The following is a 101,250-nucleotide window of genomic DNA, read 5'->3' as shown; positions in this document are numbered from 1 at the left end:
CTCTTCTGGGACCCATTAACCAGATTGCATGGGCCAGAGAGCTGTTCATCTAATATGTGACTCATTTGAGCCTAAACTTCTACCAGAAAACAAAAACTGTGTCAACTGTTGACTGTTTACTGTTCACTGTTGGTCTTAGATCACTGTTCTGCATTATTTCATTAATTTCATTAATTAACCACAATCTGGAGGTCCAAATTCTCTAAATAAGCCATTGTTTCAACCAAACATGGCAAATGTTGAGACCCACATCACATCAAGTGAGTACCCCCTTGGAAAGGATACCCCATTCCACATCCTAGATAGTATTGCCCCAGTCCAAGACCTCACTCTTGGGAGATGACTTCATATCGGGCACTAAAACCTTGGCCTCAGCAGTGCCAATGGGCTGCCTCTCTTAAGGCAAAAATTGGACACAGGATATTTTTGCTTTTCTTCCTTTAATAGTAGGGATCCCATGATGTTTATGAGCTTACTGTCTGCTTAGCCCATGATCTAGCCATGTTCTTTGTTCCCTGCTACTCCCACCCTCCCATGCCCAGAGAGAAATCTTGTCAATGTTACTACTGTCTGTGCCATTCTAAATATTAATGGAGATCATTGCTTTCCCCAGAGGCACCTGCCTCATATCAGTAAAAATCCTTCAACCCTCTGGGGAGAGGATCACATACTTACCAAGACTTTTTCCTTCTCTCACTTTGCATCTCCCACCATGACCAACACAGCCATTCTTTTCCCCTTGGTTACACACGATATCACAAATCTTTACATACACTTTACTAACATACCATTTAATCATACTAATCATACCCTGCACCATACTAATCATACCCTGCAACAAAATAACTGCTGGACCTGCCATATATATATATATATATATATATATATATATATATATATACACATACACACACACGCGCACGCACACACACACATGATAGAGATATAGGTATATGCTTTTATAGATAAAAGTATAGATCTCATACTTTTAACATACTTTACAACTCCACCAAGATACTGTTAGAGACCACAAGAATTTCAGATCAATTTTCTTAGCCAATGCCACATAAATAGGACATATATTTAAGGGCTGGCCAACAAGGACTCTGTAAAACTCAACTTGTGTTCCTCCTTTCTACTATCATAATAAAGTGTTTTCTACACTGTTGAGAGCAACTTACACTATAGCCTCCACTAGCATCACCTCTAAGTTCCTTGATAATGATGCCAAAGCATCACAAGGCAACTGTATTGATTATATTTTCTTACTTTCTTCATTCTTGATACTCTGGCACTTGTAGCATTCCTGACGACATTGCCACTTCCAAGACTAATTCCCGCAGACAGCAAATGACTGACTCCCCTGGGAATGAGTCTTTGACACACAAACCAATGATCCCGCAGTCCATGCCCTCAAGCATCTCCTTTATCAAACTCAAACACCAATGCAGTATTCCTACTGCCCTAAATCACCCCTGGGTCAGGAAGCAGATGACTAGGAACCACCCCAATAGCCCAGAGACCACCAAAATTATTCAAACTATCTAATCCTAAATTTATTCACTGTACCTACCTGCCTTATCCATTCCTTCCCACAAAACCCTAGGGAAGGCTTTGGGCCATGCTCTCCCCTCCCTCTCTGCCTCCTGACTTGCCATGGTCCTTCTCCATCTGGCGCTGCATGGCATGGTGTGCCTTGCCCCCTCGTTCTAGGGATCTGTGTGTATATACTTTCTCCTTCATGACAATCATTTCCATGTCTGTGTGTCTTAGAACAAATCCCAGGTGCAAAGTTTAACACACTAAGTGATTCTTGTGTGTTCCATCTTGTGAACGTACCACAGTTTTTTTCAGCCATTCCCCTACTTAGGGACACATGTATAGTACTAGAGATTGTGAACTGCACTATATTTTCCTTAGGTGGTGTATTGAATGATATCTGTAGTTACTAAATATCTTCTTTTCCTCTATCAGAGGAAATGATCATTTTGCAAGCTGTAGGATTCTTGGGTGGCAACCCTTTTCTTTCTTTAGTGTGCAATTATTATGTCCACTTTCTTCTAGATCCTATTATTGCAAGTGAGAACTCCAAAACCACTTTGTTTTCCCTTTGTAGGGAACTCTAGCTAGAAGCTTGTCATCTGTGAGATTTTCTTTCTCCTTATCCTTAGAGTACTTTAATTTTTATCAAGATATCTGATAGGTCTTCCCCTGCCTTCCCTACCACTTCTTTTTTTTTTTTTTTTAATAACGTTTATTTTATTTTGAGAGAGAAAGAATGCTAGCAGGGGAGGGGCAGAGAGAGAGAGAAAGGGAGACACAGCATCTGAAGCAGGCTCCAGTCTCTGAGATGTCAGCACAGAGTCTGATGCAAGGCTCGAACTCATGAGCTGTGAGATCATGACCTGAGCCGAAGTTGGACTTTCAGTCAACTGAGCCACCCAAATGCCCACTTCCTGGACCTCTTACAAGCTTTTCCATCGAAAGCCTCAATCCTTTTTTCAGCTCAGGGATATTTTCTTCTAATATTTGTTTAACTGTTGCTTCTCCTCCCTTTTTTTCCCCTTCTCTAAATTACCTAGTTGCATATAAAGTCTACTTTGATCTCTCCTTCATAATCTTTTCCTTCCTGCTTGCCTTAAAAAAAAAAAATAATAATAATCCTGGGGCGCCTGGGTGGCGCAGTCGGTTAAGCGTCCGACTTCAGCCAGGTCACGATCTCGCGGTGCGTGAGTTCGAGCCCCGCGTCAGGCTCTGGGCTGATGGCTCGGAGCCTGGAGCCTGTTTCCGATTCTGTGTCTCCCTCTCTCTCTGCCCCTCCCCCGTTCATGCTCTGCCTCTCTCTGTCCCAAAAATAAATAAACGTTGAAAAAAAAAATTAAAAAAAAAAATCCTAGAACAGTGCCTGACACATAGTAGGTGCTCAGCAAATATTTGCTTTGTTATTTCTGTTGTTTACTTGGAGATTTTGCACTTAATTTTTGAGGTCATTAATTCAGGCCTGACCGTAATCATTCAAAAGAGGCTTTTAAATTATTGCTTTGTATTCTTCTCCACCTTAAACCTTTGTTTTGTTCTGTTTTTTAACATTTGCAGAATATATTGGAAAAATAATGAAAGCTTCATGGAGGCTTCCACTTGAAACTTTTGTTTCATTCCATTGATATTTGTCCAGACTTTATTGACAGTAGATATCAATGACCCTACTACAAAAGTACTTAGACTTCTCTCTGAGGCCTTTTAACATTTCACAAAGTGTCTTTCCACCATGTCCTGGCTAACAGTATGTGTATTTTGGATATGGAGGGTGCTTGTATCATACCATGTTTCAAAAAACACTTAACCTGATTGTTCACTTCCCTCAAACTGATCCCACTTTTAACTGAAGTCATTCCTGTTACACACATGAAATGCCTAGTTTTAAAAAACAGAAATAATAAATGCACATGTTTTATTGACAGAGCCCTAAACCTATGTTTAATAGCAAGCCCGAAAATAGCATCATAGATAAGCTGTTACACTTTCTATTAAGCCTTTTCTTTATAATTAAGGAAACAATGTAATGGAAAACACACACACACACACACACACACACACACAAAAGAAACCTTTTTAACTGAAGCATTCTGTTCGGTTTATATGAAAAAGCTCCATTTAAAATAAAAATCTTTGTTTTTTTTAATGTTTGTTTATTTTTGAGAGAAAGTGAGAGTACAAGCGGGAGAGGAGCAGAGAGAGGGGGACAGAGGATCTGAAGTGGGCTCCGTTCTGACAGCAAAGGGCTCCAACTCGCAAAGATCCTGACCTGAAGTTGGACGCTTAACCTAACCGAGCCACCCAGGTGCTCCATAAATCAATACCTTTAAAGAAAGCTCTGAAGACAAACCCTTTGACTGTAACAATTGTGTTAACAGGTAAAAATAACTTTAAAATGAAGACTGCTGAGGAAGAGACACAAAGATACGTAAAGCCTACTATTGGTGAGGCATCAGAAAACAAAAACCTTTAGCTCTGTTACTTAAAAGCTGAATGATACAATGAGAAAAAGTCTCTCTCAATAAGCTAATATCAATTATCATTGAAAGAAAAGCCACTGTCTGATATTGGAAAGAAAAACCTCAAGGTAAATATTAGGCTAATGGCTACAGAGTTCTAACGCAGAAAGACTTCATTATTCTTCAGTTATAAACTAATACGTGGTTATTTATATAAAAATAACTAGTGAAAATTAGAAAAGCTAAAGACCTTTGTCTAAGTTACAGTTTTGGTAAACAAATATATTGATTACTTTCCTTTTTTAACTTAATTCTTTCTCTATATTCAGATGGTCTATACTCAGCCTGAATTTAAAAACTTTTGAGTATCATTAGAACAGTGAACTTAAAAGCCAGCCAAACCATTCCAGAAATGAAACTGGCAAAAAGCCTGGCCTGCTTGGGATTTTGCCTTTCAAAAAGTGTAGCAGAGGGGCACCTGAGTGGCTCAGTCCGTTGGTTAAGCAACTGACTCTTGGTTCTGGCTCAGGTCGTGATTTCATGATCTGTGAGTTCCAGCCCCACATCATGCTGACAGTGTGGAGCCTGCTTGGGATTCTCTCTCTCTGCCCCTCCCCTGCTCGTGTGCACGCACTCTCTCTCTCTCAAAATAAATAACCTTAAAAAAAAAAAGCTAATTACTGAAGGGAAAATAATCACTTTGCTTTGTACTGTGATGAAGTTTCTAGATATCTGAAGATTAATTCTAGTGCCAGGATGAGATAGAATTGGTTCTTCTGTTTTAACTCTGGAAAAATACTAAATTTAAGAGACATATCTAGGGGCGCCTGGGTGGCGCAGTCGGTTAAGCGTCCGACTTCAGCCAGGTCACGATCTCGCGGTCCATGAGTTCGAGCCCCGCGTCAGGCTCTGGGCTGATGGCTCGGAGCCTGGAGCCTGTTTCCGATTCTGTGTCTCCCTCTCTCTCTGCCCTTCCCCCGTTCATGCTCTGTCTCTCTCTGTCCCAAAAAAATAAATAAAAACGTTGAAAAAAAATTAAAAAAAAAAAAAAACATATCTAACAAAGCTCAATCATGAATATGGCTTTTCACCTTTGCAAAGAAATTTGTAACAGTCCTGTGCTGCCTAGAATCATGCTATTAAACCTTGGTGCCTAAAATTTATTATAAGGCATTTATTGTAATGCAAGCTTGTCTGTCTTATTAGTTCTGTCAGCAACATCCTCAAATACAGGAGGCATAGTTCTTTTGCTGCCATTTAGTTATTTTCTGCTTTTTAAAAAATGAGACAAATTATAAAAAAGCTAAGGGAAATAAGTCTCCATTTGTAAGAATCTATAAGTGTCCTGTATCGACCTGACTATGTCTGTTTATCCTCACAAGGGTACTTGTAAACTAAGAGGTTAATAATGACTCTCCCAAGGCTTTTTAAGGAAAAAGAAAAAAGCTTTTTAAGAAAAACAGTCCTAACCTAGTTTGTTATTTTGTCACTGAAAACAAGAGAGCGATGTTTGAAACCAAGTTCCTCAAGCTTTTGCCCTGTCAACGACTATTGCAAAGGGTTTGTAGCCATAGACCTGGCCAGTAACTTTGTTTCCTTGGCCTTGGTAGTGGTTCATGTGACTGGGGCAAGCCACTTCTCTTTTCTCATTCTTGGTGGCAAGAGTTAGCAACACCACTAAATCAGGGCCTCTTAACACCTTCCTGTTCAAACAACACCAGGAGGTGGAGAGTTTCTTGCTACTTGCTAGGCGGCTCCCACTCCATTTCAACTTCTCTTCACCCTGTACAGTGGTGTCATCCATCCTTGTGTGAATCTGTGTATTTTCTGTATAAATATGCTCTTAATGATGTGCTGGAAGGAGGAAGTAATACTCCCAATAAGTCTTTGGGAATTGAGTTACTATTTTTAGTGTACTGTTTTAGTGTTTTCTTATATATTATGTATACAAATTTTGTTAGAGTTCAGTAAGAGCTCTGGGGGAAAAAAGGTATTCACAATAACTCCATGGTAATTATTATGAACATTAAAGAATGGTAAGCTTATCAAAAAGTCATTGTAACAGTTTCATAAAGAAATAAGTAATGATCAGTGGACTGGATGGGGCACCTGGGTGGCTCAGTCGGTTAGGTGTCTGACTTCAGCTCAGGCCATGATCTCACGGTCATTGAGTTCGAGCTCCGCATCAGGCTCTGTGCTGACAGGTCAGAGTCTGGAGCCTGCTTCAGGTTCTGTGTGTGTCTCTCTCTCTGCCCCTCCCCCAATCACTTACACACACACACACACACACACACACACACACACACACTCTCTCTCTCTCTCTCTCTCTCTCTCTCTCTTTCTCTCAAAAATAAGTATTTTTAAAAAATTAAAAAATAATAATAATCAATGGACTGGAAATCAGAAGACCTGAGTCTTTAATCTTAGTTTTATTTACCAAGTAAACATATGAATTTGAATAATATTTTTACTTCCTTTTCTCATTAGTTAAAAAAAAAAAGGAGACAGAAAACTGGAATAGAAAATGTTAAATTCATCCCTGTTCCAAAGTCACACATTGTAATATTTAGAAAGCATTTTAAAATGGTATTCACTGTGTGAAATGCATAATAGAGTGTTATATTCACGATTAATTGAAGTTCATTGGAGGCAAAGGTGGAGTGTCCTCATGTAAAAGTTCCATGAATTATCTCATGGCTTTTCTCATATGAACATTCAGATTCTAATGGAATGAACATGCCGTTTTGCCTTAACTAAAACTTTGAGTTTCCATCCAAATTATTACAGAACTGTCACTGATGAGTTGTTAGATCAAGCAAGTTCCTTAGCCCTCCTGAGCTAGTTTTGTTTGCTTGTGGGAAGGGAATATAATACACTTTACACAGTTGTAAGGGCAAATGAAATAAAGTCCGAACATGTAAGAGTTATTGAGCTAATAGAACTCTGAAGAATTTATTGGGGTCTGAGCTCTTGTCAAAATTTTCACAAATTTCACTTCCTCAGAACATGGTCTGCTTATTGATTTTGTCCTTCTCTCTTTTCTAGAACATATACTCCATCAGGGCAGGGATTTTATCTGTCTTGTTTGTTTTTGTAGCCTCAGTGCTTAGCACACTGCTTGACAAATAGAAGATGAAAAAATGTATATGTATATTTATTGAATTAATTAGCGAACAACACCATTACCAATCATCTAACTACCAAACAACAGTTCCACTCACAATCTATACATGATAAAGTGCTTAAGTGATTGTGTTGTTCTTATAATTTACTATATATGAATTTTTAAGTGTTATTCAATATTAGTTAATAGCTTGGGCATTACATGAATCTTGCAGTCTTCTTACAGAGTGGCAGAGTCCTATTCTCAAAGTTTCTATTGGCCTGTACACCTAACATAGATCCTCCCCAAATTTATTAGATAGCTGCTATATACTGAAGACTTGATTGTTGAATCTCAGTAGCCAAACAAAATTAGAGGAACTTTATGAAGGTTTGAGTTCAGAATTCTTTCTGTGGTCCCCTCCAACTCTAGCCCATTCCCACCTGGTGATATTGATGGTTAGACAGAATTTCCCCATTGCCTTTGGCTCTAAATTTCTGGACCTTCTTCTCTAGTGTCCCCCTCATTATGGAAAAAATGACACATATATCTGGAAATTTTGCATAATTTAGATTATTGATTATGTTTATGCCCAGAAGGAATGCAAGAAAGGCAAGATGAAGGCTCACAGTATCACATGATTACAAGGGACTTGAGAATATAGTACACAAGAGAAGCGGATGGGAGTAACAAGAATCAAATATGAGAGTTATAATTATATCCTTTATTTTTATTGCACTTTGGTATAACCATGTAACAAACATATTGAACATTCAATTTTCTAGGGGTGCCTGGGTGGCTCAGTCAGTTAAACATCCAACTTTGATTCAGTTCACAGTCTTCATGGTTTGTGAGTTTGAGCCCCATGTTGGGCTCTGTGCTGACCTGGAGCCTGCTTTAAATTCTGTGTCTCCCTAGGGGCACCTGGGTGGCTCAGTCGGTAAGCATCTGACTTCAGCTTAGGTCATGATCTCACAGTTCGTGAGTTCAAGCCCTGCATCGGGCTCTGGGCTGACAGCTCAGAGCCTGGAGCCTACTTTGGATTTTGTGTCTCCCTCTCTCTCTGCTCCTACCCCACTCACACTCTGTCTCTCTCTCAAAAATAAATAAACATTTAAAAAATTTTTAATTAAAAAAAATAAAAGAAATTCTTTGTCTCCCTCTCTCTCTGCCCCACCCCTGCTCACACTCTGTCTCTCTCTCAAAAAAAAAATAAGTAAACATTAAAAAAAATTAAATTTTCTAATGTAACTGTCTCTCTCTTTCCCTATCTCTCAAAAAAGGGTGGTGGGGGGAGACCTGGGTGGCTCAATTGGTTAAGTTGCCGACTCTTGATCATGGGATTGAGCTCCATGTTGGCCTCTGCCCTGGGCGTGGAGCTTGCTTGGTATTTTTTTCTCTCTCTCCCTCTTCCTCTGCCCCTTCCCTGCTGGTTTTTGCATGGTCTCGTGCTGTCTGAGGTAAAATTCAAATACCTAATTATATATTTTGGTTATTAAATGTTTTTTTCTATAATCCATATTTTTTTATCTTGAAGCAGAGAAATGTGACATTTTTCTACATCATCTGGGAACAATATTAATTTTCTTCAAATTAATAAACGTAAAAGTTTTTCACAGACTTTTTCTAAAACATAGATTCCTTGCTCATTTTTTTTTTTTTTTTTGCATATTTAAACTATCTGAGTTATTTGTAGAATTCAGCTTAGGGTTAGTTTTTAGAACCATACCTCAGAACACTAATTTTTTTTAATTTTTAGCTTTTTATGCACATCAGTATTTGCTGAGAAAAGGCAAACCGATACCAGTTCTTTTTTTTTTTATTTTTTTACATTTATTTATTTTTGAGAAACAGAGCGAGACAAAGCATGAGCGGGGGAGGGGCAGAGAAAGAAGGAGACACAGAATCGGAAGCAGGCTCCAGGCCCTGAGCAAGCGGTCAGCACAGAGCCTGACGCAGGGCTCGAACCCACGAACTGTGAGTTCATGACCTGAGCCAAAGTCGTACACTCAACCGACTGAGCCACCCAGGTACCCCCCAGTTTGTTCATTTTTATAAATTTGAAATCAGGGGTGCCTAGGTGGTCCAGTCGGTTAAGTGTATGACTTCTGCTCAGGTCATGATCTCACAGTTGGTGAGTTTGAGCCCCACATCAGGCTTTGTGCTGACAGCTCAGAGCCTAAAGCCTGCTTTGGATTCTGTCTCCCTCTCTCCCTGCCCCTCCCCCAATTGCACTCTCTCTCCTTCTCTCTTTCTCCCTCTCTCTCTCTCAAAAAATGAGTAAACATTTAAAAATTTTTTTAAAATTTTGAAATCAAATAGCTTTTTTAGAATCAATTCTTGGGTCCACAAAGGGTAATCATCACTTAAACTTATTAAAAATGATTTCTGCATATGAAAGTAGGCCAGATTTTTCCTGGTTAAGTGAGTTTCCCAAAGGAGTTAGAAATTAGATGAGTAAAATGAATGATTCGTTTGTGTAACTGGTTGTGAACACACCTGTGGAGAAACAGAGTATGTATAATGTCAACCAAAGGCCCAGTCTTCAACTAAATCTTCATTAATGAGTTTAGCCGACACTCTCTAGATAACACAAACCAATTTCTCACAAACACCCACCCCCTCAACCACCCAAAACACTTTCAGTCTCACACCACATCTATTGTGCCTACAGTCCATGAAGAGAACACTAAAATGTGTCCTGTGGTTCAAACCGTGGTAGCACATTCATTTCACAGTATTCATTGCTACATTCAAGACATGTTCTTTTTTGTTGTAATTTAAATGTGACCCCCCACTGAATTATGAAATACACACATATTGTATGACTTCTACAAACTGCCAGCATGGATTTAAGTTTTATAAAATAAGTCCGGTATTAGCACTGACTGCTGCACCCTGTACAGCCCTGTGCCCACTTCACTCAACACAAAACTAGTTCCCTGACATGTCCATTACTGGCATGGTGCTCAAAAGCTATCCAAACACTTAAAGCCTTCCAGACATCAAAAATGACTATAGCTAACAGGGTAGTATTTGTATCTTTTATAGCTGTATTCTCATTGGTGGTGGTGTGGACTATAAATGATTTAATCTCTTCGTGTCACTTCGTACTTTAAGTCCTTTCACCCCCAGCTTCAGCGTGCCAAGAAATGTTATACCTGGTTAAACTTATATCTGCAAGTGGTAGTTTCTATGCAGGATGCAATTTCTGCTGCAGTCAATCTTTATATAAACCCATCTTTGGCAAAAGTTTTGCATGCCATTTTTTTTTAACCTAATACATTTTACACCATTAACACTACTATAATTCCAGTCCTTGTTTGCAGTCCACTAAGTTTTTCATCAAGTTAAGTTTGCCATTAACACGTCTTGGCTATTTGCTATTCTGGTCATACTTCTTACTGTGGTTTGTTTCGTAACCGCTTCTTCAGTCATGTAAATTTAATACAGTGTGCATTAATAGTTGGTATGCAGTATTTATCACAGAAGAATAGTCCACTTCCACAGTGACAGACATATGCTCTCCTACTACTCTTACAACACATGGCTGTATCAGTCTTTCATCTTCTCCCTCTTAGTGCAGAGAAGAACAGTGTGATGTGATGATAAATGGTAACACCTGGGTATTGTTAGGAAGACATTCAGTGGTGGTGGCAATTGTGGAAACCTGAGAACACCTGCCCAATGGCAGCAGCTTTTATGAATTAGGATTAGATTTGCCTGAAAGCCCAAAATAGCATAGCTTAAATAAAATATAAATCCATTACTTTTGATAGAAGTCCAGGGAAGCAGTCTTCAGTTAGTATGCTGGTTCCAAGGTCATCAGGAAACTAGGCGCTTTCTATCTGCTTTCATAACCTTTATCTTCAGCTTCCCCCTTGCAATTCCACATGAATTACAAGGCGCCCCAAAATATATCTATATTTTGTCACGCTTCTGTTGAAGCTATCAAGTGATTCAGTGGTTGCTTTAGCAGCTTATAAACTAAAATTTAAACAACGTAGAGGGGCACCTGGGTGGCTCAGTCGGTTGAGCTTCCGACTTCAGCTCAGGTCATGATCTCACTATTCATGAGAGATTCGAGCCCCGCATTGGGCTCTGTGCTAACAGCTCAGAGCCTGGGGCCTGGTTCGGATTCTGTGTCTTCCTCCCTCTCTGCCCCTTCCTGATCACACTCAGTCTCTCTCTATCTCTCAAAAATAAACATTACAAACCAAACCAAACAAACAAACAAAAACACAACAAAATGTATGCACCATTTTATATTCTCAGTAATGTATGAGAATTCTAATTTCAATTTCTCCACATTCTTGCCACCATTTGTTATTGTCTGTCCTTTTTATTACAGCCATATTAGTGGGTGGGAAGTGGTATCTCAAAGCTCCTTTTAAACCATAAGTCTTGATGGCCAGGAAGATGGCCATGTAGGAGGACACAGGGCTTACCTCCTCCTGCTGATCGCTTAGATTCAACACACATCTGCCTAAATAACCCAGAAAATCGCCAGAAGACTAGCAGAACTGACTCTCCGGAGCCAAGCGTCGACAAGGGGCCCACGGAAGAGGGTAGGAAGGGCAAAGAGGTGGTGCGTGCCACGCGGACTGGCAGGAGTGAGCTGGAGGGGTGGAGGGGCAGCCCGCCTGGCAAGGCGGAATTCCCGAGTATGGTTTGCAAAAGTGGAGGGGCTGGACTCTGTGAGTTCTGACAGCCGGCAGGACTTAGCATCTGGAATGTTAAAAGTCAACAGCTCTGCTCTCAGAGAGCAGGGAGGGTGAGAGGACATGGGGAGGGAGAATTGTAGAGCCCCAGAAGACAGAGCTCAGCTCGGAGGGGGAAACAAAGGCGCTGGCAAGAGCCATCTCCCTCTCCCATCCCCCAGCCGAAACCCCAAAGGGAACCAGTTCCTGTCAGCAAACTTGCTTGCACCATGCAAATGCCCAACACTGTGCTTCTGGGGATCCATCCCTCCATCGAGTCTGCCTCCCTCCTGGTGCTGCTGGGCCCCTCCCACAGGGGACCGCCTGATGACAAAGCGAGCTAAGTCTGCCCCTCCCACCCCTGTGCACCTTGTGGATCCACCCCATCTAATACGCCGGATCCCATGGGAGCAGCACCACAAGGCTGGCAGTGTGCAAGTAGCCCAGACAGGGGCTCCACAGTGAGTCCTGCCCTGGGAGGGGAAGATAAGGTTCACACCAGTCTGGCTGTGACCCCAGTGGTGGGCTGGGGACAGACATTGGATCTGACTGCAACCCGCCCACCAACACAAGTTACTCCAGACAGCACAGGGGAAGTGCCCTGCAGTTTGGAGTCACCCTAGGGACTACCCAAAATGATGAAATGGAAGAATTCTCCTCAAAAGAAACTCCAGGAAGTATCGACACTAAATTGATCAAAAACGATTTAAGCAATATAACGGAACAAGAATTTAGAGTAATAGTCATAAAATTAATCGTTGGGCTTGAAAAAAGCATAAAGGACAGCAGAGATTCTATTGCTACAGGGATCAAGGGACTAAGAAATAGACATGAGGAGCAAAAAAATGCTATAAATGAGGTGCAAAATAAAATGGAGGCAACCACAGCTCAGATTGAAGAGGCAGAGGAGAGAATAGGTGAATTAGGAGATAAAATTATGGAAAAAGAGGAAGCTGAGAAAAAGAGAGATAAAAAATCCAGGAGTATGAGGGGAGAATTAGAGAACTAAGTGATGCAATCAAATGGAACAATATCCGTATGATAGGAACTCCAGAAGAGGAAGAGAGAGAGAAAGGGGCTGAAGGTGTACTTGAACAAATCATAGCTGAGAACTTCCCTGATCTGGGGGGAAAGAAACAGGCTTTGAAATCCAAGAGGTACAGAGAACTCCCTTCAGATGTAACTTGAATCAATCTTCTGCAAGACCTATCATAGTGAAACTGGCAAAATACAAGGATAAAGAGAAAATTCTGAAAGCAGCTAGGGATAAACACGCTCTAAAATATAAGGGGGAGACCCATAAGACTAGTGGCAGACCCATGTACTGAAACTTGACAGGCCAAAAAGGAATGGCAGGAAATCTTCAATGTGATGAACAGAAAAAACATGCAACCAAGAATCCTCTATCCAGAAAGTCTGTCATTCAGAATAAAAGGAGAGACAAATGTTTTCCTAAACAAACAAAAACTGAAGGAATTCATCACCACTAAACCAGCCCTACAAGAGATCCTAAGGGGGACTCTGTGAGTGAAATGTTGCAAGGACCACAAAGTACCAGAGACATCACTATAAGCATGAAACCTACAGACATCACAATGACTCTAAACCCGTATCTTTCTATAATAACATTGAATGTAAATGGACTAAACGCTCCAACCAAAAGACAGGGTATCATAATGGATAAAAAAACAAGACCCATCTATTTGCTGTCTACAAGACACTCATTTTAGACCTGAGGACACCTTCAGATTGAAAGTGAGGGGATGGAGAACTATCTATCATGGTACTGGAAGTCAACAGAAAGCTGGAGTAGCCATACTTATACCAGACAAACTAGACTTTAAATTAAAGGCTGTAACAAGAGATGAAGAAGGACATTATATAATAATTACAGGGTCTACCATCAGGAAGACCTAACAATTATAAATGTCTATGCACCCAATACGGAAGCCCCCAAATATATAAAACAATCACAAACATAAGCAACCTTATTGATAAGAATGTGGTAATTGCAGGGGACTTTAATACTCCACTTACAACAATGGATAGATCATCTAGACCCAGGATCAATAAAGAAACAAGGGCCTTGAATGATACACTGGATCAGATGGACTTGACAGATATATATAGAACTCTGCATCCCAAAGCAACAGAATATACTTTCTTCTCAAGTGCACATGGAACATTCTCCAAGATAGATCATATACTGGGTCACAAAATAGCCCTTAACAAGTATAAAAGAATTGAGATCATACCATGCACACTTTCAGACCAAAATGCTATGAAACTTGAAATCAACCACAGGAAAAAGTCTGGAAAACCTTCAAAAGCATGGAGGTTAAAGAACACACTGCTAAAGAATGAATGGGTCAACCAGACAATTACAGAGGAAATTAAAAATATATATGGAAACAAATGAAAATGAAAATACAACAATCCAAATGCTTTGGGATGCAGTGAAGGCAGTCCTGAGAGGAAAATACATTGCAATCCAGGCCTATCTCAAGAAACAAGAAAAATCCCAAATACAAAATCTAACAGCACACCTAAAGGAACTAGAAGCAGAACAGCAAAGACACCCCCAATCCAGCAGAAGAAGAGAAATAATAAAGATCAGAGCAGAAATAAACAATATAGAATCTAAAAAAACTGTAGAGCAGATCAGTGAAACCAAGAGTTGGTTTTTTGAAAAAATAAACAAAATTGATAAACCTCTAGCGAGGCTTCTCAAAAAGTAAAGGGAGAAGACCCAAAAAAGAAAATCATGAATGAAAATGGAATGATTAAAACCAATCCCTCAGAAATACAAGCAATTATCAGGGAATACTATGAAAAATTATATGCCAACAAATTGGACAACCTGGATGAAATGGACAAATTCCTAAACACCCACACATTTCCAAAACTCAAACAGGAAGAAATAGAAAATTTGAACAGACCCATAACCAGTGAAGAAATTGAATCAGTTATCAAAAAATCTCCCAACAAATAAGAGTCCAGGACCAGATGGCTTCCCTGGGGAATTCTACCAGACATTTAAAGCAGAGATAATACCTATCCTTCTCAAGCTGTTCCAAAAAATAGAAAGAGAAGGAAAACTTCCAGACTCATAATATGAAGCCAGCATTACTTTGATTCCCAAACCACACAGAGACCCAGCAAAAAAAGAGAACTACAAGCCAATATCCCTGATGAATATGGATGCAAAAATTCTCAACAAGATACTAGCAAATCGAATTCAACAGGATATAAAAAGAAATATTCACCATGATCAAGTGGGATTCATTCCTGGGTGTAGGGCTGGTTCAACATTCGCAAATCAATCAACGTGATACATTACATTAATAAAAGAACCATATGATGCTGTCCATCGATGCAGAAAAAGCATTTCACAAAATTCAGCATCCTTTCTTGATAAAAACCCTCGAGAAAGTCGGGATAGAAGGAACATACTTAAAAATCATAAAAGCCATTTATGAAAAGCCCACAGCTAATATCATCCTCAATGGGGAAAAACTGAGAGCTTTCCCCCTGAGATCAGGAACACGACAGGGATGTCCATTCTCACCGCTGTTGTTTAACATAGTGTTGGAAGTCCTAGCATCAGCAATCAGACAACAAAAGGAAATCAAAGGCATCAAAATTGGCAAAGATGAAGTCAAGCTTTCACTTTTTGCAGATGACATTATACATGGAAAACCCGACAGACTCCACCAAAAGTCTTCTAGAACTGACACATGAATTCAGCAAAGTCGCAGGATACAAAATTAATGTACAGAAATCAGTTGCATTCTTATACACTAACAATGAAGCAACAGAAAGACAAATAAAGAAACTGATCCCATTCACAATTGCACCAAGAAGCATAAAACACCTAGGAATAAACCTAACCAAAGATGTACAAGATCTGTATGCTGAAAACGATAGAAAGCTTATGAAGGAAATTGAACAAGATACAAAGAAATGGAGAAACATTCCATGCTTATGGATTGAAAGAATAAGTATTGTTAAAATGTCAATATTACCCAAAGCTATCTACACATTCAATGCAATCCCAATCAAAATTGCACCAGCATTCTTCTCGAAGCTAGAACAAGCAATTATAAAATTTGTTTGGAACCACAAAAGACCCTTAATAGCCAAAGTAATACTGAAGAAGAAGACCAAAGTGGGAGGCATCACAATCCCAGACTTTACCCTCTAGTACAAAGCTGTAATCATCAAGATAGCATGGTTTTGGCACAAAAACAGACACATAGACCAATGGAATAGAATAGAGACTCCAGAATTGGACCCACAAAAGTATGGCCAACTAATCCTTGACAAAGCAGGAAAGAATATCCAGTGGAAAAAAGACAGTCTCTTTAACAAATGGTGCTGGGAGAACTGGACAGCGAGATGCATAAGAATGAAACTAGACCATTTTCTTACACCATTCACAAAAATAAACTCAACATGGATGAAGGACCTGACTGTGAGACAGGAAACCATCAAAACCCTAGAGGTGAAAGCAGGGAAAACCTCTCTGACCTCAGTTGCAGCAATTTCTTGACACATCTCTAAAGGCAAGGGAATTAAAAGCAAAAATGAACTATTGGGACCTCATGAAAATAAAAAGCTTCTACACTGCAAACGCAACAATCAAGAAAACTAAAAGACAACCGACGGAATGGGAAAAGATATTTGCAAATGACATATCAGTCAAAGGGCTAGTATCCAAAATCTATAAAGAACTCACCAAACTCCACACCTGAAAAACAAATAAGCCAGTGAAGAAATGGGCAGAAAACATGAAGAGATACTTCTCTAAAGAAGATATCCAGATGGCCAACAGGCACATGAAAAGATGCTCAACGTCACTCCTCATCAGGGAAATACAAATCTAAACCACACTGAGATATCACCTCACGCCAGTCAGAGTGGCTAAAATGAACAAATCAGGAGACTATAGATGCTGGCAAGGATGTGGAGAAACAGGAACCCTCTTGCACTGTTGGTGGGGATGCAAACTGGTGCAGCTGCTCTGGAAAACCGTGTGGAGGTTCCTCAAAAAATTAAAAGTAGATCTACCCTATGACTCAACAATAGCACTGCTAGGAATTTACCCAAGGGACGCAGGAGTGCTGATGCATAGGGCACTTGTACCCCAATGTTGATAGCAGCACTTTCAACAATAGCCAAATTATGGAAAGAGCCTAAAAGTCCATCAAATGATGAATGGATAAAGAAATTATGGTTTACATACACAATGGAATACTACTTGGCAATGAGAAAGAATGAAATATGGCCTTTTGTAGCAACATGGGTGGAACTGGAGAGTGTGATGCTAAGTGAAATAAGTCATACAGAGAAAGACAGATACCATGTGTTTTCACTCTTAGGTGGATCCTGAGAAACTTAAAAGAAGACCATGGGGGAGGGGAAGGGGAAAAAAGAAGTTAGAGAGGGAGGGAGCCAAACCATAAGAGACTCTTAAAAACTGAGAATAAACTGAGGGTTGATGGGGGGTGGGAGAGAGGGGAAAGTGGGTGATGGGCATTGAGGAGGGCACCTGTTGGGATGAGCACTGGGTGTTGTATGGAAACCAATTTGACAATAAATTTCATATTAAAAAAAAGAAATAGGGAAATGTGTGTAGCTAGATCAGAACAGGCAAAAGGGAGAGTGTTAGGAGAGGACAGAGAGGTAATGAGCAGAGGTAGCATACTGCCAAAGAAATTACCAAGTGTTCTCCAGCAAATACCAAGAGAAGCCTAAGGAAGAGGTAACCATTTCCTGCAATTCTTACTAAATCAATATTTAAATTTCAAGGCTATTTGAATCAAAAGCCTACCATGGACTTTCCCTGGATGGGGGAAGGGGGGAAGCTGCTCTTAAAATTGACAAATGTTAATCTGTGTAAACAGTACTTACAACAGTACCTGGCACATACTGTGGTGTGTTAGCTATTGATATGAACACCACAAACTGCAAACAATCTCAGTGTTTATTGATAGGAAACTGGTTAAATAAATTACGGTTGACTCACAATATAGAAGTAAAAGATGAAGAAATAAGTTTTCTATGAAAGTATCTAAAGACATAGTGTTGAGTGGGAAAAAACAGGTACAGAGCAATGTGTACAGGATTTAATATTTGTATTAAAAATAAGAGAAACAAGAATAAGCTTTTTAAAAATCTTTCTTGTAAATCTATAGAAGTATATCAGAAAGGCATGGATGGGAGAAGTGGAGGAAGATTTTTCATTGTATGCCTTTTTGATATAAAGTCATGTGAATGTATTACCTGTTCAAAAATAAAAATTTTAAAGCAACTTCAGGTAGATTAAAAATGGAAATTTAATAAGAAAAATCCTAAATTTTAGAAAACAAAAATAAGTATATTTATGACATCAGAAAAAGGCAAAATGCACAAAGCATAGGGAAAGTATTGATCAATTTGACTACATTAAATAATTTTAAACTTAAAGGGGTGCCTGGGTGGCTCAGTTGGTTGAGCCTGCCAATTCGTCTCAGGTCATGTCTCATGGGTTCGAGCCCCATGTCGGGCTTCATGCTGAGGGTGCAGAGCCAGCCTCAGATTGTCTGTCTCCCTCCCTCTCCACTCTTCCCCTGCTCTCTCTCTCTCTGTCTCTCAAAATAAAATAAATAAACATTAAAAAATTTTTAACTTGGGGCACCTGGGTGGCTCAGTGGGTTAAGCATCCAACTTCGACTCAGGTCATGATCAGGCTGGTGAGTTGGAGCCCTGCGTCAGGCTCTGTGCTGACAGTTCAGAGCCTGGAGCCTGCTTGGGATTCTGTCTCCCTTTCTCTGCCCCTCCCCCACTCATGCTTGCTCTCTCACTCTCTCTCTCTCTTTCTCTCTCTCTCTCTCAAGAGTAAATAAACATTCCATTTTTTTTTAATTTTAACCTTATGAACAATAAAAATCCTCATATAATTAAAATATAACCCTTAGACTGAGAAAAGATATTGTAAAACATAACTGACAAAATTAGCACAGATTAACAAGAACAATATAAATAACTCCATGCAAAAATAAGCAAATGACATGAAAAAGCAATTCAGAGAAGACATCTCAATGATTAAAAAATATGAAAAGATGTTTAATATCACTAGTAAACCTGAAAATGTATATTAAAACAACATACCCACCAGACTGGCAAAAACGTAAGGTCTAACAAAATGGGATGGTGACAAGTATTTGGGAAAATGTGAATGATTCTATAATGTGGTGGGAGTGTGAATTAGCACCATTTAGGAAAGTAAGTCAGTCAGAGTTCTCAACTGCAAGCAAAAGAAACTAAATGGCTAATTTAGACAGAAAACGTGTTTGTTTATTGAAAAAATAATTGAGAAGTTTACAGATTTCCACAAAACTTGGATAAACAGGTTTGGAAAAATTAGGAACAAAGGAATGCTCTGCTGACAATCCAGAGCTAATTTCATGCCAGTGAACCAGCCTGGGGAGCCATGCATGCCTCTAGCATGCACAATTTCTTGTGTCACTAGCTTCAATGTCAGCAATCTGAGTGGGGGCAGGGAGCGGGGGCTATGTGCTTGGCCCAGCTTCAGTCACAGCCCTGTGCTCTAGCCGCCCAAGGGACTAGCAAACTATCACACACTTCAGCTTCTGTAATGGGAGGCGAGCTCTGCCTCCTATGAAGTCCTACAATAGGTACTTCCTCAAATATAGGGAAGAAGGTTCAGAGTCAAGGCAGCCAAAAAGTACCAAATGTCTTTAGAAGAGAACAATCTACTCCATGACTACTAATTCCATTTCTAAGTGTAAACCCTACACATTTTTCTACATGTATACAAGAAAATATTTACTCATATATCCATTGCCACATTGTCTCCATAAGGGAAAAATGGGAAGGAACCCAAATTCATTCATTAGCAAGTAAATGGATAAATGGTTTACTCATACAATAGAATACTATATAGTAATTAAATGAATGAACAAGATCTATATGTATCAACATGAATAAATCCTTGAAGAAAGTGGTGACTAAAGAACACATTTGCAGAAGAATATACAGTATGATACTATTTACATAAAATATAACCACATATAAAATTATAGTAAATATTTATAAAATACTTATAATAAAATTATAAATACATGCAGGAATGATACATAGCTACTTTAGCACATACTTTTGGGAAAAAGAAAGGGGTTAGGGTAGGTTTTTTTTTTAAGTTTTTTTAGGTTTATTTATTTATGTTCACGGTGAGGGGGGGGGCAGAAAGAGAGGGAGAGGAGTGGGGCAGGGGGTGGGGGGGAGATTGGATCTCACAAACCTTGAGATCATGAGCCACCCAGGCACCTCTAGGGTAATTTTAACTATAACATTTTAATCCTTTTTAAAAAAGCAAATTTGGGGTGCCTGGGTGGTTCACTTGGTTAAGTGTCCAACTCTTGATTTTGGCTCCGGTCATGATCCCAGCATTGTGGGATGGAGCCCTGGCTTGGGCTCTGCACCAAGCATGGAGCCTGTTTGAGATTCTCTCTCTCTCTCTCTCTCTCTCTCTCTCTCTCTCTCTCTCCCATTTGTGCTCTTTCTCTTTCTCAAAATAAATAAAATGAAAAAAGTTTTTAAGGCAAATTTGGAAAATATTAATATTGGCATAGTGAACAGTGCCAGTTTTACCCAGATCCTCTTTGATCCCTTAGTGACCTCAGTAAATCAGTTATACACAACTTTCGGTCTCAGGTCTGCCTCTGGGGAACCTGATAAGACCATCTATGAATACAAGCTCCTAACTCCTCCAACATATGTCCATAACTCTACCCTCCCTTCGTTACTTACGGGTGAATGTGTATGTTCAGATCTAAGGTCAAATTCTCTACTTGCATACCAAATCCCAGCCCTCTCACATATTCAAGGACATCACTGCAAGAGTTGTCTTCTTTCTAGTTTTACCAGGTTTGCCTTCTTTACTAAAATTTTCCAAAGAATACAAACATAATGTAAATGCCACTATCTTTAATGACAACAACCAACAAAAATTCTCTAGATCCAATTCCACTTCCTTCCATTACTCCATGTCTTTGCTCCTTTATACCACAAAAATCTTTGATAAAATTGTCTAAATTTGTTATCTCCAATTTCTCTCTTCCCACTTACTCTTGAAACTCATTCAATTCAGATTTTCATTCCTTCCATTCCTCCAAACCCGTTCTTGTCATGGTCACCAATGATTTTCATCTTGCTAAATCAACAGTCAATTTCTGGTCCTCAGTTCACAGCATTGGACACAGTTGATCACTTCCTCCATATTGAAACACTTTCTTCTTTGTTATAATACAAATTTGGATTGTTGTTTAGCAACTACTCATTTTCTTCATCCTTCTACTGTGGGGATTCCTTTATAAAGTTTCGGTCAGAAGACATGACACTTTATGTGGAAAACCCAAAAGATTCCACCAAAAAACTGCTAGAACTGATATATGAATTCCGCAAAGTCATAGGACATAAAATCAATGTACAGAAATCTATGACATTTCTATACACCAATAATGAAGCTACTGAAAGAGAAATCAAGGAATGGATCCCATTTACAATTGCACCAAAAACTAAAATAAATAAACTAAATAGATAAAATAAATAAATAAATAAAATAAATAAATAAATAAAATAAATAAAATAAATAAATAAAATAAATAAAATAAACTAAATAAATAAAAATAAATAAACTAAAATAAATAAAACTAAAATAGCAATAAACTAAACGAAAGAGGTGAAAAATCTATACACTGAAAACTATAGAAAACTTATGAAAGAAATTGAAGAAGACACCAAAAAAAATGGAAAAATATTCCATGCTCATAATTGCAAGAACAAATACTATTAAAATGTCAATACTACCCAAAGCAATCTACATATTCAATGCAATCGCTATCAAAATAACACCAGCATTCTTCACAGAGCTAAAACAAACAATCCTAAAATTTGTATGGAACCATAAAAGACCCTGAATAGCCAAAGCAATCCTGAAACAGAAAACCAAGGCTGGAGGCATCACACTCCCAGACTTCAAGATGTACTATGAAGTTGTAATCATCAAGACAGGATGGTACTGGTACAGAAACAGGCACTCAGGTCAATGGAACAGAATAGGAACCCAGAAGTGGACCCACAAACGTATGGCCAACTAATCTTTGACAAAGCAGAAAAGAATATCCAATGGAAAAAAGACAGTCTCTTCAGCAAATGGTGTTGGGAAAACTGGACAGCGACATGTAGAAGAATGAACCTGGACCACTGTCTTACACCATATGCAAAAATAAACTCAAAATGGATTAAAGACCTCAATGTAAGACAGGAAGCCATCAAAATCCTCGAGGAGAAAACAGCCAACAACCTCTTTAACCTCGGCCACCGCAACTTTTTACTCAACATGTCTTTGGAGGCAAGGGAAACAAAAGCAAAAAGTGAATTATCATAAAGATAAAAAGGTTCTGCATGGCGAAGGAAACAATCAATAAAACTAAAAGGCAACTGGTGGAATGGGAGAAGATATTTGCAAATGACATATCAGATAAAGGGTTAGTATCCAAAATCTATAAAGAACTTAACAAAACTACACCCAAAAAACAAATAATCCAGTGAAGAAATGGGCAAACAGGTGCCTAACAAACACATGGAAAAAAAATGCTCAACATCACTCATCATCAGGGAAATGCAAATCAAACCACAATGAGATACCGCCTCACACCTGTCAGAATGGCTACTACTAACAACTCAGGCAACAAGAGATGTTGGCGAGGATGCGGAGAAAGAGGAACCCTTTTGCACCGCTGGTGGGAATGCAAACTGGTGCAGCCACTCTGGAAAACAGTATGGAGTTTCCTCAAAAAATTAAAACTAGAACTACCCTACGACCCACCAATTGCACTACTAGGTATTTATCCAAAGGATACAGGTGCGTTGTTTTAAAAGGACACATGCACCGCAATGTTTATAGCAGCACTATCGACAATAGCCCAAGTATGGAAAGAGCCCAAATGTCCATTGATGGATGAATGGATAAAGAAGAGATACACACCACATCTTCTTTATCCATTCATCAGTCCATGTGTATATGTGTGTGTGTGTGTGTGTGTGTGTGTGTGTGTATACGAATATTACTCGGCAATCAAAAAGAATGAAAGCTTACCATTTGCAACAACATGGATGGAACTAGAGTGTATTATGCTAAGCAAAATTAGTAAGTCTGAGAAAGACAGTTATCATATGACTTCACTGATATGGGGGAATTTAAGGGACAAAACAGGCGAACATAAGGGAGGCGAAGCAAAAATAATATAAAAACAGGGAGGGGCATGAACCATAAGACATTCTTAAATAAAGACAACAAACTGAAGGTTTCTGGAGGGGTTGTGGGTGGGGAATGGGCTAAATTGGTAAGGGGCATTAAGGAAGACACTTGTTGGGATGAGCACTGGGTGCTATATGTAGGGGATGAACCACTGGATTCTATTCCCGAAATCATTATTGTACTATATGCTAACTAACTTGGATGTAAAATTAAAGAAATAATTAAAAATAAATAAATAAATAAATAAATAAATAAATAAATAAATAGCTGAACAAATTGAAAAGTCAACGACTCTTTTTAGATCTGTAAAAGAAATGGAGTCACATGGCAAACTGCTGCCCCTAAAATTGGAGAGACAGGCAGATACAATCACAATCACAACTTATCAGAGCAGACAAGCCACAGACTGGCAGAAAATGTTTGCAAAAACATATCTTATAAAGGACTGTTACCCGAAACATAAAAAGAACTCTTAAAACTCAACAAAAAGAAAATAATCTGTTTAAAAGTTTGATGAATACTTTAATAAGTACCCTACTGAAGAAGATACACAGATGGCAAATAAGCATATGAAAAATGTTCCATGCCATATGTCATCAAAAAGAAATAAAAATTAAAAGAGTAATGAGATACCATCACACACTTATTAGAATGGCCAGAATCCAGAAGACTGACAACACCAAATGTTGATGAGACTATGGAGTAACAGGAACTCTCATTCATTGCTGGTGAGAATGCAAAATGACACTTTGAAAGACAGTTTGATAGTTTTTTACAAAACTGAACATACTCTTACCAGAAATCGTGCTCCTTGGTATTTACCGAAAGGAGTTGATACTAATGTTCACACAAAACCTTGCACATGGATGTGTATAGAAGCTTTATTCATAATTGCTAAAACTTGGAAGTAACCAAGATGTCCTTCAATGAGTAAATGGGTAAATAAACTGTGGCATATCCAGATGGATTATTATTCTGTTCTAAAGAAAAAAAGAGCTATCAAGTCATGAAAAGACATGAGAGGAAATTTAAATACACCTTATTAAGTGAAAGAAGCCAACCTGAAAGGCTACCTACTGTATGATTCCAACTATATGGCATTCTGGAAAAGGCAAAATTATGGGGAATAGTAAAAAGATCAGTGGTTGTCAGTGGTTAAGGAGAAGGCAAGGATGAATAGGTGGAGCACAAAGATTTTTAGAGCAGTGAAACTACTCCGTATGATACTATATTGTGGATACATGTCCTTATACATTTGTACAAACCCATAGAATATACATACCGAAAGTAAACACAAATGTAAACTATGAACTTTAGGTACTAACATCTGTCAGTGTAAGCTCATCAACTGTAACAAATGTATCCCTCTTGAGGGGATATGGGAGAGGCTATGCATGAGTGGGGACAGGAGGCGGATGGGAAATCTCTACCTTCTGCTCAATTTTGCTCAATAATGCTGTGACATAAAAGTGCTCTAAAAAAATAAAATAAAATAAAATTTCAGTCAGGGGATGTCACTTCTTTACTAAAAAATGCTTCCCTTAACTCTTTGACCTCATTTATTACTAATGTCCTCACTTATCCCATTTCAACCACTCTGGCCTCCTTCCTATTCTGTGAACATGAATATCTCAGGCACCCTCATGCCTCAGGGCCTTTAGCCTTGCTGTTCCACTGACTAGAATGCTGTTACCAAGGTAAACACACAGGCTTGTCACCTCACCTCCTCAAAATTTTGGCTCAAATGCCTCCTTCCATTGAAGCCTTCCCTAACCGCTTTAACCATCTTCAAATCCCCTCCTTTTTCCCTCTTAATTTTTTTTCATCACAGTTATCATAACATGAACACTACATATTTTATTTATCATCTACAGTCTCCAATTAGAATGAATGTACATTCTACAAGAAGAGAGGATATTTTTCCGTGTGTTATCCTGTGTGTTGAATCTTCAGGGCGTGGAATATAGCAGTACTCAATAAACATTTGTTAAATGAAAGAATCTGTTTGACATTCTACATATTTGAAGTTTCATAAATATATACAGATATTTAGAGATAGACTAGAAAGATAGACTCAAAGGGAAATACAATTAAGCAACTGTCTCCAATTCACAAAGGAATTTTACAAATCTACTAAACTATATTTATTTATGTTTTTATTATGAAAGCAGAGTTTTTCTACAAAGAGGGAGAAATCTTCAGTTCCCTTGACTTCAACATTCTCAAGCTCAACTTGAGCTTTCATGTGTTTTGCATTCCTTTCAACAGTTACTATGTGGGTTCTCAACATTTTACATAAAACATTCAAAACCTCTTGTTCAATGCAAGATTAGGGTTAGTCATGGAAGGCAAACTTGCTATGTAAGGAAAATATGCTTCTGGCCCACTGAATGTTCTCCTTACCCAATATACCTGGTGGTCTGTATCCTTTGTCGATTCAATTCTTGAAACTTACAGCACAAACAGACCAGCTTGGCTCAGGACTGCAACCTGTCAGGCTATGTTTCAGGTTTCTAGAAGACAACTCAATTCCGGTTCATGGTTTTGCCTTCTTCCCACTCCTATTTTGCCTCCCAGCTACCGATGCCCCGATCCCAAAACTCAACAAAGGTTAAGAAGATCGTAACTAGACACAAGGCCAGACAAGTTAAAAAATAATTGAGCGCGCATACACACGCCCTGCATTATCCTCATCTCACTCCCCAAGCCCACAGCGGCGGATAAGGAGAAACCAGTTTGCTAGACTTTGTTCTTTGCAGTGACTAATCAGGAAAAAAGTTAATTTAGATTTTATATTTGCTCCCCACTGCTCTAAAAACCCCCTCAACTCCCCAATATTTGCAGCAATTTTTGCCAGTTTCTTACTAAGCAGGGATGGAGTTGACCCAAATTGGGCTTCTCGCCGTGGTGGCCTCCATTTTAAAAAGGAGTTGACCCTCCCAATAGCTTTTTCAGGAGCGGGGATTCCTTCTTTTCTCCCTCTCTCCACTCCAGCCTGACCGGGACCAGGTTTCCTCTTCTCACATTTTTCTACAACTCATTCCTGAGTCATGCATGACGACAACTTTCACACTATTTATGTCACGCCTCGAGATGACCTCAAGGGATGGCATCGGTGCTCAAAAAGAAACATAACAGTCCAAAGGCCAGAACCCGTACTCCAAAGTGGCCCGCGGGGCTCCGAGGGTCTGGGCGCTGAGGCGGGCGGAGGCGGGGCGCTCGTTCCCGGATGGCGGCTGGCTCCTCCTTCCCGCCCCTCGCGGGTACCTGGCGGCGGCGGGCGGGGGCGGTGCTGCGCGGCGTCACGCGGCAGGGTGGGAGAGCGGGCAGGTGACATCCCGGCGGCCTCCTCCCCTTTTCCAGCTCTGTCGGCGGCCGGAGCAGCAGGGGCCGCTGTGAGGAGCTCTGCGCTCGCGCCGCCGCCCGCCGCCCGCCGCCGCCCTCTGCTCCCGCGCGCGCCTTGCCGCTTCGGCTCCGCTCTCCGTGGGGTGAGTGCCGGACTCCCAGCCCCTGCGCTGGGACCAAACTTTTCCGGGGTGCGGAGAAGAGATGGGGGAAGGGAGAGAGACCCCGCCAACAGGAGTCCGGAGCAGCCGGATGGAGGAACCTGGGCGCAGCGCGCGGCGGCGGGATCCGGGTGCGGGAAACCCGGGAGCGTGGCCAGGCCCTCCCCGGGCTGTGTGCAGGCGCTTCGGAAGTTCTCGAACCGCGGCCTGTGGGCGCGGAGAGAGAAGGCCCTTCCCGCGGGAGGGCGGGGCCGCCGCGCTCACCTGCGCGCTCCTTGGGAGCCCCCCGCCGCCTCGGCATCCCAGAGGGCCGGTGCTCCCGGGCCGCCCCAGGGCTCTGAGCCTCCCCGAGCGCTCCCTACGGGCGGGGACCCTGGTGCTCCGGGCGGGAGGGCAAAGGTGCTCGCCCCTGGGACTGGAGGGACCTCCTCGACCTTGGCCACCGAGGTCACTTTCCCAGCTCCGGGCTCTGACCTCCCTAGCCGCAGCCTCCCCCCACCCCGCCCCCCCCCATTACCGGAATTCCCGAGCCCCTTTCTTACTGGTTCCTTCCCGTCTGGGGCGCTTTTGTGTCCTTGAGGTCGGAATGAACTTGGGGGGGGGGGGGTGCTGCTCTCGCAGCGGGGAGCTGCCTCTTTGGCTCTCTGAGCTGCACGGTGTCCCAGCGACTGCTGCTGGTTGAGGAGGGTGATGACTACTGAGCCATAGAACAGGTCGTGCTGGAGATGGAGATGGGAAAGCCTGTTGTTGCATCTTCCAGGGTATCGTTGGTTGGGAAATCGCCCGCCCCCCCTCCCCCCCCATCAGCCAGCGCTGATTCAAAGTTACCGGATGCCGAGCGAGCGCTCCTTCGAGCTGCTGGGGAGCCGGGACAGGAAGGGTCCGGTCTTACACCTGTCCACCTCCCTGTGTGGTAGGAGAAACAAGTCCCACTCCCACTCAAGAATAGTTTTGGCGAGCCAAACCTTTCCCCTCTTGCTAAGCTATCCCCTCAGAAAGCATTTTCACTTAACCCTATGCTCACAGGTTACTTTTTGTTTCACAGCTCGATTTTTTTGTTTAACCGCCGTGGAAGAATCATCCATACTTTGTGATTGCCTTTGCCTTCTTACTGTTCACTTGCTTATTAATTCCCTTACTTTGTAATTCCTGCTCCTACTGCTGGCCAGAAATTGTTGTCCCCGAGGTCGCTGAGGACTAGAAAAAAATCTTTTCCCCTCAACGGCAGACATTTATCGAGTGTTTTTGTGCCAGGCACTGTTCTGAAAACTTTCATTAACTCTTAATCCTCACCACAATCCTGTGGGGTAAAATTATTATGTTATCTCACTTTATGGATGAGGGAATGAATACTTGGTATCTTGCTCAAGGACTCTCAAGTAGCAGGAGAGGATTCCAACTCCGGGGCTCAGGACCAGCACTGGGGCCCTTAACTACTGTGCATACTGCCTCGCCTAGAATTCCTTTCTTCCTCCTTATTTCCTGAAGTCCTGAGCTCCTTGAAGCATCACTGATCAGGTTCTCAGTCTCACATTCCCTCTTGCATGACTTTGGACTAGTTTAGGTTCTTTTTTATTTTATTTATCATTATTATCATTATTTTTTTAGAGATTTCACAGAACCTTGTTACTTTAGTTATCGCCTCTAGTTAGCTGCCTTAAGATTCTGTGCTTTCCATGTATCTTACTCAGTTTTAGAGTAGCATCTGTCAGTTTATATTGTAATATTCCTTGTGGACTTGCCCTGCTTTGCCTCAAAGCATTTCTAGTTAACATCATTTATGTCACGGGCCCCATCATTATCCTAGTCACTCAGGTGCAAAATTCAGCAGTCCTGTCTCATATCACTTCTCTCCCAATCGTGATGTATCTCTTCAACTTCTACAATGTCTCTTCCTTCTAGCTTTCATCGAACCGTACCCCCTCCCCAGCCCTTCTTCCCTAGTCTCCTCCTTCACGACCTCTGAACACTCATTCATCACTTATCATATGTCACTTTCTCCAGTTGGGTATCTTCTCATAAATGTTCCACATCCACAAAAAATATTGTAAGCAGCTTAGGACATTAAATATTCAGGCCTTACAATTAGTAGTTACTTGCTAAATGTTTGCCACATATGATGCAATGTGAATTACGGTAGCACACAGGTGGGCCAGGTTTTACAGGGTGTGAAGAAGCTTACATTGGTAGACATGGAGGAGCTGGCAAGCATCCTGGAGGGGGAGGAAAGCTTCTGGTGACTTAGTTGCTGCAGCTAGGAGGAACCCAGTTATCCTGAGTAAGCCCTACAGTTAGAAGTGTGGAAGTAGGACCATATCCACAGAGAATGATGAATCCTATTCTTAGCAAAACAAGACAGGAACCAACCACAGTAAATTACAAAAAAAAAAAAAAAAAAGTATATTATTGTAAAATATAACACATACCTAAAAATGCATAAAACATAAATGAGATTACCACAGTAGACATATTTAGCAGTAGAATGACTGTCTTATTCTGGTAGGAGATATGATGGTAGTGGGATGAGACTGCAGACATGCCTAATAGGAACCTGTTCCCAAAACTTCTGTATAAGGTAATGTGAGCCTGGACTAGTCCCAAGAGGAACTGTTTGGAAACAGTTGGCTGTGCCTACATAGGTTTGAGGTGAGAAGACAAAACCAAGAAGGTACCTAAATGGTAAGAAAAGGGAACCAATGAGAGTTTTGAGCCACTGAGCATAATTCTACCAAAATGGATATTTTGTGATTTTTGCCTTTGTTTCTCTCCATGTGTTCTATGCATGTTTTCCTACATCATAGTACATGTAGAATTTTAGTATTCTTTGATTTTAATGTAATACCTAGTAAGCATTTTTCATCTTATCCGATTTCCCAAATTCCTATTGTTTGTGTCATATTCTAGCAACTGTAATGTGATTTCATAAATTAATCCTCTATTGTTGAACAGGTGCACTAAACAACACTTATAAATCTAAGTTGTAGCAATACTTACTTTGGCAGATATGTCACTTTATAAACTGGAGTTTGTTTATGTCAGACATTGGAATGTATGTAAAAGAAAACCCATGTCCTCAGATAATTTGTAGTTGAATGGAAGAAATAGGACTTTCCCAAGTATGTTAACTGGTTATTCTTCTTGGTGTCCTATGTGTGCAAACATCAGTTTTAGGATATGTTAGAATGTTGTTTACCAAACAAGTAACTTTGGAGACTCTGTATATGTATTAGTGTATTAAATTGAGAACTAACCTTGAATTTCAGTACAACACGTCATAGAGCATGCAAAGAAGCATGCCATGAATACATTTTGAGAGCGGACTGTATCTCACATGTGTTTCTGAGATACTCATCCAATTTGGACCACTCACAAGTTATGAAAAAGTTGAAAACTAATGCAAATTTGGCACTTTATAAGACTGGTCTTCTAAAAAAAAGTTGAGATTTCTAATTATTCCTAATTTACTTAAATATATTAAAAGCGCACATGTTATTACATTGGGAAGTAAAACTATCCATTTAGTTAATGATAGAAGTAGCCACACCATCATAAATATTTCTAAACAGGCTATTATTCAGGTGCACTAAGTTACTGTATAACGTATAACATAAGTCTGCCAGGTGAAAGGCAGATTTTCATCTCTCTTGAGAAGCAGCCTCACAGCCCTCAAACAACAGCTACCTGCCTTCTTTGTCCTCTCTAATACAAGGTAATAGAGATAAATCTGGCCCAAAGTAGGGAGTTTCAGAAGTTGTGTGTTCAGTAAACATTTAAATGAGTGTCAGTTTTGTGTCAGGCAAGGTGAGCAGCAGAATGCTAAAGCCAGGCCAGGTCTGTGTGAGATGCAGAGAGGCAAACAGTTCCAGTACAGTGTGAAAAACTGTGAGAAACACAGAGTGTTGGAGAAGTCACATGGAGGAAGGCAGACAAAATCATGCTCCTGAGCTAAAAGAAGGAAGAGTGTTAGGGCAGCAGAGAAATGAGATGAAGGCAGGAAATCACATTCAGGCTGAGAGAATGCAGATGCTGTGCTGAAATTGGAAATACTATAAAACAACTGCAGAGGAGTGTATGAGGTGAGGTGAGGTTGCTAAGAGCCTTGTTGGACCTGAAGGATTTGGAGTTTATCCTAAAATCAGTGGGGAGCCATTGAAAATGTTCAAGGAAGTGAGGGACCTGTTCACATTTGAATTTTAAAAGCATCCCTCTGGCATTTGCAACTTCACCTTTCTGAAAGCTCTCCTCCTCCCCCTGTTGGAGGCTTTATCTCTCTTCTCTACCTGATTGCTATCTCGTAGCTCATTTCTCTTTGGAAAGGACAGCCACCAACATTGTTTCCGCTTGATATCTTGCTTATGTTCTGCTTGCATAACAATTTTGGAACAGAAAGTAAGCTTTCATCAGTGTCCTTGTGCTGCATGTTTATAAAATACCCAATCTTGCAGTTCAGTTTTAAATCTTTTATTGACAGTTATGAGATGAAACGTTTTGGCATCTTTTAGGTATCAGTAATAGTTGCAGCAAAGCACTTTTCATGCATTTGCTCATGAATCCTCTGAAGCTGGCAAGATCTGCACCATAATTCTGATAGTATACATGAGTGCAGGAGAGTGAAGAAAGGTACTCAGTATACACTGTTGGAAGTATGCAGCCAGGATTTGAACCCAAGTAAAATTACAATGTTTAGCTTCTTCCCACTTTGCATATTGACTCTGTGGATTGCTATTTTAGAGGGTACATGAGACAGTAGAGTTCTGATATCATATGGTACTTTGGTGAGGGCATAAGTGCAATCACAAAGAAAAACCTGATTTAGACTTTCTGGGTCAGTGATAGAAGAGAAAACTAGAAAAAGAGGGTTGACTAGTAGCTCCTCATTTAAATACAGCCTGTCCTCCTTCCTGTCCCAGCTTTCTGGGTTTTGTCTTAATAACACCTTTGTGATTTTTTTGTTTATTATAATCAAATGACAGAACAGGGACAGTGAAGGCTGCTCATATTTATTATTATTATATTATTATTATTATTATTATTTTATTTTATTTTTAGAGAGAGTGTGTACATAAGCAGGGAAGGGGGGCAGAGAAAGAGAGAGAATCTTAAGCAGACTCCATGCTCAGCATTGAGGCTGATGTGGGGCTTGATCCCATGACACTGGGATCATGACCTGAGCCAAAAGCAAGAGTCAGACATTCAACCGACTGAACCATCCATGAGCCCCTAAAGGGTGCTCATATTTAAGGATGACTTAACCCTAGGTCTGTCCAAGGGCTTCTCTGCCCAATCCCCTTCTTGCTTGTCTTTTTCTTGCCTTCTCTCGGCAGGTGGGTTAAAAAGATTTGTATCTCAGAAACAAATAAACAAACTAATGCTGATCTCACATTTTAATCCCTCTGATGTTTTTCATTCAGTTATCTAGAAGGCACATGCTTATACCTTCAGTCTCTGAAATTCTAACAGGTGTGTCTTTAACTTGAAGCAAGGTGGGAGGCAGAAGTAACATTCCTAGGAAACCAGAGCCCAGATACTGATTATTCAGTAGCTTAGGGTGAGTTCCTGAGTAAATGTAGAGTGGAAGTTGAAAAATAAAGCTGCAGGAACTACTAATCATTGTTTAAAGGGAGGGAAAAAAATGTCTAGTAGATATATTTAACATTAAGTATAGCTAATATTTCTTTAAAAATACTAGGTTGAACGTAGGCACTTGCCATTACTCTAGGTAAAAGAGTTAGATGTTGGCAATTGCATATAGTTTATCCTAATACAAAGACAATCCTCTTAACATCTAACCATTTGAGCCAATCGGCCAAGCCTACACTCTTCATTTTCCCAGAAAGTAGGTTGAGTGCAGCGTGTTCATTTCTACAACTGCTGGGTTACTGTCTCAACAGTATTTATCATAAGCCTGTTGGTGGCAGTTACACGTGTTATTATGATTAGATCATTTAAATATCAGTAATAGTCGTGTAAATCTATGAAACATGAGTGCAAAAGAAGAGTATTGGTTTCTGTGAAAGGAATGTTGAATTGTTTAAAAAAATTTTTTTTTTAAATGTTTATTTTAGAGAGAGAGAGACAGAGTGTGAGCAGAGGGAGGGGCAGAGAGAGGGAGACACAGAATCTGAAGCGGGCTCCAGGCTCGGAGGTGTCGGCACAGAGCCTGATGTGGAGCTTGAACGCACGAACTGTGAGATCATGACCTGAGCCGAAGTTGGAGGCTTAATGGACTGAGCCACCCAGGTGCCCGGGAATGTTGAATTCTTTAGAAAGAGTCCATAAAAGTGAGAGACTAAAAAAGTGGGCAGAAAAACTATTAAAAAATTGGAGAGAAAATTATGAAAATTTGGAAGAAAATATCCTGACCTTGCTTTACAAGTTTGTTTTGCTGTTTTGTCTTTGTTTTTTAGTTCTCAATCTACTTAGGAAATTAAAACTAGAAATTGTAGAAAATAAATTCTGAGTGTAGTTAATATAATAAAAATATTGGGGAGGAATTCTTCAAGGAAAATCTTGGAATTACTTTGGGAAATTGGGGAATTAATGCATATTTTTATGTGTTAAGGTAAAGTAAATATGGTGTGTATATAATTTTTTGATTCTTGAAACAACTTTTTTTTTTATTAACTAACCAGAACCAGTCAAAACTGCTGATGCTGTTAGTCTAACTGTAATAGTTTATGCTGTAGGATAGTGAGTAGTCAGAAGTTTTGCCTCTGTAGATGTTCTTTGGGCCTACTACATTACCAAAGTAAAACTTTGCCATTGGGAATGTAAAAAGCAGGGCACATACAGATTTTTTTCTTTGCTTACCATATTATGCTAATGGCATATAACTCATACTGTTTTGAGTTCGGCTTTTAGCAGCCCTATAGCATTTAAGTTTGTATTAGTAATGTGAACCAATATATAGAACCTAGAGTTGATTTCCACCTCCCTTAAGTGACTGCCATAAAAATTGAAAGCAAAAACTGGAAAAAAAGAAAAAAACCATAGTATAGGATTAGCTAGTTTGTTAAACTTAATAAATTTCGTAGTGCTGCTAATCTGAAAGTTGGATTAGGTGAGGTGTAACTTATTCTAGATTCAAATACCAGTTATGGCAGTATAGTAATTATTTTCTTCTGAAGTATTACAAGTTAGTGAAAAAAGACCAAACTTAAATGCAAAAAAATAAAAGTATGGCAAAACATTTTCTATATGCCTTATCTCATGTAATCTGCACAGCAGCCCTACCAGGAAGGTCATTTTGTTCTCATTTTCTAGACGAGGAGACTCATGCCATATAAGAGTTATGCAATGTGTCCAGAGTCATGTGGTTAGTAACAGAACTGGGAATCCAATCCAGTTTAGTCTGAACTCTAGCACTCATATGCCTCTGCTCTTACCACTTCATAAGGTAGTACTTTTCATCTGAATTTCTAATATAGGGGTTTTGTTGTTTTGTGGTTTTGGTAAGCCCTTTATTGGAGGGGTGATTCTAGACATGATCAACAGAGAGAGGGGGAGGAGGTAGCTAGAATAGGATGTGTTGGTCAAGATGCTGCTCCTGCCACTGTGGGCAGCTGGGCTTCCCTCAGGGCAGGATACACCTCAGAGTTGTCTTGGCACCTATGGGGAGGAGGTGGAACCTTTATTGGCACATGAGCATGGAGATAATTTCTTAATGACATGTTGAAGTGTTTTAACCTGGAAAGGACCTTAGAGATCATTTAGGCTTCCTCTTTGATAGATGAGGAAACTGGGGCCCATTGAAGCCAAGTTGTTTCGCCAAGGCCACTAGCTGATTTATCATCCTGGAAGTGGAAACACCTTCTCCTGATCAGAGTCCAGGTGCTTTTATAGCTTAGTAGTTATTTTTCTTTGTTAGCCCTAACTCTGATTGGCAATTGCATATAGTTTATCCTAATACAAAGACAATCCTCATGACATCTAACCTTTTGAGCCAGTCAGCTGAGTCTACACTCTTTATTTCCCCAGAAAGCAGGCTGCCTTTACTACTGAATTTTGAAGTTCTTAAGTTGCCCCACCCCATCTTTGTCTGCAAGTAACAACACTGATTATTCCCTACACTTTACTGTAGAATATGAACAGGGCCAGTATTATGTTTCCCCTGTGTTACATGAGGGAGACCTGAAACGCAAACAATATAATGTTGTCCTCAGGCCTGTGTATGTTAAAACCTGACCCTGAACTATGACTGAAGATGTAAAAGAAGAAAAATACATTATCTTAGCAAAGATGACTAAACCTTCCTGGCCAAGCCCTGTTGTCTTATCTAACAATCCCTTCCTGTCCTCATTCTCTTTCCTTAGCCCAAGTCCACGCCCTTTAGGTGGCTGCCTGACAGTCTCAGGGAAGTAGGCATCTGTGGGGCTGGGTAGGGGTGGAATGAGTTGTGCCCATTGCTTTGCTGGGCACCCCCTGAAAAATCTGCCGAGTCCCAACCTTTGGCCTTTCATCAGCAGACAGAGGAAGGGCTGTTGTTAGTCATCTTCTTATTAACAGGCAAGCATGGACTACAGCAGCTGCTGTTCCTCCTCCTCCTGCCTCTTTGCTTTTATATGTCATGAAAAACTTTTCGCATGCATCATCTCAGTCCTTATTGCAACCCTGTGTGATGTGGGCTTTTAACTGAATTTTAGAAACCAGAAATCTGAGGCTCTGAGAAATTCAAGTGATTTTTGCCAAGGTCACTTGGGTGGCAAGTGGTAAACCTGGATCTGTAATACAGATAATCTAACTATACATCCTGCCACTTGCTGTATTTGGCTTTCGAGTCTATTTTCTCGTGTTTAGAAAAATAGCATGAAAGAGAGCAGATAATATGCTTAGGAAATAGGACCGTTGCAAAGTTTTCATGAGATAATGTATAATTTACATTCCACTTTTTTCCAAAAAAGATTTGAAGTTTTCACAATAAGTACCTGAAGACCCAAGCCTACAAGGGGAAAATGTAGGTAATGTAGTTGTGATAAACAGAACACTAAATTTTAACTGTTAGCTGGGAGCTCATATTGAAAAAATAAGAAAATGTTTCCACGACTCTAATGGTTTAGTTTTTTTGAAACAATAAAACAAAAATGTTGTAAGGTAATATTTTTCCCAGAAATGAATTGTAGAAGGCATTTATCACATTGGTGTTATAAAGAGGATCTTGAATAACTCCATTTATAATACTTGCAATAACAGTTTTGCTAAAGATGCAAAGATATTTTTACATTAGTACTGGCTCTTGATAACTCATTTATTATGGATGTTAATGAAGGTAAATTGTTCGAAAGTATTTCTTCAAAGTCTTGAGGGCTGGACTAATAAGGTCTAGATTCTCATAGTGATAGACAATAGCAACTCACACAAGGTAGAGCAGGGCATCTTAGCCTGCTGGTCCATGGATGGAATTCAGAAGGTCCATAACTCTCCCAAACATCAAACTTGCTTGTGCATATGTAATCTTCAGGAACATGACCCATAGCACTGTAGTCTCACAGGATAAAAGCTACTGATTTAGGAAAGACATGAAGTAATACATGTAAAATGCTTGTTAAAATTTAACTGTGTGCATGGAAAAGTATTAGCCTTTAATGTTAATGTTGGAATTAAGCATATAATGTTGGCATGAACCAACTGTGTAGACTTTATCCGTGTTACAAGGATGCAATTAGTACAGACCGAAAAAAGATATCATCTCCTGCATGTATGGTAGTTTTCATTTCTCTTGTCCTAGTTCTCTAGGAAAAAAAGGCTTCTATTTATTTATGAATTGAACGTTACCTATTTGCTTGGGCTAGATGCTGGAGATGTAAAAATCTAGAAGTCATCTCCTTTCCTCATTTCTGTCTTTATCTTATGCCCACATCCAAATTAGCAGCAATTGTGTCAGCTATGTGCACAAAATGTATCCTCAATCTATCTACTTCAATAAACTCCTAATCCTACTGTCTCACTACAATCAATTTTTTACCAGGCAACCAAGTTAATTTTTAAAAACATAAGTCAGATCATGTCACTGCTTTGCTTAAAAGCCTCTGATAAGAGTTTTCAGTTTTGCAAGATGTGGAATTCTAGAGGTAGTTGGTGGCTGTGGTTGCAGAACAATAGGAATGTACTAAATACTGCTGAGCAATACGCCTAAAAAAGGCTAGGATGGTAAAGCTTCTGTTATGTGTATTTTACCATAATTTTAAAAAAGGAAAAGAAATAGTTTACTGCAACAACAACAAATAAGCCTCTGATGGTTTCCCTAGATGGACCTAGAATAAAACCCCTACTCTTCAATTTAGGCCTCAAGACCTTATGTATCCACTTCCCCAAGGCATCCAGCATCTCTCTCCTCCTTGTGCTCTGCTTTCTGTTCGTCTGACTTAAACTAAGTTTGTTCCTGCCTCTAGGCCTTTGCCTTTGTTGTCCCCTCCAGGACCACTTTCCCTTCATATCTACTCAGGTGTTCTAGATCTTTCTAACTACCCTTGTACTGTTAACAGCCCTCTGTCCTCGGTGACCCTGTCATATCACTCTGTTTTGTTTCGTTTTCTTCAGAACTTTTGTCACTATTTGTCTTATTTATGTTTGTGTCTGTCTTTGTTTACTTGTGTGTCTTCCCATACAAGTTAACTGCATGAGAATAGAGATCTTGGTGTATCTTTGGTGTGGAGAAGGGTGCTTGGCACATAGTAGGTGCTCAAATATTTATTGAATAAATGAATGGAGACATGAGCCCTTCCTCCAGTGACCTTGTAGTTTCTGATACTGACTCTCAGTCTGAGTTATAGAACTGTGAGCAAGGTCTTTGAGAGCCTCTCAGCTAGGTCTCACATAGAGAATGGGCAACTAGTTCTGCACCAAATAAAGTGATGTGCAGATGGAAGAGGAGAGAATGATGTCGGGGGCAAAAAAGTCAAAACCACATAAACTGTTTTCTCTCATTCAAGGATAAAGAGAAACTTTCCCTCTCTTCTATCTCCATCTTCACCTAAAAAACAAAAACCAACACCAGCAAAAGAGGAGAAAACAAAACAAAATACAGCTATATATCAGTATCCAGGCAAGAACCCTACCCAAGCCAAGCTTAAAATGAAAATTGTGTACAATATTGCATATCACATTCCCAGAAATGCCCAGTTCCTCTGGACCGTTTGCTCTTAGAGTGTCCATTAGGAGCAGTTGTAGGAGTCAATAAGATGGTCTTGCCAAAATGAGTCCATAATCTTACCAGTCTATCATTCCAGAATTATCTTAGGATGCACTTCCCAAGTGATCATAAAAATGTTGCCTTGCCATCTTACTGTCAAACTACAGGATATTTTATAGATAACTGGAGATTCATGTTCATGTTTTTCATTCATATTTTTCACAGTAAGCATAGACTATAGAGATTTATAATATAGACAGATTTTCAGTGCCCGATGTGAAAAATAATACTTTCATATAATCAGAAAAATCAGATTATTTTCTGACTATGAAAAAGTGTATGCAGATTTTAGAAGTTGGGAAATGAAACAAAAAACTTGTAACAGAAAACCCATCACCTGTAATACCACCAAGCAGAAATTATTCTTGCGAACATTTTAATAAATTGCTTTGCAGCTTCTTAAAGGCCATTTTTAAAATGTGGTTGAAGTTTTTCTTGAGGAAAAAAGTTGAGAACTGTTTAGATGAAGAACAAGAATCATCTAGCATACTTTTAATAAAAACCTTTACAAGCATTTGCAACATGGAAATTTTATTTCTTCCTTTAAAAAAAACCATATTTATAAAAGGAGAGAACAATATAATGAACTGGATGTACACATCACCCAGGCTCATGGCTAATCTTACTTCATTTGTGAATATTTCAGTTTATCTTCAAAAGATAAGAACTTAACAATGACTACAGTACAATTATCACACCATTGTAATAAAATAAACAATTGTTATCCTCTTAAAGGTGCAAAACTTTTAAAGAAAAGGCAAAATCTTGAGTATCTCTGAATAATTTATTCCTGTTTCAGTTATTTCGAAGGTGTGTCAGAGAGAATTCAGGGAACAGCAAGAAAATCGTCTTGGCTAAGAGAGTAGTTGATCAGGAATCAGAGTATGAGGGGAGAGTAAAGGGTAAATGAAGTCCAGTTAAACAAGTCCATAAGTACGAATTACAGCTTGGTTCAACACGACATTATAAATTACTGGAGGGTTCTGAAAAGAGAAAAGACCTGGTCACAGTGCTTTGAGCTGGGCAGTTCAGGTCGCTGGCTTGTGACTCTGTTAGATGTGAAATAGAAGAAGTTGGCCCGTCAAGCAGGACAGAGCCTAGATGGGCATGTGCCTGTATGAATGGAAAGGACTGAGAAGGGCAGAGGAATGAAGGAAAAGCGGAGAAGAAGGTCTGGATGAGCGAAAGATAGAGGGCAAGGTTTGAAGCCTGGAAGCATGGGTGGATTGTGGTGCCAAAACTTGTCTTGGAGAAACTGGGTTGGGAAATGCTTTGTTTGAGATTCTGGACATTTCTTTATTTCTCTGCATTGGTAATCATTGAAGGTGAGGTGAACAAACTACATGCTCATTTACTTTGAGGCTTTTAACCAAGGTGGCCTCTTCTAGGTAATAACTTTATGAAGGGGCAGTTAGAATTTGTACTTGTGAAATATTTCAAAGATCAGGTGGTTAAAACTCATAATGGTAGATAAAGCCGGAAGAACTAGAATTTCTCCCTTGCCTCTCTCCTCCCCCACCAGAAGGAGACTCCATGGAAATTATTTAAGTATCTTGTGTATAACTAATTAGAAAGAAAAGTCTTTCTATGTTTACCTAGAAATATGTTTGTAAATATTCACCAAGACCACTATTATAGGAAAGTCATTGTTTTAATCTTGTATTATCTGTAATTTCTGCTTGCTGATGCTGAGCTATTGTTCGAAAAGGCCGTAAATAGAGAGGCCCACACCAAGACAAGATTGAACTAAGCTATATTTTTCTATCTAGATAAATAGTGGGGGGAAATGTTCGTGTAAGTTGTTGCTTCCAGAATCTTTCATATCAAAATTATTTACCTTAAACATTAAGTAATGGTATTTAGCAACACTATTCTTTACTACAAATATACTTTACGTATATTTTGCATTAAATCAATATGTCTACTAGCCTAGAAATGTAACTTCATTTTCCTTGGGAAAATCTTTTATTTGATTAAAATAACCAAATTATAGATTTCATTTTCAATTGGAAATAATCTTTTGCAGACCCAGGATAAATACAAATCCTGTCCTAAATCTGTGTTAGTTTTTAATTTGTTAAACAAGACTAAGACCTTAATAATAATCATTTTCTTAGAATTGAATGAAGAAGGTCACGTAAATACAGAACAGTATGCTAACCCAGAAGGCATTTATCAGGAAGTTTTGATCCTAAAATGCTATTGAAAACAGTAAGAAAGCAGAGCAATCATACCTGAGCAGAGAAAACAGTGTCCTGAAGTCCATTGAGTAAACTTCTGTTTGATCTTTAGAGAGAGCCTCTGGTGTTTAATCATATTCTTTTTCGCATTATTTTACATAGTCCAACATTATTGGTTATTTTATTTCCCCTCCCATAGCAGATTAGGGACAGTAAATTAGAATAAGTAGGATCTTATAGCAATGGGAATGCTGGTGACAAGCCAAGTGTGATGGCTAACAAGGGAGGGGACAGGAAATCTATTAAAAGCAGATGCAGGTATTTGAAATGCCTGGAAGTTTGGAAGTTTTTACTGTAGGCAAAGGTCATACCTTCAGCCCCAGTAGTCACAGAGGGTACTGTTGTGATACCCCTGCTCTCAGTAATATCCTTGAATTATCCAGGAAAGTTCAGTATATAAGATGATTGAAATCTTTCAAAAAATGTTTTACTTTTTTTTTTTTCCACAAGTACTTTTTAAAGTGGTTGCACCTAAGGGTTAGCCTTTCTGTTATATAAAATATATACTTCTGTGGAACACTCATTCCAGTGGGTAAGGCTGCATAAATGAATTGTACCCATAAATAGAAAGTGAGGATGAATTAATTTAATCTTACTATTAGTTACTTTTCTTATCCACAATTTTCTTTGAGGGCCACTTATTTTTCTTCCTCTTATGGGCCTATCTGTATATTTTATGGATGTGTATTATTATATATTTTATAATACTTTCCCTGTGTTCAAATATATAATGGAAAAGACTAGTATGATTATTGTGTTCTCTAGGATTCATCAATCCACATGACCTACCCACCCACCTCTGGATACCATCTCCCTCCACTTTTGGGGCTCCTGTCGTATTTCTCTTCCCACCCGGGCTGAATCTGTTATTGCAAATTCTGGTTTGTCTCAAAGGCAAGGTATTTGAGACCAGTTGATTCCCACTCTTCCTCTCTTTCTTGTAATTATTGCTTACTGCTTACAAGAGAAACCCCTTACTGGGTATTACAGCCTTTCTCTTGTTTCCTACTGTCAACCACACTTTCATCTCTTTTATCTTTTAAACTGTGTTCCATCGTGTTCACAAATGCTTCTATCCTCAGTCCCATCACCTTCCAAACATGACTGAATGTGGCTCTTTCCTCCCACCCCTTTCTGTACACTACTTATGAGAAGGTTCATCCATTCATCCACTGAACAATATTTGAGTGTCTGCCACATCTCAGGTACTGTTTTGGTGCTAGAGAGGCAGCAATGCACAAAATGGATAAAGATCCCTGCCTTTGAAGAACTTATATTCTAGGGTGTTATGGAGGGTGTGGGGAATGATACAGAAAGCAAATAAATATAGAATATTGGTGGAATATATAAAAATAATGTTAAAAAAGTGCTGTGGAGAAAAATAAAGCAATAAAGATAGGGACATATGTGTTAGTGCAGTGCTGAAGGTGACATTTTAGCAGAGGGCTGAAAGAAGTGAAGCCACAGCCATGGCAGATTATCTTCAGGAAGAGAATTCCAGGGACGCCTGGGTGGCTCAGGCGGTTGAGCGTCCAACTTTGGTTCAGGTCACCATCTCATGATTTGTGAGTTGGATCCCCGCATCGGGCTCCCTGCTTTTAGCACACAGCCTGCTTTGGATCCTCTCTCCCTCTCTCTCTCTGTACCTCCCCTGCTTACGCTCTCTCTCTCTCAAAAATAAAAATAAACGTTAAAAAAACATTAGAGAGAGAGAGAGAATTCCAGGTGGTGGGGATAACGGTTTCAAATGCTTTGAGGCAAGAGCATTCTTGATGTGTGCAAGGAATGCTAAGGAGCCACACCCAATGTGGCTAAAGCTAAGGGAAGTGGGAAGGAGGAAAAGTTAGAGAGGTAGTCAGGGCCCAGATTATGGAGGGCCTTATAGCCCGTTGTAAGAATTTGGACTTTTACTGGCATGAGGTAGAAAGACATTGCCATGTTTTAGGCAGAGAAGTGATATGAGTTGGGTATTTTTTATTTTGTTTTTTTCTCCAGTGTGAAGAATACATTGACCGAGGACAAAGGTGAAATCAGGAAGATCAGTTAGGAGGCTATTGCAGTAAATCAGATAAGAATGACAGTGGTTTGGGCCACTACTGGAGTGAAAAGTGGTTGGATTCTAGAATATATTTAGAACATAGAATTGTCAGGATCTGCCGACGGGTTTGATGTAGAGGTGAGAGAAATGGAGGCTTTCTATCATATTGAAAGGTACATGTCTAAGGTGGACTGGCCAGAATTCCCCTGTCTTCTCCTTGCCACGTTTGAATGAAACTGTTACTTTTCCACTTCCATGATAAAATAAAACAAAACTCTCCTTTTCTGAATGTCTCCCTCTCAGGCTTTGTGCTCTCTGCCTTTGCTAAGGCGCTTTGTTCATAGTTTTCCTCTTCAGTTCTACAATGCATTGTGGACTTTGGCATCTGATTAGTCTACTTTTCTATCCCCACACCTACTCTTGCTCTGGGAAGCTGCAAAATCCTTTTTGATGCCAGTGTGTGAGTATGTCAAAGTTCCTTGTCTGACCCAACTGTGATAACCTCTTCAACACTGTTTACCACCTGCTTTCATCACCATTCTCTGAGCCGTATCACATGAACACGTGGTGAGAAGAAATTACTATCCCGTCTTCCAACCGCGTTGTCACTCTCTTCAGCTCTTTTTATTTTTTCAATATGAAATTTACTGTCAAGTTGGTTTCCATACAACACCCAGTGCTCAGCCCAACAGGTGCCCTCCTCAACACCCATCACCCACCCTCCCCTCCCTCCCACCCCCCATCAGCCCTCAGTTTATTCTCAGTTTTTAGGAGTCTCTTATAGTTTGCCTCCCTCCCTTTTTTTCCTTCCCCTCCTCCATTGTCTTCTGTTAATTTCCTCTTCAGGTCTTTTACACCGCCCTCTCTTCACACTCAGAAGGACCTTAGTTTTTCCTCAGTTTGTCAGCAATATACTTGTTTCACTTTCATTTGTATCTGGCAAAGCACCAACTTCAAATTAAATCTCCAGTGGTCCTCCGCACATATACTCAGGTAGCTGAACAGTATTGCAGAAAATTGGGTGAAATGGTGACTCTGCCAATTCATGATTTCCAGTCTCAGCTTCACTCAGACCAACATTATTTAATCCTTCCACTCAGTGACTCTCAACCTTGACTGCATAACAGAATCCTTTGGGAACTTTTTAAAAAAAAGCCAATGCCTTGGCTGCCAAGGCTTATGAAATTGGAAATTTTGGAGTGGAACTCAAACATCAGTATTTATTTTTCTTTTTTTTTTTTAATGTTTATTTATTTTTGAGAGACAGAGACAGACAGACCACGAGCAGGGGAGGGGCAGAGAGAGAGAGGGAGACACAGAATCCAAAGTAGACTCGAGGCTCTGAGCTGTCAGCACAGAGTCCGACGTAGAACTGTGAGTTCATGACTGGAGGCGAAGTCAGATTATTAACTGACTGAGCCACCCAGGTGCCCCACCAATTATCAGTATTTCTTAATGTTCAGGTGATTCCATTGTGCAACTACGATTGAGAAGAGCTGCTTGAAATTTGCCCTTGAAGGATTTTCATTTTTCCATTCCTCTCAAAAGGTATCCTGATCTTCCCATACTCTCCAAAACTATTCCACCAAACCCTATTTTCTAAATTCTTGGCCTCACCTCCTACTTTGCTAGAAAAATTGAAGCTTTTGTTGCTGAATCTCTTTTAATTTTTTGGCCCCATTTAGTCAAGTTAACATTTAATTATGTCCTAGTTTGTGCCAGGCATTATGCTAGACATTGAGTTTAGAGTGGTGAACAGGACAAATACAGCCCATACCTTCCTGGAGTTTACAGTTTAGTGCTGTGTATAGATAAATTAGGCAGTTACAGTACATGGTAAATGCTATGGTGAGGCAATAAGGTATTATTGGAACTCATAGGTATGGCCCTAATCCAGACGCAGGCCCTGAGAAAGACTTTCTTCTGTCTTATTAAACTCCTCAACATCTTGCCCTCCTTTTTCTTTCCCCTTCTTGGAGAATGAGGTGGCACCCTGCTCCATTAGAGGAAGAGCACCATCTCATATCTGTCTCCATTCTCTCCATTTCTCCTCCAGACCTTCATTGGTTGTTCTTCCTTGTTTCTCTCTGTTGTTTCTTCCTCTCACTCTAAACATACTTAAGGTTTTACCAAAATGATACAGCTGGATTTTATATCTTCTTGTCTCTTTTTTTTTTTTTTTTTTTCAAACAGGCCTCTTGAGAGTGGCCTATCCAGTGTCTTCTGTTACTCACCAGCTTTCGTATTTTGGTTTCTGCGTCATCAGTCAGCTTTATCATAAAGTCACAGGGGCTTCCAGTTTGACTTAAGTTGGTAGAGACCATTCAGCTCTGTCACACTGGACCTCTCTATGCATATGGCTATTTGTCACCGTTTCTTCTTCAGAATTTTCTCCACATTTCTTTCTGTGATTCTGCGTGTACTAATTTCTTGTGATGTCTTCTTCCTTGTAAGATTCTTTCCCTCAGCCTACCACTTATAAAGGATGGTATTCTCCACTGGTTTGTCTTTACACCACTGTTTTTCTTCATTCATCCATTACTGTGGTTTTAATCACCGTCTAGATGTGAAAGCTTTCAGAATCTGTATCTTCCACCTTGAAATTTCTCCCAAATGCCTTTTGGGCATCTCTACCTGAATATTCCATAGGTTTGTCACATTGAAATTTACCAATCCTTTGCCCTTTAAACCTGTTCCTCTTTCTGTGCTCCTAATCTCATCTGGTGTTGCAACCATAGACGTTTGTCACTCAAACCAAACCAGAAACTTTAGTCATGTTACCTTGTCCCTTAATCCTGTGTAGTTAATCACTTAACCCTTCCTGTGTTGCCTCATAAATATTTCTTGACTTCATGTCTACGACACTGCACATCACCCAACTATCTTTACCCTTGTTGAAGCCTTTAAGCATTTCTCATTGGGACGATTGTAATTAAATCCTAGTTGGTGTCCCTACACTTATGCTCACCCCCTTACATTCATCATTTATACAGCTAGGCCACTATACTGGTTTGAAACCCATCAGGGGCTCCCTCTGCCTATAGGTGAGGCTAGGACACTGCAGTAAGGGGTTGCTTTTGGGATAAGCTTTAGGGGACCAGGGTGGTAAGACATTGGCAAAACTGCCTGGTTGAGTTCCCTTACATAATTATGCTTCTGCATAATATTTCACTTTTGAAAGTTTTCTTTTGCCTATGCAACATCTTTTCTCACTATTCCTCATCAGCACTTCTTTCTCAGTGCATTTTCCCATTCTGGTACCTCAAAGTGCTCAATTCCTCCCCATACTAAAAGCAACTTAGGTATCATGTCTTTCAGGAGGTCTTCTTATCATTCATGTCTTTATTTATTCACTGATGTTTATCAGACATCTGCATTTTTAGGCAGCCAATAGCGTATCAGAAGGTGAGAGATGAGAACATGCCTGAGTGCATTAGAGCAGTGCTTTTCATACTGTCTGTGGTGGTGGACCAATTGGGTTTTTTGTTTTTTTCACTCTCTCATGAACCAATAAGTGGTCTTGTTGCATGTGATTAAAATGCAATCTGTACCACATGTGACTCACCGCACAAACTCAACAACACCCAAACTGGTCTACATCTTGTTTAACCAGTGTCACATACTTGCATGTCACAGCAATGTCCAATTGCCATAAAAAATTTTAAATGCTTATACTTGATTTCTGAACTTAGCTTGATTCAGACAGGTAATACACCATTTGTTCATTAGCACCAGTCCACAGGCTACCTTTGAGTAGCATTGCTCTTGAGGGTTGCTGTAGATGTCATGGTGGAAGAGGGGACAGCTTACAACAGGGGTACAGAAGAGACTAGACACTTTCCTTGAATGGTTGAGCTATAAGGGAGGAGAGATCCTGTTAGAGGAGGGCAAAATCTTTAAAAATGAGATCTGCTTACCAGCTAGATGAACATGGCTTTTTAGCCATGAGGAAAAGTTGGGGCATAGAGAGAGGGCAGCTGGAGCAGCCTGGTTCTGGCAAGTCTAGAGTAGTAGGCACATAGTGCAAAGAGGCTGCTATAAGGTAAGAGATGAGACTGGAGTCAGGGGTTAATTTGGTTACTTCAGCAAATACTTTCGAAGGATCTTCATAGCAGATCCTTCCTAGGCCCTGGGATTGGAAGCCAAGGAGAGACTTTTTGCCGTAGCAGGGCTTAAAAAGGTTGCTAAGGATAACCAAGGAGTTAGACTGATACTTGCAACGCATCTCGAAGGATTTTTGAGCTGGCACACAGTATGATCAATTTAATCCTTAGAGGGTTGGCTCATGTGGATGGTGGGAAATGGATGGCTACTGAATCAGGAGAGTTAGTTGGGAGGTAAGTGATCCAGGTAAGATATGATAAGTATCAGGAAGGTGCAATCAGGGGTTGAAGGAAGTAGTTGGGGTGAGGAAAAGAGACAGGACTTTTATGGGAAATATTATTAGGGTGGTATATATCACAGATCTTGACGGGTCAGTGGAGTTTGGGATGGCTTGCAATTTCTGACTTGTTTTGAGGTTGATAGTATAATTCATTGGGGAAGGGCTTTTTGGATGGTGAAGGGATTACAGAAGTGGTAAGTAAACTGTCTGAGGCCAGTTAGAGGCCTGCTCTCTGTATTCCTGTAGTGTGTTGTGCTAACCTCTATCATTGTGTAGGTCAGTGGGTTTCTGTATTTGTGAACTCTTTGAGAACCTGTACCCACTTTTCTATCCTAAACACGTGGCACAGGGCCTAACATGTAGAAGAGGCTCAACAAATCATTCTTAAACTGAAAAGAAAGGTAGTGTATTAGTATCCTATTGGTGCCATAACAAATCACACACTTAGTGGATTAAAATAACACAAATTAAAACTCACGTTGTTTATTTATTCTTTTGGTCAGATGTCCCGGTTGGCAAGGTTGATTGCTCTACTTTGTGTTTTACAAGGTGCTGGCCATCTGGACTTTTATCAGAAGGCTCTAGAATGAATCTATTTCCAGACTCATTCATGTTGCTGGCAGAATGCAGTTCTTTGTGGTTGTAGGACTGAAGTCCCTATGTCCTTGCTGGCTGTCAGCTAGAGGATGCCCTTAGGGGCATCTCTCCAGTCCTCGAACATGGGCCTCTGCATCTCAGAGCCAGCAATGGTGCCTTGAATTCTCATGTTTCGAATCTCTTTACCTTCCTCTTCTGCCATGTCTCTTGACTTTCTCTTCTTGCAGCTAGAGACAGTTCTCTAGTTGTAAGGGCTCCTGTAATTACATTGGGCCTACCTGGATAATCCAAGATAATCTTCCTACTTTAAGGTCTGTGACCTTAATTCTATCTGTAGAGTCCCTTTTGCAATGTAACACAGTCACACATTCCAAGGATTAAGCCATGAAGTTTTCATGGGGTTGGGGGTGAGCATTGTTTTGCTGACCACATAAGTAATTATCCAGCAAATCATGTAGGGATCTTGATCATGGTTCTTAAATACGGATGCATTCTGACACCTCTTATTTGTACAGGGAAGCACAAGGAGAGTAAGACTTGCCTAATGACAGAAGGAAATAGGAGCAGAGGTAGATCACAGCCTACAGCTTCTATTTTTTTATTCTAACCACTTATCTATCTATCTATCTTATCTATCGCATCCATTCATCCTTTCATTCATTCATTTATTCATTCTTTCTTTCGTAAACATTTGAGTATGTGCTTTATTTCAAGGGTCTATACTAATTTGGGACATGAGGAAGAAAGTGAGCTACCGATGACTTTGGCTTGTATTGATGATGTTACTGTCCCTATTTAGTGAATAATCTCTTTTTAGTATGATGTAGCTTCAGGCTTGTACCAAGGACTCAGCAAATGTGTATACTTGTGATCATTACTGCTTAGTTTATTCCCTTCTATGTGTGGCCATAAAATTTAGGAAACAATAAATATATATTATTAGTATTTTAATTTTTAGCTTTATTCAAATAAGTAACCAGTGTTATCAGTTTCTTACCGATTTTTCCAGAAATATTCTATGCATATAATAAAGAAATGTTTATCTTGTACTTGGCATTAATTATATATTCTAGTAACTATTTCATGACAGATAGGTTAAGGTACTTAATTCTTTTTTTATAACTGTATATTATTCCCTGGTATGAAACCAGCTTGTTACAAGTCTCACGTTGGTGGACATTTGGATAGTTTCTACTTCTTTTGCTATTAAAAGATTCTTGTAAAAAATCTTATACATGCGCTTTTCACACAGATGCATACATACAGAACTTATGCTTTGCAGCAGTTATTGTCTAATGACAGAGATTGTACCAGTTACCATTCCCTCCATCAATGTATGCAAGTAACTACTGTTTCTGTACACCTTGGCTAAAAAATATGTCGTTGAACTTTATGGTCTTTACCAATCTTATCAGTAAAAAGTGATATTTCTGTTTCTCTAGCTTAAATGTGCATTTGTCCCATGACTGAGTAAGGTTGGTCATCTTTTTTTGTATGTATTTTAAAGCTATTTCTATTTCATTTTCTTTTTTTTTTTTTTTTTCAAAAATTTTTTTTTTTTTCAACATTTATTTATTTTTGGGACAGAGAGAGACAGAGCATGAACGGGGGAGGGGCAGAGAGAGAGGGAGACACAGAATCGGAAACAGGCTCCAGGCTCCGAGCCATCAGCCCAGAGCCTGACGCGGGGCTCGAACTCACGCACCGCGAGATCGTGACCTGGCTGAAGTCGGACGCTTAACCGACTGCGCCACCCAGGCGCCCCTCTATTTCATTTTCTATAAACTGTTCATATCTTTTATCCATTTCTCTATTGGATTGTTGGCTTTTTTATTAATTTATTGGCAGTGCATATATTAAGGAAATTAGCTTATAAGATGCATGTATTTCGGGATATGAAATAGGATATAAGGTGTACATATTTTTTCTTTTGATTTTGTATGCTTAGGCTTTTGACGTGCATAAACAGTTAATTGTAGGTGAGCATGTTTAATTAATCTTAACATCTTTGTCTTCTGTGCTTTGTGTCATCATGGTAAAGTCTTTCTTTATTTCAGTATTACAAAGTAATTAGCTCAGGTTTCTGCAAGTATTTTTTTTAACTTTTTATTTTGAAATAATTATAGATGCACAGGAACCTATAACGTTAGTACAGAGAGATTCTGTGTATTCTCTTTATTCAGATCTCCCAACCAGCAGGTATTTTTATGGTTTTATTTTTATATTTAAATTGTTAATGATTCTGAAATTTATTTTGGTATAAGATTATATATGATTATAAGATTAGATATGAATTCCACTTTCTTTTCCGCTTGGTTACCTGTTTGCTCTAACATTATTTATTGAATAATCTATATTTTGTCCAGTAATTTAAAATTCATATGTACCAATCATGTGCTAAATTCCTAAGTGTACTGGTTAGGTTTTGAAACATTAAAGTGTCACAACTTGCAGAGAAGCTGAAATGTCATTGTATATTTTCCTAAGAGCTACGTGTTGAGACAGCTGGGGCCAGCCCTCTTTCAAAATCCTATTATGGTGTCTGGAATTGTGTTTGTGGTGTTGTGGGTTGTACTAGGGTACAGGTAAATAACCTTCAGGTTTGCATCTTAGTTTACTGTTCCCAGTCTGTAAAGGTAAAGCCTTTACCCAATGTAGTTCCTAAGGTTAACCATGCCATTGATTAATACTTACAAAACCTTTTATTCTTTATTATTTTTAAAATTTTTTAAAAAATTTATTTCTGAGATAGAGAAACACAGAATCTAAAGCAGGCTCCAGGCTCCGAGCTGTCAGCACTGAGCCCAACGCGGGGCTTGAACCCACGAACTGTGAGATCATGACTTGAGCCAAAGTCAGATGCTCAACCGACTGAGCTACCCAGGCACCCCATTACTTACAAAACCTTTTAGACGGACTATATTGTCCTCATTTAGTAAATAGGAAATAGAGATTCAGAAAGATTAAAAATCACCCCAGACCTCAGGTCTTAGATAAGGTTGGCAGAGCTCAGACAGGTTCTCACCTTGCGATTGGTATTATTACACAGTATTCCAGGACATGCCTCAGATCTGCTCGAGATACCTCTTCACTCCATTGATCTGAGATAAAAACTACTGTAACTTCTGGGCTAGGACATAACTCTCCTATTCCATCTCTGCTTTAGCAAACCTGAAGGCTTTCCACATTTTTAGGTCCTGTTTTTCAGTGCAAAGTTTAGGCAAAAACATGATTTTTCCAAGGTTTTTCTGACTTCAGTCTGAAGAATGCTAATGGAAAAATACAATACTCATTTGCCTATATAGTTTTCTGAATTTAAAGAGTAGATTTAGATAATTCTTAAATTCTTTCCCAGCTCTATGATTCTAGATACATGTTCTTTATCTTGCTAGTATTTTTCATAGTTTTATGTTCTCGTATAGTGGGGAGTGAACAAAGCATTTAAAGAATGACAAGTATTTTCTGTGGATTATTTAGAGGGGAAACATGTTAGAATTCTTTAATCCAATTAGAAATCACGTTCTTTTAGGAGAAGTCTTATAGGCTGGTTATTGTATTATATAAAAGTTCTCTTAATTTTAGTTCATTACATTAGCTTGCCGGCATATATTTATTTTTAAAAAATATTTTAATGTTTATTTATTTTTGAGAGTGGGGGGAGGGGCTGAGAGAGAAGGGGACAGAGGATATGAAGTGGGGTGTGCTCAGTCAGCAGCGAGCCTTATGCAGAGCTTGAACTCAAACTGTTAGATCAAGACCTGATTCAACGGAGATGAAGTCGGGCACTTAACCAACTGAGCCATCCAGGTGTCTGCCCCAGTAGCATATATTTAAAGGCCACCACTTAAAATTCTGTATGTGCTTTGGGTCTAAGGCTATCGCTTCACACAGGTCCTCTCATTTCCTTTTAGCTGCAGTGTTGTCTGTGTGGTGCTCTTCACGAGATCGGAGTTTTAGGAGAAGTAAAGCTTCCGGCTCTGAACTTTCCACTTACTGTTAAGAAATATTGCTATGGCAAAGTAAATTCTTCCAGATAATTTTGCCCACTTCTCTTTGAAGCTGTGTCTGGGGTCTCCATGAACAGCCCTCAAACTGGCCACCTTGGAGATCTAGATTCATAAGTCATTTGGTGTGTTTGGAGGGGAGAAATACATTCTTAGGGCCTAAGTGAGTTAATGGAAGGCCAGCCACACTCAGGAAACTGATTCATAAACTAGAATCCCCCCAGTCATTCATTTATAATTGGTTATATCTGTAGACAAAGCAAAGACTGAGCAAAATTGCAAGTAGGTAATTCTGCTTAACAGATCCAGGTCTAGGTGAGAATATTGGTAAAATGAAAGCAAAAGAAGCTTGACTAATCCTGTTCTCCTCTCTAGAGATTGATCATTCTGTCTTTTAAAACCTTCATTTACAACACCTTTCTGTGCAGTGCTAGAAAATTCTGGTGACTAACTTTGTTTTTGAGATTTTATTTAAAAAAAAAATTTTTTTTTAACGTTTATTTATTTTTGAGACAGAGACAGAGCATGAACGGGGGAGGGGCAGAGAGAGAGGGAGACACAGAATATGAAACAGGCTCCAGGCTCTGAGAAGTCAGCACAGAAACCAACGCGGGGCTCGAACTCACGGACCGTGAGATCATGACCTGAGCTGAAGTCGGACGCTTAACCGACTGAGCCACCCAGGCGCCCCTGTTTTTGAGATTTTAAAGGGATTTCTTCCTCAGTTTGCATTCAGTTTCATATCACCTTCTGTAATTTTAACAGAACTATCACAGTCTACTAAAGTTTACTCACCACATAAATTTTAAATGGTTTCTTTTATATGAAGGGTAGCATCTAATTGTTAACAATAGGCAGGCTGGCTTTGTTCCCTCGTCTATCGGTGGACAGACCTCTTCATGCAAAGACTTTCAGCTCTGTGTTAACCTATCTGTGAGGGTGGGTGGTTGACACTTCTAGATTTTGTTACTGAATTTGGAGATTTGTCCCATTGGGGGACTTAAACTTTTTTTCCTTGAGTCTACCTTTATCCTTTTTGACACTTTTCCATATGGTGGACTAGGGAGATAAGCAGTAAGGAGAACTACAAGCCATCTCAGGTGTAAAAGTCTCAGCTTGATTAGATTGTGTTAACTTTCTCTTATTAGAAATCCCCAAGTTACATTTCTGCAGGATACATCAGCCTCGCTCCTACTTACCCTTTCAGTGATCAGCTCAGACATGACTTCCTCCAGGAAGACTTTCTTCATCTCTGTCCATGATTCAAGCTCTAGACTGGAGTAAGTGCCCTCTCCTAAAAGCACTCTAGGCTCATTGCTCTTGTAAAGCATATGTTATATAACTGTGTACTTGTATATGAACTCCAAGAGGGCAAGAACTCTGTCTAGTCTACATTTTAAAAATAGCTTCATTGAGATATAATTCATGTACCACACAATCCACGCATTCAAAGTATACAATTTAGTGGTTGTCTGGTCCACTCTTGAATCTCCAGCATAGGGCCAACTTTGGGGTTAACAAATGTTGGTTGATTGGCTAAGTCTTTTTTGCCATCTTGCCTCTCTTACCACCCTCCACAGACTAGAGTCCTGTTGAATTTTGAACAGCTGCCCTGCAGCATAATAATTGTGTGCTAAGTAACAAGTTATTTAACTTCTCTGGGCTTCAGTTTACTTCTCTGTGACATAGAAGATAATGATATGTCTTTCATAGTGTTGCTATGAGAATTAACTAGATCATATGAATGAAACACCTAGAGTAATACTTGACACAGAGCCCTGGATGGGTGGGCACTCTTGTTATTCCCTTGGGTAACTTGGGTAGGAACTGGCTGTCCCTTGCCTCAGGAAATAGAGGCAGCATCTGATTTCAGATCTGCCTGGTTGTGCTGCCTGTGTTAAGTTAGATCAGCTCCCTTTGTTTCTTCAAGAAACCTCCCTCCACACAAGATCTGTTAATACCTCTTCACTTTTTGAGCAATAATCCAAGACTTCTGAGGTTTGATGAGAAAGCTGATTGTCATCTGTGGTTCTGTTTCTTACTCATGACTTCCTACTTTTTTTTTTAAGTTTATTTCTTTATTTTGAGAGAGCACGAGTGAGCAGGAGAGGGGCAGAGAGAGAGAAGGGGGTGGGGGGAAAGAGAATCCCAAGCAGGCTCCATGCTGTGTTGTCAGTGCAGAACCCAATGTGGGTTTTGATTCCATGAACTATGGAAACATGACCTGAAGCAAAATCAAGAGTTGGACACTTAACCTACTGAGCCACCCAGGTGCCGCCTCATGAATTCCTACTTAAGCTTTAACCACCTGTTTCACATATTTGCTTGCATCTATTAACTCATTATTAAAATGGTATTCTTTCCAGGAGTCCCACCTTAAAACTTAAATCAAGATAGCTTTTGGGGGTGCCTGGGTGGCCCAGTAGGTTGAGTGTCCAACTCTTGATTTCGGCTCAGGTCATCATCCCATGGTCATGGGATTGAGCTTCACGTCGGGCTGCTTAAGATTCTCTCTCTCACTCACTCACTCACTCACTCACTCTCACCCCCCTCTTCTGCCCCTCTGCCCCTCTCCCCTAAGTACACTCTCTGTCTAAAATAAAAATTAAAAAAAAAAAGATTTTTAATTGCAAAATCTGTGTCTCCCTCAATCTCTGCTCCAGGTTGGGCCGGGTTGATTTGGGCAAGGGAGAAAAGTCTTTCTGACCTTTGTCCGAGAGAAGGTCTGCTTTGCTTAGTGCAGCCTGTTGCTGCCTTGCTTTTGAACCTCTTGGCTAATTTATGAAAGCAGAGGAACTGCTTTCATCTGAGGCACACAGTGGCAAAGTTCCCATGGCAGGAAGTGTTCATACAAATCTCATCCATAGTGATTACATGAGAAATGGTATTTTGTTTTACTTGTTGGTGCTTTCTTGTGATACCGTGATTGAGTCAGTGTTTTTATTTGAGAGCTAATGCTCTAAGACAAATGTGACACACTCGCTCTTAGGGATCTTTATTATTCAGCTGCAATCTGCCTGTCCAGTTGAGCTGCTGCTTCCCCTTCTTATAAATCCTCATGTGCTACAACTGGGTCTGTGAACAAGCACCGCTTGAAGTTTGCAAGTCCCCAGTTTATGTAAGTAGAAAAAGTGTGATAGGAAGAAAACCAAACAGTTGGTGACTTTGGGTGTGGGGAGGGGTGGGGAGGGACAGGTGGGAGATAAAAGAAAAAAATGGGGAAAAAAAAGAGGTTTTTAATATCAAAGAGTAGAAGAGAGTGGTGGAAAGTAAAGTTGAAAGGGGAGAGTGGAGTCAGATAATGGAGCTAAGAACTTGGGCCTAAAGTGATTTATAATAGGGCATCCTGGGGGAGAAGAAGGTAAAAGTGATATGTTAGGGTGATTTTTTTTCTGGTAATAATATTAGCCATAAGCAGGAATTTAAAGGAAATAAGAGTGTAGGCAGGAGTTTTCCAGGCTTAGTTGCAGTAATATAGGTGTGCAGTGGGGTTCTAGTTGTTAGTAGTGAGAATGATGGAGAAAGTTTTCATCTAAGAAAACTCAGAGAATTTGTAACAGCTCACAGGTTAGAGGCAAAAAAGCAGAGTCAAAGATGATTGTAATGTTTTGGATCAGAAGAAAAGTCAAGCCACTAACATCGGTGTTGGGTAAAGAAGCCAGTTGGTGGAAGGAGTTGGGCAAGTTAAGTTCCTTTTGAGATTAGTTAGGTTTTGTGTGGCAGTGGAATGTCCAAGTTACAGTGTTTATTGGCAGTTGGGAATGGTCGAGTCTGGCATAGGTACAAGATTGGGGTTCAGAGTATAGATCTGGGAGTTGTTACTGTAATAGTAGGAGCAAGTAGATGCAAAGACAAAAACAATTACTGGTACATATTGAGGGAGAAACCCCCAGTGCGGGAGTATGAAGAAGAAACCCAACAGAATAAAACGATTAAGAGCTTACAGATGGAAAGAGATGAGGCCAGTTAGAAGAATGCTATATTCTGAAAGCCAAAGTCAGGGCTTCACCAACAAGTCTTTTTTAAAGGGCTTCTCTATTCCTGTATTTTTTGATTCATCTCTATATTGACTTGATTTTGTCATCATAAAGTTTTTTCAAGAAAGCTGATGGATGTTGTATACCCTGTGTTCTTCCATTCTTGAGGAGGTATTTCTGCTGCCTTTGTACTTGAGCAAGATCTTAGTTAGGTATAATATTCCTGGGTTATACTTTGTTTCTTTAAAAATGTTGTGTTAATTCACTTACCATTGAATTTTGCTTTAGAAAAGTGTGATGCAGCCTAAGTTTCTTCTCTCTTATATGTAATTTACTTTTGGAGGGATTTTAAAATCTTTTAAATTTATATTCAGTAAGTTAACTCTTTACATTCAGTAAATTCACTGTGTTTTGCTTGATCTACTAGTTTTGACTCATAGAATCATGTAACCACCATCAGAGTTAAGATACAGGTATTTCCATCACCCTAAAACATTTCTTTGTACGGTGCTTTGTAATCAACCCTTCTTCCGAACTCCATACCCTGGTAACCACTGATATGGTCTGTATTTATAGCTTTGCTTTATTCAGAATGTTGTAAGTGGAATCATATAGTATATAGTTTTTTGAGTCTGGCATACTTCACTTAGCATAAACATATTTGAGATTCGTCTATGTTGTAAATATCACTAGTCCCTTTGCTTTTTTTGCTGAGTAGCTTTTCATTGAAAGGATATACCACAGTTTGTTTATCCATGTATTAATTGAGGAACTTGGGTTGTTTACAGTTTGGGGTGATTATGAATAAAGTCACTATAGATATTTGTATATAGGTTTTTGTGTGAATATTTTCTAGATATATTTAATTTACCTTCTGTAAAGATTCTTCCTCCACATAAGATCATATTCTGATGTACTAGGTGTTTGCACTTCAGCATATGAATTTTGAGGGGATACAATTCAATGCATAACACTTGAATATTTTCTCAAACCACAAATTTTGTCTGCTACATGCCAGACATTAGTCTAGGCACTGGGAATACAAAGATAATGAAGCTCAGTTTCTTCCTTTATGATTAATGGAAAGATAAGAATTAATAACAGGCATCTGCAATACTATGCAATAAGTACTGTCAAAGATGAGACAGATTATTATGAGAACACCTCCGTGAGACCTAACCCTGACTGATTAAATCAGGGATTACATCAGAGGAAATGATGTTTATGCTGGATCCTTCCCAATAGGATACACTAGTTGCCTAATTGTTCTTCCTACTTCCAAACCACACCCTTAGTTACCCAGCCCTGGACTCTACCACCCAGTTAATCTTTCCAAGCACCACTTTGGTTAGGACATTCCCTGGTTGAGAAACCTCTCAACAGAACTAACTACTCAAGAATTCTTTATCCTGACTTTTGGTGCCTTCACAATCAATACCACCATTGGAATCTACCTTTCCTGTTTTGGTATTTATTTTGTTAACTTCCTTAATTCTATGCATTAACAAAAAAGACTAACAAACATTTTTGAAACACACGAGGAGCTTTTCTATAATTTCATACAAAGGCCGGATTTGTTTTGTTTTCTACTATATCACTGGCACCTAAAATGGTGAATATTGGTTGATATATATGCACCCAACATATGAGCAGCAAAATATATACAGCAAATATTAACGGACCAAAAGGGAGAAAATGACAGCAATACAATAATAGTAGGGGATTTTAACATCCACTTCATCAATGCATAGATTAGACAGAAAATTATTAAGGAAATATCAGCTTTATTTTTTTTATTTTTTAAAAAAAAATTTTTTTTTCAACGTTTATTTATTTTTGGGACAGAGAGAGACAGAGCATGAACGGGGGGGGGGGGGGGCAGAGAGAGAGGGAGACACAGAATCGGAAACAGGCTCCAGGCTCTGAGCCATCAGCCCAGAGCCTGACGCGGGGCTCGAACTCACGGACCGCGAGATCGTGACCTGGCTGAAGTCGGACGCTTAACCGACTGCGCCACCCAGGCGCCCCGGAAATATCAGCTTTAAATGACACATTAGACCAGGTGGACTTAATAGATATATGCGGAGCATTCCATCCAAAAGCAGCAGAATTTACATTCTTCTCGTGTATATATGGAATATTTCCAGGATATATCATATGGTAGGCCACAAAATAAGTCTCAGTAAATTCTAGAAGATTGAAATCATATCAAGCATCTTTTCTGACCACAGTGGTATGAAACTTGAAGTCAGTTATTAGAAGAAAACAGGAAAACTACAAATACACAGAGATTAAACAACATGTTACTCAACAATTACTAAGTGATAGAAGAAATCAAAGAAATTAAAAAAATACAAAACCACCTAGAATGAAAACAAAAACACAACCTACCGAAATCTATGGGACACAGCCAAAGCACTTCTATGAGGGAAGTCTATAGTGATACAGGCCTACCTCAGGAAACAAGAAAATCTCAAACAACTTAACTTTATACTGAAAGGAAATAGAAAAAGAACAGATGAACTCCAGAGTTAGTAGAAGGAAGAAAATGATAAAGATCAGAGTGGAAATAAATGAAATAGAGACTAAAAAGGCAAAAAAGGTCAATGGAACTAAGAGCTGGTTCTTTGAAAAGATAAACAAAATTGACAAACTTTTAACTAGATTCACCAAGAAGAGATTGTGCAAATTAGTCAGAAATGAAAAAGAAGTCACAACTCATACCATAGAAATACAAAGGACCGTAAGAGACTATTATGAATGATATATACCAGCAAATCGGACAGCCTAGAAGAGATAAGTTCCTAGACATTTACAAGCTTCCAAGACTGAATCAGGGAGAAATTGAAAATCTTAATAGACTAATTGCTAGTAAGGATATTGAATCAATAACCAGAAACCTTGAAATAGACAAAAGTCCAGGACCAGACACCTTCACTGGTGAATTCTACCAAACATTCAAAGAAGACTTAGTACCTATCCTTCTCTAACTCTTCCAGAAAATTGAAAAGGAGGGAAAGCTTCCAACCTTATTTCACAAGGCCAGCATTACCCTGATACCCAAGCCAGACATGGATATTATAGGTTAATATCCCTTATAAACCTAGATGCAAAAATTGTCAGTAAAATATTAGCACACTAAATTCAACAGTACATTAAAATAATCATACACTATGATCAAGTGGAATTTATTACAAGGATGAAAAGATGGTTCAACATCCACAAGTCAATCAATGCAATACACCATATTAACAAAATGAAAAGTAAAAATTATATGATCATTTCCATAGATAGACAAAAAGCATTTGACAAAATTCAACATCCATTTATGATAAAAACTCTTTAAAAAATTTTTTTAACTTTTTTTTTTAATTTATTTTTGGGACAGAGAGAGACAGGACATGAACAGGGGAGGGGCAGAGAGAGAGGGAGACACAGAATCAGAAGCAGGCTCCAGGCTCTGAGCCATCAGCCCAGAGCCCGACGCGGGGCTCGAACTCACAGACCGCGAGATCGTGAGCTGAAGTCGGATGCTTAACTGACTGAGCCACCCAGGCGCCCCTATGATAAAAACTCTTAATGAAGTGAGTATAGAGAGAACATACCTTAACATCTAAAAGCTCTATGTTAAAAACCCATAGCTAATATCATACTTAACAGTGACTAGCTGAAGGCTTTTCCTTTAAGTAACAAGATGAGGATGCTTACTATACCCACTTTATTCAACATAGTATTGAAAGTCCTAGCCACATCAACTAGTCAAGAAAAATAAATAAAAAGTATCTGAATTGGAAAGGAAGAAGTAAAATTGCCACTCTTTGCAGATGACATGATACTTATGTATAGAAAACCCCAAAGACTCAACCAAAAATCTATTATAACTAATAAATAAAATTCAGTAAAATTGCAGGATACAAAATTAACGTGCAAAAATCTGTTGCATTTCTATACACTGATAACAAAGTATCAGAAAGAGAAATCAAGAAAATGATACAATTATAATCGCATAAAAAAAAATGTCAGAATAAATTTGACCAAGGAGGTGAAAGACCTGTAAACTAAAAAGTGTAAGACATTGATGAAAGAAATTGAAGCAGATACAATTAAATGGAAAGATAGCATATGTTCATGGATTGGAAGAATTTACATTTCCAAATTGTCTTATGACCCAAAGCAATCTAGGGATTCAGTGCAATCACTATCAAAATTCCAATGACATTTTTCACAAAACTAGAGCAAATAATTATATTTGTATAGAACCACAAAAGACCCTGAATAGCCAAAACAATGCAGAAAGAACAAAGCCAGAGGTACCACACTGCCTGATTACAAACTATTCTACAAAGCTATAGTATTCAAAACTGTATGGTATTGGCATAAAAACAGACACAAGGATCAACAAGACAGAATAGAGAGCCCAGAAATAAATCCACATATACATGGTCAAAGGAGCCAAGGATATATGGTGGGGAAAGGACTGGGTCTTCAATTAATGGTGTTGGGAAAACTGGATAGCTGCATGCAAAAGAATGAAACTGGACCACTGTATTACACCATATACAAAAATCAATTCAAAATGGTTTCAAGTCTTGAATGTAAGACTTAAAACCAAAATCCTCCTAGAAGAAAACATATAGGCAAAAGCTCCTTGACATTAGTCTTAACAATGTTTGCTTTGGATCTGACTCCAAAGACAAGGGAAACAAAAGCAAAAGTCAACAAATAGGACTACATCAAACCAAAGAGCTTCTGCAGAGTAAAGGAAACTATCAACAAAATGAAAAGGCAACCCACCGAATGGGAGAAGATATTTGCAAATGATATATCTGATTAGAGATTAATATACAAAATGTGTAAAGAACTCATACAACTCAGTGAAAAAAAAAAAAGGAACAGTCCAATTAAAAAATGGGCAGAGGATCTGAATAAACATTTTTCCAAAGAAGACACACAGATGACCAACAGATACAAGAAAAGATACTCAACATGACTAATCATCAAGAAAATGCGATATAAAACCACAGTGAGATATCACCTTACATCTATCAGAACGGTTATCATCAAAAAGACAAGAAATAACAAGTTTTGGCCTGGATGTGAAGAAAAGGAAACCCTTGAGTAAATTGGTTCAGCCACTGTTGAAAACAGTATAAACGTTCCTCAAAAAATTAAAAATAGAACTACAAAATGATCCAACAATTCTACTGGGTATTGATCTGAAGAAAACAAAAACACTAATTCAAAAAGATACATGTTGATTGCTACATTATTTGTCACTCTGTTGGACATCAAAGACTAATATCATATGTCAGTGATACCACAATAAGTAAAAATCATATTCAGTAAAAACAGCTGAGATACGGAAAAAGAAGATGGGTGTGTGTGTGTGTGTGTGTGTGAGTGTAGCTTGAGAGTATTATTCTAAGTGAAGTGAGTCAGGCACAGAAAAACAAATACTGCATGATATCACTTATATGTGGAATCTAAAATACAAAACAAAACTCAGACTTAAAGGTACAGAAAAAAGATTGGTCACTGCCAGAGGGGAGGGGGATTGGGCGTGTGAAATGGGTGAAGGCTATTAAGAGGTACAAACTTTGTTTATAAAATAAGTCATAGGGATGTAATGTAGAGCATGGGGAATAGAGTCAATAGCATTGTATTAACTTTGTAAGGTGACTGATAGTAACTAGATTTATCGTGGAAACTATTACACAACATATACAAGTGTCAAGTCACTGTGTTGTACACCTGCAATGAATATAATATTGTATGTCAATTATACTTTAATAAATAAAAATCAATCCTCTCCAGCAAAAGTAATAAAACCGATAATACTGATTAAGTAAATAAATGAATGAATTTTCCCTTGGAGGGCTCTCTGCTTGCAATGCATGTCTGTCTTCTCTCCCAGGTGCACACGTTTTTGCTTATTGAAATCTTATTCTTAAAGCCCAGCTCGTGTATCCTCCCCTCCATTATACCTTTCTTCCTGGTCACATGTGCCAGAAGTGAACCTTCATTCCTAAAAGCTGTAGTACTCTCTGTGAACTATTTGTGTGACCCTGTGTTCTGCTTTGCATTTTGGATATCTGTGTAGGCATTTATTTTTCCTGTCAAATGGAAAGTCGTTTGAATTGAGGGACCATATTTTAAAAATAATATTGTATCCTGCTCAGCACTTCCTTGCAGAGCAACAAATGCTCAAAAAATAGATTGTGTTTGAAGAGAAAATGAATGGGAGGAGTATTACATTCATTGGAAGAAAAGTGGAGAAGGCATAAGTGAGGGGATCTTTGGTTTGGCCCCCTTGCTTTGCCATTTATTTGTTTATTTATTTATTTAGAGCATTTAAAAAAATTTTTTAATGTTTATTTGAGAGAGAGAGAGAGACAGAATGTGAGGAGGGGAGGGGCAGAGAGAGAGGGAGACACAGAATCTGAAGCAGGCTTCAGGCCCTCAGCTGTCAGCACAGAGCCCAATGTGGGGCTTGAATCCATGAACTGTGAGATTATGACCTGAGCTGAAGTTGGATGCTTAACCAACTGAGCCATCCAGGCACCCTGAGCTTACAGCATTTTAAAATTCATCCAGCAGATATTTATTGAGCACCTATTTTACTCAGGGCATTGTTCTAGGATTTAGGTTACAAGTAGGAATTGAGCTGTCCTGGAGGTATACCTCACTTCTTCTGACAGAGAAGCAAGTCTTATTCATCCTGGTGGTCACTTTCATCTGTACAATTTTTCAGATGATTTTCTCAGACTTACCACATTTCCTGGAATCTTTCCATGAGTTGAGGAAGTCCAAGGGCAGGGTTCCTGTCTTCCTCGTCCTGCTCCCTACTGCATTGGACTGTGTTTTATACCTGCTAATGATTTAAGCAGGCCCTTATTTACCCTAAATGTTCTCTGAGTCTTCTCTAAACTTGCTTCATGTTTCCAGTGTTAAATGCTGAAGTGGGACCAAAGTCTTGGCAAGGATACTGATTGCTCTGCTAAGAGTAGCAGTAAGCATAATAAATAGCACGTTTAGCATTGCGCTGTGTTTACATGACTTGTTTCCTAGTGGAGCCTCTTGCTGGTTTCTAGGAGTCCTTCATTTCTAACAAGTTGTTGTATTAACATGTTGAAGTTGTTGAATGAACATCTCAACAAGCTTGTCTGCTTCTCTGCTCAAACTTATGAGTACTGATAATGTTGCAGAGCTCAAGCCAAACAGAAATGTAATCTTAGTTAGTCTGGTGGGTCATGCATATATAATGTTATATTTTCCAGAGCCCTCTGATATTAAGGAAAAGTGAAGAAGTGAAAGTCAATGAAAGAGTGGAATAGTAAGGAATGGAGTAGATGGCACAGATACTTGTTTTGAGGTCCTGCTTGACGTGGAAATGACAATTCTTAAATCTGATTGAAGGACAGTCCTGAGTCTATCCTATAGAGAGAATGTTAATATGCACTCCCATGTCATGGGTACTGGAGGGGAGAAGTGCTCATTTTATTTAAATTTGTGTATACCAGCCAGAAAAATGTCAGTTTGTGGAAGTGGTGTAGCATTTCCAAGTGTGAGTTCAACCCTATGTTGTCTTGTGTTCATGAATTTATAATGTACCACCTATATCATCAAAGAGACTGTGGCACAAGATAATTCTAAATAGATATATTGAAAGTCTAGAAAGTCTCAGATGCTGCAAAACATGATTAACTTACTAACCATGTCTTAATTTAACACACACACAAAAGTCAAGATTAGTTTATCCTGAGCACATATCACTAGAACACGCAGCACTTGGGTGGATGGTCTCACTGTCAAGAGCTTCAGTTCATATTGGAAATGTCACTACAGAGGAATCGCTTTCAGCCACAGTTTCAGCAGACATCATTTCTCAAAGCTAACCCCCTTTCTTCTTTGTGGAGAAACCACTCTTCTCTCATTTCAGGCTCCTCCTTCCTCTCTGAAGCCATGTGCTTCCCCATGTCCCTGTGGGGTTGCGGTACCAGGTACCCTAAAGAAACCCTTGCAGTCCCAATCCTTTCTCAATGCATGGCTTAGATGTTGGCAGGTGGTGCAGTCCTGGGAAGGGACATTTAAAGAACTTCTGGGGAGCCTTGGGAAGAGTTTTGGAGCTCCTGAAAAAGAGACACATTGGAAGAGACCCTTTGGTCTCGATGAAGGTGTATGAGAACATAATTGGAATGACTGCCACCATCTTTTTCCACAAAAATGACAAAACAGAAATTAATCAACCCAGAAGACATTTCCCTACCTTGAGACCTCTTTTTCTGTAACTTACCCTCTTACTGTTTAAGCCACTTTGAGTTGAGCATTCTCTTGCAGACAGAAACTTTTTTCCTGATACTATAACATTTCTACTTGCAAAACAGAAAGCTAGGTGGTTAGTTCCTGTATTTGATATTTTTGGTCACTTTTGTTTGCCTAAAAGACAAGGCTTATATTCTAATTTTCTGTAATTTACTAAAACCTAAGATGTGGCAATGATTTTCTCTTTGGCACATGTTTGGGAGCTTCAAGCTTATTTTGCTCTCAGAATATGAGGCTACTTTCTTTATATCTTGGGTGTATGTGCTGATTAAGAGATCCCCCACATTTCACATCTCTTATGGATGTTTTGCATCACTAGAGAAAACATTCCAGTATTGATTGCGTCTCCTGTTGCTGCCCTTCTCGACCCAGATATCTTATCATATCCTGGTCACGTTCATGAACTGAATCCTCTGTCACAAATTTTATGCTCTTGCCCTATGTTGTGGACGTTGTCGTGTCTGCCATTGGTTTATGCAGCATTAAGAAAGGTTCCCAAACCTGGCCCATCACCATAATCTCCCCATATATACTAACTGAATCCAGATATCTCTCCAGGTAATTCTCATTATCAACCAGGTCTGGCAACCACCGATATAAGGGATATAGAAAGGGAAAAAATTGTAATGACTTCATTCTATACCTAAAGTAAATGTTTCCAAACCTCAACTGACAAAGACAGCTATGTAAGAAGAAAATTTTATTACTTTGTATCTTAATTTTTATTTTTTAATACAGCTTTCTTTATTCTTTTGGGTGTCAGGAACCTATTTCAAGCAACTCTAAATATGACCACCGCTCTCTGTACCCCTCAGCAAGTTAGAACAAGCGTATGTGATACCAAGTTACTTGGAAGGAGGAGCCCTTTAGTCCTCAGTGTCCTTTGTCTACATTGCCATCCCACAAGATACAGGGGTCCCATCGAGTCTGTGGCCACTTGTCCCTGCAGGTCTGTATTGTTGCTAGCGCATGACAACTTCATTTTCTACAGCTCTTGTGCTGTTCTTCTGGGTCTGTCGAGGGTGCTCAGAAATGTTTATGCTGCTCCTGCTCCACTCCAGAGTAAGAGAAGCTCTCTATGCCTTCCAAGGCCCCATCAACCACCTGTTTCCTCTCTATGTGGGCACCTGAGCCTGACCACTCCTGCTCTCGGTTCCGGAAATCCTACCTGGCACCTCGCCAGGGTTCCTTGCCCTTCTCGTTGAGATCTGCACTAAATGCTTTCTCTCCAACTCTTCCTCAGTCAAGCCTGAAGCATGCTCTTCTGTGCTATGAGGCTCGGAAACCCCAGATGTTTCCTCTTCAATCTCTGTTTATGTCCTTTGGTTCTTCTGTATGGCTAAGTGCCTCCGCCTCAGTAACTCAAAAGCTAGGATAAAACTTTCTGTCCTTTTGCTTTCTCCTGTTCTGTTTCACTCCCAAGACAGTTTATACAACATAGTTATTCAATAGACATGGCAAAAAAGTGGGGGGAGTGATAAAGGAAATCCCAAAGAAAAACATAAGTGTGTGTGTGTGTGTGCGTGTGCATGCGTGTAACATTAAAATGAAATGCAAAATCCTCTATGGTAGGTGTGTCAAACGTATTTTTACTTCTACAGTGTGTGTGTTAATTAACAATATTTAAAATCTGTCATTTGAAATCATTTTTCACTGAGTCTATTTCACATTCTAAATTTACTTTTAATTGGAGTTCCTAGTAGATGATAGAGAAAAAGGATTTGAACTAATATGCTGGAATGTACACATAGAAATGAGTGTTTCCTGTAAAACAGCCACCTCAGGCTACTATACATTTATTCCACTAATTTTTCTTTTCAAATTGTCTTCATGTTACAAACCTATAAGTTGAAAATGTTAGTAGTAAATTATGATTAAAGCTACTCCATTGCCCCCTTTCCCTCCCCACATATTAAGGTGGAGTTCAGCTTCATCCACTTACCTTCAGAACCATTCTTAAGTTCTGATTGGTTATGAACTTGATTTTTCTGAAGTAGTAGACAAAGATTTTTCTCCCTTAAAGTCATTTACATGAAATTCTGAAAAACTCTGACATCAGTTTGTAAAGAAAAGTTCAAAAATTGTTTTGAATGGCAGCGTCACTGAAATAAATATATTGTTGCTAAAGTGGTAATTCTGAAGCAAACTACAATTATTTGGATGAATCATTGTTTTGTTGGTAGTTTAATTCAAATCATTGATTCTCAGGGTGCCTGGGTGGCTCAGTCAGTTAAGCATCTGACTTCCGCTCAGATCATGATCTTGCAGTTCATGAGTTTGAGCCCCACATAGGGCTCTGTGCTGACAGCTCAGAGACTGGAGCCTGCATTGGATTCTGTGTCTCCCTCTCTCTCTACCCCTCCCCCGCTGTGGGAGTTCTCTCTCTCTCTCTCTCTCTCTCTCTCTCAAAAGTAAATAAACAACAAAATAAGTAAAGTAGTTGTTCTTAACTGGGGATTGGCAATTTGGCAAGTACTGGAAACATTTTGGTTGTCTCAACTGGGAAGGAGGTGTTTCTGGCATGGGAATGCCATGGTTGGTGCTAAATATCCTTTAGTGCCCAGGACAGCTTCCCACCGCTAAGAATTGTCTATCCCCAAATGTTAGTACAACCAAGGTTGAGAAACCCAGGTTTAAACAAATTATTATTTTACAGTCATTTCTCACATTTTAATATGCTTAAAAGTTTCTGATCCCCTTCCTCCAGCCTCAGTCTTACTAAACTGTTGGGATGGAGCAGACTCAGGCACCCTTCTGTCCAGCACTGAGACTCACAACCTCCTTGAGGAAGGCTTTCTTTCTGCTTACATACAGAGGATAGGGGTGGAGTGGGGGAACTGGATCCAGGGAGGAAACAGATGGGGAGGGGAATACACAGGAAACACAGATTAGTATCTAGGTGGAAGTTTCCCTAGCAGTCTTTGAATTCTTCACGAGATTTTTGCTTCTTATCTCAGCATTTTTTCTTCCTAAGATAACAGGAGCAGAGACTGCATGTGAACTCTGGTTTTCCAGAGTCTACTCAGAGAGAGGCTGTGTGACACTTTCACCCGAAGACCGTTAAGCACCGCATGTGCTGAGATCCTGATGCCGCCTGGTTCTGATTCACTGCAGAACTTCCCCTGTCCCCTTCTAATGAGTCGGGCTTGAGTGCCTTTTCCTTTTGCTTTCAAGGCTGGCTCTGCTCTCCTCCCTTGTAACACTGGCTGCCTTTGAAGGCACGTTTCCCTCACCAGTTCTCCAATGAGCAATTATGTTTTCTATGGAATAACTTGATTTGCCCTGTCCCTCTCTCCTCCCTGCTTTGTATAGAGGTAAAGTTTCAAGCCTCCTCAGTATGAGGCCAGATGTGGCTTTCCACAGGAAGGTCAGCTATTTTGTTGTTTACCCTACTGTCCTCATTTCCATCATAGATCCCATCTGTATGCTGGTACCTTACTATATCTCCTTTTGTGTCTTCAAGCAGCATGTGTGGCTAGCCAGATCTCTTCTTGCAGGTTTGTCCCCGATGGTCTGATTTTGAAAGCAAAGATCATTGGGAAGGCCAGAACCTCCCAAACATCCAAGAGAAATGGAAAACCATAAGGCCTTGTTTATGGATCTTAGACACACCTTAGGAAAGCCATATGCTGACTCTGCCACTCCTTTCCCTCAGAGAAGGTGTCCCCTACATATTTTACAGGGTTTGGCTAAATCTCTACATGGGAGAGTTTACCTGGAAATGGTGGACCATGGTCTTAGATTTCTGGATTCCTGATAGGTACTTCCTATCACAGGCAGCTCTATGGTCCCATTCTCATCTGGGTGAATTCCACCAAGAAGTTCTCTCAGATGAATTCCCCCTTATGATTGAGCCAAATGTATGAGGTGATCAGATACCTCAAGCATCCCCTCTTGGTTCTGGTGTTATATTCATGCTGCACTGACATAAGCAGCTTGTGGCTTTGGATAGTCTCCAGGTAAGCTGCTGGAGGGAAGGGTCTTCTGTTGGCAGCAGCCACATTTCTCACATTTGAACTTGACATCTTTTTTTTTTTTTAACGTTTATTTTTGAGAGAGAGAGAGAGAGAGAGAGAGAGAGACAGAGCATGAGCCAAGAAGGCAGAGAGAGAGGGTGACACAGAATCTGAAGCAGGCTCCAGGCTCTGAGCTGTCAGCACAGAGCCCAATGCGGGGCTCGAACCCATGAACCGCGAGATCATGACCTGAGCTGAAGTCGGACGCCCCATCAACTGAGCCACCCAGGCGCCCTGAACTTGACATCTTTAATGGAGGCCTTAAGAAGCTAGTCTGGGTAGTTTCAAGTCCCTTCTTTACCAAATACCCCAGTCACCATGTGATACTGTCAAAAACAAGGAGTGGAATTCATGGGTCGGTGGTAGGCAGTGGTATTCCAGCACCAGTCCTCCATCAACAAGTTCCTGTTTCCTACCATATAATTTTGAGGCCTTTGGGGGTGGGCCTCTCCTATAGCCCTTGTCTCTTCCACCCTTACTGGTGGCGTGGTCACTTGTGTACCATTTATGAGCTTTAAGTCTCTGCTTCACCTACATGAGAACCTTAATTTTTGTGGCATCACTAGCCCTGAAATACTATGCCATTGAGCATTTTATTTTATTTTTATTTAAAAAAATTTTTTAATGTTTATTTTTGAGAGAGAGAGAGAGAGAGAGAGCACGCGCAAGTGGGGGAGGGGCAGAGAGAGGGAGACACAGAAGCTGAAGGAGCTCCAGGCTCTGAGCTGTCAGCCCAGAGCCTGATGTGGAGCTCGAACCCATGAACTGAGAGATCATGACCTGAGCTGATGTTGGATGCTTAACTGAGCCACCCAGGTACCCCTGTTTTATTTTTATTTTACAGAGTGAATGGGGGAGAAGGGAAGAGGGAGAGAGAATCTTAAGCAGGCTCTATGCTCAGCATAGAGCCCCATATAGGGCTGGGTCCCACAACCCTGGAATCATGACCTGAGCCGAAATCAAGAGTTGGATGCTCAACTGAATGAGCCACTCAGGCGCCCCAACTGAGCATTTTAAATTGGTTATTAAGGTCTCAGTTATGCTGTCAGCTAGAAGATACCTCTGTACCTTCACCACCTAGACTAAGTTTCTTCTCATCTCTATGTTGTTGTCCAACAATCAAGTGTCCATGCTAAATCATAGTATGGTTAGGGGTAGTGGGGAGAGATGCCTGAGTCTAGTCTAGGAGTAGCACTATATCTTTTGCAGGACAACCTAGGCTGCCCCAAATTCAGTTGTTAACAGTTTTCTAGACCAGTCCCTACAATGTAATATTGGCATCCAGTCTATCACTGTCCAGCTTAGAAGATTCTCAGCTGCTTCTTGTCACTTCCAGCAAGCGAAAAGATCAGGTTTTCTTTTCATGCCCCATCCTTACACAATTTTGCACATCCCTTATCTGCTGGTGGGCCCACTTGTTGGATGTCAAGTTACCTACAAGGAAAGGATCAGTGAGCGAGTCCACACTCCAGGAATTTGGGCTAATGGATCCCTTTCTTACCCCACCAGTCCCCTCCATCTACTACCTGTTTGGAGAAAACATCTGCTTCTGCTGCTCCTTCCCATCTACTGTGAGTTGCTTCTCTGAGTACCTTCCTATCTCCCTTCATCTCAGTCTTGTGTCGTGTTCGGGATTAGAGAAACCAGCTCTGTTTACTGCCTGTGAATATTTCTGACCTGCCTCAGAGTCTAGTTTCTTGAGTTTTTGTGCTTCAGTGAGAGGAGAGGAGAATATCCTGTGTAGAATCAGTGAGGAAAAAACGAAGAGGAGGAAGGAATTACACAGAAAACAGAAATGTAACCTCACCATATGCCATATATAATTAGAATCTTTTACTCTGGTTTTGAGTAATTTAGACAGCATCATTTGGGCACTTAATCATGAGAATAATAGCTTGAGGTCTGTTTTACCGGTAGTTAAGGTGGACAGGCAGGTAGCTTTTAGCATGATCTGATACGCTCTTACCAAAACAGTTGGAAAACATCAAGGGAAGAAGCATTATAATCTGTGACATACCAGCTTTTAAAATGAAAGTAGTAGAGTTTTCTCTAGATTTATCACATAAAATGACATTCAACTCTAATAGATAGTGAGTTTGGCCAGATAAGGGACAACTTATCTCTGCAAGCAATGATGTCTGACTTTGATTAAATGTTCATTCTTTATCAGATTCTGTGCTCTAAACTTAACAAAAAGGCATAATCTCGTATGGTCCTCAAAACTAACTCTGAGTTAGTTTATCTTGGCAGGTTGTAGACTCACCATATTACAGATTAGGACATTGAGCTTTCAGTTTGCCCAGAATCACACAGCTATTAAGTGGTGGGATTCAAACCAAGCCTTTTGTGACCCTAGAGCCCCTGCTCCTGACCCCACATCATACCTTCATTATGGAAACGATCCATAGGAAAGCAAGAGTCCAGGCTGACTCCAGCAAGACTCTGGCATCACCACAGCCAATCTTGAGTCTGAATTCAGCTCAAGGAGACAGAATGTGTCAAAGCCAGGCTGAGATACTTCCCTGAACTTGGAGAGATCCTCTGGAGGGGACGAACCCTTGAGGAAGTAAGATAAAAATCTCTCTTTGGTGTATATGTGCATTTGTGTGTGGATGTTTAAGTAGTAATGTCCAAGCAAAGATATGGCTGATCCTATTCTTTTTTTTCCTTTAAAATATTTCAATTCTTTATTTTTGGATAAGCAATATATTAACATTAGTTTAAAACTACAGTATGAGATCTACCTACTATCCTTGCACCCCAGTTTGTACCGTTCCCTTACCCATGGATATCTTTTTACAGTCTGTTTTGTGCTAAAATAAATAAATGCAAACTTGTATTCTCATTCCTTCCTTCCTTTTTAATGTAAAAGTTAGTCATTTATGTACCTTCCTTTGCTTTTTTTCACATAGACATTTATCTTGGATATCTTTCCATATCAGCACATGGAGCACTTCCTCATTCTTACTTACAATAGCATAATATTTCATGGTTTAGATGCATTATGATTTATTAACCAGTCCGCTTTTAATAGACACTTGGCTTGTTTCTAGTCTTTTGCTGTTACTAACTGATGCAATGAATAACCTTGAATATATGTCATTCTGTACATGTGCATGTGTATCTGTAGGATGAGTTTCTAGGAGTAGCATTGCTAGGATAAAAGATACACATTTATAGTTAGAGCCAAATTGCCATTACTAAGGGTTATGCTCATTTGCACTCCGACCAGTACTGTATGAGTTTGCCACAGTCCTGTCAACACATTTTTGGATTTTGGCCAATCTGATTGATAAAAATGTTTGGACTTTGGTCCATCCGCTATAATAAAATATTGTAGATTTCTTATCTGATTAAAATTAAACAACTTTTCATATGTTTAAGAGCCATTTGTATTTCTTTTCCAATGAAATTTGCCCATGTTTTTCTTGACTTCTAGGTCTTTTTCTTATCAATTTCTTGGAACTCTTTATTAAGGAGAGTAGCATTTGTGTATGAACTGGACATATTTTTTTCCTGTTGGCCATTTTTTACTTTTTACTTTTTTCCTCTTGATTTTCATGTGGCTAAATTTGTTAGTCTTCTCTTATATCTTTTGGATTTTAAGTCAAAGTTAGAAACTCCTTTCCCACTCCAAGGTGAGAAAAGTGTTCTTTTTTTGCCATCTAGTACTTTCATGGTTCTGTTTTTCTTATTTAAATCTTTGATCTACTTGGAGTTTATCTTGGTTTATAGTATAATGTTTGGACTCAGTTTTTTTTCTAGATGGCCATCTAGTTCTATCACACCATTTTAAAAAATGGTTTTATTTATTTTTGAGAGAGAGGGAGAGAGAGACAGAGAGCATGAGCAGCGGAGGGCCAGAGAGAGACACACACACACAGAATCTGAAGCAGGCTTTAGGCTCAGAGCTGTCAGCACAGAGCCTGATGTGGGGCTTGAACTTGTGAACTGTGAGATTAGACCTGAACCGAAGTCGGACGCTTAACCCACTCATCCACCCAGGTGGTCTTATCACACCATTTTTTGAAGAACTGCTGGCAATTCAGTGCCCATTGGTTTGAGATGCTACCATTATCATATACCATATGTCTTAAAATATATTTATATATTTTGTATTTGTAATATATTTGTATATATATTTATATATTTATATATTTTGTGTATATATGTATATATATATTCTAAAATGGATTTATTTCAGAATGCTAGAAGAAAGTTTGAATTTTCCTGTTGCAGGCATAAAGGATTTCTTTTTTTATCATGATAAAATTTACATAATGTAAAATTTACCATCTTAACCATTTTTAAGTGTAAAGTTCAGTGGCATTAAGTACAGTTACATTGTTGTGCAACTGTCACCACCATCCATCTCCAGAGCTATTTCATTTTCCCACTTTATGACTTTGAATCAAATACACTGTTCATTTGATAACACACCATCCACTTGTAAGATGTATGCTAATTATGGAGAAGTTAAAATGTGGGAAAGTGTACATCTGAGAATTTACAAAATACAGTTCTAAATTCTTAATGGTATTTGATGTATTCTTGGATGTTCTGCTCTGTTCCATTGGTTTGCTTCTTCATGTGCCAGTGTCACACTTTAATTATTAAAGATTTAGAATATCTTTTAATACATAATAGAGCTAGTTTCCCATCACTTATCCCTTTTTTCTTTTCTTTTCTTTTCTTTTCTTTTCTTTTCTTTTCTTTTCTTTTCTTTCTTTCTCTTTCTTTCTTTCTTTCTTTCTTTCTTTCTTTCTTTCTTTCTTTCTTTTCCTTCCTTCCTTCCTTCCTTCCTTCCTTCCTTCCTTCCTTCCTTCCTTCCTTCCGTTCCAGAAGACTTTTTTTCCAACTATTCTTATCTTTCTGTCAAGATAAAGGAGGCAGCTTTTCCTTGGTTGTTGTGGATCTTCTTTCCTTCCTCTTTCTACCTGTATTCCACTTAAATTGTAAAGACTTGCGTATAGAAGACCTTATTAGGCCTGAAGATCAGCTGTAAGTTTTGGATCAGAGTAGCTTCTCTGAAGGTTTGTATATCTTCTTGACTTTCTTCTACTAGGTTTTTATTTCAGAATTGCCATGGGAGGTACAGTCCTTTTCTGATCTGTGTGGTTTCAATAAAAGGGAGATACGCTTATGAAAGTTCTTAGAATCTTTTACTCCTTTTATGTCTTTTACCTAGAATGTCAGTCTTTTTCAGCAAAGTAAGCATTGTTCTTATAATGGTGAAAAATCTTAAATGTTTGCCACTGTATCAGGGTTTAATGTGATTCACTAATGCATTTACCCTCAGTACAAGTTTGTTGTTTTGCCAAGTATTCCTATTAAATATTTAGCATTTATAATATTGTTATATTAGAATTTGGCTTTATTTGCATTTATAGATCATAAACTCATTTCTCTTTTATTGTACTGAAGAACCCATTGTAAGAGCCAGTAAATCCTGTGGAAAATGGCCTTCAGTGATCTTACTTCAAGGACTGTGCGTCTTTATGATAATTGGATCAAAGATGCTGGTAAGTAACCAAATTTCCTACTTAAGGAACATCTTTCCTTTTCATATCAGATTCCTATATTTCATAGGATTTTAGTGAAACAGAATGAGAGACTACAACTTAATACTCCCCTGTAGACACTTCAGATATTGATTTTCATTACTAGTTAATGAAACGGAAGTGCCACTGTTCTCATTACAAATATGTACAAAGAGCTACACAGATGTTTATTTATAATAATGTTTATAATAATGAAAATAGCTTTAATATCCAGTGAAAGAAATTGGTTAATAAATGATGGTACATTCCAACTCAGTAATCATTAAAACTGATTTTTGAGGCACAGTGCTCTTAGCTTGATTCTGCCCTAATGCTCCTAAGGGAAATAGCACTTAATGCCATTAATGATAAATTTTGAATGGGAGGGCCTGCACCCTCAGGGATGTATCAGAAAGGGCAGGGAATTTTCATAGGGCAATCTCTGAGTAATACTGAAGTGTCTGCCTTCTTGTTTTGCACATTTTAAAAAATAAAAATCAATGTTCCAGAAGAACGTTTAGTGCCAATTCAAGTTTAAATATGTTAAATGAAAAACAGGTTATAAAACATCAGTACATTTCTTTTGTGAGAACACTTGTTTCTGTGTGATGGGATTATGGGTAGTTTCTATTTACTTATCTACGTTTTATTTATTTATTTTTATTTTATTTATTTTGAGAGAGACAGAGTGGGAGAGGGACAGAGAGAGAGGGAAATAGAATCCCAAGCAGGCTCCCCGTGCTGCCGGTGCAGAGCCTGATGCAGGGCTTGAACTCACAAAACCGCAAGATCATGACCTGAGTTGAAACTGAAAGTCGGATGCTTAACCAACTGAGCCACCCAGATACCCCTACTTATCTATGTTTTATACCGCACAAATGTGTGTTGCTTTTATAACCATCACAAAGCATTTAAAAAATATAACAAAGGCAAAACAACTTTTAAGTAAACAAGCAATTGGAGTGTGGTAGAGCTGAGTTGGACCTAGGCATCTTCAAAGAACTAACTCCTCACATTAGAATGTAAGACACTGAAGCTCAGAGATGTGACCTTCCTGAGACTGTGGTTAGTTGTTAGCAGAAAAGACTAGAGCTTTTGTTTTCTGATTTTGATTGATATTCTGGTATTTCACATTTGAATTATTTTACACATATTCACCACCATCACTACTTTAGATTAGTTCTTCCTTATCCAGAAATCACATGTTCACCAAATGCAGGAAGAAAAAGTGTGACCTCTTGGCATTTAGCGCAACTGGACTTATTTTCTAATTCATGCGGATTTCAGCAAAGATACACTGTCTCATGGTTGCCATCTTTCTCAGGAGACTGCTAAAGACCAATTTTATTTCACTAAAAAAGGTCTCAACAGATTTGCCCTTGAAGAACGCCAAGGGTTTTTTTAGTATCCTATAAATAGAGCAGCTTCAATCTGGCAGGGGGATGGAGAATGATTATTTCCATATTTCTTCCTTTTTTTTTCTTTAGTTTTTCAGTGAATGTAATGATTTTGAGAACACACAGATTTCTTGAGAGGTTATGCTTCTCTGAAAATTTACAGTAGTTCTCATACATTCAGTATTTAAGTTCTAATTTTTTGTCTCGTTCTAATGGCTTTCACTTTTATTTGTTTTATATTTTTAAAAATATTAATATTTTCATTGCTTTTCAAAGTAAAGGTGTACCTTGCTACCCAAAATCTCATGATTTGAACTTGGGAGCCAAATAGATTTGGGTATATTTTTTGAAATGGACCCATCTGGAAGCACAAGTTTCTTGCTATCCAAGTCTTGCTATTCACTATACCAAATGCAAGAGCTCAAGAGATTCAGATAATCAATATCCTAACTCAAGAGCCAAATCAATTTAGATAATGACTAATACCTGTATACTGCTAGAAGTATAAAATGTTTTTAAATGAACTGCTTCTGAATTCCACTTCCACTTTTATCCATGGAATGACTTTTTTTTTTTTAATGTTTATTTATTTTTGAGACAGAGAGAGACAGAGCATGAAAGGGGGAGGGTCAGAGAGAGAGGGAGACACAGAATCCAAAGCAGGCTCCAGGCTCTGAGCTGTCAGCCCAGAGCCCGATGCGGGGCTCGAACTCACGGACCACGAGATCATGGCCTGAGCCGAAGTTGGCTGACCTGAGCCGAAGCTCAACCGACTGAGCCACCCAGGCGCCCTGGAGTGACTCTTTTTTATTAGGAATACTTACATTGAAAAGCCAAGTAATATGAGAATAAAGGATATGAGTAATATGTAATAATAAAGTAATATGAGAATAAAGAATGATAAAGGGCTGGAAGTGGTTAGGGAGAGAGGAGAGAGGATTTAGGGATGTATAATGAGAAGACCTAGATTTAAGTTCTACTTCAATGGACAGGCTATGTGGTCTTGAACAAATGATTGTCTGTGTTAAATAGATGTTTCTTTTTTAGCAAAACAGAGGTGAGAATGGTACCTACGAGCTACCAGACAATATACATGAAAGTGCTCTGTTACTTAGGAAGTATCTCAGCATAAATGGTGGTGGTGTTACAGATGACGGAAAGACTACTTTCCTCTGAAAATACTTTTAATGTAGCATATGCTTTTTTCAAATATCTCTTCCTATTTTTTTAACTCAGGGACTAGAGGGTTAAAATGTTTTGTGTTAGATTTACAACTTTGTGAGAACACTATCAGGTGTAACAGGAGAGGTTTTTGCTTCTGCTTAGTGTGATATTGATCTCGGAGAGCCATTAGAAATCACTCCTGGCCATCTCAGTCCAGTTTTACTTTGCTTGCCCTAGGAAGGTCTGAACCCATGATAAAGGGCCAAGAATTTCAAATGTATTCTTGGCATTGGCCCTATTCCTGAGTAGCATTCGGGAAACCTACTGTTATTCTTTGGTTTTCTGATTGCTAGGGAAGTGGTGATACTGCATAGTTATTTCATGTGGAAAATTCCACAGCTACAGATTTAAATATGACTTAATTAACACTAAGCTGTAAGAGGATTTATGGTGATTCTTAGATACGAAATGTCAAATTTTGAAATAATGTTCTAGTAGCATTTTGGACTGTAGAAAATGGAAACTTTTTAATGTTTTAGAAGTAACTTTCCTTGTGTTTGGTTAGTAACAATGGCTTTTCAAACCTAGCTATGATCTTTTTACAAGAAGACGGAGTATGAATAAGGTTGCTGCCATTCGGAACCTTTAGTATTTCACTACATGCTGGAGGCACATGTTTGCTTTTCCTTCCAACTTCTTCATCTTGTTGGTGCTTTGAATTTTAAAGGGTGTACTTGAGCTAGTACATGCTATTTAAGAAGAGAATACTCTCTTACAAGTAGTTGATGGAAAAGCTCATTAAAATTCTATGTATGTGGCACTTCTACTTTCCCTGTACTCTCTCTCTCTGGAACACTCTTTGAAAAAATATTGTTAGCCTAGCAATAAGTCAGAACTGCGGTAATCACTGGGGTATGGATTTTAGACAACCTGCCTTCCTATCCTCTTATTTCATCTTGGCTCTCTTTACTTATGACACTTAAATCCAGCCCTGATGCCAAATAGAAGGTACCTGAAACACTCTTCCCCTCAGCCTCTTGTCTGTGGGGAAAACAGAGCTCACTTCACCCCTGAACCTTTTATAATTTGTGGGATCACAGAGTGAGTCTTTATCATAGACTTTAAATTTAGTCTGATCACAGCCTTTAAATGTCATCAAGCAGTCCCCTCTATAACTCCCTAAACAAGTCACCATCTGTACGTGATTTATAGACATCTTGTCGTGGGGAGCCCCTACCTCACAGGGACGTGGGCTTCCTATCTAGAAAGGTATAACCATCATTGAGAAAGAAGGCAGGAAAAATGAACAGTTGTCAGTGTTAACAATAACCAGAGTCATGAACATCATATTAAAGACTTTGACTTTTATTTGCTCAGTAGGGAGAGCTGATTGAAGCAGAGGAATAATCTGAATAGAGCTGTACTTTTAGAAAGTGAACTTGGCAGTTGTATGGAAGACAAGATGTAGCAAATTGGATCCAGGGCAGGGAAACCACATAAAAGACCACTACAGAGCACGTAGTAAGGGATGCTGAGGCCATAGGTGTAGGTTAAAGAAGCACTAAACCTTTGGTTCTTTTTTGTTTGTTTATTTATTTTTGAGGGAGAGACAGACACAGAGTGTGAGCAGAGGAGGGGCAGAGAGAGAAGGAGACACAGAACCAGAAGCAGGCTCCAGGCTCTGAGCTGTCAGCACAGAGCCTGATGTGGGGCTCAAACTCACAAGCTATGAGATCATGACCTTAGCCGAAGTTGGACGCCCAACTGACTGAGCCACCCAGGTGCTCCCGAACCCTTGGTTCTTAACTCTGACAGTTCATAATGGTCACCTCAGCAGCTTATGGATGCCTGGACCCCATGCCCTAGGATTCTGATGCAGTTCGGTCAGGGTCATTTTTTTGACCATTTGATTTTTAAATCCTGCAGAGGTGATTCTGCTATGCTGACAGAATTGATATGTGTTGTAATAATAGCAATACATAATTACTGAGCCCTTATGTTGTGCTAGGCTCTTTACATATAGGCTCTTTACATACTCACTAAATCCCCTATGAGTTACATGCTGCTTTATGCCCAATTCACATATGAGGGAAGTAAGCACGGAAAAGTGAAGTCAGTGGCCCCAGATCACACGAGTCAGTAGGAAAGCCCAGGGTCAGAACCCAGGCCCGCTGACTCCAAAGCTCACTGAAAATAGGATTTTAAAACCCCCAAACTTGGTATATTGTCTTATAAAAATAGCATGAAATTAGCTAGTTTTTGTTAAAAGATACAATGGTATTTTTAAATTTACAAAATGTGAAAGTTACACATAGGATTTTGATAGAAGGTATATGATTAAAATGTTAAATTACAGGAAAAACTTATTCATTTTAAAGTGGGTTTTTTTTTTCCTGCTTCCTGAGCCAGCCCAGCATGCTTTTCCTGGCTTGTTTTCTTTCTACTGCTACCAAAGGAAAACAGAAAGATGATGTCATTTGATATTTTTCCCCCTGATGTGTCAATAAAAGAATAAAATAAAATATATCTTTAGTTCAGGAATTCCTTTACCGACACACAAAAAACCCTAATTTTCAGTCATGCCTACGATGTCTTTTAAGAACAGCAACATTTTAAATGGCTTAAAGAAAAAGGCAAAAAGTGAAAATCATCCATACTGTTACCATCCAAAGGAGATAATATTAATATCCTACCAGTGGTCTTCTTTGGTACTAGTTTTCAGTCTTTATTTCATTGGAGATAAAAACTAGACATATTCCTGTGGCTTACAATGCTCCTCTAAGCTTCGGATTATCCACTGACAGGAAAAATTCAACAAAGTTTGAGCAGTTCTGATTCTGTCCGTTAAGTCCCCATTTGTGTGACAACTTTTATTTATGGAGACTTCTCTGGTGAGTTACAGGCCTGTGGCTAGCATTCCTCATGGCCGTTTACACTGCACGTGGTACCCAGATGTTTGGGGAACTTGTTGAAGAGAAGGATGGTCACTAACAGAAGCAACAACACGCTAACACACTAACACAGCACATCAGCGATTTTAATTTTAATTTTAAGAACTTTAAGGTTTAATTTAAGATTTTAATTTTAAGACTTTGTGTTTTTATGAATGTCTTTCAGCAAACTTTTGTTGAATTTCTATCTTGTGTAGGATACTTGACTGAAATTGTTCCTGCTGAGAGCATCAGTGACTTCCTTTTATTAAATCCAGTATCACTTTTCAGTCTACATTTTACTTTGTCTCTCTGCTTCATTTTATCCTTTGACTCCTTCCAAAGATTAACTCTTCCCTTGGCCTCCAGATAGCCTACTTCTCTGGTTCTCCTTCTGCCTCTCTGGCCACTCCTCATTCTTTTTTATAGTTTTCTCATGTACCATTCCTCCTGTGAAGATTGAGTCCTCAAGATTCTGACTTGAATCACTCAGGCTTCTTACTCTATGCTCTTTCCTCAGCCACTTGCATGGCTCTATGGTTCATCTTTTATGTGATAATGACCCCCAATAGTACATCCTTGGCTCAGATCTCTCTCCTAATTCCAGATCCAAATATCCAGGTGCCTTTGGAGGTCTCCATAGAAATGTTCTAGGGGTGCCTGGGTGGCTCAGTTGGTTAAGTGCCTGACTATTGGTTTTGGCTCAGGTCATGATCTCACAGTTCATGAGTCCAAGCCCCATGTCAGGCTCTGTGCTGAAAGCTCAGAGCCTGGAGCCTACTTCGGATTCTGTGTCTCCCCTTCTCTCTCTCTGCCCTTCCCCACCTCAAAAATAAATTAACATTAAAAAAAATTTTTTTTTAATAAATAAAAAAATATTTTCAGGGGTGCCTGTGTGGCTCAGTTGGTTAAGTGTCCAACTCTTGATTTCATCTTAAGTCGTGATCTCCTGGTTGGTGAGATCCAGCCCTACATCTGGCTGTGTGTGGACAGTGTGGTGCCTGCTTGGGATTCTCTCTTTCCCTCTGTATTTCTGCCCCATCCCTCCCTCTCTCTCTCTCAAAATAAATAAATAAACTTTAGAAAATATTAAAAAAATAAAAGTATTTTCAGACATCAAAATATAGCCATAATATTATAATTACATTGAAATAAAACATCATCATCATCAAGAATTCAACCAGTATTTATATTTTGCCAATTATCTCATAAGAGTATCCTTTTTAAATGTTCATTTATTTTTGAGAAAGAGAGACAGAGTATGAGCAGGGGAGGGGCAGAAAGACACACACACACACAGATTCTGAAGCAGGCTCCAGGCTCTGAGCTGTCAGCACAGAGCCCGATGTGGGGCTCGAACTCACAAGCCGTGTTAGATCATGACCTGAGCTGAAGTCAGACGGTCAACGGACTGAGCCACCCAGGTGCCCCTTTTAAGGTATTTTTAACTGCTAGTTTGGTCACTTTTTATACTTGAGGCATTAAAATAATTACTCAAATTATTTACCCTGTAATAATAGCTCATATTAGAAATAATAACAAGTTTGACTTTAATGTTTTTTTTCCTTTTCTACTTGAACAACATTTTAAATATATTAAGAATGCTTAGATTATATCAATTTTTCTATCAGTCTATATATATATTGATCCTTTTTTTGTGGTCAATTGGTGTTAAGAAACTTGTGGGACAAGTCTGACATTTTTTCATTTTAAGATTTGTTGCTTTCATCATACTTATAGAAATTTTGTTTATCCTTGCAATACAAGAACTGTACATACATCTGTATTTGTTTATTCATTAGTATTTACTTCCTGATACAAGGTAAGTATTTTGACATAAAGATTAGTTTTGATTTTCCTTTTTTCAGAAAAATATTTTATGATCTATTTGAATATTTTTCTGTTTTTCTCCTGTTCAGGAATACCTGTTATTTTTGCAAGTCCACTGTTGATTTGGCATATATATTTTTTTTCTCAAATGTTTTTAAAAAATTTCATTATTGAAGTATAATTGACATACACTGTTATATTAGTTTTAGATATACAGGATATTAATTCAGCAGTTCTTTACATTACTCTACACTCACCATGATAAGAATGGTTACCATCTGTCACCATTACAGCATTATTAACTATATTCCCTGTGCTGAACTTTTCATCTCCAAAGCACATTTTATCTTCAGTTGCAGTGTTTTAAAAAAATGTTTATTTATTTTGAGAGAGAGAGCACATGAGTGGGAGAAGGGCAAAGAGAGAGGGAGAGAGAGAATCCCAGGCAGGCTCCATGCTGTCAGCATAGAGCCCAGTGTGGGGCTCGATCTTAGAAACTGTGAGATTATGACCTGAGCCAAAGTCAGGAGTCTGATGCCTAACTGATTGAGACACCCAGGTGCCCCTCAAGTTGCAATTTTTAACTGATCTAATTCTCCTGGTCTAGAATGAGCAGTGACCAGGTGAATTTCTCTTTACATGGTTATGAGGCCAGTATAGTTTCCTCCCCCGCCAAATGTCAGGTTAGTTAGCCTATTTTGGACACCTAGACCCACACTTTAAGTAGATAATGCTAAGGTCCCTTTCAGTTCTCTGATTTTGTGATACGGAATATATGGAAATGTCCCAGTTTCCTTGGGGAAAGAAGAAAGTCAAGAAACAGCAAACACAAACATATTTTTATATATAAAAGAATATCTGGGTGGAGAAACTCTAAAATGTTGCTAGTGGTTATAGATGGATGGTGGAACTTTGCTGCATGTCCTCTGTTCCCCAGATCTACTCTGTATCCTGTGCTGGACCATGAGGAACACAGTAGACTATATCCACAGGCTTACTCTCCTACCATCTGGTTCTGGTTGGTTTCAACCAATGGAGAACCCCAGGAAACTAGAAAGAGAGAGAGAGGAGAGTGGTATTGAGATGTTAATTCCCCAGTCACTTCCACAGTTGCCTTATGCTGGCCCATTCCCTCCACTGAAGGTCACAGCTCCTCTCCTGGAGGGCTTGTCCATTTGACTCCTGGGTTCTGGTAACCACTACCTGCCTCCCTTTGCCCTTTGAGGCCTGTGGTGGTAACAGCCCTACTCTTTTTACTCTTCTGTAGGAGCCCTACTCCTAGCCCTTACTCTTAGGCCTCCAAAGACAGTAGTGATCATTGACCAAATAGTCTGCTGTCAACATTAGGATCTAGGTGCTTGTTTAAGAAATGCTGGTTGCTGTCAGTTATTTCTTGGCTCAATGAATGTGCACTTACATTTTGTTTTTAGATCCAAGAGTTGAAGACTGGCTCCTCATGTCCTCACCTCTGCCACAAACCATCATCCTGGGATTCTATGTCTATTTTGTCACTTCTCTAGGACCAAAGCTCATGGAGAATCGAAAACCCTTTGAACTCAAGAAAGCGATGATAACGTACAATTTTTCCATAGTGCTGTTTTCTATGTATATGTGTTATGAGGCAAGTGTCTTCAGTATTCCTAATGGGAGAATTTTGCCTGAGTCTTCCTGTTTTTCTGTCATTATATGTCTTGTTATAATTATAGTGATGACTCTTTGAGATTTAAGGAATTTTAGAAATTTAGCTCACTAGAGCAGGTATTTGCCAAAAAAAATTGTTATGTATAGACTGGGTATAGAGGATCTCAATATACTCTACCTCACAAGTAGTGAGAAAAATTAACATTAAGTTTGGGGACTTGCACATACTTAGTCTTAATAGATGATTGAATGAATCCATACGTGTTAGTTTTCAGGAAACTCATACATGGAGAAATTAAGTAACTTACTCAAAGTAGCATAGCTACTGTAGTATTAGTGGAGGACCAATATTTGAATCCAGGTCTGTCTGACATCAGGAGCTCATCCTGACTCTGTAATGAGTTACCATCACCATGGTAGGAAGCTCTGATGAGCTGTAAGATGGTAGACTGTTTAGGTTTGATTTAGATGGGCCTTGTAGGGACAGGGAATTTAGACTCCTACAAAGCAGTACCTGAGGGAGTCTGTCCCTTAATTGTTACTTTGTTAATAAGAGAGATGAGGATCTTCCAGGACCCAAGAGTAGACTCATGGTTTCTTTCTCACCCACTCTGCTATTAATAACCTTCACCCAGCCTCACTTACCTGCTTTTCTGTGATTCCTTGCTTCTTTTCTAATACTGGCGGTCTCCCTCATCCTCTACTCCTTAGTTACTTCTTTGCAGCATAGCCTGTGCTTCCACAGAACTGGAACTCTCTAGGGCCCACCATGACCCCTTTGGCCCCTCTTGACACCATGACCTCTGCACATGCATCCCTCCTACCTGATTCCTGCTGTGAATCCACCTGATTGAGTCACCTTAAATCTGCTGGAGCCTCATTACCGGCCTCCCTGCAGTCTGGACTTACCTTGCTACCTTCTATTTCTTCTACTTTATTACCAAAATTAACTACAAGCTACCTTACTGTCCCTTCCGGATCATGAATAACTGAAAGGGGAAGAGTAATAGAGGTGGTCTAACCAGGTTATGAGAGATAGGAAATAACCTGTAGAGCCTATAAGAGAGTGACCTGGTAGCCAGGAGACCAGGGACCAGTTAGTACCAGTTATGCTACTAACCAGCTGCCTCATTTTGAGCAAGTTACTTAACCTCTCCGGGCCTTAGTTCTCCTGTTTTATAGAGTCAGGATTAAACCAGATTGTCTCTCAGGTCCCTTTATGCTCTTTGTCTGATTGTGCCATTCAATGTGATATCCCCAAATACATTTCTCAGGAAGTAATTAAATTATAGCCAGTAAATTTGGTTTCCTGTTTTAGCAATTGCAATGTAAAAGAAGTTTTGAAAATATCTGAATTTGGCAGTTTCTATCTCCCATTAATCACTCATACTAGAGTTACTTATGTGCCAATTTTGGGGTTTATTACCTGCCAAATGAACATTATCACTTGTTCTTCTTAATTGCCTGAAATATAGACATATATGTCAGAAGTTTTGTAGACTGTTAAAATGTTCTTAATCTTAATATCAGGAAGGCATTAGGCTTCACTCTGTCTTTAAACAAAGACTTTTGACAGCTGGTCAGGATGTCATCTCCAGAACACCGAACACATGGTTTACTGGGTGTAGCACAATTGCATTAGGTCTACAGAGGAAACACCTCCACTAGGGATGTTAGGGAAAATATGAACAAGGTGAAAGGGAAGTACACCAGACTAAAGGATCCCACGTGTCTTATCGTGTAGTGATGGTTTTGAATGTGCTAATTACTTGGCACCAGTCAGACATTAATAGAGAGACACTGGTGAAGACCACCCAGGAGCCCATGTCACAGGGTTTCTCTTGTCCAGCTCAGTGTTTATTTGGGGTAGGGTATGGTGGAGAGCCAGCATCCCCATTAAGTAAGTGGACTTTCAGTTTTACTTGCATCAGTTAGAAGATAGTCTGAATGGAAGAGAATATGACACTCACTGACAGATCAGGATTTTGTACAACAGAATTAGCTGTTTTTCCACCACATTCTATTGTTCCCTTGAGGAAAAACTTATTGACTTGTTTTTGTAAGTTATTTTTCTCACTCTTAAAATATGTCTTATACTTTTGTGAATCTTAAGATAATCTTTTTTTAAGATTTTGTAATTGACCAAGTTAAGAGTGAGATTAAATATCTTATGAATTAAGCTCGGAGTTGATATCAGAAAAGGATGGTATGATTTTGAACACCACAATCTAAACAGTTGTTTTAGCTCCTTTGTTTCTTTTTGTTTCTCATCATTAAAATATCATTCTGCTAATGCCTCATAAACTTTTGCCTTTAAAAATTAATTTATGATAAAGTTTTCATTTTAGCTTTAATAGTAACTAAAAGTAGAAATTTAAAATGTGCATTAATGGCAGAAAATGATGTAACCATTATACTGAAAAAGAAGGCATTTATTATACTGAAGAAGAAGATGCTGGCACTTGAGAGAATAGGATGTCAGAGATGAGCTGATCATATTGTGAGGATACTAAGTTAAGCCAACCATTTATATGTGCATTAATTTAAAATTAGAGCCCTTGGATGAGCACTGGGTGTTGTATGGAAACCAATTTGACAATAAATTTCATATATTAAAAAAAACATACTAGAAAAAAAAATAAAATTAGAGCCCTTAGCTTTTCATTTTCAGATACTGTTTCATTTTTTAAAATTTTATTAAAGTTTTGATATTTTGATATTTGAATCAGATAGTGTTTTAAAAGAACTTCCCACCATCATACTAAAAGAATGTCCATATAAATCTTTGAATTGAGGTTCAGATAACAACAATAGGCTTTTTCTTCCCACCACTAGTCTATGATTCCTTAGTGGGTGTGCTGGAATTAAGGCATGCCAAATTGCACTCTTACTGATAACATTTTCCTCTCTTACTTGTTATGTGAATCCAAAGATGAACTGATCTCTGAGTCTTGTGTTTCATCAATCTTGATTTTAAGACCCACAGACTACCCCTTCACATTATACCCACTAGTAAAGGACAGGAAAATGCAGTTATGGCAACCCTCTTATGAGTACCGTGAGGAATCTTGGTTTGCCTATGTATTTTATTGACTAATTGAGAAGACTGGAAATCACCAGAAAGGACTGTTTTCAGACCCACTTATTCCCTTCAGAGTACACAAATATACTAATGGGCATATATAGATGTACACACATGTACATATACTGACATATACCTACCAGTATTTGCTGTTGAGGCAAAACACTCCCAATGTTTTATTCTCCACCATATCAGAATAATCATCCTAAGAAATGGACACTTGAATATGAACACAGTTGATAGAAATAATAGATGACTGTACAATTTTAAAAATTCTTGTTGCTTTGACTATCAATTGAGTTGCTAGTTCTAACTGTTCTAGCCTGGCTTTCCCACTGACCTGAATGCTGGCTCAGCTGAGAATGTGGTGAGGAGGCACAATCAAAACTACCTTCATTATAGCTGTTGAGCAAATGCTTCCTTCTTTAATATGCATGTGCTCTCTTACAGTTTGTGATGTCTGGCTGGGGTACAGGTTATTCATTTCGATGTGAAATTGTTGACTACTCACAGTCACCTTTAGCACTGAGGGTAAGTTTCTCTTTGGAATATCTTGTAACTCAAATGTTAAAACTTCTGAGATTCTATTTTTTAACACTTAATGTGAACTCAGAAGAAGTAAATGACTCATCTATCAGATTATATGTATTGAGAGAAAACTAAAAGTTATCAGAAAGAATCAAATGAAATCAGGTGTGTAGTTTTCTGTTTAATGAAAATTGGTACTTTTATTTTTTAACTTCCTGGACTTAAAAACAAATTCATATCTGGTTCCTCAAAAAAAGTAAAAATATAATTCCCATATGATCTGGCAATTCCATTTCTGGGTGTATACCTAAAAGAATTGAACACAGGGACTCAGGTATCTGTACTCCCCTGTTCATAGCAGCATTATTAACATGTCCACGGACAGATGAATGGACAAAGAAAACATGGCATATACATACAATGGGATATTATTCAGCCTTAGCAAAGATGGAAATTCTGACACATGCTATAACATGGATGAGCCTTGAGGGCATTATGCTAAGTGAAATAATCAAGGCACGAAAGGATAAATACCGTATGATTCTATTACATGTGGTGCCTAGAGTAGTCCAATTCAGAGACAGAAAGTAAAATGATAGTTTTCTGGACCCATGGGTGGGAGGGGAGATCTTACTTAACAGGTCCAGAGTCTCAGTTTTGCAAGATGAAAAGAATTCTCTGGATGGATGGTGGTACTGGTTGAGCAACAAAGTGAATGTACTAACTGCCACCAACCTAAACACTTAAAAATGGTTAAGATGGTAAATTTGGTTATGTGTATTTTGCCAAATTAAAAAAATAAAATTTTCCTCTGTATAAAAATAAGATAAATTTGTATCTTTGTGTGTTTCTGCAGATGGTACGCACCTGTTGGCTTTATTACTTCTCCAAATTTATTGAGCTATTAGATACTGTGAGTATGTGGTCACCACATTTGGTAAATGTTTGATGTCTCAGTGGAAGCAATAAACTGCTAGAGTTCAATTGTTGTCTGATAACTTTGGTTATCTCTGTACTTCAGGCAGAACTCCTATTATCTCTTACCTTTTATTATCAGTAATTTTAGAGAATAGATAGGATAAGCTTTTTTTTTTTTCTGGTCTTTTGCAAACTCCAAAAGGTTTTTTTATGTATCTACTGCCTGATTAGGATAAGCACGTAACTGTCATATACATTGCAAAACTGTGTATCTTTATGGAGATGGATGACAGGTGTTTTGGGAAGCAAGCTCAGGAATCAAAGAGCAGAAAGCATTTTACCTTGGGTTCTGCCAGTGTAAAGCAAAGCACTCTGTCATCCATATTCCTTTAAGAGGATAAATGCTTCATAATTCTTAAACATAAATTAGGATATCATCCCTGGGGTATCAGTAATTTTGGTAATATCAAAACTATCTCCAGCTGCCGTTCTGAAGTTCATGCTTACTAGGTGTTCTCTCTTCCCACATAAGATCCTTTGAAGATCAGGTCTGAATTTGGATGACTGGGCTCTGGGATAAGCAAGTGCCATGGAGTAGGGTACATGATAAGAGGAGAATGCTGTGTACTTCTGTTTTCAGAGTAGCTTAGGAAAGCTGATATTTATCATATCTTTGGGATATGTGGGTCTTAGTTATCTGGAACCAGTTCTGTCTGTCTAAGATAGACAAGTGTGTTCTGTCTTCAGAGTACATACAAATATGTTTCTTGTAGCAAATCTCAACATGCTTCACCTTCTCACCTGAACAATCACATAATGTTGGAATTGGAAAGGACTTTAGTGAGCATAGCATACAGTAGTTCTCAAACTTGGGCATGCATTAGAATTACCTAGAGGGCTTGTTAAAAACACAGATGCCTGCACCCCACCCCTAGAATTTCTGATTTGCTAGGTCCTATGTTGGCCTCAAGAATTGCATTTCTTTTAAGTACTCAGGTGATGTTATTGCTGTTGGCCTAGGGTCCACACTTTGAGACCTCTACTGTAGTTCAGTGGTTCTCAGCCTTCATGAGGCTGAGGCAAGAGGATTAACTGCATTAGAAAACAACAACAACAACAACAACAACAACAACAACAAAAACCTGGGTCCCACCTCCAGAGATTTGGTGCCAGATGGTCTATAGTTAGAAACCAGGCATGGTGTTTTTGAAAAGCTTCTTGGACATTGGCATATACAGCCAGGGTTGAGAACCACTAATCTGGTTCAGAGCCCTCAATCTGAAAGTAAATTGAAGCCAGGAAGGTAAGTAATTTCCCCAGAGGAATGCTGCTACTGTCTGGGGTCAGGGTCCCAGATAGCTGGTTTGGGGCTTTTCCGTTGCACCATGCTGCCGTCTTCCATGTGCATAATAAGCAAATGCTTCTCGGCCTCATTTTTTCTGCTTTGCATGTTCTCAGTTCCACGTTCCACAAAAAAATTGTTGGTGCCTCTGTGTTCTTCCCTGAACCACATTTTTCAAATACTACTATGGATACTTTTTTTGTGCTGCTCTGTTTAGTCTGTATTTAGAAGTCTGACTCAATACTGGTATTCTGAATTTTCAGTATTTTTTGAACATTTAATTCTGCTCTCGAATTTAAATTTCCCCCTGCTTTTGCCTGCCTTTTCTCCTCTTTGTTTGTAGAGTTTCTGCAAACCGCGGGTGCATTCAATCTGGATGGTGCCTTTGCTGCTCTTCTCATTTTTCCTAGGCTACTTTTTATTTTCTCCATCCTGTTTCTATAAAACCCCTCAAGTTTTTCCCTTTTCATCTTTATCTACTAATAATATGCTAACTTTTGATTTGTTGCAAGTCCTCTTTCAGTTTGCTTAATCCCTTATCTAAATTAGTAGGATGTGTCTTAAGAATTGAGACTCTGCTTTCCCATGTACTTCAAAATCCACGTGGATGTTTTCCTGCCAATAATAATTCTTTCAATATTCTTTGGCCATGTTCTTCACTTTCCATTTTTGATTTTAAAATCTGCATTCAATTTCTTTAACACCTTTTTATTGATTCTCCCATGACTAGGCATCATACCAAAGTTCCTTCATACTAATGAGCTTTTGAGCTACCCCTTGGAGAATCAGCTGCTTCTGTGAGCATTCTCTAAGGCAGCCCTTTCAGTGCAAGTGATGATGGGAAATAGTTTGTACTTTGCCAATATTTTTGTAACAGTAGATATATCATTGCATGATTTTATATGAACTTGATTTTTTTAAAATTATTTCAGATCTTTTTTGTTCTGCGTAAGAAAAATAGCCAAGTGACTTTCCTGCATGTCTTCCATCATACCATCATGCCATGGACCTGGTGGTTTGGAGTCAAATTTGCTGCAGGTAGCCAAGGGAGATTCGGGATCATGTGTAATGAGCGATTACATTTTTGTATATTGTAAACACAAATTCTGTCCTGAAATGTGATTTAGAAGAAACTCAAAACATCAAAGAATTAATTTGGTCAAACTTCTGACTTTCATTATTACCTGAAACATAAACTTTTAACCTAGATCCCTCCTCCACCCTCCCCTCTTTAGATACACATGACTTTTAGCTATAGTTTTCTACTCATATCCTTTAGTTGTTTTGTTTGGACTTTACTCTTTCCCCAGATAGTTCTTTTAAATGTCATTAACTAAATTAAAACAAAAAAAATGGTACATGCTTTAATTTCATAGATATATAGATAAATACTCCTAATTGTTTCCAGGAAGTTAGAATGTTGATCTCAAGTTCTAGTCTTTTTTGCATTCACATTTCATCCTCTACCAATTCTGTAAAGATGTGTCAAATTGTGGTTGTCTAAACTTTGTTAAACATCCCACCATATTAAAGGATATTATTTTAATATTTCTTGAAGTTAAAAGTACTTTAAAACGAAAGCTTGGCAAACAGATTCTTGTTCGTTTCGTTTTCATTTTATGCTTCTGAACATCTAGAATCGGAAAAAACAGATTAAGTAATTTTACCCTCTCATAAAGTATTAGATAAATGATACACCCAAGGATATACACGTATTAGCAAAAATTGGTTGGGAGATTTATTTACGTGAGTTTATGAAATTTAAGAAGTCTTCGAGTTAGATAATACTTTAAAATTTCTGCAAATAGCTCACCTCTATTATGCATTCTGACTTTGTATGACTAAAAAGAGAAACCACAATTGAGGAACTCTTCTTTGAGTTTTAGAGTCTGTAGGCATAGGGAAAAATCTGCATATCTTGTAACAGGAGAGGGTATGAATAAGCTAGTGGCATGAAAGAGATACCAGAACCTAGAGAAGCCAGAAGGCTGTCTCTACTATGGCCTTTGGGCATCAGATTTTCCAATATGTGAAGTATTTCCTTGCCCCAAACTGGCATTTATGTGTCACAGATTTTTAAAAAGTGAAAGTCACTGTTTTTCCTTATAATGTATGTAAAAATGTAACTCATTATAATAAGATAGTCTCTTCTGTGTCCATTTCATAAATCAAGGATAGCTATCTTACTTAGTCTCCATTATTATACTTAACTTCATATGTTTTTGTTTTCTCTCACATGCATATCAGTTCTTTGAATAGGATTTTCATTGACATTTCATTTGTGTTGGCCAAAAATTAAAAAATACCATCCATTAATAAAATGGTTATGAATTCTTGTGTATATATAATTGCGAAATTCAAATGATATCAAGGGACATTTAGCTCATCTTCTCTTTTCAGCAGTTTGACTCCAAAATTATCAGAAATAGGTATTTATTTTATTTTAAAGTATGCTAGCAAAAGTTCTTTCACACCCTTATAATTTATTTATGCAGATTTCTTCTCTGAGACTAGAATGTTACATCACAACACTGAAAAATAAATATAAATTTAAAAAAGATTGGGAGGAAGTACCTCAAAATACAGTGATTTAGAAATAGTGCACAAAAAGTGGTTTCCCTCTCCACCTTTATCCTTCTCTGTTTTTTCTAAATTGAATATCTATTGGTTCTATAATGGAGGAAATGGGCTTTATTTGAAGAACAGAGTTGAGCAGTTTTTTTCCTAGATTATCTAGAGTGATTTTTTTTGAATTTTTAAAAAAATGTATTTAAATCCAAGTTAGTTAACATATAGTGTAATACTGATTTCAGGAGTAGAATTGAGTGATTCATCACCTACATAGAACACCCAGGCTCATCCCAACAAGTGTCCTCCTTAATGTCCATCACCCATTTATCCTATCTCCCCACTCAGCACCCGTCCAGCAATCCTCAGTTTGTTCTCTGTATTTAAGAGTCTCTTATGGTTTGCCTCCCTCTCTCTTTTTATCTTATTTTTCCTTCCCTTCTCTTATGTTCATCTGTTTTGTTTCTTAAATTCCACATATGAGTGAAATCATATGATATTTATCTCTCTCTAACTTATTTCACTTTAGGATAATACATTCTAGTTCCATCTATGTTGTTAAAAGTGGCAAGATTGCATTCTTTTTGATTGCCAAGTAATATTTTGGTATATATATATGTATATATATATATATATATATATATATATATATATACACACACACACACACACACACACACACACATACACACACCACATCTTTACCCATTCATTGGTTGGTGGATATTTGGGCTCTTTCCATAATTGGGCTGTTGTGATAGTGCTGCTATAAACATTGGGGTGCATGTGCCCCTTCGAATTAGCATTTTTTTATCCTTTGGATAAATACCTCTAGTAGTACAATTGCTGGGTTATAGGGTAGTTTTATTTTTAATTTTTTGAGCAACCTCCATACTGTTTTTCAGAGTGGCTGTACCAGTTTGCATTCCCACCAGCAGTGGAAGTGTTCCCCTTTCTCCACATCCTTGCCAACATCTGTTGTTTCCTGAGTTGTTAATTTTAGCCATGCTGACAGGTGTCAGGTGGTATCTCATTGTGGTTTTGATTTGTATTTCCCTGATGATGAGTGATGTGGAACATCTTTGCGCATGTCTGTTAGCCATCTGGATATCTTCTTTCAAAAAGTGTGTTTGGGTCTTTTGCACATTTCTTCACTGGATTATTTGAGTTTGATAAATTCTTTATAGATTTTGGATACTAACCCTTTATCTGATATGTCATTTGCAAATATCTTCTCCCATTCTGTCTGTTGCCTTTTACTTTTGTTGATTGTTTCCTTCGCTGTACAGAAGCTTTTTATCTTGATGAGGTCCCAATAGTTCATTTTTGCTTTTGTTTCCCTTGCCTCTGGAGACATGTCTAGTAAGAAGTTGCTGCAGCCAAGGTCAAAGAGGTTGTTTTCTCCTCTGGGATTTTGATGGTTTTGTGTCTTACATTTAGGTCTTTTATCCATTTTGAGTATTTTTGTATATGGTGTAAGAAAAGGGTTTCAGATTCATTCTGCATGTCGCCGTCCAGTTTTCCCACTACCATTTGCTGAAGAGACTGTCTTTTTTCCATTGGATATTCTTACCTGCATTGTCAAAGATTAGTCAGCCATACATTTGTAGGTCCATTTCTGGCTTCTCTGTTCTGTTCCTTTGATCTGTGTTTCTGTTTTTGTGCCATTACATACCGTCTTGATGATTACAGCTTTGTAATATAGCTTGAAGTCCAGAATTATGATGCCTCCAGCTTTAGTTTTCTTTTTTTTAGTATTACTTTGGCTATTTGGGACCTTTTCTTGTTCCATCCAAATTTTGGAATTGTTTGTTCTAGCTCTGTGAATAATGTTGGGGTTTTTTTGATAGGGATGGCATTGACTACGTAGATTGCTTTGAGTAGTATCGACATTTTAACAATATTTGTTCTTCCAATCCATGAGCGTGGAATGTTTTTACAGTTCTTTGTGTCTTCTACAATTTCTTTCATAAGCTTTCTCTGGTTTTCAACGTATAGATCTTTTCCCTCTTTAGTTAAGTTTATTTCTAGTTATTTTATGGTTTTGGTGCTATTGTAATTGAGATCGATTCCTTGATTTCTCCTTCTGCTACATTATTTGTGTATAGAAATGTCATAGATTTCTGTACATTGGTTTTATATCCTGCTACTTTGCTGAATTCGTGTATTAGTTCTAGCAGTTTTTTGGGTGAGCCCTTTTCTAAAGTGTATCTTTGAAGGGGAGCCTGGGTGGCTAAGTCCGTTAAGCGTCCGACTTCGGCTCAAGTCATGATCTCACATTTCATGAGTTCAAGCCCTGCATCGGGCTCTGTGCTGACAGCTCAGAGCCTAGAGCCTGCTTCGGATTCTGTGTCTCCCCCTCTCTCTGCCCCTCCCCTGCTTGTGCTCTCTCTCTGTCTCTCAAAAAAATGAATCAATGTTAAAATAAATAAATAAATAAATAAATAAATAAATAAATAAATAACAAATCACAGATTTTTTAAAAAGTGTATCTTTGAGTCCATTGATAGGCTTCCATTTCTAAACAAGTATTGCTTTTGATAATGAAATTTTAAAAAAGAAATTCCTGTTTTTCAATGTTACCCTATTTATGGACATTGAACACTTTGTAGTGGGTTCGTTGTCCACACCTTAATCCCCCTTCTGCTTTACAAAATGCAAATACTTTCTTCTCTTTTATGCGTTCCCTAAGTTGGCATTTCCATTCAGTCTTGCATGTGGAATTTAGTAAACACTTGTACACCTATATCTACTTAGTGACAAGTACAGTGATAAGAGCTGAGATACTTCCAGAAATGTGGTTTGGCATTGACTTTCATTCCTAGAATGAAACTGTTCAGTTTAAACTGTTCTTTCAAAAACTTGAGCACAGCTGATCTCTATCTAGTATTTAATTTCCTGTTTGCCTGTTGTACACTTCTCTGGCATAACAGCAATCCAATTTTTCTTTGGAATATGATAAAACGTTTCTCTGGCAGGTTTTTATATTCATTATGCACATATTCCCTTCCAGAGATATGGAGAGCTGTGATAATTACCCAGGTGATTCCTTTATTTTTCTAATCCAAAGGAATAAAATGTGATGGCACTAACTGTAATTCATTCTGAGATGTTAGCTTTTCAAAACTATTGTTGTAAAGAAGAAAGCAAGCTTAGAAAATACTTTATTAGGAAAGCCTTCCAAGAAAATAAGTTAATTTTGATGGCTGATTTTGATGAGTAACCCTTACTAAACACTGTTAATTACGTTAGTGCTTTATTAAATTCCTGTCCATGGGATCCTCATTTTAGGACATTTAAATGGTGAAAGATTCTGAATGGAAAATAGTCTTCTAACAAAAAATGGGAGAGGTGTCTTAATGAGAAAGGCTCTGATGTAGATTGTTAATCAAAGGTGAAATAGGTTTCCTGTGTGTTTGTATAATCAGGAGACACAAATGGAATTGAGAAGTATTTGGCATATGCCTGTTAAGCAGCTTGACTCCTAACCTATCAGAAATAGACAACTATTATATTTTTAAATCACCTCAGAAAAGGTGTTTTCACACCACTATAATTTATTTATTCAAGTTTGTTTTGGGAAAAAAGACTAACCTAAATGTAAATAATAAAAGGTGGGAGGTTGTTGATAAGCTGCATTAATTCAGTTTCTTCTGACTTGAAATTTATGATAATTAAAGAATTGGCTGAAATTTTATTTACTCTAGTAAGGGAAAGTTTATGAAGCATAGTAGAGCAGAAATGAGGCATGGGGGAAGTATTTAAATTACTCAAAAATATTTATTTTATTTAAAAAAGGTTAAAGGAATACTTTAGCAGTGGTAGTATCCAGAAGTATCTAAAATTTCTGTGATTATGAGTGATTATTAAGTCATTAGTTTCTACTATGCAACAATTTTTGTTTTGCTTTAAAACTTCTGGAATACATAATGCTTATGAATTTGGTCCTTTTTCTAGTGTAATTGTTCCACATTTGTGAGGTTTCGTTTTATTTCTGGAATTAAAGAATACTGGAATAGGGGCACATAAATGGCTCACTTGATTAAGTGTCTGACTCTTGGTTTTGGCTCAGGTCATCATCTCACAGTTTGTTGGTTCAAGCCCCACGTGAGGCTCTGCACTATCAGTGCAGAACCTGCTTGGGATTCTCTCTCTCTCTCTCTCTCTCTCTCTCTCTCTCTCTCTCTCTCTCTCTCTCTTTTTTTCCGCCCCTCCCCCATTCATGCTGTCTCTGTTTCTCTCGAAAAGAAACTAAAAAAAAAAAAAAAGTAATGGAATAAAGAAAGTGGAATATTTTCGAGAAAAAATTTAAATCTCAGATCAGCATCACTAAGCTGAATCAGGCTATACATAAAGAATGCAGCTTCTTCTAGATGGTCCGTCTTAGGAAAGATGCCAGGGAAGAGTGTTTTTTTCATTTTTTGCCCCTACTATCAGCTCATCACCTTGTTACCCCTTCCACTACTACAGGTCCAGCTAAAGACAATTGAAATGATCTTTGCTTCTGTTCTCCAAGGATTTTTTGCTTCAACTCTAACTTGAATAGGACCAGTAGGAGATATAGTGGTTAGAAGAAGAAAACCAAGATAAGAAGGCACAATTGATAATAATCAAATGGAAGCGGTAATCAAAGATGACTTAACAATTAATAAATGTTTATTTTGGAAAAACAATTATTTTTAAATAACTAAGGCAAACCTAGCTTAGCCTACTGATGAAAGCCAGTGGTTTTACTGCCAAAGTTTTGTAGCACAGGAGAATGGATTGTGATGAATTCATACAGTGTAATACTATAATACTGCACAGAAGTAAGAAAGCAAACTACTAATATACATAGCAACATGGATAAATTCTTAAAAACATTATGTTGATTGAAAGAAAGTAGGCTTGGGGCACCTGGGTGGCTCGGTCGGTTAAACGTCCGACTTCGGCTCAGGTCATGATCTCACGGCTTGTGAGTTCGAGCCCCGTGTCGGGCTCTGTGCTGACAGCTCGGAACCTGGAGTCTGCTTAGGATTCCATGTCTCCCTCTCTCTCTGCCCCTAACCCACTCGCATTCTGTCTCTGTCTCTCTCAAAAATAAATAAACATTAAAAAAAAGAAGGTAGTCTCAAAATCTGTTGTATAATTCTATTTATATGAAGTTTAATAAAAGGCAGAACTATAGTTTTAGCATAAAGGTTACTTTGGGAGGGGTATATTCTTGGAAGGGGGACATAGGAATGTATGTGATGTTGGAAATAGTCTATCTAGACTTTGGTGATGGTTATGTGGGGTGTATACCTATGTAAAAAAATCATCAAATTATACACTTAAGATTAATGTATTTGTGTACATATGTCAACCCTCACTAAAAAAAATGAATTTGATTACTATTATTTAGCATATGCCACGTTAAAAAAGTAACACAACTTAATTTGTTAAAGTATATCCAAATTATAAGACCATCTTAAGGTTAAGATATAACAATAGACATGCTAATTTATTTTTAAAGTTTTGCATTTTGTATTTTACTGAATGAATGTATTATCCAGTTCCCTCTAATTTAGTAGCTGTTTAACAAGATTTATGTTTTGGATGCATTTCTTTCTACTAAAATTAAAGAAATATTCTAAAAATCTCAATTTAGACAAAATGAGTCTCATTTTAAGGAACAGTACCCCCATTTTATAATATTTTTATTTTCCAGGTGGTTTGGGAACTTTCCATGCCTTTCTAAATACAGCTGTACATGTAGTTATGTATTCATACTATGGGCTATCTGCATTGGGACCAGCCTTCCAGAAGTATTTGTGGTGGAAAAAATATTTGACATCATTACAGCTTGTGAGTAATTAATTTTCTTTAAAATCAGATACAAAACTAAATTGCAGTCATTCCTCTTCCCTATGAACCAGGATAGTAACTAAATAAAGAACAAAAGTTACAAAACAATAGGGATATAGTGTGTCTGGCTCCTATATTCCATCCCGTCCTTATCCTTTTCCTGTAGTTTAAACTTTCGTCAAGAACTGTGTTGAAAATGAAGTGTATTTGGTAGCCGAGAAGCTCAGTTGAACCATAATGTGTATCTTTATGCCATCTTTATACTATTTCTGCTTTTAAATTAAATAAATATAGTTATGATCAAGATAATCTCAAAGTTATTTGAACCACAGTAGGCATAATATTAAATTAGAAGTTAGAAATTCCATATTCTAGATCTAAATGACTTTGAGGGAGGGAATGTAACTTTGAGAGCATTAAAGATGTAGAGTGATGGTATAATAAATATACTGACAAAGTTGACAACACTCTAAATAACCAAGTATAAGGAAATAGTGAAATAAATTATTTTAATTCTTACTTTGGGATATTATGAAATCAAGAAAATTATTCACAATTGTTTTCTTTTTAAGAATTTTTTTCTGACTGTAAAGTAATATATGCTCATTGCAGAGAAATTAAAACATCTAAATAGCTTGTCTTTTCTATACTTATATATGTACACTTGTGTGATTTGCATTATACTGCATATACAACTTTATATTGGGCTTTTTGCACTTAACATTACTCTTAAATGTTGTAAAAAATGTTTAATAATGGGGCAAACTATTCATATAGAAAAAAGAATAGACATTTGTTTATTACTATTTCAAACATGTTGGTTATACACAAACACACCTACATCGAATGTTGAGGGTGTCACTTAAGCTTCCTAAGGTTTCATCTTCTTGTCTGAAAAATGAGAGGGATAGCTACTGCACAGGAATGTCATAAAAGTTCATTCAGATAAGGCAAGGAAAGTTGATGATGATAATAAAAGAAACTGTGTGAAAATCTTAACGATGGTTACAACTGGATAGTTTATAGGTAATTGTTAATTTATTTGTATGGATAAACGTTTACTTTTCTAAAATTCCCTCAGAACTCATGTTGCCTTTTAATCAGGAGAAGAAAGCTATCCAAAAAATCTGAACATTAGCCTGGAAGTGTTCCTCTTTAGACTGTGTATAATGTTCTGGGACAAAGAGCCCTTGGGCGTCACTAGAACGGTGATCAGTAATGTTTCACTCCTTACAGATTTTCTCCTGCCATTGGCAGGATATATTTTTATCTATGACTGTGGATGACAGGTGGCGGATATAAGGACTCAGAGATGCTTTGGCTCCTACAAAATTGCTGGGGCTGTAATTAGAATGTTTGTAGTTCCCCAAAATTGAAATACCTTGTCTAACAGCAAGACAGAATATTTGAATTGAAATTATTTTAGAAATAGTAAGACCATAAGATAGTGGTTCCTTGTGCATTTCCTCAGTCGAGGACTCAAGTCAGAGACGTGCCAAGAAAACCTGCTCTGATGGTCCTTCCTCTGGGTACAAAAGGCCTCTTGCACCTCACAGCTCCAGGGCATTTACATGGGGCCCCGCTCGAGTTATAGAGTTTGGCAGGACTGCATAGTGGTTCCCAATTCCAGTCTGGATTCTGACACTGTCCTACCCACTCTCACATCCATGGAGGGCAGATAGATTTAAAGATAAAATTCCCTACCCAGCAGTACACTAGATGTGGTTGGAGAGTGTTTAAAAGTAAGCAGCCAAAGAATGCATTAGATAATTGCTCCATTGTGACTTCATATCTGAATAATATTTTTCATTCTTTCATCTCTTAGGCCCAGTTCATTATTGTCACTATCCACATAGGCCAGTTCTTTTTCATGGAGGATTGCAAGTACCAGTTTCCAGTCTTTCTGTACATCATTATGAGTTATGGGTGCATCTTTCTGCTGCTCTTTCTCCATTTTTGGTACCGTGCTTACACCAAAGGTCAGAGGCTGCCCAAAACTGTGAAAAATGGAGTCTGCAAAAACAAAGACCACTGAAATGCAAACACAACACGAATCTATGAATGAGACTGGTATCTTACTTCCCTTGACAATCAAGAGCTATTTCCATGTGAAGTGCATTTTGTATATTTTTCAAAACCAAGAGCTTGTATTTTTATGATAAGTTATTGGGGTTTCTGATATTTGAGAGCCCAAAGCTCCCAGATAACAGACCTCTGATAATTAGAGCCTAAAGCAGGCGGTTTTTCAGCAGCTTTTAAATCTAATCTAAAGGTTTTATTTAATACATTTTGTTATAGTGAAAGGAGGATATGAAACAGTATAGTACTTTTCAAAGAAGTCCGGTATAGATGAGAAATATCGTTAGATATTTTGAGCATGGACAGAGATCTATGCCATACAATAGATTCCTTCTGCCAGGTCTGAAAACCTCTAACTGTGGGCGCTGGCTTTGTTGCTTGTTGATTATATTCAGAAGAGTATATATACCCTGGAGTTAAACTCCCATTCTAAAGAGCTAACACTGGTGAACATGAAGTGAATTTTTGATAAGTCGTTATTTCATACCACTAACAATTTTTAATGGATCTCTTTTGAAGCTGCCACCAGTTTTGCTGATAGGACTTCCCACAGCACTTTTGTTGTATCAACTGTTCAAAAGCAACAGTAATTTTGGTTAGTACATTGATGCACTTGACACTAAGTTTACGTTAATATTTTGAAAACAAGGTGATTTGTTCTGTGGCTTGATGAACACTGTGCTATTACTGTTTTGCAGTTAACTTTATATATTTCTGGAAAGAGGTGAAATACTTCTGGAAAAGTATTCTGTAGTTCAATGGGAAAAATCGGTTTTCTCTTGTATTGTAATGTCACTTTCTCATGTTGTCCTGGTTTAAAGGATCATCTTGGTTAAATGTGTATTGGTTAGATGTGTGAACGTTCACATCATTGGCACACTGCAGGTACCCTTACTCATAAGTGATTTTAGACCACCTGTTATTCCCAGTTTCCAGAGATGGGTTGCAGTCATGAGTAAAGAAGCCCGAGGCAAATGGTGGCACAGAAGTTCTCCAGGGAATTTTTGGTTCTGGAGGCTTTCTTAATAAAGAGAGAAAGAGAACTTGTTTAATAGTTGTTATAGATACAGTGCATGGGAAAATGTTTCCCAGAACTATGAATTCTTCAATAGCCTGGGTTTCTTTTTTTTCAAACCTATAAACTCTATAATGAAGACCTGAAATTCATTTTGCCTACGTTTGTTTCTTCACGGATATTACTTCCTAAAATTCTCTTGTTCTTACTTTTTCTTGGTGGCAAACCCAAACTACTGGTCGATAGAGTTTTGCCCCAGAAACAATGATATTTGCACATTTCTGAATTTCTCCCTATTTTTTTCTTTTTTGTTATATTTATAGTTGAATTTGAAGGACTGCCTATGCCTGTATGACTTTAAACAATTAGTACTTATGGGATGGGCCTCAGTTGTGTAACACAGTGCTAGCATTGTACAGCAAACCTGAATTTTTCCTCACTGTAAGCTCCTGTAGTTCAGTTTGTCCCCCCAGGCCACTAATCTATACCATGGCCTCTTCTCTTAAACTTGCCAGGTTTACACTTGCCTTTAAATGACCTTTACTGATTTCACTTGCTTATAATTTGAGAAGATGAGAGCTGATAAATGGGGGAAATAACTTATTTTTCTTCAATAAAGAACAAAGGACAGAAAGCAGAGCTAAAGGAGCAGCTATAATTTATTTCTCTGAGGGCCTCAGGATTCCTTCAGTGTTTTCCTGTTTGGACTCTTCATATCCAACCTGTGCTAAAAAGAGACCATGTAGTAGGTACTGTTACACATGCACACAATTCCCAAGGACCCAAGTAGGGAAAAGACCAAAAGGAAGCACAAATACAAGATGAAACAGGAGGGTTTGGTTTTCATAATACTTTCCATCCTGCATTGTACAACCTCTCCTATCCTGCCTATAGTCTTTAAAATGTTTGACTTGCCAGAGAACTAACAGCAACATGTGATGGAACTGGGTTCTAAATTATGAGAATAGAAGTGGAGAGCTGGGATGTCACATGAAGAGAAATCACAGCTAGCAGAAGTATCCTCCATGGAAACATCAGTAGGTCAAAATGAGTATCACTGGATATAGGATTTGCATGGACAATGTTTTATTAAAGCGCTCTGTAGGTCACATAGAGTTTCTTTTGGGGTTTCATCCACTTTTCAAGACTTCATTGCCTTTGGGTTTACTTACCTAACAAATAAAGAGGCCAGTTACAAAATCTGGCTTATGACATGAAGCTCTATGAATCCTTGAAAACCTATGTCTGTATTATAAATCAATACAAATACATAATTTTAAATATCTATTTACAGCCTAAATGGAGTTGAATTCTTAATTAAGTGGACTACATTGTACTTAAATTATAAAATTATGAGTTTAAATTTTCTCAGTTATCATTTCTGTTAAATTGTTAAAGACTATGGAAAATTCTGTGGATATTGTCAAAGTTTGTGCATGTGTGTGTGTCTTTTATTTTGGAATTTAAACGCATATGTTTGCATGGGAAGATGGTTTTATTCCTGAATATTCATTTAACCAAAGCATTTTACACATTGGTTGCCCACTTGCTATATTCAGAGCCTCTGCTAGATATGAGAGTGATACAAAGATGCCTCTGACATAGTTGGAGCCTCCTGAAACTTATAGACTGATGGAGGAAAATATGTAACCAGGCAGCTAGGTGCCATATGAATGAAAGTTGCTCACTTAGAAAGCAGGGGAGGCTACATGAAGGAATTAGAACTTGAGTTGTGTGTTTAAGGTGTACAGATTGCAAAATGGGTGGTGGATTAGTGGGCAAGGTATTATAAGTAAAAAGAAGTAACAAATCAACCTGACACAAACAAAGAAAAACAGCAAGAACAAAGCATGGCCCCGGGTAAGGAAAGTGTAGGGAATGGCTAAAAGACCAAAGCAGAGGAGGATTTTTTGCAGGTGAAACAGAGAGATGAGTCCAGAAAGGGAAACGAGGTCAGAGCTTGGGGCCCACGTGGCTGTGACATCTGGGCTTGA

At 38.7% G+C, this 101,250-nt stretch overlaps 1 protein-coding gene across 3 annotated transcripts; it reads left to right on the top strand.

Annotated features, from left to right (window-relative positions):
- The first annotated feature begins 26,552 nt into the window (after positions 1-26,552).
- Positions 26,553-100,684, top strand: ELOVL7 (ELOVL fatty acid elongase 7). Of its 3 annotated transcripts, none has more exons than XM_047086861.1 (8): positions 26,553-26,612; positions 72,821-72,918; positions 81,688-81,878; positions 85,431-85,511; positions 86,365-86,421; positions 88,701-88,806; positions 96,026-96,162; positions 97,988-100,684. In XM_047086861.1, the coding sequence occupies exons 2-8, from the start codon at positions 72,855-72,857 to the stop codon at positions 98,195-98,197; spliced, it is 846 nt and encodes a 281-aa protein (XP_046942817.1). In that variant the 5' UTR covers positions 26,553-26,612; positions 72,821-72,854; the 3' UTR covers positions 98,198-100,684. The 3 variants fall into 3 exon arrangements, with proteins under 3 accessions (XP_046942817.1, XP_046942818.1, XP_046942819.1); XM_047086862.1 differs by lacking the exon at positions 26,553-26,612 and adding an exon at positions 64,102-64,329; XM_047086863.1 differs by lacking the exon at positions 26,553-26,612 and adding an exon at positions 69,494-69,962.
- The last annotated feature ends 566 nt before the right edge of the window (positions 100,685-101,250 follow it).

This window comes from Lynx rufus, unplaced genomic scaffold (genome assembly GCF_022079265.1).
Source record: "Lynx rufus isolate CCGP_SWC_20201006 ecotype Redwood Valley unplaced genomic scaffold, mLynRuf1.p SCAF_1, whole genome shotgun sequence".
Lineage (NCBI taxonomy): Eukaryota > Metazoa > Chordata > Mammalia > Carnivora > Felidae > Lynx > Lynx rufus.
Note: the sequence above shows the minus strand (reverse complement) of the source record. Positions and strands in the feature narration are given on the sequence as shown.

Bases quoted from the DNA above. Each gene is read 5' to 3' on its own strand.
- ELOVL7 (XM_047086861.1), top strand. From the start codon at position 72,855: ATGGCCTTCAGTGATCTTACTTCAAGGACTGTGCGTCTTTATGATAAT. The intron at 85,512-86,364 runs GTAAGTTTCTCT...GTGTTTCTGCAG, and splicing joins AGTCACCTTTAGCACTGAGG to ATGGTACGCACCTGTTGGCT. The intron at 88,807-96,025 runs GTAGCCAAGGGA...TTTATTTTCCAG, and splicing joins TGGAGTCAAATTTGCTGCAG to GTGGTTTGGGAACTTTCCAT.